We start from the raw sequence: 144,179 nt of genomic DNA on the forward strand, positions 1-144,179 counted from the left end.
ACTCTGATACAAGCTTTATCAGGTAGCTAAGAATTTTGTATTTTCAGTTAACAATTTGCATAGAGAAAGCAGCTTCTCAATGCTGTCATCTGGTGATGGTGGTGGTCTGGGATTTGAATAAATACATTTGTGCAAGTTTATTTTTAGTGACTTTGCTATCATTACTTCTTTTGAAATAACTTGCTTACAGAAGATGTAAAAGAAAGTTATTAAATTCTAAAGCACACCCACAACTTTTCTCGTCACTTAAAAAATATGGGAATAATATTGCTTTCCGACGTTAAGTGAAAAAAAGAGAGGAAGACTGAGAATAGAGAAGGTGGCTCAGACCTTTAATCCCAGGCTCTGAGTGAGGCAGACGCAGATTCAGAGGTAACAGGAAGGTTGGCAGAGTAAGCCTGAGCTACACCAAACAAAACAGGACAAAGCCAAAGCAAAGCAAAGCAAATATAGAAAATGATTAGGCTTAGTCTTCCCCAAAAGCTAAGTTTGGGAGGAAAAAAAAAAGGCCACAATTTAATTGTTTGTCTTCCTTTTCGGAAATCAAATTTCTTTAATTAGAAAATGTTTATTATACAACCATAGCTATTAAAATCATAAAGCATAGTTACAGGTTCTCTATGGTTTCTTAGTATTCAAGAGGCAACTTTTCAAAAACTTTATAAAATCCTCTCAGATACTAGGTAACTGGTGAAGCTGGCTCAGTGGGTTAGGTGCCCTCCACACAAGCGTGGGAACCTGAGTTCGAGTTTAAAATAAAATCAACATAAAATTTAGGTGTGGTGGTATGCATCTGTGACCCCAGTGCTATGGGGGGGTTGATGAAAAGTAGGGGGACAGGCAGAGACAGACAGATCTCATAGCTCTTTAGTCAGCTAGTAGAGCTGAAACAGAGGACTCTAGGTGTTGAAAGAATTTTTCACAAAATAAGGTGGAGGGCCAGGAAGATGGCTCAGCAAGATGGCCACCAAGCCTGACAACTCAAGTTCAGTCCCAAGAAGCTCTAAGGTTGATGGAGAGAACTGACCTCCACATCTGACCTCTGACCCCCACATCTGACCTCTGACCCCCACATACGTACTGTGACACATAGGCAGAACCTCTGCCCCTAATAAATAAATAAATATAAAAGAAAAAAAAAGCTAGGGAGTAGTAAAGGAACGTGACCCAAAGCTGACCTTTGGCCACCACACCTACAGAAGTAAAAATACACACACACATCTTTAAAATTTTTTAATTAAGAATTTTTCTGACAAGTCTCACCACTGCTTACCCTGGGAATTAGTTTATCTTCCACTGATTCCTGAAGATGTCTTTCTGTATAAGTCCCTGGGTCCATTTCCCTTAAGGGTATGATCTTATTTTTCTGAGAAACAAAACTGATGCTGCGGAAACAAGACTTTTGGATTGACATTTTTAACCTCTCTGAGGTTGGCAAATATATTATGGGCGGAAGACAAGGCCTATGCTTCACAAATTATCCTCGTCTCCCTTCATTGATTTTAGGATACTGTAGAAGCTAAAAGTATCTTGGGGATGAGGCACATATAGTTGACCCAAGATAACTTTTCATAAAACAAAATATGTATTAACACATCAATCTGGATGTGTTCTCCGATACATGATGCGAACCCTTCAGTTGGCTGCTATCAATGGGAACCTCATCTAGGTGCCTGTTGAGAGATAGATACCCAACTATTTGACAAGATCTTGATACTAGTTTGTTTTCTTATTAGATCTTCACTACACTGAGGAGGCACTGTTCATTTTTTACTTTTAATGAGAAAATTAAGATGTAAGGAAAATAGTCAACTTAGCTAAGGTCAGCTGATAGCTAGTGACCGAGGTCAGCTTTTAAACTTCAGTTTGCTTTGGACTGTAGTAACAGAGTAAATTAAAATAGCTCAAGTGCAAACAGTCCAATGCCCATGAAACATGATTATAGGAATAAATCATAGTTTATTATACAATAGAATATTATTTAGCCAAATAAACAGCCCTGACACATGCTGTTAATATGAATGAAATTGTGATATTAATCGAATATGGTTTGAGACAGTTTTGGCATTAATGTGTGCGCCTGTCTGTGTGTGTTCCCCCCGTCCTGTGTGTGTGTGTGTGTGTATATGTGTGTGTGTGTGTGTATGTTTGTATGTGTGAGAAAAACACACAGTCAGTTCTTCCATCATGTTGATTCTGGCAATGGAACTCAGGTCACTGGGCTTGATAGCAGAGTCCACTCTCCAATAAGTCATCCCGGCATCCAAAAATGGGTGAATTTTGAAGACTTCATCCAAGGGGAAAAAGCAAATATTATGTAATTTTACAAAGATAAAATACTTTCATCAGACAGAATGGCAGAGGCAGGAAGCAGGCAGGTGACCAAGTCCCAGAGACAAGAAAGAGAAAGAATAGTTAGTATTCAATAGGCACAGTTACAGGATGCAATGGTGAAAAATTCTGGATGTGGATGATGGAGAGAAAATAAAATGATCATTTTGGTAAACAATTTTGCAGCATCAGCAAAAGCTGAAATGCACACATAAACATAGAAACTTCAAATTATTTATACAAACACTTATTATACACATACTTACAATCCAGCATATGTACTTTCAGGGACATACATTTAAAAACAGGAATATGGTTGGAGAGATGGCTCAGTGGTTAAGAGCACTGACTGCTTTTCCAGAGGTCCTGAGTTTACCTCCCAGCAACCACATGGTGGCTCACAACCATCTGTAATGGGATCTGATTCCCTCTTCTGGTGTGTGTGAGGATAGCTACAGGACAGCTGGGATGCTTATGGGTTCTAGACTAGCACCTCCACTTTAAACGAGATAGACACATAAGTGTATCTTGTTTGGGTCTCAATACCTTTGGGTTCCTAAGGGACACACTCCCTGCTGACTCACAAGCTGCTGGCATACTGAGTGCCTGTGTCAGCATCATTTCTTTCCCCACAGCCTAATATTGTCACCAGCTCTTTGGAACCAGGCAAAACCTGAACTCTCCAGACAGAGCTCAATTATAGCACGCCTTCCCAAGTCCTTTCCTCCCAAGTTGACAGTGGTGGCTCTGAAGTGAGCTTGCTACTCAGGTCTTTTTGTTTAACCTTCTATTGTTAATTTTTATTCATATTTTTAAGTGTGCCCATCTATCTGTTTTGTCACCGTAAATCTAGGTAAGTGTAGAGTTCATTTTTTACTTATGTGATTTGCTGAGTAAGCATGGTTCATACTCCTTTCCTGGGACTGCCACTGGAAAGTGCCATAAACTGTTTGGCTTAAGAAACAGAAATGGTGCTCAGTGGTTAAGAGCACTGACTGCTCTTCCAGAGGTCCTGAGTTCAAACCCCAGCAGCCACATGGTGGCTCACAACCATCTGTAATGGGATCAGATGTCCTCTTCTGGTGTGTCTGAAGAAAGCTACAGTGTACTCATATATAATAAATAAATAAATCTTTAAAAAAAGAAAAAATAATAAGATTAATCAAAGGAAACAGTACATTTAATGTAAACAAAAAGTTAAAACCAATGTGTAGTGCTGCAAGTAAAAATAATTCCTTGCATAAGGAAAACAAGTCTCTGTGGTATTTTTGGGTGTTCTAGAAATAATTTTAAAGATATAGAATTATTAATTGAGATTCTGACCACACAGTATTATGCAGTTTACAAAAGTCACCAAGATACAGACTTAGGAGTTGTATACTTTCTTCCATGTGATCATATGGAAATAAAATATAGTCAAAGTGAAACTATAATATATTACATCTATCTTCCCAGGTTTGCTTGTGTCTTTTGGTAAATTCCTTCAAGCTGTAAGTTTTCTTTTCTGTGAAAATCTAGCAGCCACAGTGCTTACTCCATGTGTTTTCTTTGAGACCCTAGTGAGACGGATGCAGGAAATAGTTGCCAAACTGCCAGCAGCGTTCGGGAGCCATTCCACATCATTACCACAAGTATGATGACTAATGTGCCACGTCATAATTTTACTACTGAATAAACCACTTGAGACATGTTTTCTATGGTTACGTACAGTGAAGTCTATTATCCTATGATGGTATGGCATGTGCAGTGTAAACTCGGTCACACTAGCAAAACATGTGACGTGGTGAAGCTGGAAGACCTCACTCACTTCAGTATTACACAGAGGTAATACTTATTGCAAGATTTAAGTGCAGATATTTTACAGCTTTTAAAAAGAATCCTGACAACTACTGGAGCATTAGTGATAGAAACAGGGTTTCCTTTGTATTTGTAGGTTACATTTTTACCCTGGGCTTCGCAATAATCTAAGAGGCCGATAGAGAAGGAATTATTATGATTTAATGATGTGCAAACCAGCTCAGCAGGTTGACTTACCCAGGGACTACATTGCTAAGACATGGCAAAGCTGAGAACAGGGTCAGTACAAACTTGGTTGGCTCATTCAGGAAGTGAAGGGAGCTGGGGATAGTTTAAGGTGCACATGAGGATGTTTATTGAGCAATAATGCACAGTGGACTCTTCTGTGATGTAAGTGTTCTTTATCTACGGTGATCAGTGTCATAGCCACTAGTCCTACCTGTGGCCACTGAATATTTGAAATGTGCCTTGGGTGAGCAAAAAAAAAAAAAAACCATTGTAGTATTATTGAGTTTGTATGTAAATGACTATATGTGACAAGGGCCGATCACATTGAACAGTATAGTCATATTGGCTTAGGAAACGTCAAAATAGCCATGGCCATAGAGCGGAGACTTGGTCAAGAGAGAGAATTTATTTACTGTATCTCCGCATTTAGGTTTTCTTACATCCTCAGCTCTATGTAAATGAAAAGGATTGTTTGCTTTTAAGCTTGAGTACGTGCAACTGATGATATGTACTGTATTTGCAGAGACATGATTTGTGGGAGAAAATATTTTATTGCATTTGTCTTATATTTCCCAAAACACAAACCTCAGGGGAATCCATGGCAACTTAGACTTTCTTGTTTTATTTATTTATTTATTGGCAATGGGCTTAGCTGCCTTATCTCTTTTAAAAGAATTTGACACAATGAGTTCATGACTGTCAGGGTTCTATTTTGTTGATTCACAGAGGTAGCTGTGTTTTACAGGACGATTTCTAGTTGGGTGAGGTGGATAAAGTCAAAAGTATTTTGGAGTTTTTTTAAAAAAATTCAGCAGTTAAGCAAAGTTGGAAGGGAAGTGGTAGTTGACTTCAGGTATAACCTAAATGTTTGAACTTTCCGATCTCAGCTTCAGTTCATGTGTGCGTTCGTGTGCAAGTGTGTATATCTGTCTCTCTGTGTGTATGAGTGCATGATAGAGAGTATTTATGTGAGTGTGTGTGCGCACATGCATGTTTGACATGTGATTATGTGGCATGAGGCAGAGAACTTGGGTGTTATTCCTCAGACACCGTCTACTTTGCAGTTTGCTTTAGGCAGGGTCCCTTTCTGACCTGGAGCCTCTCAAACAGACACTGAGCACCAAGAATCCACTTGTGTCTGTCACAGCACTGCTACAATTACAAGCATCTACCACTACACCTGGTTTTAAGCTTGGACCCTGGGGAATCAAACTTTACAGACTCAACTATCTCCTGGTACCTAGAACCTCAGATTGTTTTTTTAATGAAGGAGTTGGCTTGGGTGCTCTTGTAGTTTTGGGTGGTAAGTACGTAACTGCTAGAGTTTTATGACTCTGTCTTCTAGGCAGTTGGTTCTAGTCAAGTGTCATTGTTATTCTTACCATCTGCCCCATTCAAACTAACAGAACCTTGGGTTTTCAACTATCTATGCTGAATATGTATGTGCACACATGTCTGGATCATTCGTGTTTGTTTTTAAGAGTACCTGGAGAAAGACAAGTAAACTTGATGTCTTCGAGGAACTCATGGCCAAACTTCACTTGTGTGATTGTTTGTTTACTTATTTTGAGAAAAGGGTCTTATTATCTAGTTCTGGCTAGCCTGGAATTTGCTAGTGGACCAGGCAGGCATTGAAGTCACAGATAACTGCCTCTTTCCATGAGCTGGGATTACAGGTGTGTGCCACCATGCCTGGCTTGGCAGGTCTTGGCTACTGAAGTTTATATGTAAGGAAACGTTACCTACATATTAGTGATAGTGAAGTGTGATGTCAAAGAAACTTCTTTTTGTTCCCTAGGTTTCTTTGGCTCTGTGAGTCCATCAGCCTTTTTCCTACTTGAAAGTAAAGGACAGGAAACAGGTCTGAGTTACTTCTTGCTTTGGCCAAAGCAGCACCTGGGAAGACATTGGCCTGATTATTATCTGAATATGATATATTTATCCTTTTCGATGTTAGATGTCCTTTATTCTCGGGACTGAAAATAAGGCAGCTTCCTCTGGTGACACTGTTGTTGGTGAGACAGTGACTTGTCATCAGACCATGCTTCATAAGGAGACACAGATTCACTGGGGAGGACAGAGAGCTGGTGCTCACTAACATGTTAGTAAGGATGCTCACTGAGGGCTGCTACCCAGTAGACGGCCCTCCTCTTAATATTTTCTACCACCACATTCCTTTTTCTTACACAGAGATGACATATTAATCAGATAAAGGAAATCTGTCACAACAGGTAATGAAGCCCAGGGCCACCCCTGCTTTCTTACAAGAGAGATTGCCTAGCAGAGGAGGGGGGAAAGACAAAATCACATAAATCTCTGCTTTAGTGTGTCCAAAAAACTGAAAGTGTTCAGGGCACAGCAGAGATTATTTTAATAACTTACGTACTGCTCAAATTCAAGTTTGAACTCCCTGTGTTAACTCCCTGCGTTTATTGACTTGTCCACATTTGCTGTCCACGACCAAACAACAGTGGGGAATGAAAATGTAATGACGTTGTTAGACTGAAAGACAGCCAACCCTACTGCCCATCTTCTGAACTGTTGCCCAGTAAGGCATCCACACTTACCTACACCTAAGTACTTTACATGAGATTAACCAGACAGGACACGAATATAAAATCGTTTTAATCTATAAGCTACCTCTTTCGTAGCTTTTATCTTATTTCTCTTCCTCTTCCTATTCATGCTTATCTTGATTCTAAAGAAACCATTTTAGCTTATGTTTAACCAGTCCAGCACATCGATAGGCTATTAATCATTCAAAATAGCGTTGCTGGGGTGGCCTTTTAAAGCAGGACTGAAGTTCACAGTCAGTTGACTTTTCGAGAAGGTTATCATGTAGACTCTGAATGGGCCTGATCTGATCACTCAAGTGTATTGGAAACAGAACTTGGTTTTCCTAAGATTTTTCTGCCTAAGACAGAATCTTTAGCTCCTGCCAAAGTGGGTCTTCAGTTGGCTAACCAGCACTTACAGCTACATGCACTAATTTATATAAAAAAAAAACCCAAACATACACACACACACACACACATACACACACACACACACACACACACACACACACACACACACACACATGTATGATACCCTCAAAGCAAATAAAGGAAAAAACAACAAACCTAAAGCCATAAATACATTCTTTTGGGTTGTAAGCCTAACCTTTAAAGGTGAACCACCTCTCTATCCCTCCCCAATACAGCCTTAATATATATCTCCCTCTAGGTCTGTTTCTGTAGTTGAATTCTGATACATAGAAGACTAGCTTCACTTTAGATTTTTCCTTTCTCCTGGAAGAGAATAAGGAGAGAGCAAAAATCATGTGCCTCGTTGTCAAATCACTCGCTTTCCATTTCCTCTCTAAAATTGTAGAGCTGAACAGATGACAGAAATTCCATAACCAGCTAAATATGGAACATGGTATGATACTAAATCGAGGTTCAAGTCTATAACCGCTTTAAGCACAAACAAACACAGCAATACTGAAAATTTTTGGATTGATTAATTGTTTATTTTCATTTACTAAAGTGAAAAGCAGACTTTTTTGGTGTGTGCTTGGAAGTACATTTTAAAATGTTTAAGTTCAGAAAGTGACAATGGGGTCTAGTTAGCTCTTGGGGAGATGGTAGTTTACTTCTTTCCAGTCACTCAGTAGACAAATGTACAGAGCCGCATATAATCTGTCCGTTAATTGTCAGGATTCCAGTCCTACTACCCACCCAAAACTAGAATCTACTCTGAGGATAACATATATTTACATGTGATACAGTGTGAAGAGAGCAACACAAAATGACTTTGGATCCCTTGCCAACTTGTGAGTTAAACCTGTGGCTCTCTGCGAACAACAGCATCTAACTCTACCGCTCTTAAACTTTGGAGACTCTCAGTGAAGTATTTGCTATCTGTATGTGCGGCTCAACAGACCTGGTTAGGAGAGATGATGGTGAATGAATTGAGTTTGCTCCCAGAGGGAATGAATGGCTCTGCCTCTGGGAACCTGGGAAAAGTAAGTGCTGATACAAAGAGTTAGCTGCGATCTCATGTTCTTTTGTTCTATAGAGCAACATCAAAGTTATTCTTAATGTGAAGGTTGAAGACACATTGTGTCTATAGGAGACAATGCTAGTGTAAAGTACTGAAAGTTACCTTGGGCATGAAAACCTTACAACACAAAGTGATAGCTGTGGCCATTTGAACACAATTTGTACAGTATCAATAATATCCTATCATTTCGAATCAGCAGGGTTTTCCAGAAAGCAGATGCTGACATAAAATGAAATGTGTGTGAGATTCACTGAGAAGTAACAATGTCTGACAGGAAAAGGGTTTGGGCAGGGAGAGCAGCTTTGACACAAAGCAGATGTTACAAACCACCTACTCAATGGTTTGGCAAGTTTAGTTTAAAGAGGTCTGGTGTTACAAAAGAATAGATTAAGGATTGTCCAGCTGTCTCTTTCAGCTAATGGCTGGCTGCTGTTCAGAAGAGCATCACCAAAGGCCCAATGCTTTAAAGCCTCTACAGCTGGGAGGTGCTAGCCGCCCACATTCCTTACAGATGAGCAACTGAACATACCTGAAAAAGAATCTGGGGCAGATGTTCTACCCAGTACAGCAGTGTGGCACTTGTAAACATTTGGGTGGCTGAATTTGGAGATGAGATTTGATTGGGTAAGCAAGAAGTGTTAGTCAACTACAGTGAAATTCTACAGTTCTACGTGAAGTGGCTTAGGACAGTATATTACCATCAGGGTTTTTTTTAAAGGTAAGTAGAGTTGTCACTAAAAGCTCAAGTGTTGAAAATATTACCATATACTGTTTAAGATCTCTGAAGAATATCACTTCTTGATTCAGTTCTCATAAGAGGATTCCTCCCAGGAGTCATGTGAGCATCTTGCTTTGTGGAGGTCATAGGTTAGTGAACAGGATGCCTCTTCTGCAATGGTGAGAGAGCATCACGGTTTCCTATGGGTGAAAAGGGTGGGACTGAAGAGAGTCGGACTGGCTACTTATGATAAATCTTTCCTTTACCTCTTCTTCACAGTGCCACAAATGAGTTTACAGGAAGGGGAAAGGAGACGGGGACTTGTCCTTCTTTTAGACTGCAGTATTTAGCACGGTGCCTAACATTGAAGGCCCAAGTATCTATTAGCACTGACTGGTGACTTTAGCATTGGTAAAGTTGCTGCTCACTCTGTCCCTTGGTTTCTCTCTCTGTTAAGCATTGACTACAGTCATGCCTACCTACATCACAGCGTTGTGTGGAGGCTAAAACAGGACACTCACAGTGACTAGATTCAGATCTCACTGTTCTTTCAAACTTCCTCACTGAAAATATATTGTGTCATCAAACTGTGCCATCTGCTCTGTGAAAATCAAAACATTCAGAGAACCTGGGTGTGGGTAACATAAGTTGATTTATCAACAGGATTCAGGGTGTCTACCTTGAGTCAGGTCTCTGATTTTCAATGGCCTCCTTTTCTTAGAAGTAATAAAATTTAGAGACAAGTGAACCTAAGGAGCTAATGAAAATAAAAGGATGCCAGGAATTCAATTCTAAATTTCCTTTATAGATAACAAGTTATATAGGAAGTTAATTTTTCTTTGCTAACACTGGGTGTTGTTTAGCTCATGACTTCTATTTAGAACAATACTGTAAGGAGTTAGTACTTATGCAAATAATATCAATTAAATGGGAGAGTTACTATCTTAGGATCTAACATGCATTACATTGGAGCATATGAAGAAAATTAGGTATGCCAATACCAACTTTTTTTTTTATTATTGCTGGACTGGCAATGCTAATATTAGATATTTTAAGATGATCTTAATAGAACTGATAAATCATTTGAAAAATAAAAATATCAGACTTAACTTTTCTAGCTAATAATTATCCAAAGTTATTGAAATTTGTTGTATCTGGCTAGTTGAACTAGTTTCATCTGGCTTCCTTTCTTTCTGAAATCTTCTCTGTACATATATGAAGCAAAGAGAGATGTTCTCCAAGTCTCCCTCCCCCAACCCCTAGGGGATCTCCACAGTAAGAAAATTTATGGAGAAAGGGTTTGAATTTTAAAAAGGATAGTTGGGCCAGATTTGCTGGTCCACCATAGTCTTCTGCTTGTTAGAAAAACATGAGAGAGAGAGAGAGAGAGAGAGAGAGAGAGAGAGAGAGGTGCGTCAGTCATGTGGCCAGTCACAGGGTATATGATGATGATGAGCCACAAAGTGATTCTTTACCATTATCAAATCTTAGGAGTATTTGAGTATTAGCACAAGAAATCTCACCTTTTTATTTTCTTCTGTCCTTCCCATTTCCTATTTCTAAAGGCCTCTTTCTCTGTAAGGCATTGGAATATGTCTGAAGAGTCATTTGTAAATCTCTTAGAAAAAGGTGGGCAAACAGAAGAGGAGGGTAAAGCCTTATACAGGATTTTCAGAATAATGAAACTGTTCGATATGTTTTATAACAATGCATAGCTAGGGCCTATTTTTCAGGACTGCAACGTATAATGTTCGAAATGAATTCCAATGCACAATGCAAAATCCAATCTATGGATTCTAGGTGATAATGATATGCTGTCATGGGTTTAACGTTTGAAACCAATGTGCTCTTCCACTGAGGACGGCTATGCGTGTTCAGAAAGCAAGACTGTTTTTTTCCTTCCTCGACATTTTCCTGTGACTTTAAAGCTGATTTTTATGTATGTACATATGATTTTACATATGCATATCTCTCTGATATTTGATAATTCATTACGTCATTAATGATTTCGAATGAGCGTTTTAGGGCTGCTCTGAGATGGATCTCTTTGAGATGCTCTATTCTGGGGACTAGTAAAAGGGCGACCTGTCCTCAGGTGCACTAGGGACGCGGCGCCTCCACTCTCCTAAGCGTAGGTCTCCGCAGTGACGATGCATTCACTGGCTCCAGAGTGAAACCTGCCCTCACGGGAAAATCCAATCAAGTGGGGCGATTTTTTTTCTTTTCCGCTTCGGTTGCCACCGCCCACTCCCGACGGGCTTGACAACCTCGAAGGCTCCCCCGGACTTGCCTGACTTTTCCATCTCCTCCCACCTAGGGACACCTTCGGAGCGGGGCTGCGGATGGGACGCCGGCGGAGCCAGAGAGCATGCGCGTCCGCCCCGAGCATGCTCAGTAACGCGCGCGGCTCCCCGGAGCTCCGGCGCCGATCGGCGAGCGACGCGGAGGTCTCTGCCGGAGCCGAGCGAGCGACAGGAAGTGAAGCGGCCCCGCCGGGCGAGCGCGGCGGCAGAACCCGAGGCGGCAGAAGGGGCTCTGCGGCGGCTACGTCGTCGACCGGGGAGGCCGAGGGAGCTGAGCGGCGAGGGGACACGCCCGCTCGGAAGCCCGACCCCGAGGCGGGCAGGATGGATCACCACCAGCTGGGGACTGGCCGCTACCAGGTGGTGAGTGCGCGGGCCCCGGGGAGGATGGTCACCGCGCGGCGTCCCCGGCGGACCCCTTTCTGCCCAGCCCACCTTTCCTCCAAGCCCACCCCTAACCCCGGCCGCAGCCTACGGCCTGCGCCCCGCCAAGCCCCCACCCCGGCGCTCCCCAACTTGCCCCGGCTTCATTTTTTCCCCCTCCCGCCGTTTCCTTCTTCCCTGACTCAGACACCCGTGAGCCGTGAGTGGTGTCCCCCGGCGGCGGGGCTGGGTGCACGTACCTGTCGGGGAGGCGACCGGCGTTCTGAATTGTGGGAGGTTATAGAGTTGGGTGCAGTGAGGGGCTGTGGACCAGGAGAAAAGAGCCCCGATGGGGAAGGTGCCTCTGTTCTAGTTAACCTTGTTATTTTTTGCCCTTTTCCACCGTGTTAGTATTACAGTGATCGATCGTTTATTTAAAAAAAAAAAAAAAACCTGTCTCTGCTTTGCGTGTGTGCCTGGGTGGGTTTCGGTGGGAGGTGCAGCGCTTTCTTAGGGAAAAAAATAGTTTCCATTTAATACACAGTTTCACCTCTCAAGTGTCTACACCACCAGCTGTGTTTGGAGGAGTAAAATGCACCTTGTATTTTCTTTGTCAGAATGTCTGTATTTTTTGCCCTCATTGGAGATGACTATTGTAAATATCATTGTCGGCAATATTTACTTTGTTGCATTTTCACTTATAAACTTTTAGGTAATTTAGTGGAACAGATTTAGTGGAACAGTGGGGGAGAGAAGAAAAGCGTTTGAGTATATTGTTGCTATTTGCATGTTGAGTTTATAAAATTGTACATTAGTCCCATATGTCACCTTTTCAGTCTATCTGCATGTGTGTTGTGCCTTTTGATAAATCTGAAGGACTGTTGAAGAGACTTAATTTTTCATTTTTCTTTGGTAAGAGTTCTGTATCATTTGTGTTCATTTGCTATAACATGGCCAGGTGATTCAGATTATGAATTTTCTGAAAACTATCAACATTTTCAGAATGGTTTAGGAAACAAAAATCTTGCCAATTTATTGAAGGTGACTTTCAAGTTGTCGGTTTTGGGTGACTTTATGTTTTTAAAGACATTTCCCCCTTTCTAAGTGTTTGCAAAAATAAAATGCCACACATATATCCTGGATAATTTTATCATTAATACTTGCTTTGCTTCTCAAATCTTTCCCATTTCTACTTGTGTCTCTAAGTGATATAATTTGATTTGAACCCTTTCTTTGGGTTGTTTTTCTTTATTGGGTTCAACCATGGCAAATACTTAAACAGTTTTAATAGTAAATAATTTATTTTTTGTCTCTTTTTGCTTTTGATAGAGGTAACTAGTTGAGCTACTTTTTTTTTTTCTTTCAAAATCTCTTCAGATAATGTTGGAGTTTACTTTTGTCTAAACTTTCAAAGTAGGTATAAAACACTACATGTTTTCTGCCTTCAAAACTGAAGCTTGTCCTGTAGAGACTTTGAGTGGGTGGAGCCACTCTGTAAAGGCTGTGGGCAAAACCAGTCATTCTAAATAAATTCTTTCTTTTAGATAGAATATTATTCTTTATAGGGAGAAGCATTGGAGAGTTTTATTATAGTCTAAACTTGTGTTTTCATTCCTTTACTTTGGTGGTTGCATGGTAAGTGTGTCTAGGATGATACATCTTGGTTTGTTGAGAGTGGCTTTGTCTGGTAACATGGCAGAGATGCAACTGGATTTCAGTTCTGAGTAGACTCTAGCCAGTGTCCAGTCTGGAAGCCTACCGTCTGTAATGAGCATGCCTATTTTATGGCTGCCTTTAGCGCAGGCCTTATTTTGAAACTCTAGAATGATTAATAAGCTGGAGCAGTAAACGTCTTTTACGATGAAGGATGATGAGGTTAGGGGATAGGGAACTGTGGAATGCTGGGCGAATGTCCTCTTCTTTAAAGAGCTAAAACTCAGCTCTGCACACTGGTGATGCCTGGTGATCAGAATGGCATACTGTCTTTAACCCATGTATACGACTTATTCAGGCCATTTTTTTTTTCTTTAGGCCATCCAAAGGATTTTTTTTAAATTGCTTTAGCTAGCATGTGAAGTTTTGAAATTTATTGTTGCAGTAATTATTAAAAATGAATGGCTTATCTTTTTATCAGCTCTTGCTGCTCTAGTGTGAAGCTGTGCGCACAGATTCTGTCACTTGGTCCATGAGCTATACGAGATTCCCTTCCCAGGCGGTTTACTCCACCTGCCCTGGTGCTTCTGCTCCTGAGTGTTTCTTTACCCACCCGCCTGGTGTAAATATGACCCTTAAGACCCAATAGCTTTTCATGTAGGTTTATATATCACATTCTCAATTCACAAACCCTCTATGCAATCCAATAGACAAAGATACAGACTGCCCTTCTATAAGAGATGAAAGACCTATAGAATCCCTTAAAAAATATTCAATTCTACCTAAAGCCAGTTATGGCCACCAGGATCCAGGTCTCCTTTCTCCGGCTCCATCTTGATGTCCTCCCTGCAATCTCTGTTCCTCTTCTGTTTTCCTACCTTTTCTCCGCCTACCTCTCCACTGTCCAGTCATGTATCGACTTAGCATAAATCTACATTTTGTAGGTCCTATTTGTACTTTTGTGTCCTACATACACATATGTATGCATGTATAAATTTAATACATGTCTTTTTCTCTCTGAATCTGGCTTATTTCACTTAACATATTGCATCCCTCCAGTTCCATCTGTTTTCCTGTTTCCTGAGATTGTTGTACTTTCATTCTTGTCAGCTGAATAAAAGTCCTCATGTATATAAACATTTTCTTTGTCCATTTATCTGTTGATGGACCTCCAGGCTGGTTCCACATCTTGATTACTATTATTTTTGCCAGACTGGCCCTTGTACATTCTGGACAAGCATTCAACCACTGAGTAGCCAAGGAACCCAATGATCCTCCTGCCTCAGCTTCCTACTAGGATAACAGTCTCACATCACCATTCCTGGCTATAATAACTGTTCCCCTCCCCATTTCCTGTCCATTATTAAAGAGACCCATAACAGTAGATAAAATGTACAGGTACAATGTTTTGGTAATTTTGTAATTTCAGAAAAAAAAAGATCTGGCATAATGTTTATTTTCACTGTGTTTTGGGAATCTAGTTGTGCTTGATAGGAAAAGAGTAATGTGCCAAACTGTTAAGTAATTAACTCATTTGCACCTGCCATCCCAACTTACATTCTGGCTTTGATGTTCTCTATTTTGAATGCTCATGTCCTGCAATAAGGTGACTACTAAGATTTAAAAGGTACTCTGAACAATTAAATTGGCAGTGTTAATTTAGCAGCACTTTGATGAACTGTATACTAAAATGCCAACAGTAGGAATCCTTGGATTGCATTTTAACATACTAGCATAGCGAGATGTTCTTTAGAAAAGAGAGTAGCTTAGATTAGTTTACCGTAGTTATTTCTCATATTTGACTGCAAAGTGTTTTTGCTTCTTTTACATTTTAAGATAATATTAACAATTCTACAATGTAAATTTTCTATGAAACAAAATTTGAAGTACTTGTGCTATAGAGTTCTGAGTACTTTATTTCTATATCTGGAGAATTAAAGTTGCAGCTGATAAATCAGCAAAGGAAGAAGGTTTGAACTGCTAAAGTCAAGTTAGGGAGCTGGGATGTAGCCAGGTGCTTGGCCTAGCGTGTTTACACTCCAGGCTCTGGTTCCATCTCCAGTACTACAAAACAAAACCAAACAGTCATTAGCGTCATCTTGACTTTTAGTTAGGTTCTGTTTGCAATGAAAAAGAAAACCTTATTTTTTTTCTTTTCTTTCTTTTTTTTCTATGTGTATGTCATGCATGTGCTGCTGCCCAGGGAAGCCAGAAAGTCTCCTGAGCCATCCTATTTGCCTTTGGTTTTCAAACATTTCAAATATTAGTACAGCCTCATAGTTATTATTTATTATGAGAATTAAAATACCATAATACAGGTAAAACATAGAGTAGTGTTCTCAACCTGTGGGTACAACCCCTCTGGGGTCAAATGACCATTTCACTGAGGGTCACATGATCAGATATCTTTCCTATATACATTATGATTGACATCACTAGCAAAATTGCAGTTTTGAAGTAGCCACTTCCTGAGTTTGCAGCTTTAGGAAGGTTGAGAAGCAGTGATGTAGAGTCTGTCACATGGAAGTAACTACTGTTTTCATAAGCTAATGAATTAGTCTGTTAATGTTTCATGGTTGTTGGCAGAAAACAGAGGACTCCTAAGTCAGAACAAATGCATTACTCACAGTACTCCAAGCAACAGGAACACAACGTATTTGAGTTTTCCTTGTTCCAAAGTCCTGTGAGGTTAATGAGTGGAGAGACACAGCAGAGAGCTTGCCACACCTCTGAGGCAACCAGAGTCTAGGACCCAGCTCTTTCTGTTTATCTGTCTGCTTTGTTGGAAGAGCTAACATTATAGCAAACAATGGCTCATTTGCCTTTGAAGACAGCTTCTGTGTTTGCCTTAGTCCTCTCTGTTGTCTGAGTAACTTATTACAAGGAAGGTTCAGTCAGCAGGAAACTGACAGCTAAGGTATTTTCAGAGCCAGGACTAGTGCCTCCTCAGCAGACCATTCTAGGTGTCTAGTAGAAGGCGAATTTTAGGTGTAATTGTTGGCTTTCGTTTTCCCTTTTAAAGAAACGCTAGTCTTTTTGTGTTGTTTCTAGTTATCTTTGTTTTCTTTTTTTTTTTTTTTTTTTTGGTCTCTCCTGATTTCCATGACCTTCATTTCTTTCTTTTGAATTTACCAATATACATTGTATTACTTGTATTACTGGTACTTCTGGGCTCTTGTCTACCTTAGGTCTCTATCATATTGAAATTGAATTTTGTCCTCAAACTCCTGTTTTTAATTTCTGATATTTAGAAGCCTTTTATTTGACATCTTTGTCTTTTATTCTCGCTGTGCACTCCTCCCAGTTCCTTGAATTCCTGTGCATTCCATGCTATGAAATCATTACTTCTGTTGCTTGGCTGTCCTTTAGTTTATTGTTTGCATGGCATGAATCACACTCTTCTTCAATGTAAATTAGATTCTCTCTCTCTTTTTCCTTCCCCCCCCCCCCCTCTCTCTCTGTTTCTTCTTTTCCCTCAAAGACCTTCACTAGTTTCCTCTTAAAGGCGTATTTCATCATTCAGTGGCGTTCACTATTAAACTCTCAAATATATAGAAATACACAGAGAACTGGAAGAATAGTTTAACAGTTTTTACATTTATGCTCTGTATGTCTTCAGCATCATCTTGCAATTGGAATCTTTATTCTGTGAGCATTTCATCCGTGCATACAGTGGATTTTGATCATCTTCTTCCCTGTTCCCCTCTTAACCCTGTCCTGATCTACTCTCACCACATTTCCTCCTAACTTACTGTCCTCTTTTTAATTTATCTTCTTTTCATTCTTTTTGTTTTTCAAGACAGGGACTCACTGTGTAGACCAGGCTGGCCTGGAACTTGGAAATCCACCTGCCTCTGCCTCCTGAGTGTTCAGATGAAAGGTGTGGGTCACCATGCCTAGCCCCTCTTTTTTTTTTAATTCTTAAAATTTGAGACAAAGTCTCACTCTGCAGCACTGAGAAAAACAAATGCCCAGTCTGTACCATTGTCATTTACAAATAAAACTAAGTGTCATCATATAGAGTATTCCTCAACTCCATCAGGGTTTTCTATAACCGTCACCAGTCAGTCCCTGTCCCACAGATGATTTTTTTCACTTTAAATAGTGTAGTGCGTGTAGAATATACAGCTTCTTTCATGCAGCGAGAGGGTTTGAGATGGACCCAGGTTGTTATAAATGTCAGTAGATCACCTCTTTGCAATTGAATAATTGTACCTGGTACAAATTGTGTGACTATGCTTTTCTTATCTATTGCTTTGTTGGTGGACAATTGGTATGTTTTAGCTTTTAGGTATTACAAGTGAAACTTACGAACATTCTGGTATCAATCTTCTTGTGGGCATGCACTTGTTTTGGTAAGAATTACTGGGATGTTTAGTTACATAAGAAACTACCAAACCTGGGCTTTTCTTTCCCTGAAATAGTTGTCTAGTTGGTTTTGTTTGTTTGTTTGCTATATTTCCCTCGTCAATAAATTTTTGATCTTTAAAGTTTGGGCCATTTTGGTCTTTATGTTTTTTTCTACTCTGATGAATTCTTTTAATGTTTGAAGTGTAAATCTATCATACAAATTTCTAGCGTGGCCTTGCACACCTGTATAGACTCCTATCTCAGCAGCCTTCCCTCTTTCATTTTATGTACTGATTGCTGATGTCTATCTAGCTGGACATATTTCTTGTTAATTCTTCAACCTTCACTTACTTTATATGGAGTCATAATTTGGTTTATTTATTTTTGTTTTATGCGCATTTGTGTTTTGCCTGTATGTATGTCTGGTGAGGGTATTGGATCCTGGAGGTACAGACAGTTGTAGGCTGCCATGTTGTTACTGGGAATTGATTGTGGGTCCTTTGGAAGAATAGTCAGTGCTCTTAACACTGAGCCATCCATCTCTCCAGCTTTTTGGAGCGACCAATTTATTCCAAGGAAAAGTTGAGAATCTCAATATTAGAAAAATTGTTGACTTGTATTACTTCATTGGTAACTCTAGTTTCAAACTTTTATTTCATGAAAGCATCCAGGTTTGGGTAAGAAAGACACTGAGTCAAATAAAAAAATGAGACTGGCCTGAAGTGAAAACAAATCAGCTCACCCTTCAGTAGTCTGTTGCTTCAGTTCACAGCAGACAGAGGTCAGGTCCAAAGGTTGGCCATCCCATGCTAGGACAGGCCATTATCTGAGTCAGTTTTAGTGGAGAGGCTCTGCTCATTCGCTGACTGCTTAAAGTTGTAGGCAATGCTAGCCTACAGTATATGTCTACTACCTGTGGATCTGTATGGAGCTAGGAGACCACGGAGTGAGAAGGAAAGATAAAAACTGTGAGCTGAGACTGCAAGTCCCCCGCAGAGCTGCGTGGCAGTCTCCTGGACAACAAATACACAATTTAGATTTCGAGATAAGATGGTTAAGAATTTCAGGACAGTGACCACAAATTATATTAAACACTTAAAATTATGTGTATATGTGTGTGCCTGTGTGTGGATTGATATACAGAAGTGCAGTGCTACTGGAAGCAAGAGTCAAAGAGGGTTGTGAGCTACAGGATATGTGTGTTGATAGGTGAGTTTACATCTGCAAGAGAATTAAATGCTCTTAAACCTGGAGCCATCTCTCCAGCTGTCCGTCTCCAGCTGTCCATCTCTCTAGCTGTCCATCTCTCTAGCTGTCCATCTCTCTAGCTGTCCGTCTCCAGCTGTCCATCTCTCTAGCTGTCCATCTCTCTAGCTGTCCGTCTCCAGCTGTCCATCTCTCCAGCTGTCCATCTCTCCAGCTGTCCGTCTCTCCAGCTTGTTATGTATGTATGTATGTATGTATGTATGTATGTATGTATGTATGTATGTATGTATGTATCCATTTCACATTCTAAAATATTGCCTAGCTGTATATGTTTTGGTAACATATTCTCTTGAAATTTTATATGGATTCTATATAAGTAGTATTGACATGCATTTAGATAACTAAGGAATATAGTCTGCTGACATTTATTAATGTGAGTTTACTGATGTGATCATTATGATTAAGGCTAGCCCTATCTACCATGTGATTTTAAGTCATCATTATTGTCTGTTTTCTGGCCATGCTGTTATAGTTCCATTTAGAAATTTGATTACTTAGCTGGAAGTAAGGTGTGGGTAAAAGACATGCCAAGTGCAAGTTGGGAAATGTTGCAGTAGTTTAAGATTTACTATCAGATTATTTCACTGTTTTGACTTGCTTACTTTTAAGATGTGTTTGAACATGAAGAACTTAATTTTAAGTTCAGGAATGTGCCGTGTTTCATCCATCTGTGATGTCTCTCCAGAATAATGCAAAAATTATGTAGAGAAATCTGCCACTTGGACAGCAGATTTGAGAACAAGAAAAATAAACTGGAATTTATTTTATAAAGGTGTCTTTTACTGACTGTTAACCTCTTCACTAATAGACATGTTGAATGTTTATTGGAATGATGTTTTAGAGGCAGCTTTTGAGGGTCATTTGTTTTTACCTCAGGAGAGCTTTGATTGAATTCAGATGACACTTTGTGTAATTTCCTCCAAGAGACAAGGGTATTGAGATAGAACTTGAGACCTTAGTGGACTTGCTTGTAACCTTAGACAAGCTTAGCTCATCTCTGTGAGGTCGCTGCATTAGTATGCCCTCAGCCATATGTGACATTCTTAATTCTCTTGTTCTCACCTTTGTAATCACCTAGCTGGTCTTGGACTTCTGATGTTAAAATATACTTTTTCCCTTTTCTGTCTTCCTTCTTTCTCAGAAGTAGTTTCTGATTTGATTTGTGTGTGCATTCTGATGTTCTTTTCTCTGGAGAGTGCGCTCTCATTTCTGCCTCTCTGTGGCCCTTCCCACGGTTTACTTCCAAGTTACGCATGGCTTTTTGATGCCATGCACGCGAGTTTGCTTCACTCGTATTCTGTTTGTATTGCTTACTGGACTAAGTCTATAGCAAGGAAGAGCTAACTTTGTCTTGATTATAATAGTATATCCCAGGCTCTTACATGTTGTTGTGGACCTTTCTATCCATAGATAAAATCAATAACTCTGGAAGGAATGCAGGCTAGATGTGGTGATACACACTGCAGGCGCAGTACTTAGGAAGCCAAGGCAGGGAGACTGTGTGTTGAGGCTTGTCTGGGCTACATATCATGATATATCTCTGAAACCAGCGTAGACAGACACTGGAGAAAATGAAAATAAATAGCTGAATATTTTTTCTGAGTAGTTGGGAGTGTAAATAAGATATATGAATGTATTACAGAGTTCTGTCCTAGAAAAGTAAAGTATATGCTGTACAGCCTATATAATATTAACATGAATGTTCATTCAACATTATCTATTGACATCATTAATGTTCAACATTAGGATAGAAGCTGTATTTGTAAGAGAGTGACCATGGGTAGATTGTTCTTCCATGAGAGGATAGGTTTTCCTAGGTATTTTGTAAGTAGGGAGTACTTACTCATTTCTTCAACTACCCCACTGGAAGCCCATCTACAGGAGCTTCTGTATGAGGCTATACAGTACAACTTGAGGGACACATTTCATTACTTTTTATGAACTGTATGAGAATTATACTAAAGCAGTACAGAAGGGCAGGGTGGAAGGATGGATAAATAATTCTAAGGATATTTGAAAACAGCATAGGAAATCATTTTACATTTGCCTAACATTGCATATAATACATATTTGAATTATATGTGTATGTGTGATTCATACCTTAAATGAAGTTATTCCACTTGGCGTAATAATACTCTGCCCAAGAGTCATACGCCATCTTTTCCAGCTCTGTGCATGAAAAAAATTCCTTTTAGGTTTTTGGTCTGGCGTGTCTGAGAAAGTCCCTAAACAATATCAGCTATTGCTGGTGCTGAAGACTCCACTCACTTCTGACACAGGATTAGGAGTGTTTGAGCTAGAACTCCCCTGATAGCCTCCACTAAGCAGTGCCTTTCTCCATGCTGAAGGTGTTAGGTGGGCCGCCAAAAGGCAGCTGTGATATCACTGAGCAACAGTGACCAGCATGGGAAAATAATGATAGCCATTTCTTGGTAGGAACTAGCAGTTGTCTAGTTGGACTTAAAGTCTACTTTAACAGGAGAGAAGTCATGTCTGAAACCATCAACCTAATTAGTTTGCTATGGTGAGTTAGGTCATGGATCTTAGAGGAGAATCTCCACATGCCTAACTGCATTCAAAATACATACCTCATCCAAAAAGCTTCCTGCTGTAGCAGATGGAACTGCGTTACTGAGAGCCATGGCCAGCCAAGATGCAGAGAACATCTGACCTTGGAGTACCGGTTGGTACATCTCAGTCCACCATCTACACCTAAGCCTCAGGGAACGTCAAGAAAGACGGGCAGAAAGATTGTAGGAAGTCAGCAGCAAGGTTGTGTCTTCTAGAGAGGACAAGGAAGCCATACCCTGGAATCTCAGCAATATGGCTGCCCGAACACGACTGAGCAGTGACAACACAAATTGACATTCCGAGGTGGTTAGGGAAATCTCAACAGGCCTCCAACATAGGTGAGCACCACAGGCAGTGTGACTGCTGCAAGTGGGAAAATCCTTTCTCTCAGCAACGACTCTCTCAGCTGCTTATCAGTGCCAAATACTCACTCCTACTGCATACAAACCACACTAAACAGACTGTGCAGGATGTACCCCAAACCCCGCACGCTCGCAAGTGTGTGTGTGTGTGTGTGTGTGTGTGCATTATATTCCAGAACATTTTTTTTAGTATTGAGAATTGTCTAGAGGTTTGTTGTTACTAATAGTTTTCCCTGAGTTTATAGTTACAGAAAGCAACAGTATATCTTGCAGTGGGAAGATTGGCCTGTATGTGGCCACTACCATGTTGAAAGAAGCCAACAACAGGTTTTTGAGATTTTTTTTCATTCCCTCTGTTAAACATCTTTGTTTTGTGTTTCTTTAATGTTGGAGGTGTTAGACTTCTTTATTTGCTTTTTTGCTCCTTTGTGCCTATTCATACTTCTGTAAGCTGAGTTCATGTTCTTTGCTTGTAGTCTGTGGTTTCAGAATTGTGTCATTTCTTGGTGAGCCAGCCTTTTAACAGGGGGCCTCCAAAGCCAGTGTCTGCCATCTAGAAACTATGGCTGTAGCTTAGTGAACTTTAAAGCAGTGTAGATAGTGAGTTGCAAAGTTGGTCAGTTGATACACACCTACAGTTAGCTAAGAATAACTTTTGGTGTTTTGTTGCTTAGTTACATAACTATTCTTAATAATTCAAAATATATTTCAAAACAACAAAAATAATTTTGCATATTTCATTACAAAAAGGAAATAAAAGATATAGACTAGGAAATAAATAATTATTGTTGTCAGAGTCTGTAAAATATGGAAGAACCAACAAAACTCTTGGTGCCTATAAGAATTGCACTAAAAATATGACATAAATACGGAAAAGTCAGTTTCTATGTAACCAGTGAGGAAATAAAGCCAGAAGTTGTAAAACTTTTGGGTTACATGCCATATTCACATGTATGTTTAGAGTGGCTTTGATTATAATTTCCCAAATGGAAACAACTAATACATCTTTCAGTAAGTGAGTAAACTGTAGCATTTTGACAGTGACATTTACTTAGACCTAAAATGAGTGACTTTGAGATCAAACAACATGGAGTAAATGCCTGTGCATATTACCAACCGAAGAAGCCAGCTTGACAAATCTAGGTACTGTATGATTTCAACTGTGTGACATTCTGAAGACATTATTTTTGGAGACAGTTTAAAAAACACTATCAATGATTGCTATGTCCTGGTGAGGAAACAGTTTAGGTTGAGTGTATAAGAGGAGCTTTAGTGCAGTGACGCTACTGTTTGATACTGTGAGGAAGGATAGGAGTTCTTAGACATTTGTCATCAGCCACAAAATAACAGCAAGACTGCACTTTGAATGATAATGGCGTGGATCATGGTGGGTTCATCACTTGTAACAAGTGTACCAGTTTGCTGGAGATAAAGATAATGGGAGGGTGGTGCATCTCTGGGACAGGGTTATATGGGAAGTTGCTACACTTGAGACTGACATTTGCTGTGACTTTAAATCTAAAAACTTACTAAGTCTTATTATATGGTAAATAAATTTAGGGATATATTATTGCTAACTTGGATAGAGAGAAGGGAGAGGTGATTGAAATTCAATGTATATGTTTATATGGGTGTTTCAGTTTATGTGTCTATACCTTGAGAACTTTTAAGAGTTTTTGGTTTTGAATGTAACACTTTGATGGATCAGCCTTTTAATAGTGTCTCTAGTGATATCTTGGCACTTGCTACTTCCCGAATACATCATCAGCACGCCTTAGTAACTTATGTCACTGTATTTAGTTTTGCTTGAGGATTCTATTCTTAGCCTCTTTCCATTTGTAAAGGGGAGAATAAAGCTTTCTATGAAGAAAGTTGCGTTCTGGCCTGGTCCTTGGTCGTCTCAGTTCACTGTGTACCTCTGACTATAGACAGTCATGCTCCATTAGTCTCCTTGCTGCTGTTCCAAGTGTACTCTGCACTGTTCCCTAGAGCTCCTTAGTCATTAGAACCTACGGGTTCTGAGTCAATGGGACTGAGTTTATTTACTGTGCCCAGTATTATACTAGGAGCATATAAGATTTAGTAAGTGTTGATTGTAAAACTAATTAATGCCTGGTTGGCGGAATAAATAAAACTACATAAACCACAGAAATGAAGTGAAGCTAAAGAGATTAATAACACAGTCAAGCTTATTTTGCTAGTAGGATATTTGTATCCCAAATTTAGGTCTATGATACCAGATGACACTCTTTTTTAGTTTAATTAGCAACTACCCTGTCTTCTAGAACAGTGCTTCCTTCTTAACCTTTTGGTCTCTATCCCTTTGAGGTCAAATGACCTTTTCACAGGGGCCACCTAAGCATAGGAAAACATAGATATTTACATTATGGTTCATAATAGCAAAATTACAGTTCTGAAGTAGCAGTGAAAATAATTTTATGGTTGGGTCATCATAGCATGAGGAGCTGTATTAAATGGTGTGAGCATTAGGAAGGCTGAGTGCCGCTTATCATATGAGAGAGAGAGTGCATTGTGCTGACTTCCAAAATGTCAGATGAATGCTTGTGACAGAACGTTGACAGTAACAACACACTAGCTTAGGGGCTTTGATACCTTTAAAAGTAAACTTAGCCCAGCCCATTATGTATTGCCTAGCTTCTACCCAACTCTTAGGTAGGAGACATTATCTATTGCTCAGAATCCAGTTTTAGCTAAGAGTCTTTGTTTCAGCCACTTTTCCATTGCTGTGATGAAACACCATGGTGAAGGCAACCTGTAGAAGGAGGGTCTATGTGGGTTTATGGATGCAGAGGGTTAGGACTATATCACCAGCATGGCGTCTACTGAAGCAACAGCTGAGACCTGCCATTGACATCCACAGACAGGAAGTGGAAAGCACACTGAGAATGGTAGGCCATCAGTCTGCCCTCAGGGACACACCTCCACCTGCATGCTTCCTAAGCCTTTCCAAACAATGTTTCCATCTGTGGACAAGGTTTCCAAATATATGAGCTTGGGGGGCCATTCTCATCCAGACCACCACGGGGTGTAAAGGGAAGTCTGGAGCCCTCAGAAGACAGAGCTGATGTGGTCGAGAAAGAGAAGGGAATGACTGAAGTCAGCGCCATTCAGTGTGTTGAAAAATGTTGACCTCTGCGAGGCTGTCGGCTGGAAATTATCTTCACATTTAACAATTAGGAGTCATCATTCTTAGCAAGAGACAGTTGAGTAGAAGCTACATGGTAATGGTCTGGGGAAGAAACTGAAAGTGGACATCTGTTAGTCTATTTTTTTCTTTTTCAGGATGTTTGTGTATGATGGACGAGACAGTTGAGAAAGCAGGAAAAGAGTAATTTTAAGCAGAGCAGGTTTCTGTGTGCTGTTGTTTATTAGTATGATATAAATAAAATACATGTGGGTGATGTAGGTAGACAGCAGTAAGTCAGGAATAATGTAAATGAAGAGACTACTGGGAGACAGGATCTGCTCGGTGTATTTGTCTTTTGGGAGTGAAGACTGTGCTAGGACAGGTGCATAAGACGAAGTTTAGAGATGCAGGGATGCAGGGGAGAGAAGGTGAAGGACTTTAAAAATTTGTTTAAGAGCCTCTTAATTCCCTGTGTGAAGTAGGAGGCAAAGGTTTGACCATAAGTTTTCTGGTTGGGAGTGGGGAAAGGAGAAGGAAGGCGCTGACCCCTGCCCCGTCTGGAAATGAGATGACAAAAGCTGGGATCAGGGACTAATCATGGTGCCAGTGCATGTGGTTTCCTCATTTGTTTCCCTTCCTCTGTCAGAAGGCAACAGCCTCATCCTGATGCGTCTGTGCAGAGGAGCTCTGGCCTGAGCACTAGGGAATGGGTGGAACCTTTACATACATGCTTCGTATTGTTTTCCAGAGGATACAGGATAGAAGGTAGTGAACGGACTGTCAGGGATGGAGGGAGCTGGTTTAAGTTCAGTGCCCCTTTTCAGACTGGGCCTCTCTCTGCCTTGGGAGCAGAGACTGTAGTCACTGTGTGCTACTCTCTACATGCCGTTCCTTCATATTTTATGACAAAGGGCTTAAAGATGATTTGGCTGTTTTGGCCAAAGTAGGACTTAAAGTCAGGGCGATGATAGTGGGGAAGGGGGTTGACAGTTGTAATTTGGACTCACGTGAATACTATCAAGAAGACCATGAGAAGATGTTTCCAACAGTGGGAAATAAAACTTGATCCTAGTATCCAGATAGACCTCTCTACTCAACTGCCATAAAGAAATTCAGAGCAAGTCATTGTGAAAGAAAATGAAGTTTATCAATCGGGAGACTGCATACAGGGGAGGACAAGAAGGGAGGGCACTGGGCTGCAGAGACGCTCAGTGGCTGGGAGCACTAGTCTCTCTTTCTAGCAGACGACCTGGGTTTGCTTCCCAGTGTCTGTGGCTCCAGTTCCAGGGGATCGAACACCCTCACAAAACACCAGTGCACATGGAAAAAAGACAGCACTCAAATGCCCTAACAGTATGTGTCATTTTTGTGCCTTTTAAAATTACTTTGTTATAGAGAGATAATCTATAACTAAGTTTAAAGAGTAAAGTTTAAACAAAATTTAAAAATAAGGTACACAGGTTTATTTTTTTCTAAAGCCGTTCTTAATGAGATTGAGGCATGGTTTATACAGGGTATTTATAGATTATAAAGGATTAAGATAAGATGAAAAAATCAAAAGTCACACGGGTTTACAACTGTTTTAACCTTAGCATTGTTCATTAGCTGTTTTAATGTTTTTGTTTAAAATATTTCTTAACACCCCCATTCCACCAAAAAAAAAAAAAAAAAAAAAAAAAAAAACAAAACCAAGAGTGTAGTTACTTTGTCTTAAAATTTTTTTTTTTTTTTTTTTTTTTTTTTTTTTTGTGTGTGTGGGTGTGTTGAAATTCTTGACTCAGTGAGACTTAAACCAAAACCAAAAGCAGGAAAGTGAGGGGCTTTATTTCTCACGTTCCCTTCATGCTCTCTACCTTGCCTCAAATGGGTGTGGTAGGCTGTGTGGACTGTAGGACCTAGTGAGAGGCTTATGATCTGCAGTATCCCAGATGGTCTTGTTCTTGTACTTAGCGAGTGGGGAAGGAGCTGGCCTTGCTGTTTGAGAGGGTATGAAGAGAACAGCCCCGTGTGAGGGCTGCGCAGTGCTGAGTGTAGTGTGTGTGTGTGTGGGGGGGGGGGTCAGTCCCCACATAGGGCTTCTAGGGGCAGAGTGGGACGTAGATCAGTACGCTGACCTTGTAGTCTCTCCTGACAGTTTTTGGAGAAAGTCAGGTCAGTTCTTTACAGCACAAGCCTACAAATGCCTGGTTAAAAAGGTGACCCTTTACCTACTGCCTTCAGGGTTCCTTGCTGTTGTTGACAGGAATGGTAACTATGGCGCTCAGATGGTGCTTTCCCAGCTCATTATTTCTTTAAGAACTTACTAATTTCCATTCTACAGTGAGAACTTTTCCCTCCAGTCCAGTTTGTTTATTCACTTACATCATATTGAATTTACAGATTCATATTTTATTCTATGAGTTATAATTGCATATGTTCTACTTTTACTTCATAAAATACTCAGATCATTCTAACTTATTCTGTGGGAGCCTCTTTAATCTTTTCCTGTGTCTTTGTGACATGTTGATGATTCTGGTCCTTTCTTAGCATACGACATGTAATAGGGCAGTGGTTTGAGTTCTTGACGGTGGTATGATTGAAAGGCAGTGTGCACCTGCAGGGAGGACCCCGGAGAGACAGCCGCTTTCCTTCTCGCTGATGCTGCTTAATTATGACGTTTGTCACAGGGCCGTGTGCAGTGTGCACCGCTCTTCTGACGAGTAGCTAGTGTTAGTTTAAAACAGAACCCCCTTTATTTTTATTTTTATCTTCTTTGATTTTTGTTTTGAGGCAGGGTCTTTCTAAGTGAGGAGCCTGGCTTTAACACACCTTTTTGGATTGTATACGTGGTTGTTTTACTGTGTGGGAAGGACACCAAGAAGAGGTGCTATTACAGGTGACAGCAGCATGAAGCCCTTAAGAAATGCATCCTTTGACCTTAGGCTGAATTCATTAGCGAATCATCCCAGGGAAATAGAGGCACACTGATACGGCTGGCTTTAAGTGCTGTCCGACGGTTGACGGGGACAGCAGCATTTTACATGGATTTATGGACTTGACTTTTCTCCTGCTGACGGCTGCTAAAGGCTTTGAATAATATGTTGGAATCTGTGGTGATCTTGTTCAGTATCATGGACAGATTTTACAGATGTAGATTTATTTTTTTAATTAATCATTTTATTTGTTTACATTTCAAATGTTATCCCTCTTCCCCTTCTTTCCAACTTACAGAAATTATTACATAATTTTGTCCTACATTACAAAGAGTGGTTCCTACTTTTATCTTTCTTGTAGAAATTTTGGGAAAGTATAGCCCAGTTTTCTTAAAAAAAGAATTTACAATTTACAAGAATTTATTCTACCCATTTTGTTTATTAGCAGTTATTTTGAAACAACCCTTTATCTTATTTAAAATTGAAATAATGGAGATGGAATAGTCATTTAGAAATAACCCTTTATTTTATTTAAGACTGGACTAATGGGGCCTGGTGAGCCGGCTCAAGAGTAATGGTCGTTTACTGTAAAAGCCTGGAGACCTGCGCTCAGTCCCCAGCACCCACATTATAGGTAAAGTTATCCTCTGCCCTCTGTGTGTGCACCACTGTGGCATGTCCATACTTACTTACCACACACACACACACACACACACACACACACACACACACACACACACTGGCATGTCCATACTTACTTACCACACACACACACACACACACACACACACACACACACACACGCGCGCGCGCGCGCACGTGCGCGCACTTAAGAAATCAAATAAAATGAAATTGGTAACATGATTCACTTTTCAAGCCAATTTTAATTTCTGTAGGCTAAATATTCTTTCAGAAAACTTTACAGTGCTTATATTCTGTTATAATGATATACCATATTTATTCTATTTTAGATTGATAGGCTTTTTTTTCTTCTTTTAATAGGACATTGGGATGAATAGCTATCGACCCAAGAATTGCTTTAACTTCCTGTATAGTTTTATAGGGTGTAATATTAAAATGGGAAATATTTGGTTGACATGTGTGTTTTACTAAGCCTCTCTTTTATTTTTAAGTTTTAGTATTTTTGTTTTTCCTTTTGAGACAGGATTTTATAAAGTACATAGCCCAGTGTAACTGTGAAACTAGCCAGCCCATGCTGTCTGACAACTGCTGATTGTCCTGCCTTCGCTTTCTGGGAGTTTGTTTATTGTGCTCCTTCTGTCCTGATTCCTTTGTTCAAAACGTGATATGTGCTTACCTTAAAAGTATACACACTAGATGTACAAAGACACAAGCACCCAACTCTTAGCTGTCAGAGAAACCTATGCTAACACTGGGTGAACATTATCCCATTTGTGCTTATAGAGAGACAGACGGGAGTGATTCTTTGAGTGGGGTTAGGCTATTTTAAAAATAAAAACATAAAATATGATGCTTCAGTTTTCCAGTAAAGGGGAAAACATGAATAATTCAACTCTCAGCAGTGTTCCTTTACCATAGCACTAATTTTATTATTATTTGTTTTGTTTTGAGACTGGGTCTTAATGTGTGGGTCAGACTGGCCTTGAACTCATAGCTGCCGCTGCCTCTGCTTCCCAAGTTCTGGGATTGAAGGTGTGCTGCACCATGCCTGGTCACCACACAAGTCTCAAACTGTATCAGATTTCACTAAAATTAAGAAAACTGGTTATTCATAAGAAATCAGAATAAATTGTGAAAATTTATGCTGAAGATTAAACTATTAGATTTTTGTGTGTGTGGTGAACAGTAGAGATAGTTCATCTACATTTCCAGTTCTGGTACTTGTATTGTCTTTAGTTTTTTGGGGGCGGGCATATATAAAGTTTGCTTTTTGTTTCCTAGAAGTTATTTAGTCTTTATTCTGTACTTAGTCTTGGTTCTACATAAAAAATTTTGATGTAGCTCTTCTGTCAGTTGAGTTTTTACTTTGGTTTTTAGTTCCGTAGCCCAGTCTCACTGTGATGCTAGACAGCTCATGCTGTCCTTGATTGTTCCGCTCAGCTTCCCAAGAGGTTGGTCCCATGTTTGCCTTTGTTTTATTCTGAAGCAGCTCCACTGCAGGGCACAGGGATGCCACTATGTGCTTTTATGCTTGTGGATGTTCTTCTTGCCTTTGCTTTTGAAAGACAAGTTTGGCTGGCTCAGTTTATGAAACATTTTTATTATAAGAAAGTACAGAATACTAAAGACTCCCATATCACCATAGAAATAACTGATGTAAATGTTTGTTGTGTTATGTGTCAGACTTCTCTCCCCCACCTACCCATATCCAAGCCATACGTGCCCCTCCCCTTCCCTTTGTCAAATGATCCTAAAGTTCCACCAGTCTGTGTCTGCTTTCTTTACTTCTATTGATTACAGTGTTTCTTCTGTACAGTGTGTACTTTAGGATTAGATGATAGGAATTGCATTTGTTACATTATTTTGCTACTTTTCAATCTTAATTTTCATTTGTACGTGTGTTCTGCCTTCATGTATGTCTGTATACAGTGTGTGTATGGTACTTGTGGAGGCCAGAAGAAGGCATTGAATGCCCTGGAACTGGAGTTATTGGTAGCTGTGAGCTGTCTTGTGGGTATGGGGAATTGAACTTGGGTCTTATGGAAGAACAGAAGTGCCACTGAGCTGTCTCTTTAGCCACTGGCTATATATTTTTTTAAAGTTAAAGATATGTTATTATTATTTAAAATTATATGTATGTATGTATATCAGTGTGAGTATATGTACAAATAACCCTTTTTATAGGCTGATTTTACAGGGTAGTTTATCACCATAAAAAGAAATGAAATTATTATGCTTTTAAGATTTTAGTATTAAAATTAATACAGACTTAATTTCAAATTTAAATGGTGAATTCTGCTGTATAAATCATGGTATATTTATATAACAATTTACATTATATAATGTGTAACTCTATGTAAATATAATGTATAACAATGGTATGTCTATATACTAATTTACTCATGGCATAGTTGACTGCATAGTTTCTTGGTTTTTGAAAGCTACTACCTTAAGTATGCCTATATGCATCTTTGTTAAGTGTAAGAGTTGTTTGATATTGACATCTAGATAATAGAATTATGGGTTATGTACACATCTAGTCTTGATCAAAATTACCAAATTGCTCTTTAGCATGGTTAAGTTGATTTTACCCTTACTAGTGGAAGTTTAAGTCTATTTTTTCCATTGTGCTGTTTTGTTTTGTTTTATTTGAGATAGGGTCTTTCTATGTAGCCTGGCTTGGCTGGACCTCCTTATGTCAACCTTGAGCTCAAGAGATCATCCTGCTTATGTCTCCTGAGTATTGGAATTAAATGTGTGTACCATCATACCTACCCCAGTGTACCAAGTTTTCCCTAGGAACGTTTTCTTAGTTTTGCAATTAATACTACTGTGTTGCTTAGTCAATAAAATTTGTGTTTCCCTAGATATAATCTTGCTAATTAATTTGTACAAAAGCATTGCCTCTTTTATGACCAGCTTAGGTTCTTGTCTCTATATTCTTCAATAGAATACTTTTACTTAATAACTGAAAGTTATATCTATGGATGGATATTTGCTGCTGTTCAGTGCTGTGAGCCATTTGTGATGATTTCTTCCTCAGTGTCTGAAGAGTACTAGATAGTACTAAATATCCCTGCTGAGCCTCCATTTGCTTTGTTTTTTAAAATTCTCTTTCCCATTGATTTCTATCTAGTTGTGATAAAAATGTTATCTTTGGAGTTATTTTAAAGATGGGTGCTACAGATTTTTAGGGTTAAAACACGTTTTATGTGTTTACAAATTTGTCTGCATGCATGTGTGCCATATGCATGCCAAGTGCCCTTGGAGGCTAGAGCTTGCATCCCCTAGAACTAGAATCACACACTATTCTGAGCTGCCATGTGTCTGCTTAGTACTTTTAGAGGGCAGCCAGTGATTTTGACCACTGAGCGATCTTTCCATCTCCTGGAATTTTATTTTATGTTTCATAGTATGTAGTGATCTGTGTGGCTTTGGAAAACAGTATAATTTAGGAGACAGATTCTTGCTTATGAAGTTACTTTGACTGTCTCATGATAGTTGAATGATGACCTTTCCACATTTTATTCTGTATTTTGTTGTGAGAACCATAGCTATTCCTAAGAGGTGCATACTACTTGATCTTGAGTTGTGCAGCATACACACACACACACACACACACACACACACACACACACACACACACACGTATATATATCACTTCAGAGAAAACTGGAATCTTAGTGGATTGTACATATCTTAGACCCTGCTACTTGATTTAGGGACTACTAAAATGAACAAATTATACTTCCTAAACATCTAGGCTTATGATCTGATTAGGAAGACAAATGCTATCAAGCCAAAGTCTCTAAGCCCTTTAGAACATTGTTTTTCAGCCTGTGGATTATGACCCTTTTGGGGTCACATATCAGATATGCTCATATCAGAAATTTACATTACAACTTCATAACAGTAGCAAAGTTATAGTTATGAAGTAACAATTTTATAGTTGGGTGTCACCACAAAATGAGGAACTGTATTAAAGGGTCACAGCATTATGAAGGTTTAGAACCACTGCCCTAGAGCCTCATGAAGCAGCACCGACTTGGTGCTTCCTGGAAGAGAATGGTTGCCATTAAAGTTTCCTAGCTTTGGTTTTCTGTTGGTGCCTAGGTAGCCCCTACCCCAACAGCTTTGTTTTAAACTCTTCTAGACTGTTTAGATTCTGATGGCTAAAAGGGACATATTCTACCTGCAGTGATATCTGTTTTGATATTTGTCTGTCTGTCTGTCTATCTATCTACCCACCTATCTATTTATCTATACTTGAAGGTTTGATTATCTCAGCCCTTCATTAGGAAATGTACTATTATACAATTTTAGTCTTTAAACTTTACCAACTACCAGGTTTCTGACTTAGTTTTAGTTCATGCAAATTAGAAAATTTCTGGAGGTTATGTCAAAATGTTCTTGTTTAATTTGATTACAGGAACAGGAAAGGAGTAAAAAGGCTTTATTACAAATTGCTATTACTGTTATATGGTGAGCTCATATATGGAATAGAATGTACAGTGACTATAAAATCAGCATTAGAATCTTTAAAGTTCAATGTTTAAATGGCTTTATGAAGCCAAACAATTAGCTTTTAAACTATTTTTTTTCTGCTTAAGAAAATGTTTCATAGAATTTTTCCCGTCTGTGTGTCAGATTTTGGTTCTCAAGCCATTTAAGGAATGGCTACAATTTTGCTGCATTGTGATTTCTAATAATATGTGATTTTTATGGGAAGCATGTTTGTCTTGAAAATGAGTGAGCTGTGATAATTGTGTAGATACATACCTTGATGTTTCCTTAGTTGTGTAGGAATTTTTCTTTTTTCCTGTCCTCAGTTGTATACTTTTGAGTGTTCTTTAATTAGGTGATGTTATTTTTGCTTTTGTCTTTGTCCCAGGTACCCTTCCTAGAAGGAGGGCCTTGCTGAGTGTTGAGTCATTTGCTTTGCCAAAGGAATATGGTAATGTAATTAGTCACTAGGTTTGGAGTAGGGAGGGCTAATGCCCACCCAAAGTGCTGTGGATCTGTAATGGAGAAGGAAAGCCTTTGAGAGAAACAGCCATATACTCGAGTGCCTTAGTTCCTTAAAGCTATAGTGTACCCATGAAGAAATACATCTGAAAAGCCCAATGTGATGAGATAGAACAGTGTGCATGGACAGGCACTACACCAAACCTAGAGACTAGATTTCACAAACCTCCATCTTTTAAAAGCACACCCAAGCCTGACATGGTGGACCAGGCCTGGACCCCAGACCTCAAGAGCTGGAAGCAGTGTACCTGGAATAATTAGATCAGAGTGTGGGCCTCGGTGGCCCTAGCAAGCTGGGTTCAGTCACCTATCCTCAAGAAATAAATGGAAGAGACAAGTAATGAAAAGCAGACAAAGAAGATTTATTCAATTTGGTCATATTGCTAAGAGGAAACATTAAAATATCCAGTTACCCCAAGTTCTTCCTTTTCTTCCTTAAGGACTAGACTAGGTAAGCAATCTGCTACTCATTTCTTAAGATTATAGTGCCCAGTTGATAAGGAGGACGTTTTATAAGGCGGGTTTATAAATGTTTTCATAGCTGGGGTCTAAGTGAGCTACTATTAAATTATTACTAGTATACATGCATGTCACTGTACACACAGGCATGTGTCCCTCCTTGATCCCATCTACCTTTCCACTGCTAACTTTAACCCTTCCCTCCTAAATGGCTTACGGAGTTTTGGTTGATACAACATCCTAAGTAGCATGCGTTATTCAACTGACGGACTAGACATAATGACTATTCCATATAGAGGAAGGGAATCCTAGGTGTCCCAGACATTTATGCTGCAACTTTAGGACATGAAAAGGAGTTCAAACAGAGGTGTAATTTTTTTTGAAAGTGAAGTTTATATAAGATTTTTTTACCCCACCTACATGATTTTTTGTTCTTTGGAAGTCTTTGAGATGAAGAAAACTTTGATGCCTACCCTTTAACTTGAGGAAGTCAGTGACGCTGTGAGGGACTTCATAGTACAAGGGGCAGTAGCAAGACTCCTCTGTCATTTCACTCCTTCATGTTCTTTGTGAACAGTAACCTGTAATGCATGTTCTTTTCCTTTTAAGCAGGGTTGAATAAGTGCTTTTACTTTAACAGCAGTTAAGACAGACATAACTTTCACTTTTATAGATATCTTTGGTCAGTAAAACACATTGTGAATTATAGCTTCGTAAATTGTGGGGGTCCTGTAACTGAATGGTGGTGGGGCACAAAAGTTTGGCAACAGTATTGGTTTCTGGTTATTGTCTTAGGTAGGGTTTCTGTTGCTGAGATATTTGGTCATAGCACTATGTCCAAAAGCAAGGTAGGGAGGAAAGGGTTTATTTGGTTTACACTTCCACTTCTTACTCCATCTTGGGAGGAAATCAGGACAGAAACTCAAACAGGGCAGGAACCTGGAGGCACAAAGCTGACACGAAGCCATTGGAGGCTTCTTACTGCTTACTGGCTTGCTCCCTAATGGCTTGCTCAACCTGCTTTCTTACAGAACCTTCCATACCATCCCTCCCTCCTCCCCACAGCTTTTACATTTCATATGCTTCTTCTGATATTCCTGAATGTTGGCAGGGTGATATAATTGTGCCGTTTATGGCTGACAACAATCACTACTCATTTTGACACGTAATGGATCTTTGCAGTTCCCACTGACCACTGCATAAAGAAGTACCTCTGATTAGGGTGCACAACAGCTCTAATCTATTGCACATAAGCAATAGTTATTTAGAAAGCAATTTGATGAGTACATTGGTCTATATAATAAATTTCCTTTGATTTCTTGTCACTAAGTGTTTGATTTGTATACTTGTTTTATAGCCTCTTATATCCATGGTTACCTAAAAAGTTCTCCTGTGAAAAGGAGTTGTGAGCCCTGTTAGAAGTTATTGATTACATAAAGTGCTCTAAGCCCTTTGGAGAACACTTATGTTAGGAATGTTAAAAATGCTGTTAATAGAGATGAGTTTGTAGCAGGCTCTTGGTTTGGTTTCTTGTCTGTATAGAAAAACAGAGACTTGTAACCTGACACCTGAAGGAGGTGAGGCAGGTAGAACTGGATGCTAGGACAATGTGGGCTGCACAGACTGTCACCAGGTAAGGAAAGGCATGTCAGATAAGCTTGCTGTTGGGCAGCTACAGTGAGTTCCTGAGGTTTAGGTTTTAAGCTGGGATTTCAGTACCGTATAGATTAGCTGGGCACTGAGAGAGATGATAAAAAGAGTAGAATATAAATCAAGAGTCCTCTTTTTGGTCATTATTTGTTGGTTTTTTTTTGTTTGTTTGTTTGTTTGTTTTTTAAGTGGCTTACTAAAGGGATACACAGGCCTGAAGTTTAGAAAAGTCTAGTTTGGTAATATAAATTTGATGATCTATTCTATAGTTATTTAATACTGTATTTATATAGATATGTCATCTTTTCTTGAAAAGTCAGGGGCTTTTTTCTGACTTGCGTTATTTAGGCACATTTTTGCCCAGTTAAGAGTTCTGTGCTGAACCATCTTCAACAAAAAATAATGGAGCTGCTGTAACAATCTCTGCTGTATTTTATGTTGGAGAAAACCTTTTTAAAAATTATTTTATTGGGATATTCTCTGTATTTACATTTTAAATATTATCCCCTCTCCCCCCTCCTTGCTTACATGAAGGTGCTTCCTCTCCCAAACACCCTCTCCCACCTCAGCACCTTGTCATTCCCCTACACCGGGAAAATGCACCTTCACTGGACCAAAGGCCTCTCCTCCCATTGATGCCAAACAATGCCATCCTCTGCTACATATGCAACTGGAGCCATGGGTCTCTCCATATGTGCTTGATGGTTGGTGTTTTAGTCCATGGGAGTTCTGGTGGATTTGGTTTCTTGATAATGTTGTTCTTCCCATGGCGTTGCAAACCCTGTCAGCTCCTTCAGTCCTTTATCTCTTTCATTGGGGTCCTCATGTTCAGTCCGATGGTTAATTGCAAGCATCCTCATCTGTATCTGTATGACGCTGGCAGAGCCTGTCAGGGGGCATCCGTGTCTGGTTCCTACCAGTAAGTACTTCTTGGGTTTGGTGGCTGCATATGGGGTGTATCCCAAGGTGGGACAGTCTCTGAATGATCTTTTCTTCAATCTCTGCTCTGCTATTTCCTCCTATGAGTGTTTTGTTCTTCCTTCTAAGAAGGACTGAGGCATCCACATTCTGGCCTTTCTTTTCTTATGGGAAATAGTGTTTCTGAGACATGAAAAACTAAAAGTTCTAGGTTTCATTTTACCTAATTAAAAATACTAAAGTGCCCAGGTGTAGTGGTTCATGCCTTTAATCCCAGTACTCCAGAGGTGATCTCTTTGAGTTCCGGGCCAGCCAAGGCTACATAGGGAGACCCTGTCTCAAAAAGCAAACATAATGTTGAAGCTGATTAATTTATATATGAAGTAAATATTTCAAATAACAAAAATGAAATTCCTTCTCCCAACTTAAACACCTGTTCTTTGTGTACCTTGTTAGAAATTTGGAATTGTTCTTTTGTGTTTGTCTTACACAATGGTATTATGTCCTCATTATCTTAAAATCCTGTTATAACCTATACTATTCTGAATCTTTTCGTAAGAGTAGACAGCAGTAATGTGCTGGTTAGGGGTGTTTGTGCATGCATATGTGTGTGTGTGTGTGTGTGTGCTCGCGTGCACACGTGTGTGTTTTCAACGGACACAAACAAGTATATCTGAGAAGAGGGAACTTAAGTAGAGAAAATAGTGCCATCACACTGGATGTAAGCAAGTCTCTAGGGCATTTTCTTGATTAAGTGATGTGGGAGAGCCCACTGTGGGAGGAGCCACTTCTGGGAAGGTGATCTTGGGTGCTCTGAGAAAACCCTGGAGAGCATGCCAGCACAGCATCCTCCATGGTCTCTGCCTCTAGGTTCTTGCTTGAGTTCCTGCACCGACTTCCTTAATGGCAGGCTGTAGCCTGTGAGATGAAATCCACTGGGGGTCCCCACGGCTCTTGTGGTCATGGTGTGCTTTACAGTGGTAGAATGCAAACTGAGGCAGGCAGTTTTAGATGAAACATCTATTTTTGCCAACAGTCAACTCAGTTGTGTGTGATAAAAGTACCTTCTGACCTTTGATTTTAAGCAGGCATGCAGATTTGCTGGGATGTTGAAACAGTTAGACTCCATGTGTGTAGAATATTCCTGTCTTCTGCTTATCAACAAGAAATAATTTTACTTGCAGAAATTATGTATTAACATTATAAATGTGAAACCAAATTTCAGTGTACACTCAATGCCAGATGCTGAGAACTAGGTACATTTGCTTAAAGAGTGATAGTAATAGATTTATTCATTTGCTTTGCCCCATACTGATTAAATCTTTTGTTCATACTTTAAAATGTTAAATCTTCTTCCTTTTCCTGAATACCTTTAAAATTTAAATGCTTTAAAAATTCGCTGAAGTAAAAGAGAATAACAAATTGATTGCATCGATTTTTGTCTTTGTTCCTTAGCTTCACAATGAAGAAGATAATTCAGAATCATCTGCTGTAGAGCAGCCATCACCTTCCAACTCAGCAGCACAGACAGCAGGAGCCGCTGCAGCACCAGCACTGGACACTGACTCCTCTCCTCCACCTTACAGCAGCATCACTGTGGAAGTCCCGACCACTTCAGGTGAGACGACTGAACACTAGGGACTCACTTCTTCCTTTTCCTTCTCACAGTACGATTGTGTGTAATTATCGAGCCTTTCAGTGGGCTGATGGCTTGTTTCGTTTTGCTCTATAACCTAGGCTGGTCTGGAACTTACCGTGTAGCCCAGGATGGCCTAGAATTCATAATCTTTCTGTCAGCTTTCCAACTGCTATGTGCTCAGAGTGCAGGCATGTTAACTGCACATATTAAATGAGACACACGTGTATGCACATGTTTTGTATATGCATACATACAAATTTATGCTTATATATTCATAAGGTTTAGTAGAAAGCTTCTAGTGATAGGCGTGAGGATGTGGTGGGATGTGTGAGCAGACATGGACAGTGTATAGTGTTCTGTCATACATGGAGTAGGAATGCTTGTGTTACAAGTCAGTGATTGCTCTGTTTGTCCGCTCTGTCAGGTTTTCTTAGTTATTTCTTTAGCCACAGTGTAGAATCTCTCAGCAGTGTCCAGTGGTCATGTGATAATTTGTATACTAACATGTTTTATATACTCTTGTTTATATAATTGTATGATTTTGTTTTCTACTATCATGAGTAGTTTAATAATTTCCAAAAGTATAAGTTTTCTATTTCACATGCATTATTAAGTATTCTCAGAAAGAAGTTACTTACTCTTAGAATTCATTCTTAGAAATAAGTTACAGAAAAACATCTTAACAGAACAAAGCAGCCCTTTTATAAGCTGGAACTTCAGCTCACTGGTAGAGTGCTTTTATGGTAGTCTGCATGAGGATCTTGGATTAATCACCAATACCACAAAAACAGACAAACACTGTTTCATTAAATTACTTTCCTTGTTTCTTTGTATAATGACTTCATCTGACAGGCTCCTGCTAAGTTGTCTAGTTCCCACCTTTGCATTTGTAATCTATAAAAAAACAAAAAACAAACAAACAAAACCCATCAAACCCCTGCTGTTCACTTCCTTTCGAGGCAGCTTCTGAAAGCAGGTCCTTAGGCTGATCTTCAGTGTGCCTGGGTTCCTGCTTCTTGAGAGGAACCTTTGGAGAATCCCGGCTTCTGCAGTCTGTGCTGTGTTAGGAAAAGCTCTCACTGGCCAGAAAACACTCTAAAGCATTAGTTCTCAACCTCGGCACCCAGACCTGTGAGTTGAATGACCCTTTTACAGGGGTCGCGTAAAACCACCAGAAAACAGAAATATTTTTGTTACAATAACAGTAGCAAACTGTACTTATGAAGTAGAAATAAAAGTAACTTCATGGTTGTGGTCACCACAGCTTGAAGAACTGTCTTAAACGGTCACAGCATCAGGAAGGTTGAGACCCACTGCACTCATGTTGTTCTGGACATAATCATAAAATTACATAGTTTTTTATATAATTTTTATTGAAATAAAATTATTAGATTTCCAAAAATACATCCATCTTTACTTTTTTTTAATTGAACTTTATTTTAAAAAACAAAGATAAATGTACACATGTTAAGCATTTTTGCATAAAAGTTTACAAATACATTTTTGTCATTGCTTGGCTTTTTTTTTTTTTAAGGTTTGATAGTGTGCATTAAGATCTTGCTAGTTACAATGAGCATAAAGTACATGTAAGACAGGATGTAACCTGGAATTAGTCAACGTTTTCTTGGTGTGTAAGGAGTAAACATAATGTTTTTTTTCTTTTCTTTTCTTGAACTTCTCACAGTCTGTGAGTTGTTTCTGGGGTGTTCAGAGCTTTCTGGGGTTAGTATCCCACTATCAGTGACTGCATATTATGTCTGTTCTTTTGTGACTGGGTTATCTCAGGATGATATTCTCTAGATGCATCCATTTTCTTAAGAATTTCATAAAGTCATTGTTTCTGATAGCTGAGTAGTACTTTTTGGAATGAATTATGCCCCATGGCTTAATCTTTGCCTAGATTTGCAGATACGTTAGTAGAGCTCATACAGCTTAATGGGATCTGAGGCTTTCTATGTGGTCTTTGCAGGATAAAGTACACTGAGGGGCTTCTGTTGTTTTGTGCTGCAGAGATCACAGAAATAATGTAGCAAATATATAATGTAGCGTGTAATTTTTAAGATTGGATACATTTCAACCATCAAACAAGTAGGATCTGGCACTTGGGTATTCATTTATTGTTACAGTATCCTGTGTAGACATGAGTCTCCATTCTTTTACTGACAGGATACTAACAGGATACTCTTATCTTTAACCCCAGGAATGGAGCGATTCTAGATTTGGAGTCTCTTTAGTGAAAAATTATTGATAACTGTTTTGCTTCTTAGCTATGTGTTAAACATGATCTTTCCTAGTTTTCCATGGGATTGTATTCTCCATTAGCTTCTTGTATGATTTTATTTTCTGGATCTGAGTAGTACGTGTGACATTTGTATGTTTCATAGCACACTGTGGTTAGATGCTACTTCCCTATGAAACCTCATTGTGTGTGTGGGAAGTTGAGCTCCATAGTGTGGCAGGGACTTGCTGAGGCCGCAGTCCTCAGACGTTAATGCTGGGAGAGGCCTCATGTACAGAGCCAGGATTAAGTCATGAACTTAATTTTTGTAAGTGCCTTGATTCTTTTCTAGGTTGAAGACTTTCAAGGTGCTGCACGCTGTTGATACAGTAGATTATATTTCCTTAGATGATGTTTGCTATTTAGTTGTATAGGATAAATGTATAAAATTATACATTTATAATTTAGTACTATTGCCTCAGAATTAACAATCCTGTTTTCACTTAGGGTTTGCTTCTCAGTAGCATTGCTATTACCACTTTCTATCGTTAGATTACAGACAACCTAACTTCACATTCTTAGCCCATATTAATAACTTTTTTTCTTAGAGCCTCTGTAGCTGAAAATTTAATACTAAAATAAAACTTCATATTGGCGAAGCAGCAAGTTCTCATATAGAGAAAAGTATAAGTTAGTGTAGAAAATATCAAAGTACTGTAGCTATAGGTAGAGGAATTTCTCCACTTCACAGTGTTTGGCGTGGCTTTTAGAGTCTCCATTTTCCATGGCCACCATTCTACTGTAAGTGTCATCAGTTTATGCTGAACTTGACTCGCACTGATTATATTGAAAATACAGTCTGTACTTTTATTTTTAAAATGAGCAGTTTAAACATACTATTTTACTATTATTTTGGAGGCCATTTCTCACAAATGCTTTAAAAATCAGACATAGAAAAGTTTAATTAAAAAGAAACTCTAAAGAACTGTGTGGATATTGTGAAAAGTGGGTGAAAGTGAAAATCGATGAGAGTCCATCAGTCTAAGCAAAGAAAACAGAGGGTTTGTAAAAGATTAGGGGCCCTGGGACTGCCCCTTACTGTGGGACTGGGACTTGTAAGTCACTTCATTCCCCAGGTCTCACAGTTGCCAACCCTGATGTGAGAGAAGACAGCGTACATGGTCAGCACTGTGCAGCTGCAGTCACCACTGAGTTTTCCCACCTTGGCTCACCAGCTTGGCTGTGAGGCTGTGGGTGAAGAGGTGAGCGTGATGCGGACTAGTGAGCACACAGAAGTCGTTCCATACTGTGCTATTCTCACCGCCTGTCCAAAATCCCTTTCCAGTCCTCAGGTTTGGGTCAGAAAGATGACTTAGGTCATTCATTACCAAGTCTGGGATTTGATACCAAGAGAAGACACAGCTGAAGGAGAGAATGTACTCCTGAGTTATCCTCATGTGCAGACATGATATCTATCATCCCATCCTTTTCATAATCAATATGGGACAAATAAAAGATTATACAAGTGTTTGTTAACAGTGGTTTGTGTTATATCGTTGATACTGTAGACCTACAGGAACAATAGTAATCTTTAGTGTCTTATTATGAGTTATTAAAGTATGATCATGACTATAAAATCACATTACATTATTTTAATGGTTGTTCTTTAATCTTTCTCTTCAGATACTGACGTGTACAGTGAGTTTTACCCTGTGCCCCCTCCGTACAGTGTTGCTACCTCTCTTCCCACATACGACGAGGCTGAGAAGGCTAAAGCTGCTTCCCTGGCAGCTGCAGCAGCGGACGCCCCTCAGAGAGTAAGTGCACACCGCCTCAGCACGGCATCCAGCAGCTTACCTTTTCCGTCTGCGTATCACCTCCCGATCTGACGCTTTCATCCGAGTCAGCTCATTCTGAGCAGCGCCACCCGGACAGCTCTTTTCTTTCCTGCGGACCCTATGTGCACCGCTCCCTTTACTGTCCGTGGCCCTTTTCTTGAACATTTCAATGTTGAATAGGATATATATATCCTAGAAATTATCAGCCTATCAAGAACTGACTTGGATTTTAATGCACGCAGCTTGCAGACAGATCACTAGTTTGTCCGTTTGCAGTATTTTGGAGAGGAGGAAGTTACTTGGGTCAGAAGGAAAGGCCTCACCGTTCACAGCAGTGGCAGAGCTTTGCTCTTGCTGTTTATTTAGCGCCAGGCTCCACAGGGCAGCAGCAGGGACCAAGTGAAAATCCCACATGCTGTGGGCTATGTTACTAGGGATCCCAGCTTCCAATAGTTGTTCAGAATGCCCACTGCACGTCAGAGCTTTCCACTGCGCAGGGATCCAGAAAAAGGCAGTCACTAGTTCTCTATGGACGACATGCAGAAACGCAAACATGCATGTGGAGTTCTCTCAGCACTGCTCATGATTAAGGGGCATTTAAATTGTGTCCAGTCTGCTCTTTCCGACACCATCGCTACTAGAAATTTTTAATGCTTTATTTCTCCTAAGTGGTAATATATACATGTATACAGCTTATTTCAGGAATCAAAATTGATGGATCAGAGGGCACATACATCTTTATTTTTAATAAGAGTTGTCTATTTGATAACTGGAGGCTGTACAGATTTTCATTCCCATCACTGATTATGAGTGTTCCTGTTTCCTACTTGGCTTTTAGGCAGTAGTTCACATGTACCATCAGTTCCTGAAGTTGATGTTTTCCTCCCTCCTTTCCTCTTCCCTCCCTTCCTCTCCCTCTGTCTAGCTCTCTCCAACTTTTTTTTTTTTTTTTGAGACAGGTTCTCACTGAACTGAAACCTGATCAGTTTAACTAGATTGGCTGGTCCGTGAGCTTCAGGAAGCTGCCAGTCTGTGTCCCACCAGTGCTGGTGGCTATGTCACCACACATAGTACAATGCCATGCTCTTTAATGTGGGTTTGCACTTGTACTGGGTGAGCCGTCTCCAGTCTGCTTGCCTTTAAAGACATTCTCAGCAGCACCTACAATGAAGTAATGCTTGCTAATGTCCTACCTGTAGGACCACTTGAAAGCATCAGTCGTTACTGATGTTCTAACTCTAACTCGAAGGTGAGGAAGTGTTCTGGCATTTTTCAGAACCCAGAGGAAGAGTGCACAGCACGGGATGACTTCAGTGACGTGGACCAGCTCAGAGTGGGCAACGACGGCATCTTCATGCTGGCGTTTTTCAGTAAGTGACCTTGTCCCATCACTTTTAAGAAACGTTGGTGTATAAATATTTAAAATAACAGAAGGAAAACATGCTGCTAGCAGGAGTCTACCACATTTAAAGTGTAAATTGCTTAAGCATTTTGTTAGGTCATTTTGTTGTAGCCATTACGGTTGATTACAGGGGAAAAGGCAGAAGGAGAATTGAAAAGAACTGTGGTTGGAGAGGTGTGCGCACAGAGCTCTGCATTTCTGCTGTGCACTCAGAAGACTTTTTCAGTGGCCTCAAGCCAGAAGAGTAGAAGGGAAAGTTCTGTAAGCCCGAAGCAGTGTCCCAGAGGCAGGGGACAGTTAGAAGACTAACATCCTGAATATTTTTAACATCATACAACACTGTAATTATTTGGCTTACATAGCAGATTAAAACTGTGAGGGAAGACTGTGCCCTAGCATTTATTTCCTAACACAGGACCAGTACGAATCAAATTCCTTCATAAATATGAAGGCATGCAGCAAATTGTTTAAGTGGCTAAAATCAATGTCACACCTAATGTTCGGTAAAAACTTATTAGGCTTTGTATGGTTTATTTTAGAGATAAAATGAAAAATAGTTGACATATAAAATGATACACCCAACTTGAGAAATAGAGAATCACTCTTAGTGTGACGAACTGCTTTTTAGTCCGGAGGTTGGCTTTACCCTTTTCCCGGTTGGAAGGATTCTTGCTTCTCTTTTTTCATCTACACGACCAAGGAACTGAGTGGGGAGGAAGGGCAGGCGGTTTGCCTTTCTCTTCAGACTCTTAGTCATGCTGCCATCCAGTACTGCAGTATTTACATTTCAAGTTGGTTTTGTTGTAATTTTAATTGGATAAGGTAGATCCAGTGAAAAGCCAATGAATCCTTGGTCACAGATAGATAACTGCTTATCGCTTGTTTTATACTATTAGTCTAGTGAACCTTAGTTTTTAATCTTTGATTTTTACTCAACTAGTACATTTTTATATTAATATCAAGTTCCTCACATGTTTGGTCTACATAAAGAATACCTTAAACATTAGTTCCTTTCTTTGTTAACATCTTTCAAGAAGTCTTGGGGCCTTGCAGATGGCTCAGTGGTAAGGGACCCTTGGAGCAAGCTGCACGCTAGACCAGCTGACTGAGGAGCTTTGGGTTCTGTGAGAGACCCCACCTCAACAGACAGAGCGGAGAGCAACACTCACCCTACACTCAAGTTCACACATTCGTGTGTACATCCCCCATGTGTGCGCTCATAATCATGCAAATGTATGTATGCGCGGATGTATATCACACACATGCCCAAATGGAAAGCTATCCATGGGGAAGGTTGTGAATGAACCATTGGTAGTATAAGTGGTGAGTCAGCGTCAATGATACGCTCTCGTGTCTAAGTATTTGATTCTGAACTTACAGACCATTTCCTTTACCCGTAGTTTTTATTTAATATGTATCTTTCCGATTTAAAAATACTTCACTTATAAAGGTTGTAAATGTTTGGTAACTTAGATATACTAGGTCATTTTGAGTCAGTGACAATATATTGATTTATATAAATATATATTCATTTAATACAAAATTTTTAGATTTTAATAAAATTCTGTGAAATTATGTTTCTACAAGTTATTTCTGTTTTATAAATACTTCATATAATAGTGTAAAAAACAACAACAACAACAACAACAAAAAACCCCCAAAAAACAAAACATTTTTTGGTAAACCAAGAGCTTGGTCTGATAAACATAGATTTGTTTGTAATTACTACCATCTAGTGGTTATTCTTCAGATTGCAACTGGGATTATATTTCATCTTTAAACTGGCTTTAATAGAGCTTATAATTTAAGTATTTCAGGTTATATTTGTGCAAACAAAAATAACAAAATATATAACTTTTAATAAGAATCTTTAATAGGCTCAATTATTGACTTCTCTACTTACAGCATTTATCATTTTGCTTCCTAGTTCATGTAATGTTTGAAAAAGATTGACAGTTAAATTTAGTGATATATTTCACATACAGAAAATAAAAGAGAAAAAATGTGTGTGTGTCTGAATGTTTAGTAAAAATATTAGAAGTAATCTCATTCAAGTAGTATCATAAAGTACTTCTTAAAAACAAAAACAAAAGTAGGAGAATAGAACAGGAGTTGCTTGTCAGTTAATTCAGCTCTAGATTTGATCTAGTAGATAACTGACCCACTTAAAAATGACTTTGAATGTTAGTGCTTCAAAACCTGTGTTTTTGAGAAAACTTTTTCCTTCAAGATTTAGCCATTTGTATAAAGAGTGTCAGAATCTTTGTATCAGAATGAAGATTACAGTTTATTACCCAGATCATTTTTATTTTAGACTGCAGGAAAACTGAAAGGAAACTCAGTGTTCTTGTAACTTAAACAACAGTAACAAAGAAAACCCAAAGACTGTTTTGAAATGAAAATTGTAACTGTAAGGTATGCTGGATTTATGGCTACTTGACACAAGCTAAAGTTATTTGAGAGGAAGGAACCTCAGTTAAGAAAATCCCTGCATGAGACCAGCCTATAGGCCATTTTCTCAATTAGTGATAAGTAGGGGAGGGCCCAGCCCTCTTGGCCCTGGGTTCTGTAAGGAAGCAGGACGAGAGCCACGTGGAAGCAAGCCAGTGTGCAGTACCCCTCCACGGCCTCTGCATCAGTTTCTGCACTGTTTGAATTCCTGTCCTGACGTCCTTCTGTGATGACCATGGTGTGGAAGTTTATTTGCTTGTTATCGTGACTGACAGATCTGTAAATAGCAAGCTGTGGTGGTCTCTAAGGGCAGCCATGTGTAGAGTTAAAATAAACCGCTCTTTCATTCTAGCCATGATGTGTTGCCGCTACCATGCTTCTGTTTATGTGTATAGAGATTATGACCTTGAAAACATATTTCTGTTACTTGTAGTGGCGTTCATATTCAACTGGCTTGGATTCTGCTTATCCTTCTGTATCACCAATACCATAGCTGGAAGGTACGGTGCTATCTGTGGATTTGGCCTTTCACTGATCAAATGGATCCTTATTGTCAGGGTAAGCATCTCGATAATTTCTCTGTAATATGTCTGTCCATAACTTTGTTGCTTTAAGCACACACTTTCCATTGAGTAAAGATCACACTTCTGATTCTGTGACTGACACTTTAGAGAACCGTGTTTGCCATCACTGTGTGAAAAGGTTAGGGAGAAACTTGGAAATAGGAAGATGCTTCTAGATTTTGGTGTCTGTGTCCTCGTTTTAAGATATTTAAATGTTCTCAACATTTTCTTCGTTTCTTCTTAAGTTGATTAAAAACTGCTTAAGGGGACTATTTCTGAGGATGAAAAGGATAGTACCTTGTTCGGTTACCTATAGTATTTAGAAATAATAAACAACATTTATGTTTCTCGATGGAATTTTTTACTAAAATCATAGAACATGGCAGACAGTTAAAAAAATAATATTTAAATTTTCCTAAGTTGATACTTCACTAGAGTCATTCCTGATACACAAGAAGGAAGTCAGTTCATTCTGTGTAGCCTGTACCCTGAGGGTGTTAGAACCTCATTTTCTCATTGGAGTTTCTGCTTGCTGTTTATTGAGTAACACAGAGTGTTGAAAAAATATTGTTTTGGGTCTTTCCTTTTTTCCTACAACTTCTAAGACACTAAGACACTTAAGAAACTTGTCCTGAATAAAAAGTAAATTTTCAGTTATTTTTTCCTCATTGTATGTCTTTTATGTGTGGGAGTCTGTAACAGCGGCCTTTCCAGTACATTGCAAAGGACTGGGGCATTCAAAACCTTGTGCATTTCTAAAACTCTGAGCTTAGACTGTAGATAATAGCTCTTTGTTAATTACAAATTATTCCAAAGGAAGTACTTCAGAGGTTTTATTGATAATCTTCATTTATATACTCCCAAGTTGCAACACCATGTATAATTAGTACTTTTACTATTACCAAAGCTGCAAATTCTTAAGCTCTTATGGAAATTACCAACAAATAGTTGGAAATACTTTTAACTAATTTCAGATTTAAGCATCATTCTACATTTTTCACAATTTTTTGGTAAATTAGTTTCAATTTGGAAATGAGTAGAAAGAAAAATAAATAAAAACAAATTTTGTTTTTAACTTTTAGAATATGTTATCTGAAACACTTAAAAATAATTATATTGAGGCAGTTTAAGATGCTGTGTAAATTGGGAAGAATTATCCATAATGTGTTAAGGACACTGGATTGATTATCCCTTAAGTTCCATGAGTGCAGTGTCTGTTCTAGAAAGGTGCCCATGTTCTCTGCTGGGAGGCCCTGCCTCCAGCTGCCTGCTGAATTCCCACCTCACACAGAAGAGCAATGAACAGGGCCAGCAGTAACAGCTGTGGAAATGCTACTTCAAGGTTCATGTAGCTATTCTCAGCTCACTGTTGGGAGCTGAGTGCCAGACATCTAGTTTGAAAATGAAAGTTTATTGAGTTGGGGGTGGGTCTTCGTGTGCCTAGTATTTTTGGCAGTGATTAACAGGGGGTGTAACAGAAGGTCAAAAACTCTTCATTTTAAAGGTCACCAGAACATCCCCATCTGATAGGATTAAACTAATATGGCTTTTGTGTTAATATCCAAAGCAGCAGGTTGCTCTAGCTTATTTGGGATTGTAGTTGTGGCTTTGGGGGTGTATAAGAAACTGGCTTTTCAATGAAAAAAAAGTTTGATTCCTATATAACATTTAGGCATTTACGTTTTTGCAAGCAATTTGAAAGTTTTTTTATTAAGTATTTTACAGAAGTTTGTAATCACATGAGATTTTTTAACCATATATGTTTACCGTTAAGTATTATTCCTGTGCTTTCCTTTTGTGCTGTTTTATATTTTTTAAGCATTAAAGATTATTTAAAGAAATAATTTATTTTGAAACCTAGGATAATCTGAGTGTTCAAATTTAATTACACAAAGGTGATTAATATATTTATGTTTACCTCATAGTTTTCTGACTATTTTACTGGCTATTTCAATGGACAATATTGGCTTTGGTGGATATTTCTTGTACTTGGTAAGTTTACTTTTTTACTCCTTCATTTTAATCTCTTTTTTTAAAAAATACTCCAGATTTTATTCCCCTTTGGTCTACACTCCGACTCCTTCCACATCTCATACCTTCTCCCCATCCCCTGTCTCCATGAGGATGTCCACCACCCCTCCTCAGACCTCTAAACTTTTTTGAGGCTTAGTTGCATCTTCTCTGACTGAACCCAGACCAGGCAGTCCTCCTTAATGCAGTTCAGTTTAGATAATTATAGTTTATTGCTCAGTTTAACTGGTACTTCTAAAATCATAAAGTGCAAGTAAGTTGTGTGACTAGTGCTACAGAAATAAGTTCCCTAGTGTAAAGCTTTGTACCTACTTAGCTCCTTGTCAACATAGGGGCAGAAGTGGTGAGATGAGAGAATTTGAAGTTTCTACCTAATTAGAATAGTTATCTTTATTAATTATCGTGGGAAACACACGTGCATAATTTTAATGGTAATGTAGCACATAGGAGGGTTTCAGCATGCAGTGCTGTTTCTTGTTTTCGGATCACAGAAGCCTTGTTTGTGCTTTTGAACTGTGCCTTCTATTAGTCATTAGCCCGCCTGTGCAGGGAAGGCATTATGCCCAATGTCTAGTTCCTCTGTGCAGCTGCCTCTTTCGTAAGGCATGCTTTTATTATGTTGGCGGAACGTATGAGTTTTCTGTAGTATGTGGTAATGAGTTATTTCAGCAGCATATTATACTCTTGACTGTCGACTGATTGTAATCCTTTGAGATTTCAGTAGGTGGCAGTCTTCTCTGTAGTTTTTAGTCATGCTGTTGGTCTTTGAGAATTCTTTGGAAAATATATTATTGGTGTCCAGTTAAGGTCACCAAATTTTTAGTGTAATATTATAGTAAAGTTATCTTAGTGTTCTAACTAGGTTGGGGAGTCATAATTATGTAAGGATTAAGATGGGTTTATATGACGTTAATTATATCCTAGCTTCTTGAATTCCTTGCTTTTTATGGACTCTCTTACCTAAAAGTTGAAGGGAAAAAAACCCTGTGATATTCTATGAAGCCTTCAAACACACTTGTGTGTGTGTGTGTGTGTGTGTGTGTGTGCTTTTATGCCCATTTATAAGGGTGAGTGTGGTTGGAGGAAGGTAACTGGGGCCGAGTACCAACCATGATTCTGGTTCCACAACAGAGCCACGCCCTAGCATTTACTGACAGGAATATGTAGACTTGACCTTAAAGCAATGCTGAAGAGCAGTAGGCTACTAGCCCAGGGCCACTGAGTGGGCTTTAGAGATGAATTGTCTAAGAACCAGCCACCACAGACAAAAGAGGCCTCACACGAAGTCTGTGACTTTTCAATAGTGCTTTTGTATTTGAAAAACAAATGGTGAGAATGGGGGTGGACTTCGGAGAGACAGGATCACAGATGGAGAGACTTGGGTTTGATAGCAAGTGGGACTAGACTTAGCTGACATCTGATCCTTCTCTTAGTCACCGAGTGTGTGTTCATCTTCCCTAGACTGTTAGAAGCAGTGTGTGTTCATCTCTCTAGACTGTTACAAGCTCTTCTGGATGCTAGGATTACTTTCTGATAGCGGGTTAAGATTAGTTCATATTCACAAGCCCTTCATTTATAGTGAAAGAGTCACACACATAAATGTGCATCTGCTTTTGTTTTCTCCCTACTATTTCTGGTTATGAATTTACTGGAGTTAATATGTGCTTCCCAGAAAACGTACACTTAAATATTCCAAAGGTTTGCACTACTAATGTTAATGTTTCTGAACTTACCTGGAAATTTTCATCTGAAACTCTAAAGTATTTCATAGGCTCTGCTTTTAAAATTATTAAAGATGTATGTGATGTAAATGGGTATTATTTAAAAATAGTGTTTTGCTTCGAGAGCTCCATCAGCCATCTAGTTACCAAGAGATCACTAGAGTGATTGCTTCCCAAAGACCATCCTGCCTTGTCTTAGTTTTTGACACAAGTCTTTTATTAAAAAATAAAAACTTAAAAATGTGTCCATCTTTGAATATAGCTTTCACAAATGGCAGGCACTATATTGCCAGACAGTCTTGCTTTGTATGTGCACCGTTAACATCTGTGTGCACTCATTCTGTCTGATTACTTTAAAAACAAAACCTTCGTGTCACAGTCATAGGCAAATGTGATAGAGGGGGTGGGCGTTGTAATTTTGTTACAGTTAGCATTAAGAAATTGAAAGAATGTCAACAAAGTCACATTGTAGTTTATCATGATGGGGTTATCATTATAGTTTAAGATGTACTGTAGGATAAATCGGATCTGCAGCCTTACCTCCTTGAGCAGAAGGGACCGTTTTTGTACTTGCCTTTCTATCATGCTCCCTTACAGTAAGAATGCTTCATCATTTCTCTCTTCTCAGGCCTGCTCCTTTTCTTCAGAGGATTTGTTAATTACCTAAAAGTCAGAAACATGTCTGAAAGTATGGCGGCCGCTCATAGAACAAGATACTTCTTCCTACTCTAGAGGTAAGAAAAGTTAATATGACGTTCGTTTATTCATATTCTAGTCATATCTTCTAGATACATATGAAATATTTAATGTGTACTCATTAGTTTTACTGAGTATATTTATTATGGCTGTACTGTTAATAGCTTATTGAAATTCAATAATTTGTGGTTCTTTTTAGAAGATTTAGATAAAACATTTTAAGTGGAATTTCATGAACTTAAATTTTAAAATACAAAGTTATGAACAAAAGCTATACTTGTTTATGTGTGGTGTTGGGATTGAGCCCAGAACTTTGCATGTGGAACAAGCAAGCACTTTAGCCTTACCCTTGGTCTTTTGACCCAGGCCAGTGCTGTGTAGCCCTGGCTTGCTTTAACCTGGGGCCCTCCTAAGTGCTGGGATTGCAGGTGTTCACTGCTGTCCTCAGAGAAACTTAAACCGTAGGTTTCAACTTCTTGTTAATGATTTGCCACAGGCACATTTGAGGTAACGGGTACACAAAATTTGAAGACTTTAAAAGGCATATTGTTCTAAGAAAATACTTATATATAGGAAGGATGGATATTCTGATGAATAATGCAGAGTGGATGCACACAACTGTATTTATGGGTTCTGTGTTACACTGGCTTTTCAAATATTTGACAAAGAATTATGTCCATACTGATTATGTACGTTTTTCTCTTCCACTATTCAAAAACAGCTCCGTGCAACAATCATTTGTGTAGCTTTTAAGTTAGAGGTGATGCACTCTAGCAGGAGATGTATGCCTGTCATGTGTACACACACCCCACACCATGTTATCTGCTGTGCATCCGAGGCATTTGATATTAGAGGTCCTGAAACCAATCTACTGTAGCTCTTGAGAAATTTCTCTCCTTCCTGTAAGTAACCTGTGTGCTTTATGATTTGACAGCTTACACTTATAGCGTATGTGACTTAAGAGTCTCACCCATAGACAAAGATCTATAGGCAACCAGGGAATGCTGAGATTGGAAGAAATAGTTTTTCCAGGGATGAGCCACCTAACTGGTTATTCAGTACCAGGTGGTCAGCCTTGAAACTGTATACGTGTAAGTAACACTAAACGGATTGTACAGGCTGTATTTATATATTTAGACACATGCACACACAAAGGTAACATCTAAAGAAAATGAGGCCTTGATTCCAAGAGGGACTTAGGTGAGAGCGGGAAAAAGAAGGGGAAAATGATGTAATTATATTTTAATTAAAAATTTAAAAGTAAAAAGAATACCATATTTCTGCTAAAGAACACACATGTAAATAACAATGTCTAATAAAAATATTTCTGGATTATATGAAAGTATTCATTTTAAGTGTTCCTTAATATTCCCTACTCCCAAAAGATAATGAAATTTATTTTTAATTGTTAGAATGTTTTTGTGAACAGTGGCACCAAGGATTTGGTAGTATTAACAATAAAATAAAAGGCAAAAAAAATTGGTAAGTGAACACTATTTCCTGAGAAGTGTGATTATGAGTCATATATACTGTAAATATAGACTACATGAAGGTCTTTTATAGAGGTCTTTGTCCTTTAGAAAAATGTAAAAAGCACATTACTATCTTCATCCAAAGACTTTTATATAGTTAGCGAAATGGAGTTGTGAAATGTGTTTTTCTTGTATTGCAAGTATAACTTGGTACTTTAAAGAGGACTTCCTTTTGTTGTCTCTAGGTGGCGTCAACCCAACATTCCTCTTATACCAATGTGAAGTGTCCACGTCATCTGTAAACCCACAACTTTGCTAAGATAGAAAGAAGACTGAGAGCACAGAAGCCAGTGTCCTGAAGGGTGAAGCTTCGGGATTCAATGACAGGGTGGTTGATGCTACAGCCATGTCTGTTCATTCCTTAATTCTCTGTATTTCATTTAATTTGCACATTTGCATATGTGCCTGTTTAAAGGATATGCATATACTTGAAAGAATCTGTAAAGTTGTAACAGCAAAGTGCAGCCATCCTCGGTTAATCAGTGTTGGATACAATTGGAAGAACTGAGTAATTAACAGTCTTCCAGCATGTAAATGCTTCTGACTTGACCATTAGCATAATAAAAATTACAATATTAATCTTGTCAAATGCTTGAGTTTCTGGCTTTTAGAGTCATCTAGTAATTCCACACATGAAATATTCTTTGTTATATATGATGTTTATTAAAACTTGCAGTGTGATTATTAGAAAGAATTTGTCAGATTTTTGAATATGATATTATTTAGGAAATCTGTAAATAACCATGCATAAGTTGCTTTTTACATTGTTTTCTTAAATTGTATCTAGATATCTTCTCATTAATTTTAAATTAAGTAAACTAAATACATAGAAATAATCTTTGTTAAAGATGGAGTGGTTTAGGATGAACTTTAAGAAAATGTGAGTATACTAAGGCCATTTAAAGACGAACAAGTTAGGGCCACACCGGTTTTAGGGGTTTTCAAATGAGAACCTTAGATTTTAAGATTACTCACTTTACAGTCCTTACAAGAAAAGATTGCTTTAGATCTTCTATTTATTTACATCTAAGACACTTTAAAAATTAATTTACCAAATATATTCTCATTTGCATTTGTCTTTTAAAAAGCCAATAAAAGTATCTTTCAGTATTACTGTAATCATTTTCCTTTAAATGTTTAATTTGTTAAGCTCAGCAAATAAAATCTTGTTCTGTTAATAGCGCCTCATTTAGTGATTGCAAGATTAATTTGTAAGAACATCCGGCCTGAATTGAGATACTTGGAATCCCTAGTTCCGTGCTGTTAGAATGTCTCTATGGAATGAGTGTCAGGTGTGGTGTGTCTGTGCTGAGTGTGTGCTCCTGCTGATCCACAGGTGGCTGTCGGGTGTGTGTGCTGTGTCTGTGTTGAGTGTGTGCTCCCGCTGATCCACAGGTGGCTGTCGGGTGTGTGTGCTGTGTCTGTGTTGAGTGTGTGCTCCCGCTGATCCACAGGTGGCTGTCGGGTGTGTGTGCTGTGTCTGTGCTGAGTGTGTGCTCCCGCTGATCCACAGGTGGCTGTCGGGTGTGTGTGCTGTGTCTGTGCTGAGTGTGTGCTCCCGCTGATCCACAGGTGGCTGTCGGGTGTGTGTGCTGTGTCTGTGCTGAGTGTGTGCTCCCGCTGATCCACAGGTGGCTGTCGGGTGTGTGTGCTGTGTCTGTGTTGAGTGTGTGCTCCCGCTGATCCACAGGTGGCTGTCGGGTGTGTGTGGTGTGTGTGTGCTGAGTGTGTGCTCCTGCTGCTCCCCTGGAACCAGCTTCCCTCAGGAGTCACAATGCTAGCTGTCTCCAAATCATTTTCTGACTTTTGTGGTTCTTACCTTCGTCTTAGCTTATGAACGCCAATAGTAAAATGATGGAAATTACATTACTGCTTACATATAAAAACCATTTGACACAGCCATAAAGAACATATAAAATCGATTGCGACACCATGACTGAAAAGGATATCCATCTAACTCTTCAGGACCATTTTTCCCATATGAAGGAAAAATAATACTTATTATTTTATTACCTCTTGTGTTTCTTGTATTTTATGCTTTTCTAGTTGTTTTGATAAACAAAACACATAGATTTGCTTGGTAATTGAGCCTCCTGAGTTGCTTTTCCTAGTTCACGTTCCTCCTCTTCTTCCTAGAGTCTGTCCTGTTGATTGGAGTACTCCGAGCCGCACCCCTTAAGTAAATCACCTACCTGTGGTAGACACCTGTGCTGATGGGGAGACAGCTTTAACAGAACTCCTGCTGGGTCCAGTGCTCTCTTCATTTCCTATGGGAGATCTTTTTATAAACTGCTCCTTGAGGTTGAGGAGTGAGTGAAATAACTTAAAATAGGAGGAAGCTTAGCTACCAAACACCAGCCTGTTAAAATTTCATCTTTGTTTTTTAAAAATTCCTATTTTATTTTTCCTCTTAAATCTGTAAAGTGCAAATGTACATTATGTAATCCTCTATAATTGTAAGAGTTTAATGGTAGCCATAAATCCCATTCAAGCGGGATCAATAGAAGTGTCATTTAAAGAACTTAGCCTGCCTTTTCAGGTATGTGGAACCCCACATGTGTCCTGTCATTTCCTGTGAAATGTTGTGTTTTGGGGACCCACCTTTACATGATGCCTTAAAGGCAGTCAGAATTCAGGGTCTAAGCCATTCGAATGAATGTAAACAAGAGCTTAGACGTATATATAAAGTACCTTCAGGGATTTTTATGTTTGAATAAGCTTGTTATGGGCTGATAATCCATTTTGATGTAGTTATGCAATGGACTATTTTATAGCAAAATGTGCATTTTTATATAGTGCATTAGGATGGAGTCTAAAAATTGAAACTTAAAATATGAGTGCTGTTACACTAAGTTTTAAACTGAAAGTCTACTTCATAAAAAATAAAATCACTAATCTTTAACCAATTTCTTTAAGCCTGTCAGATAAATCTAAATTATGATATGTCTTTGAAGTAGTTCATAAATTTTAGTTGTTAAAGTGATGATCACAAGTATTTTTTTCTGCTTTGTCCCCCCTCCCTGTCATTTCTTTTTTTATCTGGGGCCTTGTGAAAGTGAGGCAAACATTAAGCATTCTACCACTAGGTTACACCGCCAGCCCTTTTTTTATTCTGAGACAGAGTATCCCAGGCTTGTCCTAAAATTCACCCTGCAGCTCTGAGCAGCCCTTGAATGGCCAACCTCCTAGGCTGCCCACACAGCTGAAATCACACAGCTATACCACATTTTTCAGTTAAATTTTTCATAATTGGAAAGTAGTGTTCAAGATGTCTGGAGAAAGGGTCAGACTTTCTTAATACTTTTCCTCAATATGGTATTTGCTGTTTAAAAAGAACCAAGCATGGTGTCAGGGACTGATAGATGCTCTCCTGACCTATGTCTGGAATCTCCTTAGAACAGCTGTTCTACAGTTGTTCAGTCTTAATAGGGCTTCCTCTTACTCTCCAAAGTCCCGGATACTGTAACTTGATACCTGAGAACTGGGGGAAGGGCAGGAACCAAAAGAGGAGGTTAAGTTCTTTTTTTTCCACACACACACCATAAAACAAAGTCCAAAACCATATTATATAAGCAAAAGACCTTTAAAATGAAAAATAAATGCTCAGTCAAAGCAATCTAAGATAAAAAGTCTACAAAAATACCCGCTGAGTTAATTTTGTGATGGCCGTCACATGCTGGGCATGGGGCTGTCCTGAAGTGCAGTTTGTATACCCTTGACTCACTGGATTTCTGAGGTATGGGTGAGGGCTGTGTTCACTTCCCGTCTCAGCACCGGGACCCCATGTGGCTTGGCTCTGTACAGACCCTGAGCTTGCTGTCATGGTCTCTCTTGAGTTTGCATATGTGTCAGTCCTGCTGTCTCTAGAAGGCCTTGTTTCCTTGGTGTCGTCCATCAGTACTGGCCCTTAACATTCTTTTTGTCTCCTGAGACCTGAATGGAGGGGTTTGATGAAGACTTTGAAAAAATATATATATCAGTTCACTGAAAGCTATGAACATTAAAAAAAATAATTTTTTTTTTATCTTGAGTCCTGTGTAGTCTGCATAAACACAGATGCCTACAGAGGCCAGAGGTGCTGGATCCTCAGGCCCTGTGGTTGATGGGTGGTTGTGAGCTGTCTTTTGAACACTTGTTCTCTGGAAGAGCAGCAATGGCTGAGCTATCTCTCCATCACCACAAACTATAAATTGAAAAAAAAAAAAAAAAAAAACTATGAAAGTTAGGGTCTTAGAAAAGACATTTCCCTATTCTTTACAAACTTCAGGGATGAAATCTTTTTTGAATGATTTTTACAGGACCTGTTTCCAGGGCAGAGGTTACTATCAATGCGATGTGTCATACATAATCAATTGGAGGTTTGTGCAAATTTAACATCCAGTATCTAGAAGCTTCAGCACAGTAAGTCTGCCCCACTGACAGCGAATTTCCTCAGTTGAAGTTGTGGACATATGTGTTGTTTCCAGTCTTCAATCTTTGCACACATAAGATGGAAAATTGAAAGCATTAACGTGTGTAAAATTTCAAGGCATATAAAATAGGGTTATAGAAATTAGGCATTTTTTAAGGCCTTGCTTTATGACTTACGTGTTGAGCACTTTTCTGGTTTTGATACCTTAACATGACTGCAAGGCCAGATGACCAGAGTGTGGCAGTATTGGGACAGAATGTCATTTTCTTTCTCCATCGTGATAAAGAAGACCGTGAGTGTTTATTTCCCTCACACCAATGATTTCTCTGAACAAATAGGACTTCTTTCAACTGGCAACTTCCTTTTTCCATCCTTGTAGATTAAAGGAAGGATTTGGTACTTCCAAACAAGTTCAGACACATTGCTTAACCAAAGCCTCTGTTTTCTTGCCTGTTAATTGGGAAGCACAGTCAGGTAGGTACCTGAGGATTTCATGAGACCCAAGATAAGCATCAGTTCATCTAATGTCCATCCTTCCTGAGCTGTCTGTTAGCTTAACAGATGGCTTCAGCAGTTGAAATAAGCTACAGTGTGACACCATCATATCTTTATGTCCCTTTGAAAATCAAGGTGCCTGAAGTCATATTAAACCAGTGTTTATTCTTCTTTGTTATATGCTTATGCAACGTTTTGTTTTGTTTTGTTTTGCTACAGTTGCACGTGGAGGCAACAAAGCATTCCAGCTTCAGCTGTTAGGAAGCTTACAGATCCTTCTTAAAAGAGGGCTCTCTGGCCACCCAGTGGATTTCCTGTGGATTCGAATGTAACTCTTTTATGTACAAATGAGACAGTGCCCTGAGGACCTTCCTAGTTATGGGAGTGAATAGGGCATCAACAGGTTGTTTGTGATTCCAAGCTAAATTTCCTTGCAGCTTTTATAACTGAAGGTTAACTTTGGATTTATTCTCAAGAATGTCTTTACTTCAAAAAGGAAACATTGAAATGAGAGGGTAAGTCCTTTAGTCTCCACCAGGATGGCAATTCAGGTCCTGTAAATTATCAGGTCCTGTGCCTGCTTATGGTATAAGAATGAATAATGTTTTTACTTGTGTATAAATCTATCTTATACTGTATCATTGTTTTACCTTTAAAAATCATGCAATGTGTTTATACACATCTACACACACACACACACACACACACACACACTTATACATACACCCACACATTAAAAAACGTTTCCATACCTTGTCTTTGGGGGAAGTCCTTCTCTTTCATCCTATTTTGATACTTTCAGTCCAAATACCATTTCTGTCCAGATCAATTAAGATAGTGTTTTGATTATCAACTTTCATATTATTAATTTAGCATTTTTCTCAATGCTCAGAAAACTCAACAAATACATGGGTAGAATCAAATCTAAAACCCGGGCCTGTGGATATAAAGATATTTCCTGACCTTTAGCTACTGTGTTTAAAAGAGGAAGATTTATAAACAGGAAAATGTGTTTATATTAAGATAGAAGTAACATTTATATATTACATATATGTATTATATATATGGGTTAGAGCAATTGAATTCAAAGTTTGCAGATACCTTTTGCTTGAGACAGGACTAAAAGTAGGCCTTAAAGGGCAAATAGAAATTTATTTATAATTATAACTTTTAAGAGGAGGCTTATTAGTCATTAAATATTTTTCCTATTTTTTATTTTTGAAAGGTATCATTTTTAGATTTTACATTTACTTACATGTGGGAGGGTGTATGGACATGTATGTGAAGGTGCCTACAGAGTACAGAAGAGGGAGCTGGATTCCATGGAGCTGGAGTTACAGAGTTTGTGAGCCACTGCCCACTGAGGGTGCTGGAGTCTGAACGCCAGTCCTCTGCCAGAGCAGCAGGCCCTCTTAACAGCTGAGCTATTTCTCCAGCCCCTGTGTATTTCTTAAATTTGCTTACAGAGTAATAGGCTTCATGCTGGCATGCTCATGCATAGCTTGTTTTTGTTGCTCCTCCCCCTTCTCCCCACCCAGCACCCCTCTCACCCTCAGAAGTTTTCTGTCTTGCCTTGTGTTTGCTTCTGTTGATCTTCTTTGGAAGAAAGTAGTCACTTTTCCGATTCTCATCACACTTGATGTGAGCCTCACCGTGTGTCCTATTCCTTAGATCCGTGCCTCAGCTTGCTGCTTGGGGTCAGATCTCTGGAATAACCATGGCTTCTATGTGTCTTGAACATAGTCAGTGTCTTCTCTTTTAAAACATGCTAATAATTTATCTTTGAACTTATATAATTATATCATACCCCTCTTTTTTCCTCACTTCAGTGTCCCCATGCACCCCTCTTGATCTCTCAAATCCATAACCTTTTTCTTTAGTTGTTATACAAGTATATATATGTGTGTGTGTGTGTAGATATAGTTATATATATATAACTTATTATTATATGTAATACATAATATATATACACATAAAGACATAAATATGTCTAAATACATAAAGACAACCTGCTGAATGTGTATGTTACCTGCATGTATGTGATCTCAGTGCTGACCATTTGGTATTGGCAAACCAGTTGTAGGGTTCTTCCCTGGGGAGACCATGTCCCCACTTTCAGCATTGCCCAGTTGCCCACATTTCTTGTCTAGATTCCGTGTCAGCATGTCCGTTAGCGTTGTTATCCTTCAGGTCTTACTTGGGCAACCATGCTGATTGGGTTCTATGGCTGTAGCCTGTCTGACATTTCTGGTAGACAGTGTCTTTAAAGATCAAATTAAGAGGCCACAGACTTGGCCCAGTAGTTTAGAGCACTCACTGCTCTTGCAGAGGATGGAATTTCAATTATCAGGGCCTACACAATGTCTCTCAACCATCTGTAACTCCATCCAGGGGTTCAAATGGCTTCTGAAAAGACCTGCACAGGGTGCATATCCATATATGCAGGCAAAACATCATGCATATAGGTAAATGCCGATTAAAGTAAATCAAGATGGTCCTTGTATTCTTGGAGGTGACTTCTTCACTGACTTCAGATGTCATCACCAAGGCAGGCATCCCTCTATCCCAAACACACTAATGCAAGAAAGAGTAATTGCAAGCAACTCAATCATTCATCCCCGAATGACACCTCTTCACCCAGAATTTACACTGGGAACAATTACAGACTTTTACAGACTTTTTCTCCATTAACGTCTTATTAGGAGGATCAGATCTGTGATCCGTGCTGTCTGGCATAACTTCCGGTTTCAGAGCCACGTCAGAGGACCGCGATTACAATGTCTTCCTTTTCCTTTGCATTCCAAAAGTTCTCAAGCAGTTCTCACTGCTTCTTTCTGCATCATTTATTTCTGCAGGAAACGCAGGGCGTCCTTTTCATCTATTGTCTCTAGAAAGAGGCAGACATGTAGTTTTGAAGTCTTTGAGCTCAGCACTGTTCCCAGACCTTGTGTTTGCAGCATTTGAGTATTCTACTTTCTGATGTTAAAATTCTATGCGGTAAGAAGTTTTCTGGGACCAGCTTGATAGAAAGAAGGGGCTCACGACAGACGAACAAAGACCAAGTGACTCTAGGTTCAAATGAGTTAATTTTGCTTTAAGATCAAAAATTGGTTCCAAGCTATATCACTCATTCTTTGTCTACATTTTAAAATGTTTAGATCCATTCTGTAATAAATTTCTTAGGAGAAGCAGAATCAGGACATCTATGTATGTATGCACACCCTTGCTTACCTAGAGATTTGCTATGGGAGTTGGCTCATGTGAGTACAGAGGTTCAGATGTGCATGTTTTCTGGGTGCATTCAGTTATCTGGGCATCTGCAGTACTCAGATTTAACTGTCAGATTGACACAGCCTAGAGGCATCCTAGAGGAAAGGAAACCTCAATTGAGGACGTGCCTAGGTCAGATGGGCCTCTGGGCTTGTCTGCGGGGAAACTCTCTTGATTATTAATTGTCTAGCCCATTGGGTGGCACCATCCCTCAACACATGGTCCTTCTGGCCTGAATAGGAAAGCTATCTAAACCAAAGCCAGAAAATGAGGCTGCAAATAATCTTCCTCCCTCCTTTCTACTTCGAGTTCCTGCTCAGGTTCTTTCCCTGATTTCCCTCAGTGATGAACTATGGCTTAGAAATAAGAGCTGCATTGGTTAGTTTTCTGTTTGTGTGGTAAAATACCATGACCAAGGCACTGCACAGAAGAGAGAGTCCATTTGGGATAAATGTTAAATAACATGATGGTGAAGCAGGGGCATCTGGAAGCAGGCACAGTGGCTGGAGCATCACCTGGGACCCTGCATTTTGTGCTTCAGGTAGGAAGCACAAAGACCAAACTGCAGATGACATGAGTTTTGAGACCTCTAATCCCACCCTAAGTGACACTTTCTCCAGCAAGGATAGAGATGATAATTCTCCCCAAACAGTACCATTAACTGTGGGCCAGGTATTCAAATATCAGCCTGCCAGGACATTCTTGTGAATCTACCACGTAAGATGAATCCCTTTTTCTTCTAGCCTGCAACAGAGAGGAAACCAGGACAACAAGCCTTAGCTCAAGCATTCTGCCCTGCTTCCTTCTCCCTAAGTCCTTCCATCCTGAACTCAAGTTTAGTGACATCTGTCGTCCAAGTTTGGGTGCTGTGGACTATGTACTAACGCTTAGGATTCTGCCAATATGCTTGAAGATAAAATCCCCACAGCCAAGGAAATGACAAACAGTGACATGGGAACTCTTGGTAAGGATGTTAAAGATGCTACTACAATGGTGCTCTTTCCTGAGCCATCACCGGAGAGTTGCTCAGACTCCCTGACCATTCATATTCCTGCTACCAGGTTTGTGTCAGCTGGTTTATTACATTAGCAGTGTGTAAACTGTGGCTTTGCCTGCTTGGCTCTCCTTCATCTCAAACTGTAAGTCTACAGATGACTAAGTGCCTAACTGCTTCTGAAAGGGACGACCGACCCCGACTACCAGTAAAACACTCCCGAATAAATAGGTGGCATTTTCAGACTCCTGTTGGGTGGAACGGACACTTGTTTTCATAGTACTCCAGCTCTCAAATACAAGATTTGGTTTTTATTTTCAGAAGTAAAACCAAGTTTGGTTACTTTACACCAAGGACTGGTCAGAGTAAAGGCCCTGCGATTGGTACGGAGGATTTTCCCTTCCATTACTCTCAGTCCACGTCCAGCCTCCACTTAAATGTGCCCCCAAACCCTTGTCCTCATGCTTCATGGCAGGACTGATGACCCAGAGACTCACCAGATGTCTTACCACAGAGGTCTGACATCGATGCTTCTCTGAAGTGTAGCCATGGTGACCACCACAGCGTCTGCTGCTCTGCTCTTCTTAATATGAGTTTGACAGAATGTGTGTCCCCACTGAAAAGTCCCATCTCACAAGGGGGATTTATGTTCAGAGAGGTGTGAAGGTAGAACTTAGGCACCTTTCTTTCCCACCTGAGATAGCCATTAATAAGTAAATTCAAAGCAGTGCCATGTGGAAATCAAAATAGTAACTCTATTACTCGTCAGACAAGACCAGAGGAAATGACCAGAGAAATAAACCCTAGAATGGTGCACCCTGGTCCCTGACCCAAGCAATCCTAGCATGTAACCAACTTCCAGAGACAGAACATGCTCTGGAGAACAAGGAACTCCTGAGGGTTTAGCTGCTTGAGAAAAGAAGAACAGACGAGACAGCAGTTTCACGTCTACATTTCATATTCACCATCAAATAAATGACTCCCCTGGGAAGGAACTAACCAAAGGTGGAGGAAGATTAGAAATCCCACCAATTACAACCACCCCTGCCCAAAGGAAAATGGGGGAGGTGTTCCTCATGCTCTTCCGGCAGCAAGCAGAACCATTAAAAACAAATCAAAAATGAGTTCCTAGACACAAAAGTATATGTGAACCCAAGGACTTAAAATATCCATGATGGGGCTAAGTTATTTCACTTGCAACTTTCTTCCATATTTTTTAAACATAGGCTGTAACTATGTTTTCAGTTAAATTGGATACATCTTAGCAAAGAGGTGTTGGAAACAGCCAAGAATAGGAAGAAAGGGCAGTGAGAGAGATGGAAGCAACCATCTGATGTTAGCAGAGTTCAGAGACTCAATGACCCCTCACAAGAGCTGCTGTTCACCATCTGTCTTATGTCCCACCTTCCACATAGGTGGCACAAACGGAGGATCGGTATGCGACGTCTCTTTTATGAGGATCTTGTTTTGTTTGCTTGTTTGGGTTTTTTTTTTTTTGTTTGTTTTGTTTTGTTTTGTTTTGTTTTTTGTTTTTTGTTTTTTGTTTTTTGAACACTTAGAAGAGTTTGTTATGCTCCCAAGATTACCAGGGTCTCCTCCGGGTCTTTAGCCAGGTGAACCAGTACAATCAACATGTTGGTTGTGTAATTTCCAGTCACTTGAACTTAGGTTTCACAGTATTGTTTACAATCTGTGGCTGTTTGTGACTGTACTATGTTGCTGGTGGTGGTTGACTTCCAGACTCATGAGTAAGGAGGCAGTTTGCATCTGTCTCTTTTCCTGTTCTTCTATCCCTGACCAGTGGACAGCTTTGCACCGGTGGTCTTGCTTCCTAAGGTGTGATGATAGTTTTCATCTGTGGCTTCTCTTTAGGGGCTCACAAGCAACTCTGGTCTAGTTATGTTTCCTCTTGGTCTTTGAATTCCCCACAAACTATATAATCTTTCTAAAAAAATCAGCCATATTGTTGAAGATGAAGAGAAATCCGAGGCAGTCATAAACTACATTGCCTGGAGCACAATGCTAAAGAGATTTATAGAAAGCCCTGAGAGGGTTTGTGCCCCAGACTTGGTGTTGTGCTAATCATAAAGGATAAGGGTTTACAAGGAGGGAATTGAGACCCTCAGAGCATCAAGTAACCCTGACTCATGAGCTTAAAGCAGCCAGATAAAAACAGGACTTGTGTATTTGGATTTCTTTTCTGGAAATACTAGAAAGAACTAGTTAGTAAGATTCCAATAGTGAAGGAGCCCACTGTAACAAAAGCTAAAGCAAATTTTTCTTGTCAGTAATTGGATGTCTACATTCACAGAAACTGAAAAGTCTTCACAAGAACCTTCACCATCTTCATCCCGAGTGCATAGGGCCACTGATGGTCTACACGTGTTTTAGTTGATTTTGAAAATTAAAAACTAAAAGATAATATCATTACATAAAGGAAGGTTGACCTGATGACTGTATACTATATTTTATATCTCTCTTTACCTAGGCCTGGCAGTCTTTAACATGTACATATTCACAAACCCGAGTGAAGAAGGGATTTCTTTGTTTGATTACGTAACCAAGTTTTCTTCTCTTCTTCATAATAAGAAGGAGGTAAAAATAACAACCACAAGATTTGCTTTATTTATTTAAGGGTGATGACCCAATACCCATTGTGTAGTTGGATGGGGAGTTGTTAGATGGGTCTATGGAAGAGGTCTTGGTTCTGCCCCTTGCTTATACCCACTCAGGACAGCCTGGAAACCCCTCATTGCTATTCTCAGGCTCAGCCTTTCTCAGCTCAGCACATAAACTTTTAATGAGTGACCTATTTGCAGGACTCCCGTCCAGATTAGCAAACACAGGTCAATAGGACCTCAAACGCCATTTCCCTTGTAACTTCTCTTCCCTCGTGTGTTTGAGCCAAGGCTGCAGCGAAGTCCTACGACACCAGCACAGGCTGAAAGACATGCTCTTGACATTACATGTTTGCTTTTGGATTGGTTTGGGGGCATTGTATGTTCAAAAATATTTTACCAGTGTGTGTCTGTGTGTGTCCTTTATGTTCAGTTACTGAACCTCATACAGGATTGTGATCATGGCTTAAGAAAATATGCTGCAGCCTATGTAGGGGTTTTAAAAATGTAAACCAGAGACTTCTTACTGACTTGTTGAGGCTTTGTAATCATTGAAGTGAGTAGATGGTCCTACCCTCATGCACACACAGGCATCACTAGGTAGACTCAGTGGGTGTTTAAAGAGCACATCAAAGTAGGAAAAAGATGAAGGAACTGGGAAGGGATTGGAAGGAAGGCAGTGGGCCATGGTCTGATCAAAACACACATGTATGTATAAAATTTTCAAAGAAAAAAGATTATTAAACGAGAAAGAGTAGCAAGACCCTTGGAAACAAGAAGAAAGAATTGTGGCCTATTATGCTTAATTTAAATTAATAACGCAACCAGAATACACTAATGGCTCTGAGACTTTTTTTTGTTTTAAATAATTTTACAAATAAAGGCAAACCCACTTAAACCTCCATGGTATTTCCTTTTCACTGTTTGCTGTTCCTCTGGAATTTGCATATAAGACATAAATTAGATTAGACCCTGAATGAGGACTGGAAATATGAGATCACTGTTGGTGGACTTAGTGACTAGCCAGCCATGACTACAGTCCCCAAGTGTGCGCATGTGGGGGGGAGGACAGTGCAGTAGGGATTCTTCTTTCTCTCATTGTCCTGTGAATACTTCTCAATTACCGAAGCCTCCGTCGCACAATGGAAGTCTAGTCTAGGTAATTAAAGCTGCAAGGCTCTGAAGGAGAGACATTCTTTCTAATAGGTTTTTTAAAGAATATGAATAATAATCTTCAATGAGAAACTGACATACGCCTAAGCTTAGAGAATGTCAGCGGTCTTCTTTAAAATTTCATCAAGATTTAACAGTATTTTATGAACATGAAAAGAGAAAAGAAACCAGCCATAACCCCATTATGTTGGTACAATTTTCATTCTGGGGTGTTTCTCCACTTCTTGACCACATGCACAGTTATTGTTAGTTTTCAGGCAAACTTGCATCTTTTTTAACAGTGTTTTATCCTAAATCTTATTTTTTTTAATACAATTGTCATAATCATCATTTGGAAGAGTTTTTATAATTAATTTATGGGAATTTATCACATGGAAAAAATTCAAAAGAAGGGGAAAAAGTACTCTATAAAGATGTTCATGGCAGCATTACGCGTGGAAATAAAGTAGTGAATGCAGTCATTGTCCAGCAGTGGTAAATCAGGGCCTATAAACAGGACGGAACATGACATCGGTGCTTTCAGCAGTAGCCAAAAGAGTGGAGATTTTAATCGTGGCTCTTGGTCTGCTCAAGGGGTTCTAATGGTCCAGCTGAGGTTCACAGGAGGGTGATTCATGGTCCAGCTCTGCCTCTTTTGTTCTTATGCTTCTTATAAAATCCTCACTTGGCAGAGGGAGGAGAGTAGTGAGCGCAGGATCCAGAGCACAAAATGAATGGGAACCCCCACCCCCCATGGCTCCCACCCCTCCCACGGCTCCCCCACCCCCCCACGGCTTCCCCAGAGACCTGGCTCAAAGGGCACGGGTGGCATTCTTTCCACTCTCTGCTTTGCTTTGCTTTGCTTTAGGACAGGTCTGTTGTTCTGTCTTGGGTCACCTGGTTCTGGAAAACCACACTAGGAAGAAGTAATTTGATCAGTAAAGAAGCGATTGCTGGTCTGGCAGGACTGGAATAACCCAGTAATTTGGATCAGAAGGTTCAGCTGCCCGTGTCATGGCTGTGACAGGTGTGTGTGCTGCTTTGTGCGCTCTGACGTGTTGTCCACACACACAGGAGGGTGAGGTGGCCAGGGAAAACTGCTCCTTTGACTTGCTCCTGGGCTACAGTTATTTCACCAGGAATATGTTTAGAAGCTGTTCCTTTTCTAATATTTTTGGCAGTCAAAGGAAGATGCTTCTGTTTTTACGGCCATACTTGTTTTGAAATAAAGTACCAAAATAATTCCAGATTTTTTAGTGCAGTGAGAGAACAGCCTGAAATTGTAATGTGTGTCCTTTCTTGGTCTTTCCTGTGACTTCAGACTACCTACTCTTCACTGAGGAACAGGAGGCTCCAGCAGTTCTTAGTATTTAGCCATTTAATCACAATCCAAAGCCTAGCATTACAGGATTTAACTCAACAAAAAGTGAATGTTTCCTTTCATATTCTTGAACCATAAACCATTCATATATGAAAACTTAACTATCAGCCTTTGGTGAGGAAAGTCTCCAATGTATAGCTTAATTTTATTATGATTTACTACATTAAGGAAGTACCTTAATTATTTTTCTATTCTGTGGTGATATACTATACCAATGTAATTTATAAAAGGAAGCATTTAATTTCAGGCTTATAGTTGCAGAGTCTGTGACCATCCTGATGGAAAGCACAGCAGGCAAGCAGGAGGCAGGCAGGCAGGCAACAGGCAGAAAGGCAGCAGACAGGCAGCAGACAGGCAGCAGACAGGCAGGCAACAGGCAGGCAGACATGGCAATGAAACAGTAGATGAGATCTTACATCTTGATCCACAAGCAGGAAGTAGAAAGAGACACTGGGTACTAGGATAGATATTTTAAACCTCAACACCCATCCCCAGTAACACACCTCTTCTAACAGTTCCACCAACTGTAGGCCAAGCACAAAATATATGAACCTATTTTTTATTGAAGCCATCACAGGATGAATCCCCATTCGTATAACAAAAATATTCTTATAAAGTAAATGTCAACAGTGTTGTTATAATTTTGTCATAAAAAATATTGAAACAAGAAACCAAATTATGAATTAACTGATTAACTAATTAGTCAGTTTTTAAACATTAAGACTAGTTAGTTAATTATTATTATTATTTTTAAAAAACACAGGACCTTTGCTATATAGTCCAGTATGGCTGTGAGCTCCTGGTGATTCTGTTTTAGTTTTCCAAGGGTAATTACAGACTTAAATAAGAATATTGACTCGGAAAAACTATTAGAACTGTTTTTTCCCCTCCTGTTTGCAATAAAGTATATATCTTACACTTTGGGAACCAGTTTGGTTGTTGCTTTGACCTTATTTAAGAAGTCACCAGGGAAGCCCAAGACAAACAGAAAAACAAAAAACAAAACAAAACAAAAAAAAAAAAAAAAAAAAAAAAAACCAAAAAACAAAACCAAAAACAGACACTAAAGGAAGTCTCCATATGCTACTGAAGATGGTGAAGTACAGCCTAACTGTTAGGTAAACAGACATAAAGCCTCACAGTAGGCCTGCTCGCCCAGTCAGACCCTGGCCATAAACAAAATGGTGGCGACTTCCCTTGCTCCTGGACCTGCTCACACAACCTGTCGTTGAAATGGAGGGCCTTATTTTCAGCCAGAGCAGCTTCTTGCTCTGAAAGCATCCCAGCATCCCAGCATCTCAAAGTAACCAATTGACCTCAATAATTACCTCAGACTGTTTTCTTTGTCATCTTTTTTTTTTAATCAAGTACCAAACACCTGGTTTAAATGTTATAACTTCAGTACGGGAAAGGGGCCCCACCCTAGACAAATGTGTGGCTGTATCTGTCATTCAGCACAAGAACAGCTGAAGGTCCAGTGGGTTCTACCTTGGTCCGGTTCTTGGTTTCAGTGTAAACAAGATGTTAGCGTGTGTTTCCATTGGTGCTGCTATGACAGCCAACCACTGATGAGGGAGTTCAAGGTCAGGGTATTAACATTTGATCTACTTGGTGCCTTCCTTTCCCTCAGTGCCCTCATGTGGAAAAAGGCAGAGGACAAAGAACAACCAACTTTTTTTTTTTTTTTTTTTTTTTTTTTGGCCACACTCTTTGTGATCACATTCTCCAGGAAGGGACCTTCATGGCCGAATCGCCTTCTCGAGGTCCCACCTTTTACTATTGTCACATGGACAGCATTAGAGGCTGGCATGACACATACAAACCTTAGTATTCTGTCCACGCTTCCCCAAATGAATGTCTCACACACAAAATGCATTTATTCCATCCGAATAGCCCCCAAGGTCTTAACCCAACTCATTGTAGCAGCTACTTCAAAGCTTCCACCATCTGCCCTGCGGATATCCCCTCCAGCAGTGATCCAGGATATCAGACAAGTTGCGGTTTTGAGATACAAGAACGGGACAGGTATGGGAAAGACAGGCTTCCAAGCTTGGACTTGCTAGACAGACAGTCCAGCCAATGGGTAGATTTCAGGTCCACTGAAAGATTCCATCTTTAAAGGAAGGTAGAGAGCCATTTAGGAGATGCCTATTAACCTCTGGCTTCCACACACTTGTTCACATGCATCACATGGGTTCACAAAAGCACATACATCTACACACAAAGACAGAAGGAAGATGCATAGCCACCATTAGGAAGCTCCACACAACCTTCTGAAGGCACAGGAGCCTTTTGCTACAAGGAAGACTTGTCTTTCCTACAGTGGAAAATGGGTTTTAATAACCAGCTTTATCATTTCCCTAGTACATGACCACTAATAAACCCTTAACATTGGTTTGTTTCCTTACCTTTAAATTTTGTCTCCATATAATTTTTTTTTTTCTTCTCAAATAAGGTCTCGTTTTGTAGCCCAACATGGTTTGGAATTTGCAGACTCCCTGCCTCTGTCTCTGCCTCCCTTGTTGCTATGACTGCACGTCCTGCTCAGGTTAGAAAAAAAAAAAAAGATCTAGTAAACTCAAATAATTTGTGCTTTCTGAGCGATAGCTGAATGGAAGTCTTGGTCATTAGCTCGTCTTAGTTCTAATTTCTTACATGCTAAAGAGCAACTCCGAGGCGACCTTGGGTGACTCTTTTCTTCCTAGGCATGGTGCAGCTGAGGCTCAGGAGGAAATAAAGGTCTGGGTGGGTGAGTGAAAGGGTTGGGTGCTTTTGGCTGTGGGGATGGACTTTCCAAGTAAAGTAGGGTGTTCTGTAGTTCTGTATTGTTTTAAATCTCTTCCTTACTTGCTGGCAGTGCAGCAGCTCAAGACGGAGTGCTGCAGTTAGGATTACCCAATACACGATGTTTGAAGGCTGCTAAGCAGGGTAAAGGTCTGAGGAAAAGAGGCCGTTTTCTAATCAGGTAACGTGAACAGAGCACACACTGTCAAGAGCATCTCAGCCAAAGGACCTCAGTAACCACCTTCTTCCCTGACTGGTCTTGGGGTTTGCCTCTGTGGCAAACCCAGTTGAGTGTTCTTTGGTTTCAGTTTTGTTCAAGCGCTTGCTCGCTGACATAGCAGGCTGGGCTGAGAGTCTGACTGTGAAAGGTACTTGAAAGTCAGGTTGGAACAAAGCACATGCATGCTTCTTGCAGAGGATGTGGGGCTTGTTGACTGGAAGCCTGCCTGCCAGAACAGATCCTTCTGCGCACACCAGAAACAATCTGCCATTGTCTCTGGGGATAAAACAGTGCCAATAAAACATGAACACTCCAGCCAAGAGGAGGAGTGCTGCATTAACTACTTCATCGCTGAAAGGAATTATGGGAAAGGAGAGGCCAAACAAAATTTGGTTCCTTGTTTTTCATCTTCACTTCTGACATCATACAGATGTGGTACCCAAAGCCCACCACAGGCCTACTTAACAGAGCATGAACGGACATTCCCCCCCCCCCTTGCCATTCTGGGGTGTGGCTGCTGGGGAATGACCTCTGTGACCTCTCTTATGTTGCCCTTGGCTCCAGATGCTATTACCTCAGAGAAAGCGCCAGGCCAGGACTAGGGGTAAGGCAGCAGAGCGTGCAGAGCTCTCCGGACAGCTTAAGGATAGGGAATGAAAGGCAATGCCCAGAGGAAATGGAGAAAAATCCTAAGAGAGTGGACTGACTTAGGTTATGGAAGGTTTGTCTTACTCTTACCTGGTTCTCCCTTAGTCTCTGATGAGAACCAGGAAAGGAGTATCGGTGGAATTGATGTGCTGACTAAAATTTTTCAGTTTGGTTGCATTATGACTTTCAGACTGTACTCTGACTCTCTTACCTTCACCTTCATTACTGAGTCCTTCTCGAAACTTCTTGCTTGTATCCACAACCCAGTGTTACCTAAAACTTCAAGCACTGTGCAATAGTTCAAGACTTCACAAGTGTGAGGAAAGCCTAGCTTTGTGGAAATAGTTATTAAGGTCTAAGGAAATGCACCTCTGGGCTGGGCGTGGTGCTGTGTGCCTGTAATCTCAGCAGCCTCAAAGAAAGGCCTGGAGGATGAGGGGTTCGAGTTTATCCTTGAACTTATCCAGCCTGGGCTACACAGACCCTGTTTCAATCAAACTAAACCAAAACAATAAAAAGAAGTACAGTTGTGGCCAGTTCCATAGAAAGGCCTTGGTTCCCTAGTTCCCACTTAGAATGCCAAGATGGTGGTGGTTTGGTCAGTGCATAAATGCTTTGCTTGGCTTCTCCACCTCGTTTTCTGCCCACCTTCTCAACCTCTGCACCTCGGCTTGGTTAACTTTTCTCTCTCATATCTTGACTCTCTTAAGTTTGCGATTACTTTTATGGTTCTTTTGGGCCATTGGTAGTTCCTGTGTGCTGTTGACTCTGCTTCCCGACAACTAGAAGTTTTTAAAACAGTGGTGGGATTGGCGTGTTGTAAGCACAAAATAGTGAAATCCTGCTCTTTCTTAGTACCACAGATGGAAATGTTCCACCGTCTTGCAGCGGACTGACCACACTGAATTCACGTGATGAATTTTAACCTGCAACCTGATAGCATTCAGAGGTGAGGCCTCTGGAAGGCAATTTGGTCAGGAAAGCAGAGTGCTCATAATTAATGTGATATCGTAACTAATCTGCTAATGGGATTAGCAACCATGTAAGAGAGACCCATGGGGATTCTTTGCCCTTCTCATCTGAGGGCAGAGAGAGAAGATGGGTCTCTGCACACCAGGAAACCCTCACTGTGCCAACCTGACAGTGCCTGTAAAGCTATGAGAGAAAACGTCTTTTACGTCCTCTGGTCTTAGGTATTCTGTTACCAGAGCTAGAAAAGACTGTCTCGTCTGCCTCCTTTAGAACTTTTAGTCTTAACCTTAAAGACTTTGCCTACAGTTAATGAAATAGGACTCTTCTCGGATCGGGCATTTGACTCTAACAGACAGCTCACTTTGCTTGCTTCTTTGTTGATGTTCAACATCAGGGCTTTAGAATAACGGTGGAATTAATGAACCTTTTTCCCGTACCACTGGTAAGATATTCCTCTCACTGGGACTCCAGCTGCATTATTCAGGGTGTCGGCCAGATGGAGATGTCCTGCCTGAGACAGGACAGACCATTTGCACTTCTCTTGAGGCAAGTGGGAAAGAAAGCCAAAAGCCAGATCACTTCCATTTCTTCAGCTGGAAAACGAGCCAGACAACTCTAGATGCTGTCAAAGTCCTTTCCAGACCCGACTGGCTGAGCATTTGCTGAGCAACCCATCCTTGCTTTTCAGGCCCTTCATTAGGGACTTTTCAAAGACAGTGCCACAGCTACATTGCTGTGTCCCCAACCTCCTCAAGGCCCTCTGTGATAGGGACTCTTTAGTTTGCATGCTCATTTTGGAACCTATTTGTTAATTCCCACCAAAGTAAAAACCATCACTTAAATTCTTTTAGTTGAATTAAGCAAGCTTTACTTTCTCTCAGTCAGGCCTACCTTCCTAAAGCAGGGTATGAGAAAATAGCATCAAACAAAGAAGATGAGGCTTATCTGAGCCCTCAACTTGCAAGGCTAGGAGGTTTCAAGGGTTTTGGGTTATGTAGGAACTTGGCAGAACATTTCAGAATTGTTTGGCAGAACGTCTTATCTGGGTGGAGGTTAGAGTGTATAGGGTTTGGAATGTGTCATATTGTAGAAAAATGGGTCAAGACCTGGATAAATCCACATTTTACAGAAAACAGGAATGAACATAGTTTTGATCTTGTAACAAGGTGGCTTTTAATCATAAAATGGAGTCAGGTTGGTCCATCAATTTTCCTTAGCAACATATTAGTATCTCTTAAGGCAGATATAACAAATTACCACAGACTTAGTGGGTTAAGAAGACAAGGAGAATCAGACTGGAGAGGCAAACCAGTGGTTAAGAGTACATGCTGTTCTTGCAGAGGACCTGAGTTATGGGTTCAATCCTCAGCACTCTCATGGTGGCTCACAAACATCTGTACTTTCAGTTTCAGGAGATCTGATACCTTAGTCTGACCTCCAAAAGCACCAAGCACTCAAGTGGTATATATGCAGAACACCCATACATAAAATAAATAAACCTAAAAAAAAAAAAAAAAAGAAATTCATTATCGACTAGTTCTCAAGGATAGAAAGTCTGAAATGAAAGTTGGCAAATTGGGTTTTGGCTCTGAGAAAATTGACCCTTTCTCTCTTCCATTGCTCCCCATCCTGGCCACATACCATTCCACGATCCAGCTCTGTCTTCCCCGTCATTGCTTTCCTCTGCATCTGCCCATAAGGACAGAACTCATTGAGTTAGGGCTCAATCTAAATGACTTAATCTGAAGATCTTCGCATAGTTACATCTACAAAAATTGTTATTCTCAATTAATATATTATTCTCGGGTTCTTCATGGGAGTAAGGTTTTGAAGAACTCTAATTTTTAAATAATTCTTTATTTGATATTCTATGTATTCACATTTCAAATGTTATCTTCTTCCCCCTCTCCTATTCCCCCTCCTCTTGCCTTCATGAAGGTGCTCCCTTTCCCAACCACCCTCTCCCACCTCAGCTCCTTGGTGTTCCCCTACACTGGGAAAACAAGCCTTCACTGGATCAAAGGCCTTTCCTCTCATTAATGCCAGACAATGCTATCCTTTGCTACACATGAAACTGGAGCCATGGGTCTCTCCATGTGTGCTCAATGGTTGGTGTTTTAGTCCCTGGGAGCTCTGGATGGGAGGGTGCGTGGTGTTGGTTGGTTGATAATTTTGTTCTTCCCATGGGGTTGCAGGTCCTTTCAGCTCCTTCAGTCCTTTCTCTAGCCACTCCATTGGGGTCCCTGTGCTCAGTCCGATGGTTAACTGCAAGCATCCTCATCTGTACCAGTAAAGCTCTGGAAGAGCCTCTGAGAAGTCATCCATATTAGGCTCCTGCCAGTAAACACTTCTTGGCATCAGCAATGGTGATTGGTTTGGTGGCTGCATATGGGATGGATCCCTAGGTGGGGCAGTCTCTGGATGATCTTTTCTTCAGTCTCTGCTCCACTATTTGTCCCTGACTTTCCTCTGGTGAGTATTTTGTTCTCCCTTCTAAGAAGGACTGAAGGATCCACATTTTGTTCTTCCTTCTTTTTAATCTTCATAAAGTCTGTGAATTGTGTCTTGGGTATTCTGAGCTTTGGGCTAGTATCCACTTATCAGTGAGCGCATACCATGTGTGTGAAGAACTCTATTTAATAGCCATCTACAATATCACCATCTCTTCTTCCTTTCTCCTTCTCCTCTTTTCCCCACCCCCCCAGTACTGAGTGAATCTAGAGCCTTTTACATGGTAGGCAAGCATTCCAACATTGAACTATATACCCCCAGCACTCAGTCTTAAAATTGTATGTAGGCAGGAGTTTTGTCCATTAGACTCTTCAGTGCTTCAAGTGCTACAAAGGCACTGGGTATTTATCGAATGAATGAGTGAATGAGGTTGAAACGGGGCCCAAGCAATTCAGAAAATGATGTAGCCGCTACTCACATGCCAGTCTTTGTAACTACTTTTTATGATTCTCAGTGTATTTATATAAAGTTCTATACCTTAGTAGACCGACAGAAACGTAACCCATTACCGTGCTGACACCGACACTACTAAAATACTAATCTTTGTATTATTTTCCTACTTTGATTTTTCTCTGCTCTTGGGTCTCTTCCTTTTTGGTCACTATCACTAGTCCATTTTTTTTCTTTCTTTCAATTTCCATTTCTCTTTTCCCCCCTTTTTTTGTCCTATGCCTTTTCAGTTCTTCACCACAGTCCTGTTTTAAAATAAGAGTCTAGAATGTTTTATAGACACACATGTATATCTGAATAATTAGTAGCCTGCATTTTTTTTATACCAGCTTGTAGACCCAAAGGATTGCACACATTCAAGCAGATTTGAATCTGAGAACTGTGAACCATCCTTGTCTAGTGATCTTAGAGCTTCCCCGAGAAAGGAGAGCGGTTCGTTTTTGTATTTTGAATGAATCACAGAAGAAAAGAACTCTGCATTTCCAGGATCTTTTAAGGTAGTCGTGCCTGCATCTTTTCTGACTATCACACAAGGTTGTAATGAGCGAGGCGACGTTAGCCACAACAAGCTGCTCCCAATCCAACCCGGAAAGCTTTTCTCACGCCGCGTCCTGCGGAGTGGGATTGTATGGATGCCTGCGAGGACCAAACTCACTGTGCTGTCGGAAAATCCCTAGTACCTTTCTCAGCCTCAGATCTAGGCTTTGATTTGTTTTCTCGAGCTCCTTAAAGCGTCTTCTATGCCGGTTTGGATGGTATTTAGGAATCTTGATGAATATGCTCATTATCTAATACAAAGTGACAAAAACCACTCCTGCCTCAAACTCTGCCACAAACTGTACCCCGCTGAACTCCCGTGATTCATTCAATGCTAGATTAATAGCATTTGTGTTATTCATATATCTCAGTTGACCTTGATCTGCTAGCAACTCCCTCCTTTTTAATCTCTGTCCCACACTGGGGAGGTTTTGTTCTACAACAACAATGGTTCTTTCATACATCAAAGCATAGCGCCCCCCCAACATCCCAAGTTTTAATTTTCCTTGCATGCATAATATGTTTCTCTCTTCTGATCACTGTCTGTTCTTTGTACCTAGGTCCAATTGATAGGTAATGGAATTTTCTACTTATTCAGCAAAAGCCACACATTTAAAATTTAACTTTTTAGCACCTGAATGAAATATGTTTATAAATAAAATTTATTTGCACAGCCTTTTCCATGCCTTTCAAATTTAAGAAATATAGAACTTATGCTTCAACAAGATCTAGGCTTATATAGTACTATTTGTTCAGTCTTTCAAGCACAGTGTCTGTCTTGAAGGACACAATAGTTTTAGCCATTTTGTATCTGTGTTTATATTAGGAATCATCGGCTATGGTAGAAACAATGACTTTGCATGTTTCGTGTGTAATTTCATGTGTATCATGTGTAATTCTGCATTACATAATTTATTCTGTACTCCAGAATTGGAGTATGGAGTAAATGCTTGCGGACAACGGAGAGTTTGATTCAGCCAATCAGTCCTGTTATTCCTCTTAAAGAAACACTATTCAAAAACTCTTCCACACAGAAAAGCAATGAAGCAAACTCAGCAGCAAATCCTAAAGCAAGAGCCGTGGAAATGAGGAATGATTTTCCTCATTCTTAGAAATGGCAAATCACTTCCTTTGAACGTTCTATTTACCTTCAATTACTTTTTGTAATGAGTAGATAACATCGGATGGCTATGTGTAAGGCAATGGTAACTCGGTTCTTTGGCAATTCCTCTAGAGGTGGGCAGGTAAAATCTGATTCTAATATTTTCTCATGGGCTGCTTGTTTGGGCTTATTACTTCTCTGTAAGAAGGCACTGCATACTCTTTCCACTGGCAGGTGATATGATATGAATTTCCTACCTTATAAAAATGATCCAGGGTATGAAACATTAGTGTTCATAAATACCGCAGACAGCTGCTCAAAGTGTGCATTTGTTTGCCCCGTCCTGAGAAACGTAGATGGACCCAAGAGTGCATTCTAAGAAGTGGGTCTCTTGGACCTTATGTGCCTGGCCACTATTGTTATGTTAACTTCTTAGCCAAAAGCCACATCTATGTTGAAGACCCTACAAGGCTTATTAATTAGTTTGAACTTAGTGATGTGGACAGTGGAATGTTGCAGGGCCACAGTCTATTCTTTAATTCCTATTTGGTGGCCACCTTTTGTGTGTAACCTAATATGTTTTTTTCTACTATCAGATAAATCATTCATAATGTACAAACTCAGAAAACTACCAGATTGGTGATATTCTTCCCCGAAGCTGAGACTATCAATGGACCTGCCTCTGAAACCTTTAGTAGAGTTTCCCTCTTTAGCTATAACCCACCTACCTGTGGTCCCCAACAATGTATATGGTAAATGTACAAAGAAAGCAAACGTATAACTGTGTGTTTTTTGTTTTTTTTTTTTTTTTTTTGTTCTGTGACTATAAAAGTTTATGTAACTGTTTTCATGGTGGAACATGTCACTTGGGGCAGTCAGAATCCATGTTCCTGGGCCAACCATGATTACTCATATTTGGCTTCCAGCAAACCATCACTTATTCCCTTGGAGGGAGGAGCTGTGTTTTGCATCGACAGGGCCATCTATGAATAATAAACTCTGCTCTAAACTATCATAGAGCAAAGCGCCTCTTCCTGTTGCTCAGCAGCTTGTAGTCTGAAGGCTTGGAAGACAGAGTAGAAATGTGTTTTGAATGCAGAATGTTGCTCCTGGGCATGTAGCAAAAAAAAAAAAAAGGACAGAATATATTGCTGTGAAGAATAAATATTTAACAGATTTGACTTTTCAAATCTTCTTGCCCAGAGCAGGGAAGGGAGAGATCCTTATCAAAAGAGATTTAGAACAGGAGAGGGGGTACAACTGCTGCTGGGGGTGGCAGGGGAGGCTGTTTCCCTCTTTGGCCTGTTGGGATTTGGACCCCACAATTACTCATGGGAAAATTAAAATGACCTAAGGGAATAAAGACATTCACCGATTCATTAAAATGTGCTTTGCTTTGTGCTGTAGAGGGAAACTCAGGAAGTAAAATGATTCTAGTCATCTTTCTGACTCCTCCAGGATAAATTGCTCATTTGCCCAGATGATCGAACTGGTCTGCATTATCACAAGTTATGTAGGTTATAGCTAATTATTCATAGCTATAGTGGGCTTTAGTTATGGAGACAGTGTACACGAGCCTGCAGTGTAAATGATGTGAAAGTGTGACGTCCACGCCTCCTACCGGCTGTGTATCACCTCTGCCTCATTTGCAGCCACCCCAGGGTACGTATGGGTCACACCGGCCCACTTCTCTGTTTCTTCTCCAAACTGTTTTCCAAACTGACCCTGTTACTCTGACCATAAACCTTTGCTTCATCCTTGATGTCCCCTTGTCCTTTCTCCCTCCAGGTCCCATTGATCTGGCTCTCTAAATATCTCTTAAGTTGCCCACTTCTGTGGGGCGTGGGTGAAATTCTTAGTGGACATGCACATAACCACATTCATAACAAGAACCCCAATGCCCCAGAGCCACGGGAGTGTCAAAGCCTTCCCCTGATCCCAGTAAATATTGACAGATGGTCGGCCTTTCCCTGAAACCATATACAGAAACCTTCAACTCCAGTTTCCTCCTCTGAGATGACCACGGTCTGAGGCTGCCTCTCCACGGAGACCTCCTACCAATGTTAGCTGACCTACCTTCTTGTCGTTAGCATTGTGTGTAGTACCTGTGCTGAGTTTCCGGGTCGCTGTTGGCATGTCTCCATTAGAATGCACAGCCAACCTGATCCCAGCTTTTCTATGTGTCTGTTACTTCTTCATCTCTCCATCACCCTCCTCCTGTCAGTCCCAGCGCTGTGCAGGTCTTGAACCAACATTACTCATTGCTCTGGGAGGATAGCTGTGAACCAAGCATAGACAAAGGTTTTGCTTTTTAGACAAACTACATCTGGTCATCCCCTGGTCCAATGATATCGGTTCACATAAGCAGCACAGAGGGGAAGATGTAGGGGAGGGGATGTGGAGGGTACTTTACACCATGTCGAGAATTCTGAAACTTTTGCCAAGTCAAGGAAGACTTTGAAGAGTTTTCATCAAGATTGATGCTATCAGATTTGTTTCTTTTTACTTTTTAAAGATTTATTTATTTTATGTATGTGAGTGCACTGTAGCTGTGTTCAGACACACCAGAAGAAGGCGTCAGATGTCATTACAAGTGGTTGTGAGCCACCATGTGGTTGCTGGGATTTGAACTCAGGACCTTTGGAAGAGCAGTCAGTGCTCTTAACCGCCGTGCTATCTTTCCAGCCCTGATTGTTCCTATGTCTCTCCAAACCTCATTTGCCACACCATTTGACCACACCGCCTTTCCTCATAAGTAAAACATTGGGGTCCTTACCTCTGCAGTACTTCCCTCCAACGTTTGTTCCAAAACTGCAATCTAGCATGCAGGACTAGGACAAATGCACGGGAATAGAGAACTGTGGCTGTCTATTCATTATCCAGTTCTTCCAACAGGAGAATGACCTTCCGAATCCCAAGCACCGACATTGTGCAGCTCAGTTGGGGCTGGAGAGTTGTGTGAGCTTCCCTGTGTTCATGGTGGCTTTCTAATGCTGGACTCTGAGAGGTTCCTGCTAATCCCATCATCCCTCAGGGAGTCTTGGGTCAGTTTCCCAGCAATTGTGTAAGGTTTTCCGTCTGGCAGATTCTTAACTTACACCTGCAGGGAGAATGAAGAAGTCCCTAATAGGTTCTTCTTTTGAGTCTACTAGACTAAAGGAAGCTGTCCTTTATGATACACTTGTTTCTAGAGAACTAATTTCCTATCAATAATGGTGAGAGTAAAGGCAACTGAATAGAGTTTTACATAGACATGCAGGATCTGACAGGTTGGATAACTAAGCAAAGGCACACTCAGGAAATGATGCTATTCTAGACGATGGTCAAGAACTGTTACATAGGGTCAATTTAGTATTGATCAATTTAGTATTGATTAGTTTAGTAGGTTGCGTGCTTTCCCTTATTTCCTTTGTGAACTTAATGATTAATATTTGAAACCTTTTTATATTTTAGAAAGTGACGTTCACACATGCACACATCTAATTATCTCAACACCTGTATTGTTATTTACCTGCTAATTAGAAGACTGAGTTCTAGTAGTGACGCCACCTGGTCAAGTGGCAGACTGGCATTTGAACCCATGCTCTGACCTCAAATCTCCCCTCTTCTGCTGCAGCCAATGTTTGTCCTAGGTATCCGAAAACAAATAAATAAGCAATCAGTAGTTGTTTGCTTCTAGATACAATTTTGTGCATGTTCAATCTGTTCAAAATTGAAAACAAACAGGAGAAAAACAAGGGGAAAGGGACTACTGTGCCCAGCATCAAATCAGGATGATTACTTGCCACACAATGAAGCGTGTGAGTAGGCCCAGCATGGCTGGGATGTTCAGGCAGTAGGTTGATGATCTTATGAAGAGGACTCTGATCCAGCTGCTGTCAGGGTTTGTAAAGTAATAAGCAGTCAATCGACTGTGGTGATGAGATTCTACAAGGCACTCGGGAAAACTACAAGGAAGACAATTTTTTCCCCAAATATACAGAATAAAACTCAAGAGAACCTTCTAATCTATTGGTGAAATGGACAATCAGGACCTCAAAACTTCTATCAATAATAACCCAGATGATCTGATGAGTTGATGCTGGTGGAGCTTCACCTTAGCTTCACAAAGATCTTAACACATTTAGATGCCTAAATGTTCGACCAAACTACCACAACAGAGTCCCAAGCACAGTTGTAAATTTCTCCAGGTGATTTCAATGTTCAGGCAAAATTACTCTAGTACCCTTGACAAAACTAGGACTTATCCCAAACTTAGTCTGACAGCTCCCTGTACTGCGTTTCTGGTTATTTTTTTTAAGTGCTGACCAGTTCCCCAAACATTGACTCCCAAATTTATTTAAAACCATTTTAACTAAACAAGCACAGCAGAAATAACGGTGTCCAATGAAGTGTCCATTAAAGTCTGGCATGAATCCTGGTCTAAATTGTTCTTTAAACCATCAGAAATGCTGGAACCTTGCAGGCTCGTGATTCTTCTGTTAGAGGCTATGAATAGGCTGAGTTCAGATACTTAGAATACCTGCCAACACACAGTCACAGACACCATTGTGGTAAAATGGTGTCCCCTCCCACATTCATGTTGAAATATCCTCATTAAAGGAGGCTCTGGCAGGGGACGGATGATGGGTCAAGAGGCATCCTGCTCTGTGACCAGATTACTGCTTGTAGAAAGGGCTTAGAGAAGGGCTCATTTTCTTTGTCCTCTTCTGCTTTTCGAGGACACTGTTTTTCTGTGGAGGGCACAGCAGCAAGCACCATCTTGGAAGCAGAGAGTACCAACTCAGACGCCCGAACCTGCTCTACCTGGATTCCTGACTTCCAGACTCTAGAAAAATGAGAAATAAATTTTCCTTATAAATTATTCAGTCTGTGATAGTTTTCTGTATCCACATGAACAGACAGAATGGGACCTTATCCCTATCAGTCACTGGGCAAAAGAAACACACACACACACACACACACACACACACACACATGTAACAGCAAACTGTGTATCCTGAAAGGTTGGGACTCAAGGAGACTCACAAAGAATTTAAAATATTGTCATCTACCACTAAATGACATCCAAAGAACTAAACCTGGGTTCAAAAGGGTTTCTTTTCAGTGTAAGATCAATTTCCTTTCTGTTCCTATTTTCCAGACATTCAGTCCCCTCTTGGACAGTGACCAGATGCTTCTGGAATTGAGAAAGGAAAACGGAATGACCATCATCGACACAGACCCTTCATGGTCATCTCCAAGGCTGGGGAGAACGGTTATCAACACAGAAGAAATCAAGAGTGCCTTCCCCGGGTTTACATGTCCCGTGACTTACTTAGCAAAATGCATGATTCCTAGAACTTCTCTAACCCCTGCTAAAACAAACAGAGCTGCAGGAAGGATCGTCACCTCCGTACTGTTTTGTACATTCATAAATATCTCCAGAGGCTTAATTCCTAGAGGCAGAAGATAAGGGGTCAAAAGTACACACATGTAAGTTTTGGCAAAAGTTTCCCATTGTTTTCTATAGCGGTGAGTCCCTTCACAGTCCCATCATCCCAACACGTGCCTGTGTGTCTGTTACACTTCACGTTGCTGTCTGTTATTATCACACTCTCTGGGGTTTGCTGGTCACAGGAGAGGGAGAGAGGCTCAGCTTTATCTGAGATTTTAAATTATTCTTTGATTGAGGATCTTCGAGTGTGTATACACACATTCGTGTGCACGCAGATGTGCTGGCTAGTGTCAAGTCAACTTGATACAAGCTAATAATAGCTTAGGGGAGGGAACCTTAATTAAGAAAATGCCTTCATTCGATCAGGCTTCAGGAAAGCCTGTAGAGCAGTTTCTTAATTACTGATTAATCAGGAATTACTTAATTACCCATTATGAGTGGTGCCGGCCTGGACTGGTGGTCCTGGGTTCTGTGAGAAAACAGGCTGAGCAACGTGGTAAGCAGCACCCACCTCATTCCTTTACCTTTCTCCTCTTCCCTACCATTTTTTTTTCTCCTCTAGGTTTTGTCAAGATATTCCCCTGAGCACGCCATTTTTTTTATGTTTTGCCTTTATTTTTTAAAAATTTTTGATTGGATATTCTCTGTATTTACACTTCGAACGTTAGCTCCTCCTCCCCCATTTCCCTCCCCCTTACCCCTCCACTTGTTTTCATAAAGATCCTCTCTCTCCCAACCACCCTCTCCACCTCAGCGCCTTGGCATTCCCCTACACTGGAAAAACGCACCTTCTCTGGACCAAAGGCCTCTCCTCCCATTGATGCCAGACAATGCCATCCTCCGCTGCATATGCAGTGGGAGCCATGGGTCTCTCCATGTGGAGCACGCCAGTTTTATGGGTGAAAATATAATTGGGAAAAGGTGTCTTGTCGCTTTAGAGTCCCATGGGTAGGTCCTGAAGGCTTGAGTGTGTAGAGGCAACAGCAATACCAAGTCAGCTTTTCATCCTGATGCCAACAGAGGCCGGCTTTCCTATTTATTCCACAGCCTTGTGAGGGTTGGCTAGTGTTCCGTGGCTGCTTTGTCCGGACTAATACATGCTGTGGTGGCCTCAGTTCTCAGACAGCAGTGGTGAGATCCCCTTGTTCCGCTTTCAACCAAAGCCGACTTCCCCACGCTCTGGGCAGCAGCACGCCGGGTGGGTGGGGGCAACCGAAACGCATGCTTTTTTGCCTAATTGAAACCGGGACCTTTTTAGAGACCAACAACTTGGGTGGAAAAAAAAAGTCTTTATCAGTGTTGGGCTGTAATCACAGTGTCTTTGAGAAGTGCCTAGATTATGGCCAAATATCCTTTGAGTTTGGAAGAAGCCACCACGCAGGTTTGAGAAACCAGTTCTGAGCACCCCACAAGCTCAGGCTTGCCAAAAGTGAAGAACTTCCTCTCGCAGCCGTCCAGACTGCTTGAGCCCTCACAGCTTTACGTTTTAGGAATGTCTGTTTCTCAGAGGTGTAATTTGAAATTATTATACACCATACACCTGAGATTTAATTGCAACTACTCCTGCCTGAAGCACACAGGCTAACAGCTCTGGTCTAGGGATGAGCATTTCTCTGCTAATGGCTTTCTATTATCTGTTTTTGTTTTAAATGATTTTAGTAGAAATAACCTTAACTACCCAAACTATAAGCAAAACAAAAGATATTTGCATCTATTATCTTAAAATACCAATATTAGTAACATCGTAGGGCTTGTTTACTTCCTTGAGGTAACTACTAATTTCTAGTAGCATTATAATGTGGCATTGTATTATGTTATAAAAAAAAGAGTAAGGTATTTACATGTCAATCTAGCCTCTGAAGGCATATCCAGCTTATAGTAGAGTCTCAGTAAACATTTATAGAATTTAATGTTAATTAACTGAATTAAGATTTGAAAATAAGTATTGTTTTGAAAATTTTTATTTGTGTTCATTCAGGAAGTGAGATTCTCAATAAATTGCTCTCTTAATTCCCTAGGGACACATGTGACCTCAGAGAGCTCAGAAGCAAACAGTTGCCACAACCTTCCCTTTAATTAATGACAGCAGGAGTCCATGGCTTTAGCTACCTTAAGTTAGAGACCCACAGAAGAAAGGGAAACTGAGTCCTAAGGACCTTGCTGGGTCCATCTGTTCATTCATCAACTACTTACTAAATACCAGTACATGAGAGGCACGTGTAACAAAACTGACAATAGAAATCTAAAACAGTAGAATGAATTTGGGATGTGAGTGGCAGAAAGTTGTAATTGTAGCAGCTATGTGTGAATGTACTGTACCCAGAAACATAGAAGACATCCATTTGCCCATTATTACGATTTGCTGATTCCTCTATAGTCCCATGAGTAGATTCCCCTCCCCCAGCCTTGTGACGATTTTCTTGCTATCTACCATAGCAGGTCTGGTATTTCTATTCCATTTAGTGAGGAATATTACTTTTTCCCAGCATCCTAGAACCACCATAGCTACACATTAGGTTATGTTCTGGGTGCTCACTGGCATGCTAAGTTCTGTCTCATAGGATGGCATCACATTGTAGAAACATTTTCTTACTTACTTGTATGCTGTGCTCTCATCAACCTACAATTGCTGGGACACAGCACCCCTCCAGTTTTCTTGGCACTTCGGGGTCTTGCTGTTATATAAAACATAATCCCTTTGCTTTCTTAGCAGCATTTCTTCAATTGGACAATATTTTTGGCCTAACATTAGTTATTGGTCTGGTAGCCAAACAAGGGAATATGTGAGTTTCAGCATCACTAAAACTTAGTTGGGAGGGAGGGGCTACTTCTGCAGGTCTGGGAGGCTTAAAAAAAATAAGGGTATGTTTGAGTTTTGCATGCACTGATCTTAGTGTGTTCCCACTCTACATTTCCTTTTTCTCTACTGTCCAAATGGGGCTCTGACCTTTGAAAAGCAAATGAGTCTGGGTTTAAAATGCTCTCCAGTGCTCTGCTACTCTGATGTGAAGATTTCCATCTAATCCATCTGAAATTTTTCTTAGCCTCTGGTTTTAAAGATAAGAATCTTTTTATATGCTCTCTAAAGGGGCCTTTGGCTTTAAACATTTATATCTTCTTTTAACTTTATTTTAAAAAACAGAGATAAATGTACAAATTTTCAGCATTTTTTGCATAAAAGTATAAGAATACATTTTTTAAAGTTGTAATTAAGTATTTGTGGGTACATATACATACACATATGTATATGTGTAACAATAATATAGGAAAAGAGGCTATTAATTTGAGGGGATAAGAGAGAAACTGGGAGGGGCTGTAGGGAGGAAAGGGGGATGTGATACAGTTCTATTTTATTTTATATATATATATATATATATATATATATATATATATATATATATATTTTTTGTTGTTGTTGTTTAACTTCACACAGTCTGTGAGTTGTTTCTGGGGGAGTGCAAGCCTCTGGGGTTGGCATCCCACTATCAGTGACTGCATATTATGTCTGTTCTTTTGTGACTGGGTTATCTCACTCAGGATGATATTCTCTAGATGCATCCATTTTCTTAAGAATTTCATTGAGTCATTGTTTCTGATAGCTGAGTAGTACTCCATTGTGTAAATGTACCACAATTTTTGTATCCATTCATCTACTGAAGGACTAAACATTTATATCTTAATTGATGATCAATCACTCTCATTTTTGTGTTACCTTTCTCCAGAGCATTGATTGGTCCCAGACACATACATCCAAATGTGAAGCATTGCATCAGCCCATGCCTTCATGTAACAGGCACACAGGCCCAGATTTCCACAAGTACAAGTTTCAACAACCTGCTAGGGGCTGTCTGTACTCTCTTTAAAGCCAGAGAGAGAGAGAGAGAGAGAGAGAGAGAGAGAGAGAGAGAGAGAGAGAGGAGAGGGAGAGGGAGACTTTACTGCCAGCCGGTTCGTTATTTATATGGCTGATTCAACCTCTCCCTTCGATCTGTGCTTCTGCAGCATGTGGGAGGCAGAATCTGGATTAGGTGCGTGTTCGACATGATAGGGGATGGAGGGCAACACGATCGATGGAAAAGCTGAACCACAGAGCACTTGTAAAAAAATCTATATTTAATCCTAAGAGCTTTGATCAAATAGTCAACTGAGCTTAGGTCTTACCGTGCTGCCCAGACTGATCTTGAACCTGTGGCTTCAGTGATTTTCCTGCCACAGCCTTTCAATTACATAGGCGTACAGTACACCAGAGTGCATGGTACCTGTCTTAGTCAGGGTTTCTATTCCTACACAAAACATCATGACCAAGAAGCAAGTTGGGGAGGAAGAGGTTTATTCAGCTTACACTTTCACATTGCTGCTCATCACTAAAGGAAGTCAGGACTGGAACTCAAGCAGGTCAGAAAGCAGAAGCTGATGCAGAGGCCATGGAGGGATGGTACTTACTGGCTTGCTTCCCCTGGCTTGCTCAGCCTGCTTTCTTATAGAACCCAGGTCTACCAGCCCAGGGATGGCACCACACACAGTGGGCTGGGCCCTCCCCCTTGATCACTAGTTGAGAAAATGCCTTACAGCTGGATCTCATGGAGGCATTTCCTCAACTGAGGCTTCTTTTTCTGTGATAACTCCAGCTTGTTGACATAAAATCAGCCAGTACAGTACCTAAGTGCCATCCTGTGTCCCCTTCCCCCTTAGGGTAGCCAGGACTGTTGCACACCGAGCTGGACTGGTCGGAGGGAAGCTTAACTGGGTGTGGTGAGTACAGCGTGGGCTCCCAGTCAGTGATGAGTGGATAGGTTTTGGGGAACTAGTTTGATATGGAGAGGGGGTGGTATTTATGCCCCTGTGTAGGTGGCTAGGGTCTCTGGGGCAAGGTTTATGTGGCCATGTATCACTGCCCAAGGCTTGGTGGAAGATGCTTTGTCTGCGTATTTAGGGACTATAGGGTTGAGGGGTGGGGTTTATAAAGTCAAACTAGGAGTAAAGCCTGATACTGTCAGGGTAATAATTTTTATTAGGGTTCATGGTAGGGGAGCTGGCTTTGTGGCACCGGGTCGGGAGTGGGGAGAGAGCCAATACCTGGCATCCTCATGTTTGAGGTACATCTGGGGTTGAGGCTCCTGCTACCCTTTCTCTAAAACCCTGGGCCTTTACAGGTTCACACCTAAAGCCTTAAACTAGCCAGTCACCGGATGCAAGGAGCAGGACTCTGAGCCTTGCTTGGGGTTGGACTGTATTGGACACAGGTCAATTTGCAAAAGTAGGTTTAGGCAAAAACTATTAGTCACCTAATGGGAACCATCAGGAAACAGGCATTGAATGAATCCGGCACTTTAAGGTGTTCAGTGGAAGAAGGGAGCTGGGTCACTTTCCTCTTCATCCTATGAAAGGCTGTTCAGAAATTACAAGGAGGTGGATCATCCTAACAATAAAAGTATTAAAGAACAGTAGGAACGATGTGCGAACAAATTGTTTTTGCTTCTGAACAAGACTGGGAGTGTCCAGCGCTGCGCTCAGGAAACTGGCCTGGAGACTTGTTAGGTTAGCTATGCAGGAAAACACCGTTGTTTAAAAGTGTCTCGTAAGGGGTGAAAAATGACCTTAGCAGTATGAGTTTGATGATCTGTCTCTGTCACGGCGCTCTGATAGGATGGTACTGGCAGACACTACGCACAGGCTCGTCTCAGATAGCGTTAGGCTTGGAATTGACCTGGCTCTTGTTTAAACGGGCCACTCATGAAAGCGTCTGAAGGCTAGAGGCAGAAGTCTCATCGATGGCTAGCATTTATTCTCAATGGAGTGTTAACCCTTGCTGGGCTCTCTTCCGGCTTTGCCCTTTTGTTTTCCTGGCAACCTGCATCATGATAACTGAACAGTTCTCTCTCTATTATTTTAAGGATCATGCATAGTTTTGTGTATTTTTTCTCTTTTTGTTTTTTAATGTCTGCATGGTGTGGATGTGTCTAGGCAGACATTTACATGTATGTGGCCATGTGTAGGTTCACTTGAGGCTGATGTCAGAAAACATTCTCTACCTTAACCTGCAAGGCACAGCATCCCTCAGCCACGCCCCCCACCCCAGCTCACCAACACAGCTAGTCCTGGTAGCCATCTTCTCTGCTGATACCCTGTCTGCACTGAAGCTAGAATTACAGGCATCCCTCCATGTCAGCTAGAGGGTTTCTGGGGAGCATAGTTTCAGCATTTGTGGTTGGGTCGCAAACTTGGAGCCACCTCCAAACCCCAGTTTTTGTATTTTTCTTACTTTTGTGCACTTCCTTTTTAGCTATAAGAGATAAATTAAGGTGCTCAGGGAATTTGAAGAGCTTTATTTGAGCAGACATTGATTCCTGAATGGGGCAGCTCCAGGAGAGGCCTTCAGAGGGGCCAGGCTGAGAAGGGCTTCCAAAGGGCAGCTTGAATGAAAGCCGAGCAAATATTTGATTAGCTGGAGAGAGCAAGATCTGCTTTTGGATTGTTGCAACGAAAATTCTCTAGATCAAGGCTCATGGAGGTTCGAATCAGATGAACTTAAATTTCACTTCATTGTTTACAATGAGTTGGGTTTCCATTTGCTTACGTAGAAACTCCGGTGCTGGAGCCCCCTCTGTCTGATGGTCTCCTAATTAGCTGAGGACACAGAGACTCTCAGGACTTAAATGAGTTACCAGCCTCTGCTATGCTGCCTCTCACAATGCATGCCATTTTCAAACACTGCAAGACCTAGTATTTATTTATGATCTCTTGCAGCCAGAGAAGTTAGCAATTCATCTATAATTCAGAAATCGAGGTGGGGCGGGAAAGCATGGGCCCTTCTGAAACGAGTCCAATTACAAGCACAAAAGAAAAAGAAGTTTCACTTTGCCCTGGGCTGTGAAATACCTTGGACCCACCCTGAATATAGGAAAAGAGAAAAAGACCAAAGAGAGGAGAAGAATTCCAGAACTTAACCTCAGGGTAGGGAAATGACTTTGCTAAAGTGACACCTGAAAACCACATTTGTTCTGGGAGCCTGAGTCCAGGCAGGCTGAAGACGTTTTCTTGGAAAAGGTTCAGACAAGGAGTCAGTGAGATGATTGAAGGCTTGGAGGAACTGAGTTAGGGGGACAGGCTGAAGGAATTAAGAAGGTTGGCCTTGGCTTAGAGACAGCAAAGATAGGGCCTTGATAACCATCTGCAATTACTTCGTTGTCTAAATAGCAAGGAAGGTAAAGTGCTACTCAGAGTGGAACAAAGGATTATAATTACATGAAAATCGAGGCAAGGAAAAGGAGCCAGGATACACAACAATTCGCCTTTACAAGACTGGTCAAGGCAATTTCGTGACAAACACCTCGGCTTTGGAAGATCATGGAACAATAGACAAAAGCGATAGAACAACACGTATCACCCCTCCGAACAATCTTGTCTTACTGTTGTAGATTTTGCCACACTGGAATCCAGACACGAAGCATAAAGTGCTTCAAAGTTATGCCATGTTGTTTCAACCAGGTCGTTCTTTGGGGAATCTACTCCTGACCGGAGAGTGACCCAGGGAGGTAGAAGCCACACGGGTTTCCCGTTCAGCACAGAAGATCAGTGACCCAAGGGCTGCCTGAGAGGGTTCGTGCTGAGAAGGTGCGCATCCTTGGTTTGATTAACCGAGGCTTTTGAACAGTCACTGGTTCAGCAGCTCTAAAGCGGAGCTGGAACTTCTCCGAGCATCCCACTCTGCTGTCTGTAAGCTTCTCAGAAAGGTCTTGTGATCTGTCAATGCTTCTTTCCTCATGTGTCAAATTCCTAATGTACACTTCACTTATTTTAAACCAGTGCCCGTAGCCTGGATGTTCCTTTATTTTAAAGAGGGATCTTGGAGTTTAAAAGTGCCATTCAAACTTCCTGTGTGATTTATTTACTCTCTCTCTCTCTCTCTCTCTCTCCCTCCCTACCTCCCCCCTTTTCTCTCCCTCTCTGTATGTGTGTGTGAATGTGTGTATTATACATGTGTATTATATGTGTGTATGTATATGTATGGGTGCAAATACACCTAAGGAGACCCTATGTTCCTCACCTTACTTTTTTGAGATAGGGTCTTTTGCTGACCTTTGAGTTTGAGCATTTAGTATGGCTGGCCAGCCCTAGGGATCCTCTGCCTTTCAGCACTGGAAAATAGGCGTGCACCACCACTGCGGACCACCTGCATGAGCACAGGGGACCCAGACTTAGGACTTCATACTTGCCTAACAAGAACTTTACCCACTGTACCATCTCCCCAGCTCCAATGGTTTCTTTAAAAAAGAAAATGAAATTCTATGCATGGATGTTTTTTAGACTATAATAAAGTTTATTATAAGAACAAAGAAGAAACGAAGCCCCCCACAGGTGCACAGTACCTTTAGGTTTGACAGGAAACGTTTATACTATACAGTATTAAAATTATCCTAAAAACTTGTAGTAAAGGATTTTACTTTTGATTTTGCTATTTCCTAATCGTCCCGTCTTGAGACACCTACAAATGAATTTGCTTATTCGTGTCCTTTTTATTCAGTGCCTGTCCTTTTTATCTGATACTTAGTGAAAACCATGGATAACGTTTGAAGTCCTTCCGAAGTGCACATCCATCTATTCCTGTCAAGAAAACGACTCTTCCTTCCTTTCTCCTTCCCTCCCTTCCAACCTCCCTTTCTTTCTCTCTCTTTTTTGTTTTTGTTTTTTTATTTTTATCCACTTGTATCTCTTAAAAGTAAGTCTCTAAAATTTACAACTCTTTTCTTTTTCTTTCTTTCATTTTTTCTGGGCTAGTCTGGAACTCACCATGTAGCCAAGGCTGACCTTAAACTTGGAATTCTCCTACCTCAGCCTCCCAATTGCTGGTGTTACAAGAAGCGTGCCCCACCATTCCTAGTTTGAATGTTTAAAATTTTCAATCTTAAAAACATAATCTGGTCAGGGAAAAGCTTAAATCCTGGAAGTCACTGACACAAACCACTATGTGAAAACTTGGAGTTTGCCAAGCCATCCGGATTTCCCTCTCCTGCTCCGGGTTCTAAAACTTTTTTTTCCTCTAGGCTGGGCCATGATTTTTTTTCTTGTTCATGTATGACACCCTCCTCCCTAGATTTTAGCAGCTCTCTTACTGGTACAAAGATAGGAGCTTTGTGAAGTTGTACAGCTTGAAAGAAAGAAACTCTCATCCAGCCTTCTGATATCCAGGCTCTCTACATGGTTTAATTAGTAGGGGTTGAGAAGACTCTGAGTCAACATCACAGAGACTCAGATGCTAAGAGCACATGAAGTTGTACCCGCATAGTAGTTGGGGAAATAATTCGCTGGGGGAGACGCAAACAGCGTGGCAATCATCTCTTCAGCTTGGAATATGTGTACATACCAGAGATTCATGATTTCCACTGAGGCAGGAGTAAGCTGGGCTTGCCTAACTGTCAAAGAAAAAGAACCTGACAAACTACTGAACCTTCAAGCGAAGATATCTTAACTTGAGTCTTGCTCAGTTATTTCTCAGATTTTCTGTGTGTCAAAGATGCAGTGAATGAGTGGATAGCAATGGCTCCTGGATCCTGGACATGAGCCCTGTGCCCCACTGGGGATGAGGTGACATTCTGCTTTTTCTATTCATTCACACTTGTTCATTCATCTAACCACTCATTCATCCCACCAGGTCATTAGTCATTTGTTTATTTTTATTCTTTTATGTACAAGCGTGAGGTGAGTTCCTGCTCACATTTATGAGCACCACATGAATGCCTCATATCCCCACAGGTAAGAAGCCAGCACCAGATGTGCGGGGACTGGGACTACAAACATTTGTGAACTTCCATGTGGGCAACCTCTGCATCTCATTATTAGTCATTTAATGTGGAAAATGATTTTCATAAAGAGAGATAGCTGACAGATTTCTTTATGCACCATTTTGAGAATCTGTCATATAACATAATATTTATGACCCTGAACATATGTGCAAAAGCCTCACACAACACTCTGAAACAACTAATAATTTGGAACCATAAAGATGTCCAGAAAATAGTGCACATAAAGTTTAATTTCATACTCCTTCTTTAGCACGGTTATTTGGCATTATTATTTATTATTAATAGTGTATAATATAATTATATTATTATTATGGCATTATCGTGATATTTTGGGGTTCAAAATGTAATGAGGTGTTTTCAAAACACAGCAGGACTAAAAATGACACATATATTTTGTGGAATGGAAGTGTGTAGGAAAGTGACCCTGGAGGAGGGGTTTTCAAAGTGCAAATCCATGTTGACGCAGGGACGTGGAGGGGACTAGTGCTTTGTCAGTTACTAACTTGGTGGAGAGTTACATACTTACTCTGAGGCCTAGCTTCTTTATCTGTGAAGGAAATCTTTTGTTCCTTGCTGACTCCTTACTAGAGTTGAATAAGAAGGAATTTTGGGCAAAAATGGGGTAGGGAAGACAGAGAAGGCATTATATGCTGTATTTCCCCTTCAGCAGGCCCGTGAGACTCTGGTTTGGATGCTCCATGTTTGTCAGGGCTGTTGAGCCATTTAAGCCAAAATGAACATCCTGAAGTCCTCCTTCCGTCACACAAACTAAGATAACAGAGTCAGATTTCTGCTTTGGAATGTAACCACAAAGTCGCTTCTTGACTGCAAATGTAACCATTCGATTTCTATCTTAATAGAAGTTATTGTTAACTATCATTTAACTTGTCTCATTGTTAACCTTAGGCTCCATAGAGAGGCAGTGAGATCTATTAACATGAATGCGGAAGCCCGTTGGAAGACTGGAGTCAGGTATTGGTACTCCGAGTAATTATACGCATTTTCTTTTCTCATTGACCATGTGTTTATGATTCTCATACAGCAAACAGTAACAGTACCCTTTCCCACTGTGGTCTTTGGGATTTACTGTAATCCAAGTACTTGTTTTCATAATTTGTCATTTTAATATGTTTTTCTGTTTAGTTATTTTATATCTAAAAATTTCAGTCATATTTTCCCCTCTCTGCTTTGTTTATTTGGTCTCACTGAGCCTCCTGGTGCACCGGCAGGTATGATGGTGTGCTGTTCTTCTTTCTGAGGATGGGTCTCTTTGCTTCTTGGTCTCACAGGCTTATCTACTGACAAGACCAACTGAGAGGCACTGGATGCATCCTTGTGACCTTAACGAAATGCTTTTGAATGGATTTTCGCTAAAGTTAATAATATCAGCAATTAATAGTATGGAATAAGAAAGGTTCGGAGCATGGGACAGTTTTTGGGTGCTCTTTCCTTAGTACAGTTTTCAGAAAGACATATTACCCTTTGTATTCGGTCTCTTCCTGCTATTCCCTGTCATTTCAATTAGTGGAAATGTGAGCAACTTGATGAGTTTGTTGTTTTGTTTCAGTTTGTTTTTGTGCTTCATGAACGTGGGTCTAAGACTTACACAAACATAGGCTTGAACTGGAAAGAGTAATCCATTATGTTTTATGTTTGACAGTCCAAAGATAGATGAATGAAAAACAGGTTTATGTATCAGTGGGAGAAGGGTGAAGGGAGATAATATGATATATGCATATAACATAATATTACTTCTCATTGGGTGGACAGGTCAGGATAAAGTAAATACACATACAATAGAATAGAATGTCGGTCAGCCTTAGAGGAAAGCAATTTAGACTTACCCTGCACGAAGCACAAACTTTCAGAACAGTGTGCTGAGTGGAAATTTCCAGTCATAAACTCAAAGATTCTATGCTATGGAGAAGCCACCATGGGTAAGGGTGCTGGCTCTGTAAGCATCAGGGACTGAGTTTAATAAACCTAGCATTTATGTAAAAAGCCAACATGGCTATACATGCCAGTAATCCCAGCATTGAGGGTTCGGAGGAAGGAAGACAGGTAGATCCCAGGAGCTTGTTGTCTAGTTAGCAAGCCTGAGCCTCAGGTTCAGTGAGAGGACCAGTTTCAACAAAATGAGGTGGAGAGTAACTTTCACATGCAGGTTGATGGATGTTTGTCCATTCACATGCATATGCCATACATACATACATACATACATATACCATACATATATGTATATACCACACACATACACACATACACACACACACACACACACACACACACACACACACACACAAACACACACACAGACACATATACACCTCCAATTTCATATGTGAGGTACCTGGAGTGGTCACCTCTGTAGAGAAAGCAAAATGTTGGTTGACAGAAATTGTGAGGAAGAGAGAGTTTCATTTCACAAGGCAAAAGAATTCTGCAGCTCATCTGCACAAAAATGAATGTACATTCCGCTCCCGAATCCTGTATTTAGAAATGGTTAAGATGGTGACTTCCATGTTGTATATATTTTGCCACAATTTAGAAATTGACACTAGTAATTTTTAAAAAGAAAAAAAAAAAATCCCCAGAAATACCAAATAAAAGAATGTTGCTAGTCTATGGATTTTTTTTCTCCCTTTATGACCTGCCGTAATACAGTGTGCAACTTTTAAACCACAATAACTTCAGCGTTAGGACATTAGGAATGTAATTTGTACCATTAGAAATGTTGTCTTTCCACATGAGACTCTTTGCCCTCCATCGGGATTGTATAAACAGCTCGATAGAAAGGTTAAAAAGGCTGAAGAGCTTACCGGTTTGTTGAAACATATAATGTGCATATCAGTTTTCTCTGATCTTGGCCATGGCCGACTACAGAACTCATTAAGTTTACCATTTTTTGCACGTGTGTTTCCTCCGCGGGTTTCCGTTCCTGTCAGTCAGACTCACACAGCACTTCCGGCTTCCTCCCCGCTTGACAGGGTTAAGCCTGTTGATGATCTGCAGTCCTGTTCGGCTTTATTTTCCATAGATTTCTCCTGATAACCGTGGCATGAACTCTACACTATGTGTTAGGGACTGAGAAGAAGCCAGAAGGTTTTTATTAGGGCTCGTATTCCCATCGCACTAATTTCTCAGTGGCAACAATGGATCTGTGTCCTCTGTGTGTGTGGGGGGGGAGTATAATTAGGAGAAAGTAGGTTTTTTCTATATTGAGTTCAAAGATAATCTCTACTGATGGCCTTTACCTCTCTCTTCCAAGTCAATTTAGCAGTTTTCTTTATTTGCTTTATAGAATCTAATTAAGTAACTCATTCTGTTGCCTTGTGCCTTGCAATACTTTGAATTTTTATGAAAGTTGATAGGATTGACCTATTCTTTAAACATCAGTAAATATTTTAGGGGTTGTCACACTCTATAGTGGGTATTAAAGTAAGGCTATGTAATGCTCTCTTTTCTTCTAACTACTAAGTGATAAATACCCTAACATGGAGGGTTTCCACTGGGCTCAGATCATAGCACAAGTGTGAACATTGTAACACAGTTTAATGAATTACAATTCATTATAACAGTCACAGTTTCTGTGCCCCTGCTGCTCAGATGATGAGTGTGAGCAACCGCTGGGCCATTTCAGGACACTTTCAAGTGTTTCCTTTGTCTATCTAAGGAGAAACATTAATTTTTAGTACTTGGGGATAGACTTTCAGCTAAAAGATCATAATGACCTTTCTTTTGTTTACTTTGACAACTACATCAGATTAAGAATAATTTCCATAAACTATAGCCTAAAGTGGTTTTGTAGATTACAGAATCAAACCTTATCAGGAGCTGAGAGATTGTAAATATTTAGGTGTCTCCGGTCAGGATATACCCTGTGTTCTTGATGATGGATAATGACATTTGATGTCAAGTCTAATAACCTAAATTAATTCCCAGGACTCACATGGTAGAAGGAGAAGCTGACTTTAACTAGTTGTCCTCTAACTTCTACATGCATGCTGTGGCATGTCCACATGCATTTGTGCATATGGACACACGAGAGAGACATCTCAATTTTTTTTTATCATGGTTCTGGCTATGAAACAGGATGGTAGATAATTCTTACCAAATTAGAGGTAACGCAAGAAGATGTGTTAATAACAAAGACGAGGTAGAAAAAAGGAAAACCAAGGGATCCTCTGTTGCAGACAGAAACAAACCCAGCCTTGGGTACATGCAAATGACATCAACTGGTGCTCTGCCATTGAATTGGGTAGGAAAACCCGAGCCTTCTGATTTCTATTCTGCACTTTTTTTCCCCTAAAAAGTAAAACAAAAGGAGAAAAATTTGCAATAAAGCGTTTTCTACTCCTTTTAATTTTCAAAATTATGGTCAACATGGCCGAACAGCTTGTAGGTCTTCGTTCAGTTCTTGCTGGCGCCTCTGCTTTTGTTCATTTGCCTCTGCCAAACATGGATGCAACCCAGAAAGCAATCACTGCAAATGCAATAGAAACGTTTCTTAAAAGAAATATACTGACTTTTAAGTGATGCACACTTAGCCTCCTCTGTGTATCAGGCCTTAAGGGCATTTAAAATGTTAAGGTATTTATGACCCTTGTCGGTATTTAGGGAGACGAAGCTGAAGTGAAGGGCACATACATGGCCCCATATTGTGGAGAGAGAAGTGGCAGACTGTGGCTTTGAGTCAATGTGTCTGGCATTGGATCCTAAAACCACTTACTTTCTTAATTACTTCTTTATGTGAGTGTTCAGTGTACTTCTAATTTATTGTCATCTGTCCTAGTATTTTATATTGGTAAACTAAAGATGGGCTTAAAGTAGTGTGAACGACAGTGGGAGAGTTAGCTTACACTGGAAAGAGAACTGTAGGTTTCCAACTTTGTACCCGGAGGGCCAATCTTGGAAACCTACTGAGTGGCAATATAAGGCTTTTGCTTACAGAGGATAAGGCAGACAGAAGACCCAAGTGCAAGGAGGCCAAGCATATTGTCCAGAGAAGACTGGACCCGGCTGTAAGCAAAACTGGTCTTGACTTGTATAATGGTTGGTGAGGAAGAAGAGAGAAGGGGGGAGAGGCTGACATGCAAACCTGAATGTATTTGAGATGATATGATTATTCATGTGTATGACACAAAATAGTTTATCAATAAATCACCAAATTTCAAAGATGAAGCTTAATTTTTTTTAAGGTCTTAAGGGAGATATTCAAATAGCTTTCAAGATTAAGGTCATTAGACCTGGACATCCAGAAAGATATACATAAGCAGAAAGCACATTAATGACATTCAAAAGCTAAGTCGTGGATTTATCATGAAACCAAGCTGTCTGTCAAACATTTTTTTAGGTTCCAAAATGTACAAGAACATGCAACGGATTCAGTGCTTAAAGAGTCCACTAGCACACGTTAGTGGAGAAATGCCAGAGAGGACCAGTGCAAGTAGGCGCGTCGGAGAGCAGTAAGGTGGTTCGTGAACTTCCAGCTGCTGTGCAGTATGACTAAACACAAGCAATACAGTAGAAATGAGTTCATCATTACAGAAGCGACATCTAGATATCAAAGGACATTAGATGACAGATGGTAAAATTCAAACAGTCAAAGGTCAAGGATGCTGAGAAATGCATAAAGGTGACCATGACAGACCCAACAGCACTGTTCCTAAATAGTTAAAAACAAAACAAAAGCAAGAGTAAAGGCCATATAATCCCACATAAAAGCACAAGAAAGAGAATATTCAACAAAATCCATAGAAATTAAAAACATTACGATAATTTAGACAAGGCAGATCATTTATACCTGGGGTCTGATATATGGGTTGGCTTAGTTCACCTTATTGGAAAAGAAGATTGACTTTTGGGGCACAAAATGTCAGACATGAGTCGTACACTCAGAGGTTACCCATTAGTGCCCTTGTTGAAGAGACTCATAGAAAACTTGCTGCACAGGATCATTGTAAGATGTGTAAGAGTTGATACCAGGCTTTTTCTCTGTGTAGTTGAGAGGCTGAAGAATCAGTCCTGTGCTCATGAACTTTAGAATCTAGAAACAGGTTGACACAGATGGTGTAGTGTCTAGAGCATGTATGTATACACCAAGCAAAACTATGAAGAGAAGGAAAGAGGAATAAATGTGTGCCCTAGGAGAAAAGGAAGGGGAAATTCATGAGTTCTCAAATTCACTAAATAATAAAAAGATGTATGTTTTGTATATTTGGTATAAATAATATATAAAAGTAAGAAGAGCACTGCCTAGAAACTCTCGTAGTTTATTAAGTGACTCTACTATACAGATTATTTTTTATAGCTTAGAGGTAAATACATAGACTATCAAGTCTCTTTCTGTCTTGTTTGTTAGCTAAAATGAACCAGAACTTTTTCAAAGAGACATTTCACGTTTTAAAAATGGGGTCATGAGTTTCAAGACTGCCTCACTGATCAAGGAAAAAGCAGTGAAGATAATCACTTGGCTTTGGTTCCAACCCACACTTAAGTTACTCAAGAACATCAGTCTCCAACTCGGCCATCTGCCATGCAGTGTGCAGCCAGGCCAGGGACAGCAACTCATGTGAACTCAGCATCTTATCTCTCTGACATTCTGGACATAGCACTATCCATTGAGCCTGCATTTTCCCACAGTCTGTCTCAAATTTCATAGCCCTTGTTAAGTAGTTGATAATATCAGTCCTATTCCCAGTGAGCAAATGTTACTGTCATTTAAATAGAATCTGAGGAGGGCATTCAATGACCCAAACAAGTCTCTGAAGGTACTGTGAGCTCAAGAGAAATTAGAACAAAAGAAAGAGGAGCCCTTGCCTCACCATTTTTGCAAACCATTTAAACTTGTGCTTGATGGAGGAGGAGGACAGCATTGAGAGGGAAGAGGAAAGATAGGAAAGGGAGAGGGAGGGAAGGCAAAATAAAAGTCTGAGTTTAATTCTTCAATTTTATTGTGAGCAGATGAGATCACCTCTATAGCTCTACCTTAAAAAAATTTATTATCTCTAATTGTCAATCCATTGTATGGGAACAATGATTAGAGTTAAGTATTAAGAAAACTTACCCCCACTCCTGCCTCATTTTGCTTCAAAAAAGTTGAATATGAGAACAGATGACTTCAGTTTGCACAAACTTGTATCAGTACTCAATGCCAACTATCAGGGGGCAAAGGCAGAAAAATCAGGAGTTCGGGTCACTCTTGGTACACAGTGAATTTGACGCCTGTATTACATGAGAGCCTATCTCAATAAACAGACCAATATAGACTTAAAGGAATAAACAAATGAATGGATGGAAACCCTTCCTATCAAACAGGTTCTGTGAGCACCAAATCAAAGCCATGAGGGTGTAATTTGGTCAATTTTGAGGTATGAAATCTTCAGCTCACAAAAGAGCTCTCACTGTATTTCTCTACCTGAATTCACATTTATGTGCACTTATGTGTGTGGAACACAAGTGAAGGGTGTATTCAACAAGTATTTCAGAGTGTTTAGACACAAATAAGTAATTAGGCTGACAACTCTGATTGTATTAACAATCCACATTCTAAACTGGAGTTTTCTATCACTTTTTCAACAAAAAGTTAACAGTGATCTCATGGTTTTCTTTCTGTGGGAAAGAATTGGCATGGATGAAGTTTTCAATGATCAGAATATTTGACCAACTTTTCATGGAGAACTTGAAGTTTTCTCCAAAATTGTCATGGTCATGTTGTGTGATGAAACTTTTCCTGAAGGAGGGGGTGCAACACACACATTTATTCTGGAATCCCAGATAGGAGCCAAGACAGTTCAATGTGGTGAAGCATGAGTTATATGGGGTTACTTTCAGAAAGATGGGTGAGGGCTTGTTACATACAGGAACAGGAATGACTCCAGGACAGCTGCATCATAAAAGCCCACCCCAGCCTGGGTGACAGCTCCCAAAGCTGGAACCTGGAGAACACAGCATAGCCTGAAGGCAGCTCAACATGTTGGACAGTGTCCTTCCAAAGTGCCTCCGCTGATTTAAATCTCTTCCAGGCAGCTCTGCAGGTTTCTCCTTCTTCCAGGCAGATGGTTTGCTCTGCGTCTTTTTTGTGACTTTTATTGCTGACTCTAGCAGAGTAGCCTAGTGAAGCTGGTCAGTTTCAGGGACTTCCTGAAGCTCTTTTTAATTGTTTATATCTCTCCTGAAAGAACATCCATGTACGTTGGAATGTTTCAATCTCTTAGGAAACTGTTTTACAAACGATTTGAATATCATTTCAACCTTCCCCAAATTGTGGGTGGGGAACTTGCTCTCTAGAATGGTTGCAGCAGTAGGAAGTATGGAAGTGCTACAGGAGGCTGTGCTCCAGGGTTTTAAAGGGAGGGGCTACAGGACAGAAACTGTGGACATGACTCCTCCAAGGTATAGTTAAGGGGAAGGATTTGGCTGTAGACATCAGAGAGACAGAGAGAGACGAGAGAGACAGACAGACAGGCAGACACAGAGACAGAGATAAAACAGAGAGAGGAAAAAAGAGACAAGAGAGACAGACAGTCATACACAGAGACAGAGAGTAAGAGAGAAATAAGACAGAGAGGAGAGAGAGAGGGAGAAACAGAGAGAGACACAGAGAGAGAGACAGAATAAGAGAGACAAGAGAGACACACAGACAGAAACAGCACACACAGAGAGAGAGAGAGAGAGAGAGAGAGAGAGAGAGAGAGAGAGAGAGAGAGCGAAAGAGAGAGAGAGAGAGAGAGAGAGAGAGAGAGAGAGAGAGGGAGGGAGGGAGGGAGGGAGAGAGAGGGGGGGGGGGAGAGAGAGAGAGAGAGAGAGAGAGAGAGAGAGAGAGAGAGAGAGAGAGAGAGAGAGAGAAAACAGCCAGAGGCTATTGGAAGAGCTCATCATCACCATGACCAGAACTATCTGCCAGAGAAGAGCAGAGAACACAGTGAGAACAGGGGGAACCCAAAAAGAGAGAGTGGCTGGGTCATAAGAAGAATGAATAGCTCCCCCAAACTGGAGGAAGGGCCAGGAGACCAGTATGGCGATTTGGATTTGCATAACACCCGCTTGTGAGGAGAGACTGAGGGATCCTGGAGGGTAGCATGCACTTTGCTAAAATGCTAGGCACCACGGGTATATGTGGAGGGGTCTAAGTCTCCTCTGCCAGAGGTAAGGCAAATAAAGGAGTCCTTTTGGATTTGGCAGGGTCCTGGAGCATGCTGGCTTTCATCTAACCACGAAAAATCTTCCTATAGTACAGCTTAAACTCATTTCTAGATATTTGGGCCGCCTTTTGGAGTGTGAGGAATTGGGAGTTTCCTTTGGACGTGAGAAGTGGGGACCAGTCTTTACGTCACTGATGAAGAGAATAGCTCAGTCACTCTCAGGAGTCCTTTGAGTTTTCAAGAAAGTGTTGGTTAAGAGCATGAAGGCAGAGCCCTCCTGTCTGCTCTCCTGTGCTGGCCTCTGAAACACAGTCCCACCTTGCTGCCTGAGGTCAGAACTGGGTCCAGCTGGGTGTGTCATGCCTTTTGACTTCCAAAGCTGTCTTTAACACACCACTTCTTTCTAAAAGTAGCTTGTCCTTCATTAGTTTGTGATGGCGATGCAAAACTGAATAGCAGAAAACCAAAACAAAACAAAACAAAACAACAACCAAAAATACCAAAAACCAAAACAAAACAAAACAAAACACAAGCTCATCTGAAAAGATGAAGAGATAATAACCAGGCTATGAAGGTACGTCTCTGGGGGAAAACTGTTTTCTACTGTTGGCTTGAGCATTTTGCAAATAAAAACAAAAGGTAAAATTTACTTGGGCACATATGATATCAAGTGCCAATGTCTATACCATCCCTGCAGCATGGATTTGTTTTTCAAGGGTAAGAAGCCAAAATCAGGAAAAAAAAATGTGAATAAGAGCATTTGACAAATAGGATAAGAGAGAATTAGTCTAAATTGCAGTGATGGTGCTGGGCCGCTCTCAGATCTTTGGGTACGCTTCCTGCAGGGTTTTTCATTTTAACAGAGGATCCAAACTTTAAATTAAAGGGATTAGGCTTTTACTGAGGGGATTTCAGGTTTCACCCAGCATGTGAGGGTGTTAGCTAGGGGGACAGTGAGACTTTTTTAGTGTCCGGGAGGGGAAGAGGGGGGAGGGGGGAGGGGAAAATCCAGCTGTTTACTTTGATGGGTGGTTAGCCTTTGTGAGAGAGGGTCTTTACGTTGGTGTTTCAAAATAAAAGAAAGGAGGAGAGAAAGAAAGGAAGGAAGGAAAGAAGGAAGGAAGGAAGGAAGGAAGGAAGGAAGGAAGGAAGGAAGGAAGGAAGGAAGAAAAAAGTTGAAATGTGTGGTTGCTCCCTGGAATACTTTGAAGTACACCACCTATTTTTGTACATCCTCTGGTATACATGATAAAAGGGTTTCATTTAAATGTTTTTCTGCCTTTAAGAAGCTTGCCACAAGGAAGGAGTAATTAGGGAGAACTCAGCTTTGAAGGGAAGGGAGCGCTGTTTGAGTCTGGCCTCTCCACTAACAAGCTAGGGGAGTTGATTTAGCCAAAGAACCCACCCTAGAAAGCCTGCTTCCACCAGAGAAAGCGTGGCTGTTGTGTGAGGCTGTCCTAAAATTGATTTCCAGTGCCTTCCTGAAATGCCTTAGGATTTAACAGATGGATCTCTATTGGCTAAGGACTAGTGATAGAGGGAGTACCTGCTTCAAGTACCAAGTAATGAGTGCAGTTTGGACACACGTGATCAACCTGGACCACGCATGGATCGGATCATCACCTCCCAGGAAGCAATGAGAGGGAAACTGCCTTTCCTTGAGGCTGCTCCTCACTTTAAACAAGCAATAAAGAGGAATACAGTTGTCTTTTAGACAGAACTTGATCCTGTTGACTTTATCCAGATCTCTGACTGTCCTTGATATTTTTCATTAATACTGTTGTCACTGTGATGGGCACTATTAGAAGGTGTGGCCCTGTTAGAGTAGGTGTGTCACTGTGGGCTTTAAGACCCTCATCCTAGCTGCCTGGAAACTAGTCTTCTAGCAGCCTTCAGATGAAAGTGTAGAATTCTTAGCTTCTCCTGCACCATGTCTGCCTGGACACTGCCGTGTTCCCACCTTGATGATTCTGTAAGCCAGCCCCAATTAAATGTTGTTCTTTTTTTTGTTTTGTTTTGTTTTTGGAGGCAATGCTGCATTTTTATTTGACATTCAGCAGGTTAGTTCTCACCCATATCGACTGTCTGTAGAGTTTTGAATGTGGTAACAGGCACAAAAGTTATCAATGTGTAGAGCTTGTTTGGTGAATCCTCATCCTCATTACATTTTCTAGACAAACATACTTGGATGTGATATGGAACATTCGTTATTCCCTTGGCCCAGATGGCTTTATTGAGCCTGGTGTCAATGCACACATCTGGAGTCCCCATTTCCTTCATGGCAAATTTCCGAATTTCTTTGAGTGCCCAAGAAGTATGCTTCTTGAAGCCACTCCATGGATGCGCTTGTGAATGCTGATGGTGGATTCTCTGGTCACCACCTCGTTGATGGAAGAACGGCCCTTCTTCTTGCCACCGTTCTTTGTGGAAGCCATTCCACCGGGTCCACACAAGAAAAGAAAGCAAATGTCATTCTTATACGAGTTGCCTTGGTCATGGTGTCTGTTCACAGCAGTAAAACCCTAAGACAGTTACTGAGGAAATTTTTATTTTTCAAAGTTTGGGAATTTCTGTGGAAAGAGGCTGGAGAAGTAGAAAGGCAAGATGGCAGAGGTGAAAAGAAAGAAGACAGGCATGGAGGGAGAGGAGCACTAACCTCTGGAGCACCAGGAAGTATCTGAATGGCCGATTTTGGAATTAGGTTACTCAAACTGAGCCACTTAGATAATCATCCCACATTGCTTTCATTGTGAGCTACGTGGCAGGACTTACAATACAGAAGAGTTGGCTATCTTTGACATTCTCTCTCTAGACTTTGTCATATTAGCTGCTTTTGATGACAAAAGGCATTTGCTTCAAGACCCTAGCAGGTATAGTGGTACATGGTTGTGAAATATCGCCTATAAACTCACGTGAACACTTTGTATTCAGGGGCCATGTTTTCTTGGGAGGCTGTGGAGCCCAAGACATGGAACCCAGCAGCTGAACCCACTGCCTTTGCAGGTTATACCTGCCTGCTCTTCAATCCACCACCAGCCCATGAGAAAACCTACATCACACTCTCTCTGCCATGTTGGCTGGAAACCATGGTACAAAAAGAGTTTCTCCCTCTCTGAATTTGCTTCCGTCAGTATTTGGCCACAGCATTGGCACAAGGAACTCTTGTGAAATATTGTCTTGGAGGCCAAGAAGCCACTGCCACCTTAGTCAGAGAAGCCCCCAAGAAAGGGAGCTCTGCCGTTTTCCTCCCTGAAAGAGACATTTGACCAGTACATCCTCGCCTGAGGCAGTAGCCTCTTCCTCCTGCACCTCCTTCCATGAAGAATGACAATCTGCCCCCTACCCATAGTCTCAGAGTACTTGTGTTTATAGAAGGTGCAAAGCAAATTAAAGAGCTGAAGAGGTGACACTACCCCACACCTATGGAGAAATTGTCCACGCTGGGGTAACTGTTTTAGTGTTACCCATACTCAGTAAATAACCCCTCCCCAGTGTGTGTAGGAGTAAGCTCAGTAAAATTGTTGACTCACTAACTTAGATTTGAGTGCCATGGTCACTTTGGTCTGTTGTTGTTACCCTGTGTGGAGTGAATAGGCATTTGTTCATGTCTCCCCAGGAAGAATTCATTCAGCATTAACCACTACATACACCACAGGCGATACGTTGAAAAGACGGCTTATTCATAAGCCGCTCTGGTGATGTATTTTGAGGAATGATTCATTATGGGGTCTTACTGCTCCATGATCACCACAGCACATGTCCAGATACCCCCGGAGTTCACCCTGCCATACGCTTAAACTCTATGCTGTGTGCTTCCACATATGCATCCATCATGGATTAGGGCATCAATACATGGCACACGACTATATTTCATACGCCCATTCTCTTAAAATTTTTGGTTGCTTTGCTGACCTACATATATCTCTCTGTTTGCTCCTAATCCAGGCCAGACCCATGATGAACTGAATTCCTTTCTTAGGTTGCCTCAGTCATCTTGAACACATATCAAGGGAGGTTCTATAGCAAGTATCTTCAGCTAGGGTGACAACTGTACGGTATATTGTCTGCCCTGGGTTGCTAAAACCCATTTCATGTCAGGTGAGTCTACTGCACTGGTCCAGCACCTTCCTCTGGCTGCCCATATTGACAAAGATCTCTAAAAGCTACTGATGGACTGAAATATACAAGCAGAGAGGAACCAAGCCACATATAAAGTAGATCTCTGACCTGTTTCAGTATGAAGCACCTAGAAATCAGCCGGTTATTTAAGTAACCTGTCTGGGGGAGGCAGTCTACTCTCTGCAAGCGACACCTATGAAAGACTACTATGTCTAAAAATAGGCCAGAAACCCAAATAGATACCACTGTAGCAAGCAGGTTCCCCATGTCTAACTCACTTCAATCAGCTCTCACCCTAAGGCCATCCTCTCCCGATTTTCTGGTGCTTTTGAGTCTGTGTAAATGTAGGCAAAGGCATCTATTTATTGAGATTATATTGATTTCTGAAACATTAAATTAAGGGATAAAAGGCAACTTAGAGTTGAGAAATCCACTAGGTGGTGGCTTGCTACAGCAAGCTCGAAATATGTAGCCCTCATTTTGTTTTCTTCTGGTTAGCCTTCATGAGTTTCTGTGCCAGGTCCCGGTAAGCGTTAACATGACTTGTCAGATGGGGTTTTATACCAGTTCTGTGCCTGACACAACATGCCATATCTCAGTTCTGTCTGCTGTCCCTTTACCCAGCATGGCTACTTCTTAACCACTCTAGTCACTAAGCTCAGGATGAGGCTGCTCACAAGTCTCTGGCACACAGGGAATTGGTTCTCACTGTCTTTCTGGCTGAATTGCTTATTTCCTTTCTCAGAGCTAGAAATGCACACCAGTTTCTTCTTACAAGGGAGTCACTGTTCTTTTCTCTTCCTTGGTAAGTCAGAAAATATGTATAAGTGAAGTGTTTGACCCAATTAATCAAATATTGTCTCATTAGAACCCAGATATTTATTTGAAAGTTACCTGAATGCTAGAAGGCAGGTAGGTCTCAGTACTTCTTAGAAGGGAGAACAAACCTATCATGGGAGGAAATAATGGGACAAATAGAGGAGCAGGGATTGGAGAAAAGATCATCCAGAGACTGCCTCACCTGGGGATCCATCACATATGCAGCTACTAAACCTATGCACTATTGCTGATGCCAAGTAGTGCTTACTGGCAGGAATCTTATATGGATGCCTCCTCAGAGGTTCTGCCAGAGTCATACTGATACAGAGGAGGATGCTTGCAGCTAACCATTGGACTGAACATGGGACCGGGATGAAGGAGCTAATGAAAGGACTGAAGGAGCTGAAAGGGTCTGCAACACCATGAGAAGAACAGAATTATCAACTAACCAAACCCACCACAGCTCCCAGGGACTGAAACACCAACCAATGAGTTCACATGGGGAGACCCATGGCCCCAGGTGCATATGCAGCAGAGGATGGCATTGTCTGGCATCAATGAGAGGAGAGGACTTTGATCCTGTGAAGGCTCATTTTCCCAGTGTAAGGGAATGACAAGGTGCTGAGGTGGGAGAGGGAGGCTGGGAGAGGGAGCACCTTCATGGAGGCAATGGGGGGGGATGGGATTGGCAGAAAGGGGATAATGCCTGAAATGTAAATACAGAGAATATCCAATTTTTAAAAAGGCAGGTGGGTGTTTAGCAAAGGAAATAATCAAGCTAAGGTTTTCTATGATGGATTCTGTGGTAAGCCCTTCAGTGGTGATAGTCATGTTCTGCCAGTAACAAGTGATCATTTATTTACCCGTCAATTAAGGCTCTTCTGCCACACTATGTTCTGTGACTCCAGCCCTAGTTTATTTTGTAACCTTTATTTTCAGAATAAAAAAAAAAAAAAACGCAAAAATAAAACACTAGTTCTTTATTAGTTTAAAAAATAAAAACCAGTTTTCCCAAATCAATTGTGTGTTTTATTTATGGTAAATTTGTATCTGCTAACTTTCCCTATGTATTTCTTTATGGTACTTCCGCATACACAATAGCTTAATGTTTCACTACATCCTTGCGATACAATCTTTCTATAAACCAGTTAACTAGGACGTGGTACATTTCTTGCATTGTGCAATCTATGCAAATAAGCTAGGTGACTTCAACTTGATGAACCTTCAGAGTTCTTGTCCTGATGCATGACAAATGTCAGCACAGCTCACTTCAGAGGTTTTTGGTTCCGTGTATAAGACAAACCTGGCTTCAGAGATGTTAAAGTATATATATATATTAAAAGGCTTCTTAGAGTTGGGAATACAGTCCTAATAAATCTTATCCCTTCCTAATTGGTATGTTTAGCCAGGTTTACAATGAAGGTGCTCAGGCATTCAAAAGAGATGCCATTTTGTTGGTCTGCTACAAAAACTGATGCTTCAAAGGACACAGCTTACTGCACCTCCTGTCATCTTCTAAAGCTTATCTGCATTCTGTCCTTGACAATGTCCATTGTGGATTCCTGGCATTTCTACAGTGCCTCTCTGCCATGACCCATCCATGACCCACCCACCACCGACTCTTCTTCTCTCTTCTCCATAGCACTAAAAAAAAAAAAAAAGAAAAGAAAGAAAGAAAAGAAAAACCCGTAATTTTTCACTAAGGTGTTTTCACTGAGTCACAGCTATAAATCAGATAAAGACCAAACTTATCTGCCCACCGCTGCCTCCTCCACCAGGATACACTCACAGTAGCCTTGCCTCTCTTTGCACCATTCCGATTCCTTGCCCCGGGGACTCATGCCTTGGGAAGACCAACCCAGTCTTTTGGAATTACACTCATTATGTCTTGGCTGAAATGCTGACATGAAAGAGGGACTTTACTGAATGCTTTATATGAGTAAGATTCCTCTGCCTGCTTCTCACCTCTGTCAGCAGCAGTCCTCAGATTTCCCACTTGGTTTTGTGACAGTTATGTTTGTTTGTCAGTAAGTAGACTAACCCCGGGAAAGGAAAATGCCTACATTTTTGTGAATCAAGGACTTGGGAATAGTTTTCCGTAATCATCTGTGGGAAATGGCACTAAGGGAAATGAGTCTCTAGACACAAGAGTAGAGGTCTGTGTCAATAATCAGGGTCTCAATTGAGGTCTTGGAAGAAGAAGAAGAAGAAGAAGAAGAAGAAGAAGAAGAAGAAGAAGAAGAAGAAGAAGAAGAAGAAGAAGAAGAAGAAGAAGAAGAAGAGGGAGAAGAGGAAAAAGAGGAGGAGGAGGAAGAGAAGGAGGAGAAGAAGTAGAAGAAGAGGAAGAAGAAAAAGTGGAAGAAGAAGAAGAGGAAGAAGAAGAGGAAAAGGAAGAAGAGGAAAAAGAAGGAGGAGGAGGAGGAGAAGGAGGAGAAGGAGGAGGAGGAGAAGAAGAAGCACTTCTAGTAAGCCTGTGGAATAAACTGTTCCTTTCTTTCTACTGGGAAAGAATATTAGCTAGAGACAAGCAGTTGGACTTCAGGTCTTGGATGATACCAGCACTAACTTAAGTGTGTTCATAACTTTCATAGGAGTCTATGGCTTTATTTTTGTAAAGGAATGATAATCCCTTCATATTCATTACTTAACACAAAGATGATATGAGGCAGTTGTAGATAAAGTTTGCCTATAAAGTAGATCAAGTCACTATGTGGATGTGGAAGGAAAGAACTTATTATAGGAGGTATTCAAGCCAGCTACTTGGTCACAGCTGGTGAGAACAGACCAAACACAAGTTGCAGGTACAAGACCTGGGATGGAGTAGTAAGGCTGTGTAACTGGCCATAACTTTCTAGGACTGCTGGGTTTGGGGTCTTCTGTTTTCTACTGCCGTGATTAAAATATATTCTGTGGGGACATAGACAGAGCATCTGTAGGGTCCAGGGTCAGTTTGTAGGTTTAGCCACAGAGGAAAGAGTTCTATAGCATCCTTCTTTATCTCTGTATTTTTCAAGACCTCTTTCTGGTATCCTCTTCACCCTGCATATTTATTCTTAGAGGAGAGAGAAAAACATGAATTCACGAGGTAAATAATTAAGAGACCATTTGCCTGACAACAGACAGTCCCAATCTTAAATTACTAAAGCTTTGCAAAATTCCAAGCATTATCCAACAAACTGGGAAGCGTGTGAGAATAGTTTCTTTGTGTGCCTCATCATTATAGGCAAGTCTCGGAGCAGAGGTGACTAGCTGCCTCCCAGAGTTCATAATCTCTTTTTAAGGTGTAGTGTATTCAATCATGACTCTGTGTGTGCCTTATTACCTTATTGCCATATGTGACATACACATATGTGTGTGATGTGCATCACAGCAGGCTCAATGTATGTAGTTAGTGCTGTGTTTCTCTGTGGTTTTATCTCCTGTCACTGGTGACTATAGAACAGGACTCAGTGTCTAGTCCATGGCCACTCAGGGGACAGGGAGCTCTCCTGTTCTGAACGCCCAGCCTGGCTTCCAGTAGAATAGGAAATAAAGCTCTATTGTGTTGGATTGCAGAATTTTAAGATTTTTTTGTTTCTTATTACAACCACTAAGGTTATAATTGATAACTTATTAGGATTAAAAAAATGAATAAGAGATGCAATTTTATCTGTTTATAATTAGACATATGTAATATGTAAATTACTTTCCAAACTTACATACAACTGTATAATAGTGAAAGTGACAATTATGAGGATTAATATGGAACAAAGAAAATAATTTGCTGAACAAAAATGTTGGACTATGCAAATACATTTAGAAACAGTTTCTCTCCATCCTCTAAGACATCCAAACTGCCAAAGCTGAATTATGAAAACCTGTAAAACAAGTTAAAGGGTGTTATCTTTGTATCTATCAGACAATGATGATTTATTTTTATTTTTGACATTGTATCTTCCTGCCCTTTTTATCTTTGTCTGCCTCATTGTTTCTTATGTTACTTTGAGAGTAAGCCAGGAGGTGGTAAAAGCCCTTGTTTTTCCAAGTCACGGAAACAGCTGACATCCTGTCTCTCTCTATTAATGAGTAATAGACAGGTGGATATTTACCAGTGGCTCCAGTTGAATTATGACAAGACCCATCATGAGCCAGGCAGGGAGGCTGTCTACTGTGTGGCATGAGTAAGGATAGCTCAGAGCACAGCTCCTGCTTCTTTCGGCAAGTAAGGACAAGTTTGCACATTGCTGGCTCTCTCTAAATAGTCCTAACAGTTGTTTTTGTAAAGGGCATTACAATTATTCTCTTGGCTGATGTTTACTCTGTAGGAAATCCCTCTCAGGTCTTTTGTTGGAGAAGCTAAAGAGCACAGAATTTCAAACAAGCACTGAGGATTAGTAACAACACAACAATTCTGTGTTTCTGAGAACTTGACATGTTCCTGGGACCTGTGGCAAGATGTTGGCCCTTGCACACTGAAGCTGTACTAATGACTTCAGGGTAAAGTCATCAGGCCACTTGGTGGCCATTGAAGTTGTGTAATGTGTTAAAGTGTTACCTGGGGAAAAAAGCCTGTGTAGGGTAATGTTGGTTCAGAACGCTTCCAGGATTTACAGCCATTACCTCATCCTCTCTTTCATCATGGGTCTCCACGGAGCAGGTGTGAAGTATTACTGTCCTTTCAGAAGGAGGTGGGGGCAAAGCTATTTGCAGGAGATATTCAAAGTAAATGTTTTCTTTAACTCTTCCGGGGCTGTGTCTAACCGATCTGACTGAATGTGGCATCCAGGAAAGAGCTTTGGAATGACTGAGACCACTTTGGGAGCATGATGTTCTATGAGCAAGAGTCTTCCTAGGATCAAGAAAGAACAGCTTGGTGCTGCCATTATAGAATTCTTATCTCAGGATATTTCTTAAATGGGTTCAACCTTGCTCTCAAATGCTTATTCGTCTAGCACAACTCATAAAAATTACAGAAGTTTCTTGTCCCTAAAAAGGAGCCTGGAAACCAGGTTTGGTGGCACATCTCTGCAATCTCAGCACCCAAGAAGTTGAGACAGGAAGGATTGGCAAATTAGAGGCTACCCCAGGCTATGAAGCAAGCATCTGCCAGTTTGGGCCGTGTGCTAATGAGACCCTGTCACAAACAAACAGCAAAACAAAGCCTAGAAACACACAAAGCCTCTACTTCCCCCAATTACTGTGCTTATGGTAATAGCTGAAGAGAAGAGTAGATAAACGCCGTTGTTTGGGAATTAAATAATAGAGAAATAATGCTAATTGTCATGTCTTTACAAATATAGAGAAAATTGAGTTGTGTGGAGAAGCTGGGGAGAAGTGATCAGTGTGGGAGAGGGAGCAGAAAGAGTATGAGTCGGGGCAGTAGGTGACTATGGGGAGACGGTGTCTTCTGGACATAGTTGAGCAGCCAAGCATAGGGATGTGGGGTAGTGGGAGAGCAGTCACGAGACCTGGGGATGCCCAAGCCAGATAAGTGGGACCAAAATAGGTATAAAACTCCCAAATAACTAATAAAATAATTTTTTTACGGTAGTTAGCTGCATGGCTTCTTCCAGCCCATACATCCGAAAAACAATCCAGGCTAAAGGTCAGGGTCAAAACTGAGGTTGTTAGGTCAATGGAAAGCTGGAATCTTCAGCTGCCCACAGGACTTCCTCTCACTTGATCGGCATAACTCACAGAGGTTAGTTAGCCTCACCTTGATTACTCTGCAGGTAAGGAAACAGTTTTTAAGAGCAGCTGACACACAGTGGGACTGACACATGTCAGGTATGTAAGTGTAGACACTTGGGCAGGTGATTTTCTTTTTAAGTTCCTACTAGCTGAGAATAGAGTCTTATCAAATGCCTTCTAAGTATCCAGCATAGTGCTACATACCGGGAATGTCATGAAGAACAAAATTCTGACCCTTAAGGAGGGATACATTCTCTTTCAACCATCACAGTCCTCACCTCGCCGCTTTCCATGTATCTTTCCTCCTGCTCAATCACCTTCCTTGCTCTAACACTGATTACATGGAATCCACATGTCTGCATGTATGCAGATACCTGCTGCCTTTTTATGCATTGTCAATCAAGAGGAGAGAGAAAACCGTAGGGAGTCAGCCTGCACTAAGCATAAATATCATAACACATGCACCCAGTACCTGAAAAAGCTGAACCCCACTGGCCGATCGGAGCGTCAGCTTGTCTAACTGCAGAGAAGGACACTTATATTAGAAAGATACCCTGCTGGACAAGAAAGTCACAAAATCCACAGGGATAAATATTTATAATTTTTTTGTAGATAGACTCACGGGGCTGCAGCTTCTTTTCATTCCTTAACACCCAGTTCCTTTCTCTATTCTTGTCTCTAGACACTAACACACATATTTAGAGAGTATGGAGCCATGTCTGTGATCACAGCAGCGCAGAATTAAAGGTGTGTGACAATTTTTCTATTATTAAATAAAATGGAACAGTTTTTTCCCCTGCATATCATTTTTGTTGACTCACTGGGAGTTTCACACCATGCACCCTGATCGCAATCCCTCCACAATCCTTCCATGTTGGCCCCCCTTGGGACCCACTCAAAGAAGTCAAGGAGAAAGATTTTTTTAAAAATGGAGATGACAGAGGAGAGGAAGGGAAAGAAGGGGAGAGAGAGGAAGAAGAAGAGGAAGAAGAAAGGAAGAGAAAGAGAGAAAGAGAAGGAAAGAAGGAAAGAAAAGGAAAGTCAGCCCGTTTTGGAGCATGGACACTGAGTGACCTTAGTGATCTGCCCCTTGCTATAGAACTGAGTCCTTCTGCTCCCACATCTCAGTCAGAAGTCAGTGTTCCGTGACCCTATCACCTTTATAAAGTGTTCTCCTCAGTGGCTTCCTGCCTTGGCTGTTACTGTTTTGGGGGTGGGGTGTGGATGGGGTGGATGTCCATGAGCCTTGTTGCTACCTAGATGGGGGGGGGCATACTGATACTGAGAGACTTGAGCTGTCACCTGAGTCCTTGGTGATGTCCAGCTTGTGCCTTGTTTGGATCCCGGCTCTGTGGTCCCGGGTCCTACTATGGCAGTGGCCAAATTCATGCTTATGTCGAAAATGAGTTGAAGCCCATGATCCACGTTCCCACTAACTGTGAAGAGCAAGGAGGCTACTTTTACCTTGATACCAGTGACTTCATAAACACAGTTGAGGAGGAACTTGGAAGACTTTGGCAACAATTCTTGAAAAATACAAGCCACTCAGTTATTGACTTTGGTCATAATCTGTTACTTGATCCATTGGCCAGGCTCCTGGTCTTAGTATAAAGTCCTAGAATCGTTAGGAACCCAGGAGTCAGAAGCTCTCACTAGTGAGGGTAGCCAAAATGTGTAATTTTTGTAATCAGCCTGTGAGTTACAGCTCTACCACTTGCAAATTGTTGAACTGGACAATTTCAGAACTCCAACCTCTATTTCCACATCTGTGGGATAAATGCATCATGCTGTGGAGGGCTCAAAAGATGATAATAAACATCCTCATTGGTATTTGTCCTAAATAAGTGATGATTACCAATTATTATGATTATTTAAAATAATATAATTATTAAAATATCAAATTTATATTTTTACATATCCAAACTATGTTTTTCATTATATAACTTTGCTTCTCTTGCTCTAATTTTCTTCCTTGTATAGCTGTCTATTCTTTTTAAGAATAATTTTATTCATGTTTCTATTAACCTCATAATATTTTGCCTACTGTGCATGGGATGCTGAGAAAGAGAGGAAGGGAGTGAGAAAGAAACAGAAAGACAGCATGCTGAGTTTTTCTAGATGTTACATGTCTGCAGGGATCACAGTGGGATGTAGTTGAAATGCTGTTTCCAGTACAGCATGTCTGCTATGTGGCCCGATAACCTGAAACTCTAGTGAGCCCTTCGTGTTGTTAATGCTGCTGGCCTACGGAACTCAGTTGATATAGAGCAACTCCTGCAATAGAATTTCATTTCAAGGGGAGCAGAGACCAGTTTTGACCTTAACCTGCCCATAATAAAAACTTTGCTTTTTCTACATCTTTACATGGGTAGTAGTTTAATATTTTTCATAATAGTATCAATTTTAATCTACCAAGAGGAGTCTGGGTAACCCTTGTAATTTACCCATAGCAATTTTGAAAACAGTGAGGCAGAGCATGGTAATTTTTGTCCTGAGGTCTATTGTTTCTTTAAATTTCTACTCTATTAATTTTATTATGTACACTTCCTGCTGCAAATCACTCAACAATTGTTCTTACTTGAAAAAAATTAGACTATAAAGCAATACATTTTAATTCCATAGTTTTATTCATCTACCACTGGTTTAAAAAAAAATAAAAAATTCTAAGTCTAAAGTTAAAGCTGCATGAAAAGGAGAATATTTGGGGATAATCTTAACCATGGACCCTTTAAAAATCATGAACCAGAAACTCTCTTGTGCAGAAACAACAGAGGTTTTGTGTTAGAAACATATTGAAAACACCGTTGCCATTTCTTTTCACTAAATTATCATGAAAATCAACTAACAGGTTACTAATGCCCTTTTGGAGTTAATGCGATAGTAAGGACTAGTTCCTAGATGCAAGGCTGTGCTAAGTTATGTGGACTCAAGGGCTGGAATGTCAGCGAGGGTTGTCAAGACATGGCGGGGTTCAAAGGCGAGTAGCTGGTGGACCTCTCCCATTTACTTCACAGATATCTCTGCCCTATTCACTTTTCTCTGCTATTATTTCTGCCTTTGTCTCGCTCTACTTTCATCTTGCATATCAGGAGTCGAAACCCTCATTCTTCTAATTGTGTCTGACACGAAACTGTCAATCTTATCTCTAAGGCCTTTATTGAAATGTTCCAGATGTGTGGGCAGAGTCTAGGCTTGTGGGCGAGACTGGCCCCCAATGCTTAAATGTCACTGGGTCCTCTCTTCACCCAGCCTCCAGGGCTGTCCACCAAAGCCATGCATGTAATGGTACTTCAAAGCACCTTTTTGATCTAGCCCTTTATTTTCCTTCTTCAGAAGATGACCAGTATAGTGTGTCATTTTCTCTTAGTGCCAGTCAACAAGTCTCCTGTTCCCTCAGGAGCACTCAGACAACGCTTCAAGAAGCTGTGTACCTTCAACATACCCAGCTAAGATTTTTCCAGGAAGTACACTTAGAAGAACATATCTGATGTCATTTTCATCTTCATATATGCGAAATGTCAAATACAAACATTTTTAAAGGGAGTATCCTGAAGCATTGGCCACGTGACTATCATTTGGTTATTTGTGAATGACCTTTAAGATCTTAGGTCCCTAGGGAGATTCCTGAGGACTGATGATGCTTCTTTCATCCCTTATGAATGTTATTCCCTTTCTTTTCATTTCCAATCTCCATTCTGAGCAAATGAACAGCCCCAATGATACTCTACTTCAATATAGACTCTTAGGTCAGTGGGACTGTGCACACACACTCTGACCACTGTCTACACTCTGACTGTGCCCTTGGTTCCTTGTGGTTGCTTTAGGTTCCACACTCTGATGATGGCATGCCTCCTTTCTCACCTCTAGTTCTTCTTCTTCTTCTTCTTCTTCTTCTTCTTCTTCTTCTTCTTCTTCTTCTTCTTCTTCTTCTTCTTTTGCTGTAATATCACCAACTTGTTCATATTTAGTGAATACACTTAACTGTCAAGTTTGTTGTTTCAACATCTTTCCCCTCCCTTTGACTGACAGTAAGTCAGTCAGGTGAGCACTAGATCCAACTGGATATTTATGTGGACAAGCTGAACAACACAAAGTTTTGATGACTTGTGGATTCTGGTTCCTTTAAAACTTCTATTTGTGTAAGTTTTATGTCCATGCCCATTTTATTGCTTATTTATCTCTCTACCTGTCCATATGAGTAGCTGAGGCACGAGCTCCAGTTTGATTATCTAACTCCTGGAAACACAGCAACATCTGCATTCACAGGAAGCATGCATCATTGCCATCCAACAGGCGAAAATCTGTCATTATGAAAGCCTGCTTGTTCAAAAGTCTTTTGTTCAAGTTAGGAAATGAAATGAATATACATTAATCTATTTTGAACAATAATGTTCATTATCATGAAAATGAATTACATGTCCCTGGGGAGGGAGGAAGTACTGAACATGGGTGGTCATTGCTCTCTCTCTCTCTCTTTCTCTCTCTCTTTAATGGAATATTAATATAGACACAGGTTGGAGTCAAAGAGGCACGTGGGCAAAGCTGTTGCTGCTAGTCAGAAACCTTATTTTAAATAAAGAGACCCTTCAGGTCTTAGGCTTTCTTTCTCCTCAGCTCATAGCTAATGACTGGATTTGCTTGAAAAATTACATGAAATTTTGATTAGGATGTGTTCGTTGGACTTATCAATGAGCTTGAGTGTGGTATTTCCACACACGCATGGAATTCGCTCTGATAAAATCCAGTCCTACCTCCTCGTCCCACTTCCCCTTTTTAATCTCTGGTCTTTACTCTTATACATTCATACTGAGTTGTTGATGTTGTTGTTGTTGTTTCCATATATGTGTGTGTGAGTGTGTGTATGTGTGTATGTGTGTGTGTGAGTGAGTGTGTGAGTGTGTGTGTATGTATGTGTGTGTTATGTATAAGGGGATATGAGATGTCAGATGATAACTTTGTGGAAATCATTTCCCACCTTTACATAGTTCAGGGGATCTACTGTAGGTCACCAAGCTTGCTTAACAAGTGTCTTTACCCCCTGAGATTGCTCCTTGATCTTTAAAAAAAAAAAAAAAAAAAAAAAAAAAAAAAAAAAAAAAAACTCTTAAATGTAAAAACAACGGCATAACTTTAGAGCCAATGTTACATATGAAAATGGTTTTAAAATAGAATAAGCAAATGTCTCCAGATCCTATAGTAAAGACACTTCCTAAGAAATAAACAAGAAAGGAGTTGAATGGCACTAGCTAAAAAGGCAAAGAGTCAGTTCCTTGGGTGAGATGACAGGCTCAGAGGGATTCCCTGGGGGCCTAGGTCTGGACTTTAAAGATAGAGGCTGGCTAAGGATGCTACAGGTCACACTCCCTGGGGATCTGCAGGTGACAAGGCCATCACCACTCACCCAGATACTAGGGCTGGGGTCACCAGAACCTTTCACCTTGGGCATGTGGAGGTGAGCTATACCACACAGCTGCATGTCAGATGTGTGTCTGCGCTGGGGCAGCGGCTGGTGTGGAGAAGCCTAACCAGCCCAGCAGAGAGGCCCATGTTTCCCAAGTGTGGAGCTGATGGCGTATGTCCCAGGGGCCCACAGAACCCCTGACAGCAACCGGAATCCTCCACCCACGCATGGGCGGGTGTTTTATACAAACAGACAGAGTAGATTTAAAGTTGCTCTTCAGTGGCTCTTTAGGCTGCAAGGACACCTGTGTTGGCTTGAGCTTGGAGTCTTTGATTCTACCCCCAGAGATTCATAAAAGCAAATACCTGTGTCTTTTTCTCTGTTCCTCACTTAAAAATAAGGATTTCTGGCTAGAGGAGTCCCTAAATTTTTAGCAATGACTTTGACTGAGAACCTTTCTGCAATAAAAAGACACTCTTACCTCCCGCCTAATCAGGCTGGAAATATGATAGATTCAGTTAATCTTCACCAGGCGATTTCAGACATTTTAGATCCACTTCTACTGTGTGATTAATTGCTTCAGCATTTGGCAAGTCTGGAACGGGAGAGCCGAGGAAGACGTGCAGGCTGCAGCTGGCCCGATGCTAGTTACTGCTCAGGCCCGGCCTCTGTTCTTCCTCTACAAAGCGCAGCTGCTTTTTGTCTGTCACAATCAATGGGATGACATTTCCGAACTGGTAATTACTAAAAGGATTCCTGTTGATGCCTTTTGGAGCTGCCAATCTTTGGGGTAGCTCTTGGCTCCTTCTGAGGACAGTGTGTCTGCAGTTGGCTTTTTATCTCCCTCTTCAGACTTGAACTGAAAGATAGGTCTGTGTGGAGACTTGCAGCTCACTCCCTGGTGCTCTTTTCCTTCCCTTCATCCCCAGAGGGAATATTTAAGAATATCACAGAGACCTTAAAGCCCTCTGCACGTGGTACTGGTTGAGGAGGGAACTTGGGGGGAAGGTACCTCAGAAACATCCAGGAAAACTGAAGTGAGTTATAAATGTTTTTATGTTCTGTGGTGCAAAGACCTTAATTTTTCCCCTAAAGCTTAAATGAGACTCTTCCTCAGAATTTGGTGCACATCAAAAAGAAGAATTTAGACAATTCACTGGCTTCAGAAATTCAGGAGAAGTTCTCCAGAGTGGCCTCTATCTCTTTGTGCTATTATAGTCTTACAAATATCCAGATGCCACTTAATAGGCATTCTGGAGGGAAAACAAATAATGCTTTAGCTTAAGGGCTCATTGGGAGGGAAAAACCCATAGGCTGCACACAGGAATATGTCTGTTCCCCTTTCCCTCGACAATGATTTCTTGCAGGTGTGATGTGCCAAGCGTTGTTCAAAAGCCGAGCATTGGAACCGTACCAAGTGAAGGCTGGAGTTTGAGTAGGAAAAACGTTATTTAGATAGCTTCCAAAATTGCACTTTGAGACACTTTCTCCTTCTGTCTTTCCCTTCCCAATTTCAGATTTTAAAATCCTAATAACTTACATGTGTCCTAATCATCCACACTGTCAAAGTTTGATGATAAAATACCTATTGCCTCCCAGCCTCAGAGTCACAAAATTAATACTCATTGATGAGGTTGAAAAAATGTCATACACAACTATCGAAAGAAAGTTGGGACAAAGCACACATTTAGAATGATAAAGGAAATTCAAAAGCTGTGAAAAATAAGGGAAAGGAAGAAGAACAATTATGGATGCCTTGACACACAGTCAGTTTGCACCTATCAAAACGAAAGTAAACAAAAGATGTTTTTAATACACACAATAAAACAGCAGGTTGTGTGCTCACTGTACAACACAGATTATGGGTGGCTTCCCCTTGAAATGACTTGCCAGCATGGGTGCTAGGTTCATGGCCACAGCATGTTGCAGGCACAGATCATCCCACATATCCCTGACCTAGGAAATAAAGTTCCAGGATTGATGTATATATACATAGTAAAGAAACACACACACACACACACACACACACACACACACACACACACACAAGTCTGATCATGAGCTGGGGACCTTCTGTATTTCACATGGATTGTTTCAGAGGTGAAAACAGGATGGAAAAAGACCAAAGTCCATTGGTAGGTTCTAGGGTCAGGGTAGAAGATGAAAAAAGACCAAAGTCCATTGGTGGGTTCAGGGTCAGGGGTAGAGGAGAATGAAGACGTGGCTGGCTTGTTATTTGTCTAGTTTTTGTGATGAAAATGTAGCTGCACAGTCCAATATATTAAATACACCAAACAACAAGTTGACAAGAGTTGTATAAAACAGTATTCTTCAAGCCCCTGAATCACACAGAGTTCATGGTATGCAAGCAGTGTCTTAAAATAGTTTTTAAAGGTGGGATACAGTATGAGCTGGTGAGATGGCTCAGTGTGACAAGCACTTGCCAAACAAGCCCAGTGACTAAAGTTTGATCCTCATAACCGAAAAAGGTAGAAAGAAAGAACTGGCTCCTGAACATGGTTCTCTGACTACCACATGTGGTGCCCCCTAAATAAATGAATTTAGAGAGAGAGAGAAGAGAGAGAGAGAGAGAGAGAGAGAGAGAGAGAGAGAGAGAGAGAGAGAGAGAGAGAGAGAGACTGGCTCAAGCTTAATTAGCTAACACACCATTTTCCTGTGATGTAAGAACTCATGCCAGTGTTTCTTCAGCAGCTAAAATTCCATCTGGATTACTGCAGGATTCAGTTTCTGCATGGGACAATTTTGAAGAATCCTACCAAAGAATGTACTGTGTGGGTTACAGTTGTTTGGCTGAGGAAAGAGGAGACAGTATCATGAGAACCCACTGCTATGGTCCAAGTAGTATTATACTTAAGAAAGTAATATTGTGCTTAAAAAACACAGGAGAAACAGGCTCCAAGCAGGCAACGTGAGTTAGCTTGCCTCCTGACTCCATGCTGATAGGATACTGACAGCAAGTGACACACGTGTCTAAATTTTACAAATGAGCAAATCTAAGAAGTTTGCTTTGTCCTTCATCCTGGCTGTAAGTTACGTGCTCAGCGTCACCTGTCTTTGGGGTCCCCGGGTTGAATAAATATATAATGCTTGATTGCTCACCTCTGTTCTGGGTGCTGAGTGATGTGGTTAGACAACTTACAGCACTTAGCAGTTTGTCTCTGCGTGGGATTCTAGAACGGAGTCCCCTTTTAAGAATCTCTGTGTGAAGTTCTCTGGTGTTCAGGGGATTATCCTGTGAAGGAGAAAATTGCGCATCATTTTACCCATATTGGAGCAACTTGGGATTTCCCCCAAGTCTTTGCACTCAGGAAATCTTGATATCATTTTGATGACTGTATCTGATAAACACCAGTGGCCCTATGCCAAATACTTACTCACCAGAACCTTTGTTGGCAATTGGGGCAAGCTTGTCTTTAACTTCTTTTTCCCTTTTCTGATATTGACAGTGTTGGTTGGAATTTGTACTTTCCTTCGAAGTGTCAAACTAAAATTGGTGGATTACCATGGGGTGCCACAAATAAAGCAAATGCAATTCTTAGGTGTTCTAATGTCAATCACTCTTATCTTAAGAACATTGGATAATGCACAGTAATATTTATATAAAAAGTTTAAGGTCACATGTAAGACATTTCTCAGAGAAAAGTATTGTAAGCATTTAATTTTGTTCTTTTTCCTTTGTTTTATATACTAAATATGTAATTTCTAAAGATTGAAATTATATTGCATACTACTTAACCTTTTACTTCTAAGCTTTATTGACTTCTCTAGGTCAAGAAGCTAAGAGATGTGAGCAGTTACTAGCTGCCTACAAGGGTTGCCTAGGAAATATGCTAGCTCTAAGACATGTAAGCAAAGATACATGTCTCAAACACATCAGTTGTTAACTCTATTTCAAAAATGATCTACTTATTCTTTCCTAATGGTAGCCCTTCCTGAAAGATTTGCTCCCATTTTAGTATTTATGAGACTTCTAAGAGGATATACTATACTATACTAATATAATTATATTGTATATCATATATTATATCATACATGATGTATTATATATGTCATATTATTATATTATATAGCATATAGTATATATGACCAAAATGCTATATTTCTCTTTGCTCTCTCTCTTCCTCCCTCTCTCTTACTTCTCCACCTTCCTTCAAAAAAGATGCCAGACACTGGTTTCTGTGTAGAAGCAGAAGACCCCTTCTACCGCAGCATGTAAAAAACCCAAACTAAATTCCTCGTGATAGAGCAGATGATTCAAAGGTTTATCTTTCTTGCTTTTAATCAGATGGGCTGGAACAAAGTGGGGGATGAGAAAAGAATCCTGCATTCCTTACCTCAAGTAACTTCATCTACACAGACATATAGACTCCTGGAAGCTTCTCTTTATCTTCTGTCTTTGCCAACAGACTTAAGATCCTGGGCCAAAAAAAATTCATTAGATATATTAGAATATATCCCTTGTTGTAAGAAACAAGCAGAACTACTATCTATTAAGGGTCTAAATAGTACATCGTAGATACTACATGTTATCTACACCCCTTTGATCTTAAACAATCCTTTGAAATTACACTTAGTGAAAAGAATGTTAGGTATACCTTGAAATATGCATCTAAAAATAAATCATTGTATTACATTTCAGATTATATTGAACCTACACTCATTACTTATGTTGAGAGAGTTTAAAGAGATTCCCAAATATATGTTGATTCATTTCTGTCCTACTTAGATACATAAACAACAGACAGAGCTGATTGTTCACTTTAGCAAAGCTGGTTGAAGCTGTTAATTTGTAAAAGATGTTATTTTCTCTCCCACTGCCTTGGTGGGTCACTTGTGAGAAGCTTGTTTGCTGAAGGAGCCCTGTTATCTTCTGAACTAAGCATTTGAATTCCACTATGGCTTAAGGACCAATCATCTCTTTCTAGGCTTCAGTCTTCATGAAAAAAACCCTTATATCCAGAGATAAATCATAAGAAGGCCTGTTTACTTTAGGTCAAATATTGAGAGACTTCTGATATGCAGTTGTTAAGGTGAGTGGAGTCAACATCCTCCTCACTAGCCAGGGCAAAGAAAGCTCACAGTAATTCCTCTTGTTTCTTATCTCTGCTTCCGATGAGGTGTCACCTCGTAGACACTGGAATGCCCCATTTCCTCTGCTGTGATTCCAAGGCAGATCTGACAGTTATTTGAAGCCCAGCTTTCCTATTGTTTGCTGGTGATGGACTTATAAGTACTAACTTATTTAACCAATATATCGTCTTTCCTTAATGCATTTTAGATGCAATTGAAATGAACTTCATAAAAGTATCAGGAGATTATCTGGAAGTCTGCTGGATACCTTGACTTTTCTTTGTTACTTGTGACCCTTGGGTCATCGGAGCTCAGATTTCTCATGAAAACTATGATGCTGAGGTAAAAAGAGTTGTGCGGAATGAGAGATGTTTTCACGGGCTTGCTCTGCCTGATTGTTTATCAAATACGTTTGATTAGACTTTTTTCGAAACCATATTCGCTCTTATAAAGAGTTTTGTCAAGATCTTTTTATAATATTGAAATCTATTTTTATAATAACTTTGAAATATCATTTTATAATATAGAAATTATTTTTATTTTTTCAAAAAAACAAAACAAAACAAAACCCTAACCTGTGATAGTGGGCTGTTGCAGTGCTGGTATATTTCAGTGTCCAGAGGAATGAATCGGGTTAAGGGTGGACGAGACTCAGGGTTGGCTTACTGGAGCTTGCTGGCCACGTGCTAGCTGAGTTGGTAAGCCCCAGCTTCAGTTAGAGACTGCGTCTCAATGTATGAAGTAGAGATGACTGAGGAAAACACATGGTGCCCACCTCTGGCCTCCACCTCATGCACACATCTGCACTACCCTCATGCACGCATAAGTATGACACTCACAGAAGAGGAAACCTATTATGTGACTCCAAATGTTTACACCAGGGTTCAGTCAGCTTATTAATGAGTCAAGGACAACTGGATTAAAAGTGTCTCATTTAGGATTATTTAGTCCTCAAGAAATGCCCAGGAGGAAGTTTTGGATAAACAATGTGTTTTGGTGTTTGTTTGTTTGAGAGAGAATCTTCTTGGTAAGCATTGTTAAGTTATGCTTGGAAGTTTCTCTGACATGACATTAATTAAGAGTTCCCAGCATCAAAACGATTGGTTTTGATATAGTAAGACATATATGAACATAACTATTTCACCTAAAAATAGATACATGGATATTGCATATAAAACATGAATTAAAAAAATCTTAAAATGACAGCATTTCCCCCAGAGGTAAAATATCTTATTAACTAATTAGTTATGATATATAAGTTTGTTTTCCTATATAGTTACGATTTAAAAAAAAAAAACTTATGTCTTGACTGTGATAAAATTTATTACTCTACACGGTAACCTAAAATATAATTTAAAACCCTTTTTGTAAGAGAGAAGGACAATACTTCATGATAAACACAAAATCTAGCCTTCTTCAGAATACATTGGGAGTACTGAAGCTGGCATCTGACTCCCGGAGGCACGCTCACCAGGGTATACCTTGCAAAGGGCCGGTACTCCCCTCATTCTGACCCTTAATTCTCACCTATGCCACCTGTCACATGAAGGTCATGCTAAACTCTTTTTGCACTGCCTAGTGCCAACATAGCTTAGATTTCCACATTTTGCTCTTCAGAACCTTGTAGACTAGCCTCCTGTGACCCAGATTTAACAGACTCTTCACATCATAGCTCTTCGCAGACAACAGAGTTCAATCTTGTTTTTCTCCTAAAGGAGAATACCACCTTGATAATTTGCATACATGCATAATCCACACATTGTGGCATGGAAGAGAGGATATGAAAGGAGGAAGAGGAAGAGGAAGAGTAGGGGGGAACTCAAGAATTCTTATGGCAACAATGCTGAATAGTTTTTCTTTTTAATGAGTTTTGGTGGAGATATTTGCCAAGGTCATTACGGGAATAGAGAACAACGACAAAAAGATCTTAGAGGTTTCCTTCAGGTTTTCTATGCAGCTCTCTATGCCTAGGTAATATTTTCACTAATGGTCTGTGGTTAGTTCCAAGGAAAGCCAGACATACAACAAAGACAGAAAAAGTAGTTCTAAGTCCCACAATCCATGATGGCATAATGGCGTTGCTCCTATTTTAGCAAATAATAATCATATAAAACAGGTATGTGGAGCCAAACCATCCTTACTATCCAAGGGACAGCTGCACAGTGAGGGACCCTGAGGTCTGCTGAGGGCATCAAGTTTGAGTAAGACATTACCTTGGCCCCACTAAACTACTGCTGCACAATGATTTCCAGAGGACAGCTGCTTGGGGGCTGGAGAGACAGCTCAGTGGGTGAGCATGTTTGCTCTGCAAGTGTGAGACCTGAGTTTGGAGCCCAGTGCCAACATCAAATGATGGGCTTGGCCAAACACATCTGTGGTACCAGTGGGGAGATGGGACAGGAGGTTTGCTGGCTCTGGTTTCCGAACTCCAGCTTCAGTGAAAGGCCCCATTTCAAAGGAATAAGAGAGACAGACAATAAAAAAACAGGTCACATGAAATCCTCTTCTGACCTGCTCAAGAGCATTCACGGGTACATGCTGTACATCTGTTCTCATATGTGTTTATAATACACATACTTTTAAAAAACATATCAGATACTCTCTAATATATATATATATATATATATATATACACACACACACACACAGTAGGTCCAAATTCATTGTCTATAGCTTGATACTTGATGATTTTTCCCCCTGAAATATTACCTTCAAAACTTAGCTCTCTATCTTTAAATCTGCAGGCTTGCTAAAGGAAACAATAGTTTTAAAGCAATTTTGCCAACATATAATTTATATAAAAAGTTTTTTTTTCTTATAAATGTGGCATTTAGTGACATTCTGGAAGTTTGTACAGTTGTGACAACCATCACCAATATTCAGTGTTGGAATATATCTAGCACTTTAGGAAGTTCTCTGGCGTCTATTCAAAGAACTTGATGCTCATTCCTGATCCTGGAAAATCAATGATTGAGTCTCGTCTCTATAAATTTGTATTTTCTAGAAATTTAATTTAAATGGAATGATGAACGTGTGGCTCTAACTCTTTTGATACCGTGTATTTTTAAAGTTTTTCCTATTTACTTACTGATTGGTTGATGAATGATGCTCTCTGTCATGGGTATTTGTGTTTTTTCTAGTATCTACACACTTGCTACTGTACATGCTTGGAGATCTGAGAACAATTGGTTCTCATCTTCCACCATGTGGGTCTGGAGGATTGAACTCAGGTTTTTATGGCCAGCAGAATATGCCTTTGCCCACTGAGCCTTTGCGCTGACCCCTGTGTATTGGCTATATCTAGTTGTCAACTTGACTATATCTGGAATGAACCACAATCCTAAATTGGGAGGTTCACCTTTGATTTTGATCTTGAGGCTTAGAGGCTATGGATCTTAGGACATTAAGGCAAGGAGATCTCTGAGTTTAAGGTCATGTGGGACAGAGCAAGTCCAAGATCCAGGTGTGGTGGGACACACCTTTAATCTGGGACACACCTTCCATTGGAGACCTACATAAGGACATTGGAAGAAGGAAGGTTCACTCCCATTGCCTGCCTGCCTTCTGGGACTGAGCATCTGGTAGATCCTTGGACTTCACAGCTGCTGTCAACCATTGTTAGAAAGTTAAACTACAGACTACAAATCACCAACAAATTCCTTGCCATATAGAGACTACCCATAAGTTCTGTGACTCTAGAGAACCCTGACTAATACATCCTGGTATATTGATTTTTATAGTATTATTTTATTGATAATAGTAACCCATAACTTGTATCTCAATACATGTAGACTATCACATATGAAATATCTGAAAAATTTACTTTGTGTACTTTCAAATTCTGAATCCACAGAATTTTTATGTTCATCGACCCTGGCACTCCTAGAAAATTCTTGTCATAGATGATCTTTTTTTTTTTTTTTTTCAATTTTAAAGCACATTTATTTTTAAAGTGTTTATGCCAGGAAATTTGCTATAACTTTAATTTTCTTTTTTTTTAAACTTTATTTTAAAAAACAAAGATAAAAGAAAAGAATTCTAAACATTTTTGCATAAATGTATACAAATACAATTGTGTCAGTGCTTGGCTTTTTTTTTCTTTTTTTATGGTTTGATACTCTGCATTAAGATCTTACTAGTTACAATGAGCAAAAAATTACATGTAAAACAGGATGTAACTCAGAATTAGTCAACGTTTTCTTGGTGTGGAAGGATTGAGCATGTCATAGATGATCTTAAAGGCAGAATTATATCATGTTCTGTCCAACACAAATCTTATCTTCAGATGCTGTAACTGAGTTTCAAAAGGACTCACAATTGCCTCCAGAAGTAACAATCTTTTCATTAATACACTGACCATTTATTTAACCAAGGCCATATTTTTTTGTACCCAAGACACATATATCTAGTCAGCCATTAATATCTGGATTACAATTTTCAAGAATAAATGTTAAGCAGATGGCTTTTAGGAATGGGCTGAAGATGTTGTGGCCTCACTGGTGTCTGGGAACCAGGCAATGAGCATTTCCTGAAGACACTGCTGATGGATGTGGGGCATGCATAGGACTGCAAAATCCAGCATCGTTTTTATCACAATGTTTCACTTGATAGTGTGGGACAAAGCTTGGGCCAATAAGGCCTGGGAAAACCCACTTTCATGTGTATTGTTAAGCAAAGAGAATAAAAATGCAATTTATGTTTGCACCGAAGGAGAATGTGGTAACACTAAAAAGGTGAGAGGTACAATATTTTTCCTGCTTATTTTTATATTACTTCATTAATGTCAGGGTCCAGGTTAGTTGACTTTATTGGTTTCCTGTGGAGTTCCTGTGCCCTTCAGGACCTGCAATCCTTCCTCTTATTCTTTCATAATAGTAAACTGTTTGGAAGTGGGTGTCTGTATCTGTCCGATTCAGGTGCTGAGTGGGGCCTCTCAGAGGACAATGTGCTGCTATCTGCAAGCATAACAGAGTGTCATTGATAGTGTTAGGGATTGGTGCTTGCCTATGGAATTGGTCCCAAGTTGGGCCTGTTATTGGGTGGCCATTCCCCCAGTCTCTGCTCCATCTTCCATGCCTACATGTCTTGTAGACAAGATAAATTTGAGGTTAAAATTTTGTGGGTGGGTTGTTGTCTCTATTGTTTCACTGGGGTTCCTGTCTGACACTCCTGGGCATAGACCCAAAGGACGCTCCAACATCCCATAATGACACTTGCTCAACTATGTTCATAGCAGCTTAATTCATAATGGCTAGAAACTGGAAACAACCTATATGTCCCTCACTTTAAGAATGAATAAAGAAAATGCGGTACATCTACACAATGGAATATTGTCCAGGTATTAAAAACAAAGACCCCATAAATTTTGCAGGCAAATGGTTGGGACTTGAGAATATCACTCCTTGAGAATATCATCCTGAGCGAGGTAACCCAGCCCTAAAAGGACATGCATGGTATACACTCACTTATAAGTGGATATTAGCCAAAAAGTACAGGTACCATGTTACACTCCTCAGACTCAGAGAAGCTAAACAAGCAAGAAGGCCCACACTAGGAAGCTTGAATCTCACTTAGAAGGTGGAATAGCGTAGTCTTAAGAGGCAGATGAAGGGAAGGAATTGGGAGGTAAGGGGGATGGGAAGGGAATGGGGGGCATTGAAGATCAGGTGTGGAGAGATGGCCAGATGGCCATGAAAATGAATGGAAATGTCCATCTGATGGGGGTGAGGAGGTGGGGAGCATCTCAAGTGAGGTACCCAAGAAACAGTGGGGGCGACTTCAGCTGTGACTCACTACATTGGGCATATAGAACCTGAAGACAGTGCTACTTTTCACACAATTTATGAGACAAAGGGATGTCTTCTCTTGCAATCTGCCATGTCTCAGGATTGGGAGCCAGGCATATTCAGGAGAGAGTGTACTGTGAGTGTGTGGTCTGAAAATGGGATCTGCCGTCTACTCCAACACTAAACTGCACTTAAAACTGTGCCACTTACTAATGACTGCAGGGAGATGGACAATTAGCTTCTCCTGTGGATGAGCACTTCTATTGGTTGTCTAGTGCCAAGTGCTCACCTCTGGAACCACACAGACAGACAGACAGACTGACAGACACACACACACACACACACACACACACACACGCACACACACAAGAGAGAGAGAGACATACACACACACACACACACACACACACACACACGAGAGAGAGAGAGAGAGACATACACATGCACACACAAACATACACACACAGGCACACACACAGAGAGACACACAGACATACATGCACACATACACCACACAGAGTTACAAACATAGAATTCAGCATGTTGTGATTATATATGTTTGTGTATATACATAATATACACACATGTATGTATCCATGATAAAGAAAAAGAGGCTGTTAACTTCAGTGGGGCATGGGGGGGTTAGGCAAGGGTAGCTGGAAGGTGCTATGGGGGGGTGGGAAGAGAGGGAAAGTGATATAATTCTAAAATTTAGTAAAAACTGTTTTAAAAACAAAGGTAATAACATAGGTGGCCTTACTTTTTGGGTTTGGGCAAGTGTTAAGGAGGGTGTAGGGATATTCCGTTCCATAAGCCACACGTGAATAATACGCCAGAAGGAGAGCAAGAATCCAAAGCACAGTTCCGGTCTGTCTGTCCCGCCAGGTGGAAGAGCATAGGCCTAAGGTAGGTGGTGAATTGGGTGGTTATTGGGAATGTCCACGTCACCGTGCATGCTTCAAGAGGGATGGCTTGTAACTCAAAGGTCATTTATAACTTTCAGAGTGTTAGTAATTTAGATAAGAAAAAAATCAATTTCTGTCTGGGCTCTTCCCGGTAGTCTGCGTCTGGGTCCGGCTGGAGGCAGCGTTACTATTGCTTCCTGTGCAACAGCCGCTCTTCAGAGGAGTCTGGACTTGGTGACCCCCACGCAGGATGATGGATGGGGAAAGTAAGGAAACGCTGCAGCCCACACGCAGGGAGGGGTATGTGTGCCAGATGCCTCTCATGGACCAAGAGTCACAGTCCAGTCATGAAAGGGAAGAGGCCCGAGCAGAAAGGGAAGTGAGTTAGGAGAAAAATACACGGAAGGTCAGGCTTTGACAGATGGGTGTGGCTGAGGCCTTGGGTCCCAGATGGAGTAGACAGCCTCCAAGGGGTAAAGTCCATTTCCCCACCCCCTCGTCTTAATATCGTAAGAAATAGGTGCCTGTGCCTTTGATAGACTTGTCCATGTAGAGAAAAACTGATCGGCTCCTTCATGGTAGGAAAAGCAAACAAAAACCCAACCCATTCTTAGGGCCGAATTTTGTGTTAGTAATCATGGGAAGATGACGGTTTGCAATAGAAGAATGGACACATAAAAATATATTGTACTGTCTTTCCTTGTCTTCTGCTCTCCTGGAACCATGGAGACAGGGAATTCCTTAAACTCCATGTTACCTACAGAAGCACTTGTAAGAGTAAGGTAGGTACATGGGTCAAACCCATTAGCAGCTTTTCAAATGGTCTGTTCCCTAACCAAGTTAAGATCTAATCGTTGGGTTTTCCTTGGTTCCATTCTTTGCCTACATCTGTTCTCACTTGCTACGTTTGCTCTGGAAAACATCTGCTTTTGTAGCTTCTTGACATCCTCTACAGACTTTGCCTAATGTTTCTATTGACTTCCAAGATTTGACACACTTAGCAAACTCCAGACTTGTTTGTTCAACTAACTACCTAGCCCTGGGCGTTCTTCTCACTTGCATAATATAGGGACACATAACAGTGCAAGTGCCCATGGGGACATTTTATCTTGCCTCTCATAACCACTCCTCTGACCACCTGTGTTATCAGAGTAATCAGGACCATCCTCCACAGGGTCTCCCGGCTTGTCCTTGTGCTGGCTTGGTTTTTATGAACTTGTCGTAAACCTAGACATACTTAGAAAGAGGTCATTGATTGAGGAAATACCTCCATAGGTTTAGCCTGCAGGTTAGTCTGTGGGGGTATTGTCTTGATGAGTGGTTGATATGGGAGGGCCCAGACCAGTGTGGTCAGTGCCACTTCTGGGCAAGTGATGCTGAACATCATAAGAAAGCAGGCTGAGCAAGCCAGTAAGAAGGATTCTTTTGTGTCTCCAGTTTCTGCCTCTAGGGTCCTGCCTGTGCTTCCCTCAGTGACGGTGACCCAGGACTTTTCAGTGGAAATAAACCCTTTTCTCTTTAGGTTGCTTTTGGCCGTGGGGTTTTATCATAGCAATCAAAACCTAAGTGAGACAGTGTCCTTAGTCCCCTCCTGCGTTCAGTCTTCAGGTGGAGCCCAGAAGCGTCACTGGACCCTCCTTTATACCCCTCTCCCACTCCATCATTTTGGGGCTTCCTTCTCCCTTGCTTAGATCCTTGCCGGAACGTTCTAAAGGATTTTGCCAAGGTCAGACTTGTTCCCACTAGTACAGCCGCCCCGATGCCTGAGCTATTCCAGTCAGTCCTTTGTTGTTTTTTTGTTTGTAGTTTGAGATGAAGCCCAGTTTCAGATACACATATGTGTACCCTACATGTCTCTCTGGCTCCTCTGGAGGTATGTATTACCATGTTCTGAGTTCTAGCTGATGCTAGATCTTCATGAATGCTACTGTAGCTCCTGCTCTCCTGCTCCTGTTCCCTCTCCCTCATGTGCCCATGGCCGGCCTCTCCTCTATTCTTCTACTTTCTCTCTCTCTGCCTTTCTCTCAATTCCCCTCCCTGTGTCCCGGATAAACTCTATTCTATACGAAAGTGCTACTCTGTTTTATATGCCTGCTCTTGCAAAGTTGGAAAGAGAAATAACTGGATATTATCTTATTATGCATTCTTTTATCTGTGTTGATAATGTCATATTTTCTGTCCATATTTTCTTATACTCCTCAAATACCCCTTCACAGAAAATAGTGTGTGGTGTGGTGTGTGTGTGTGTGTGTGTGTGTGTGTGTGTGTGTGTGTGTGCATTATTATTGCAGACACTGTTTCTCTGTCAGTTTTGGGCACTGTGTGCAATCCTGGCAATTCAATATTTCTATGCCCTGTGCCTAGCATTACAGCAGATTCTCATTATGTGCTGAATATATGATCATAGAAACCCACAAAGAATTTAGCAACCGTACATCTTGTTTTACTGATGTCGCTAATTATAACACTATTCTCTGGTGGCCTTGAAAGAACTTCGTAGAGACCGAGTCTGTCCTAGGGAGAGGGGTTTTTCACTCAGTTGAAGGTGTCTTTCAGTACATAGCATGTAGGACTCAAGAAATGATTTTCTATGGAAGAAATCCTCAAGGGAATCTAATAAAGACAATGGAATTTATTGATTAAGAAGAAAGACAAACAATGAACAGTCCCTAAGAGTTACACTAATAATTTCTGTATACGAGGCAAAATACCTGCAAGGGCTAAGGGGAGAGACAAGTACAGTCACAGAGGACTCTCGGTGGCAGCACCGAAACAGAGTTTTCAGTTAACATTGGATAATTCTTCTCCTGGGCTTGAGAGGAATAGTGAAGAGGAAATGTCACCAGGGATCCATGTTCTCCTTGAGGGATCAGCAATGAAGGGAATGGAGAAGCAACATTTCTTTTGAAGGAAGCCAAGAACATGTGTCATTATTCTGGGCTCCCTATGTAAAGTGAGTAACTTGATGGAAAATATCCATGTCTAGAGAAAGTTGCCATAAAAAAAATAGTTGCATAAAATTAATGAGGTCTGGAGAGAAAAAAATAAGATTAATGTTTTATTCTTGAGTGAAGGTGCTAAGAGGGCACATATTTGTGATAGAGAAGACACATTTGGGATGTTTCCTTTATGCAGTGCAAATACCGTTACACACTTGGTAGAGAAATAATGAATCAAATCTTTAGTATGCGTGCCCACCTCACCTGGCTCAACTGGGAGAGATGTAGGCTCCAGGAGAGAAAGGTATTTCCTTTTAAGAGAGAGATGTTAGGAGTGAAAAACATAATTTAAGTCTGAGTGTCAGACCCGTCGGCTCAGTGGTTGAGGACAGGACTTGGTGAGCTTACAATGGGGAACCAGGTGCCACTCTTGGGGAAGGCAAGACTAGGAGGTAGATCTGGAGTTGTCAGTGGGACTACGCTGAAGAGAGGAAACCTGAGCCTTTGAACACAGAACAGGCCAGCTGTCTCTTACTGAGATGGGGTGGAAAAAGCAGTGCAGCTGCAGAGAGATAGAGATGGTCTTAAGAACTTCCATCAGGAGGGCCTGGGGGTGTGATGTAAGACACTCAGGCAGACCCCTGTGAAGAGCGAGGATGTGATAGAGAGGTAGGAAGCTGGAAGAGAGGAGCGGCGCAGGCACTGTGCAGAGACGCAAAACTGCAGACCTGAAGGCAGAGTTAGGTGCGAGAGAGTGCTGAGGTTGATGGTGGAACATGGCCTTGCCCAATGGGGTCTGTCTGTCTGTCTGTCTGTCCTCCTTCTTTCCTTTCTTTCTTTGGCTGTGGGGGTTCAAAAGGGTTGGGCGCATATGTGGAAGGACTTGGAAATGAATGTGAGTGTTTGATTTAAAATTCCCAATCAATAAAATATTATGTTGGAAAAAAAAGAGGATCTCCATAGGAAAAGATTAGAATATTTTTTTTACATACTCTTTGTTGTGTGAATGCAGAACTTTGTAAGATGATAGAAAAATTGTAGCTAGCTTTTATGTCATCCTGCTTCATAACAAAACTTCACTTTTATTTTCTAAAATCCTCACTGACAACGGTGAGATCTGAGGTAACTCTATTTCATTCTTTTAACAGCTTGAGTAAGCAGATTGCCACCTTCTCCCTGACTTCATATAGTGTCTATGAATGTCCCCAACAGACTCATCATGTCTCATGGCCTAGAACTCCACCCCCACCCTGTCTTTACCACCTGCATTCTAAATATATGTTTTTTTCATTTCTTTAGTTTTTTTTTTTTTTTTTTTCTGTCTCCTTTAAGGGATTTGACAAGATACCTTGTCAGTGTATGATTGTGAAATAGAAGGTCATTGTATGATTTATTCCAGGAAATACACTGGTCTCCTGATTGGCTGAAAATAGATCATCTCACTGGATCTATGCATAATGATCTCTAGAATCTTTAAGACACCAAAATCTAGTAATGCTTAAATATATTATATAAAATGTCCAAGTATTTACATGTAATCTACACATGCATCTTTTTGTATGCTCTAAGTCACTTCTGGAGCTGTATAACACTTAACACAGCGCAAATACTTGTTTTGTCCAATAATAGTGATTAGAAAATAATAATAATGTTCATGTGTGTTTAGTATAGGAATCATTTTTTTTTAATCTGTGGATTTAGTTGGATCTGAAGATATGGTCTCACAGACAACGGAGAGTCAGCAGTGCATTATTTTAACACAGAATGACTCTAATTGTCCCAATCCTATGCCGTCACAGTGCTAGACACTTTGTGAGTAGAACCTGGTGATATTTTAGGACAGGGGGGCTTTCTAAAACATTTTGAAAATGCTGAACTCCAGTGTCTGACAACGAGATAAAGCATCGATTATTTGGGAATGGTTTACATGGAAAATCCAAGTCAAAAGGAAAATATTAGTATTCCCGCCATTGTAAAGTCCCAGAGCAGGGATAGTGGAGGAGTTTGCAACTGAATCTCCTTCTCCAGGCCCATTAGCACCTTCTAACGATTTCAAAAATCAGGGACTAGGCCACAGTTTGCTGAAGGGATAAGTGTTTGAGAGGCGGTGAAGTTTACTTGAAGAATTTAGAGTCCAGTTTTATTTGAAGTACAGTGTGAATAGCGCCACAGTGCTGGGGGCCCTTCTGGGCCTGTTTAAATAGTGGCTCCGGTTTCCTCTTTGAACAGTTCTGCGCGTTAGCCAGTGAGGGGTACAAACACCGATCTGGGCTCTGTGAAGCCCTCTTCTGGGACAGGGCATGGTGTAAACTCCTTGCAACCTAATTCTTTAAGCACCGGCCCAACACACACACCTGCGATGAAGTTTTTCCTGACAAGCCCGGTCTCCAGTCCTTCCACCAAACTCTTGCACACGGCTCACAGTTGCATTATTGATCTGGCCTCTCACGTGTGTATAGCAAGCTGGGGAGTTTCGTCCACAGATATTCTGGGGACGACTGCTGCTTAAGAGAAGGTACCACATATTTATTAACTTCCTGTTACGAGCCAGGCACTATTCAATGTCTGGACCCTTAGCAGTAAATGAGGCAGACAGACGTTCTGGTCGGGGAGACAGAGGGTGAAGCCCAGACAAGTAAAGTGGAAGCAGATGAGATAATGGCAAACGTCCTTAGAGTTTGGAAGACAGCAGATCAGGAGCGTGCGCCACATGGTGACTCTGTCCAGGCTTTGGGAGGGTCACACGATGTGGCTTTGTAGTCCACAGTTATGTGCACCATTGAAGACTGTCCTGTAGGAGTGTGAATTTCCCAAGGGATGGGTGACGTGGTTGGGACAGCAAAACTCAGCATCATTTTTCCTCGCCATGTTGCTTTCCTTGGGAATGTAGGAGAAAGTGTGGGTCATAAACTCCCCGATACAGCCTAGTCATTCAGCATCGACAGCACACTAGTGAATCCAGGAAGAGGGTTCTGCATTGCAACAACTGGTTTTGTGGTGTTTCCTAACTTGTTTTGTGCCATGGTGCTTCTGACAGTTTGTTGGCACCTGTTGAACTCTTTTCTAAGTAACCATGTATAAACACAGTACATGAGCTTACCATAGAAACCAACAATAACAAATACAGTATACAGTTCTCTGAGCTCAAGGCTGATAACCACTCAAAAGACTATACAGGAAGTCTTTGTTTGATTGTTTTTGTTTATGCTTATTTTTTTTCTCATCTGAAATATTACAAAGTAGAAACTGAGTGTCTGGAACCAGACGTCTTCTTCTATAGATAGAACGGAATGAGCATTAGGAACTCAAACAAAAGCACATCTAACACTGGAGAAAGAGCACAGTAAGTCTTTACTCACCTATAGATGAAGTTGGACACACATTTAATGTAGTTTGTCAAATGGAGCCCCAGAGAGTAATGTATGACTCAACAGTCTGGTATGGCTTTGGTGAGTTCTGGGATGCTAGGTCACAACTACTTGGGTGCAGGACAAGCAATTTAAATGACCATGAGCTAGATATTTAATAAAGTGGGCTTAGAGTCTCAGGGAGGATCTTCCTAAAGCCAATGAACCTGAAACCTGGCCAGTTGCGCTGAAGATGCCTATAGGAAAAGGGGAGGCAGAGATGAAGGTCACAGTAGAGGAGCCATGGTCCACGGTCAGTGTTACAGCCTGTGGGAAAGCACGCAAGGAAGAAGTCGCTACGCTACCCATGTTGTTAAAAAACAAACAACAAATGAACAAAGAACATCGGAGTGTTTATGAACTTCTTTTTTTCTGTTGCTTACCACAGGTCTTCTTTTTCCATGAAAATTCTCAGTGCTCATCCCCGTTCATACACTCCTTCCAGAAACACAAAGCATCTCCACTAATGTTTGGGACTTTTTATGTTAATAAATCCACTTTTTATATTAATTAATCTACTTATGTTAATTGGTCTACCTTTTGTGTTCATTAATCCACTTTTCCCTGGATACAGGTTATGTATTGCTAGCTTCTTTGCCTACCTGCTTGCTTTTATTTGTTGTTGTTGTTGTTGTTAGAGACCAAATTGTCAATTTTATAATGTTAGGTGCTCGCTCAATGATGTTTTTCTTGTTATTTAAATCTTCGGGTGATCTGTTCTGTGGCGTAATTAGGCTAATATCAGCCAGACTCTCTCTCGAGGCATGCTTTGAAACACCCTTTGGCAGGTCTGGTGCAGCCTCTAGTCTGTCTGATGTAGTGCTATTGCTAAGGGGTATGACACTGTCTCTGTGTTTGTGAGGAAGTCTCCTCACTCTGGCTTCTGAGAAATCAACATGTTCTTAGCTCTGGCACACACGCCTTCTTTCGTGTAGTAGTACGTGCTCAAAGAAGCCAGGCAGCCCTCTAGGTGTCTGGGCTCTTCCTGTCTCTCCCATCTATAGGATCAAGTGCCGGGACCTCTAGCAGCCTTGTGATGTTCAAGTTCACCTTATTCAGACACACTACAGACCTTTCCAGGTTCCTTCTCACTGGGCCTCACTAGAAAATGAGATTTGAGATGGAGGTCTTGATTTTCAGAGCTTTCCGTGCTGTATTTGTTTTGTTTCCTCCATCTTTTGTTCCAGACCTCCTGTCCAGAGTCTGAACATTAAGTTTTATTTTTAACACATACTAATAAGTTACACACACACACAAAAAAGGTTCCTGCTGCTGTGTCAGAATTACATGACCAGAAACAGAAGACCTTACTGGCTCTGTGGCATTTTTTTCTCTCTGTTTTTTATCTCCCGATTTTCTGGTTTGAACTGTACTTTATTAGGTTGTTTATTCCTTCCTTTGCCAGAGCCTAAGGCCGTCAACAGTTGGTTCCCATGTGCTTGGATGGTTAAGAAGAGTCCACTTCTCTTGTACAGCTTCTGGCTTAGTGAACAAATCCTACAGAATCTCAGATCAAGCAGGATTGATGTTTGACACATATTTATCTTCAAGATGCTCATAGAATAAAACTAATTTTATGTTTCATGGGTAAGTGGGACGGCAGATCCCAACCGAAAACCTAAAAGGCTATGCACCGCTATCTTTAAGGCTCATCCTCCCTTCTTATGTGTTCCTTAATTTATTTCCTCATTCATTCATTCATTCATTCATTCATTCATTCATTCATTCATTCATTCCTTCATTCATTCATTCATGCTAACTAGTATGGTTCAGTCAGAGCAAAGGACATGCTGACAGACTCTCTTGTAGATGTCACAGCACAAGTCCCTTACAGGCATGTTGTCACTGAGGTTTCCTACAGCTGAGCTACAAAGGTTTATACTGCCATATCTCACATTAAAGTTTACTAAAAGGCTACTAAGGGCTGGAACAGGGGCTCAGTGGCTAAGATCACTCACTGGCTGCTCTTCCAGAGAACCAGAGTTCAGCTCAGTCCCTAGAACCTACATTGGCCAGCTCACAACACCTGTACCTCCAGCTCCAGGAGCTCCAACATCCTCTTCTGACCTCCAAGGGGAGCTGCACACATATGTCACACATGCACACACATGCTCTCTCTCATAAATAAATACATACATACATATGTTAAAGGATATGAAGACAAAACCCATTTTATTTTTAGACCGAGGTTTAAAACACCAATGATCCAATCTCCAAGGTTTATATTTCTAGACTAAAGGAGAACTTTAAGATATAGAATAATCTACCAAATTTTTTTCTTGCATGTTCAGACATATGAGTGAAAAGCTCTACTATTCAAAACAGTGGAAAAATGATTTCATAAGCTTCTGGATTTTGAAGCCATAACCTGAAACTTTCATACTTGTGATATACAAAGTTTTATTTTTTTAATTGATTAGCATGTTTTGTTTCTTAAACTTGTGGCACATAAATGGTATATTATAAGAAACTTAATTATGACCTCATGAGCAATTGTACATTTTTATTCTTAAAATATAGAGATCTTACTCAAGTGGAAGAGGATAGATTTGAAAATGTATTTTCCTAATCACATACTATGTGAGTCTTAGTACTAGCATTTATTACTCATGAATGTTGACCGGAAAGATAAGACAACTGTTTTTAACGTCTAATGCAATTGGAATAATATTTATTTTTTCTTGATTTAAAATAAAATGTAGACTCTTGATTTTAAAAAAGAAACTCGACTCTTGTTAGTTGGCATCCGTGACTAACTATCTGATTTTAGGAACATGTCTAGTTAAGTCCTGGAATGAAAGGGGATGTCATTGTCTCTAGACACCTCACCTGCTGGAGCTCTCCTCTGACCAGTGAAGCCAGGGAAGAGAGTAAGAAGGGAAACGTCATTCTGGGACGTCTCTGACCTGAAAGAAATTTACTTGGTATAGCAGCATCTCAACAGTTTCTGAGTCCTTTGAAAACATCTCTGTCTCCTGCTCTTGTCTTGGATCTTAGACCTTTGGCTTCCTTGGGAGTGAGGATGTCCTCTTCCATGACCTCCTAGATAGAACACTGCCAACATTTTGAAAACTCCCATGGCTCCTGCTGCATCTTTTTGTGGGCATTTCTTTTTCCCTAGCCCACACACAATGCATGGTGGCCTGTCTTCGATTGCTTGTCCATACCTTGGGCTGAATGTGTAAGAAGGACACACGTGCCGTGTTCTCTCTGTAGGAATGATGTGGCCTCTCACATTAGTTGGTACTGGTGCTTCCCCGACCTGGGTGCTGTCTTTAAGTTACTCAGACCTGAACCAGGCACAGCCCACTTGGTTGCTTAGTTTTCAGAGGACACACAGAGTGGTCTCCTCAGTCTTCACAATGAGCCTCACAGCTGACAGAACTCTGCATTTCTGTCCTGCCTAAAAAGCAGGGTGGGGGGTAGGAGGTGGAGACACCACACACACAGCTGTTGTCCCTAGAGAAACTCTCCCTGCACATCCAACTCCTTTGTTTTGCTACTTTTAACTTTTTTTTTAAAGTAGCATTTAGTGGGCATTGAGCAGTGAGCGTCACAGCCTGTTCACCACTTCCTTTGCTGATTCTGATGTACACGGACAGGGATTATAGTTTTCACTAGAACAGTAATTGTCATTTCCTACCATTACAAGCTAAGACCGAAATAGTTCCATGTTTAAAAACCTTTCACACTTACATTTTAAAACATGTTAACTTGTCCAGACCACAAAAAGAAAAAATATTCCCCAAAGGATCCTTTGAGAATTGACATTAAATATTTGCTTTACATTCTCAGTGTTTGTAGGAAGCAAATTTTCTGTGCTTTTAAGTTTATTTTCTGATTGGTTTTGCTATTTTAATGTTACATTCCACTCCAAGAATGCAATCTTAATTGACAACATGTGCCTTTAGGAAGTCAGTTCAGGGGGCCAATTACATTGTAAATCATGGATTACACTGAGTCATGTTTCATCCACAAAATTCCAATTTGGCGCTCAATGGAGAAACAATAGAGATTATTGCTTAGCACACGAGAGAGTCCTCAGGGAGACTCATTATTTTTTGGAGGCACGAGGTGTTCCTGTCTGGTATTCTTCCCCGTAGCTGTGAAAGCAAACACTTCTCTGTACTTTCTTCCATTTTCCCACCCTTGGCTTCCCCCCTAGAAATAAGAAAAGGTCTTCCATGTTGAATGAAATCTTAATCCGGGTTCCAACGCTGTGAGTCAGTAGATGACCACCAGGGGGCAGTTAGGTAAAGCTTGTTGGTTTCCATCTGCAGGCACTGGGGAATTATGGAAGGTTTCAGAGCACGGATAGTGGCCTGCTCTGCAGATGAATTTGGCAGAAGAGGTGAAAGAGGAAGAACAGATGCAGAGCCAGATCCCGGGGCTGCAAGGCTCTGGGGAGGAGTGGCCTTGGGGAAGATAAGTCAGCGGAGAACAGCATTCCGAGATAACGTTGAGGGAGTTGCAGGCTGGGTGGCTATGGAGGGAGTTGAGACACAGAAAGCAAGTTTTCTGGGCCTGGGATGTTCCTTCTGAAGATGTTCAGTGCCGCTTAGGCATTTCTCTTTTATATGAAATCCATTTCACTGAAGTAAAATAATAAAAATGTAAAATGTAGTTTTAAATGACTTCATCAAAAATCCCCTAGAATACTTAAAGTATCAGTTTCTAACTTTTTTTTTCCTTTGGAGGATTGAAGATTAAAGTATTAGCTTTGTGTGGTGTCTGTGTGTGTGTGTTGAGAGAGAGAGGGAGGGAGGGAGAGGGAAAGCGAGAGGGAGAGGGAGAGGAAAAGGGAGAGGGAGAGAGGAGCAAATGTGGTGTGGTATCTGCCTTCGTTAGTTCTCATGTTTTTTTCTCCTTTACTAAGTCACAGATATTCAGGGAAAGAGGGCCCTCCCTGATTTATCTCTGGTCTGTTCTACCTTCACCAGCCAGTGGAGAATCACAGGTACATGTGACAGGAGACCTTTGTCTTAATGCATTAACCCACATTTAGTTACAGCACTTAGACCTGACCTTTATTTTATTTTATTTTTTTGGCAGAATGGAGATTAAATGCAATGTTTCCCCAAATATCAGTGAGTTCAGCCCACGATGGAGTTGCATCTTGGAAAGTTTTAGAGCAAGCCCCCAAAAGATGGAAGCTAGAAACCAGACCTTGTCAAACACCACTGCTAATGTGACTGGTGGACTCTGACGTTTTAAATTTCAGTTCTGCGGTTTCTCCCCCTCCGCCCTCCCCATCTTTTCACTGGCTTAGCTGTAGCAAAAGTAGATGATGTCAATTACAAAAATAAACACTAAAGTTTGAGGGGTTTGCTATTAGAGAACCTGAATTCTTGATGTAAGATTCAAGATAAAGAATATCACGCCAGACTTTCCAAGTTATGTAATAAGTTTTTAGCAAACAAGCACTTAGGAGAAAAACGTTTCAAAAGCCACATGTGTCTGGTTTCTCTATTACAGTCCCCTGGAGTTTTAAAGCCACCTTCCCCAGGTCCTCACCACACTGTTGTGTATTTTCCTGATGATTGTCCTTTTCCTAACGCTGAGACCACATGTAAAGTGGAAGTCATCCTCCATGGGCTTTCTGACTCACCTTTTCCCACCACCTTGAGAGGCTCCGCCGATCACAAGTTTAGATAATGCATTCTTTTAGATTCCCTAAAATATATGTAGGGCTGAGGTGGTGGCTCAGTAGTTGAGAAGCGTGTTGTGCAGCTGTCAACTGTGAGGACCAGAGGTCAGCTCTCTGGCACTTACATCAATGCTGGGTGGGTGTGGTGAGCTGCAAGTGATTCCCATGCCTTCAGAGCACAGCCATAGGTCGTGTGAGTGAACTGGACAGCTAGGCTATCTGTATGGGCAACTCTTGGTTTTGAGAGACCTGACCTCGGGGAATAAGATGGAGAATAGTCAAGAGAAATTCCTGATGATGACTTCAGGTTTCCACATGCATGTGCACACATAGATACATCCAAACATATGCAAACAATCACACATGCATATACATTACACACCACATAAGCCCTCCTCCATATAAGAAAATAAAGTATATTCAGAGAATAACCCTCGACAGTCCCCCATGATCTCTCCCCCCAATCGCTGTGGTTGCCTCTAGCCAGTCTTCCTGTATCCATTTCTTTACAGACTGCTTCTTCACCTTACAGGCTAGGATTCTGAATTCTATGTTGCTTCTTGGACAAAAATTCTGCCATAAATCCACTTAAAAAACAACTTTTTAAAAAATTTACTTTACATCCCGATCACAGCCTTCCACTAACCTCTCTTCCCAGTCCCACTTTGGGTACCACCCCACCCTGGGGCATCTAGTCCCAGCAGGTCTAGGCACATCCTCTCCCAGTGAGACCCAACCAGGCAGTCCAAGTAGGGGAAAGGGAATCCAATGGCAGGGAACAGAAACTTAGACAGCTCCCACTCCACTTGTTAGAGGATCCACATGAACACCAAGTTGCACATTTTCTGCAGATATGTAGAGGGTCTGGATCCAGCTCCTATATGGTGGTCCAGGCTTGGTGAGCCCCCATAATCCCAGGTTAGTTGACTCTGTGGGTCTTTTTGTGGTATCCTTGACCACTCTCACTTGCTTACTTCTATCTCTTCCACAAAACTCCCCGGGCTCTGCTTGATGCTTGGCTGCGGATTTCTGCATCTGCCTCCATCTGATGCTGGAGGAAGCCTCTCAGGAGACAGTTATGCTAGGTTCCTGTCTGAAAGCATAATAGGGGCCTTCAGAAGACCTAGGCCTTTTTGCTACTCTGACCTCATCTCCTATGTCTTACCCCTCCCTTAAGGTACTCTGCTTAAACCTGCCTAGAACATTCCAGGGAGAGTAAACACCTCATTTCCTTCAAGCCCTGCTACAATGCTCTCTTCTAGATGAGACCAACCCCAGTTACTTTCCTTTATGTTTTAACCTGTTCTCTACCTTATTGATTTACGTGTTGAATTCCTTTGTCCAGCCCATGGTATTTGTTTGTTTCAATATGTAATACAATTTATTTACTTACTTTGTTTTTAATTTAAAAGCAATAATCTATTATTTACCACCTATCCATTGGGACAAATTTTCATCTAGACAGGGATTTTTTGTCTTTTTTGTTCAATGAAATATCACGGCTGCCTAAAACGATGACCAAAACAATGCTTAAGAAAGCCCAAGAGCATTTGATAAATAGCAAGAAGTGCATGCTGTCCTGTCAACCACAAAGTGTCATTAATAAAGCTAACACAGTGTGAGAGTGATGTATAGCTATGTATCAATGTTACTTTAGTGATGAAGCTCACACAGTATGAAAGTGATGTGTAGATCTGTAGCAGTGTTACTATAGTAATATCCCTGGTGATGTGTAGATCTGTAGCAGTGTTACTATAGTAATGTCCCTGGTGATGTGTAGATCTGTAGCAGTGTTACTATAGTAATATCCCTGGTGATGTGTAGATCTGTAGCAGTGTTACTATAGTAATATCCCTGGTGATGTGTAGATCTGTAGCAGTGTTACTATAGTAATATCCCTGGTGATGTGTAGATCTGTAGCAGTGTTACTATAGTAATGTCCCTGGTGATGTGTAGATCTGTAGCAGTGTTACTATAGTAATGTCCCTGGTGATGTGTAGATCTGTAGCAGTGTTACTATAGTAATATCCCTGGTGATGTGTAGATCTGTAGCAGTGTTACTATAGTAATGTCCCTGGTGATGTGTAGATCTGTAGCAGTGTTACTATAGTAATGTCCCTGGTGATGTGTAGATCTGTAGCAGTGTTACTATAGTAATGTCTCTGGTGATGTGTAGATCTGTAGCAGTGTTAGTAGATCTGTAGCAGTGTTACTATAGTAATATCCCTGGTGATGTGTAGATCTGTAGCAGTGTTACTATAGTAATGTCCCTGGTGATGTGTAGATCTGTAGCAGTGTTACTATAGTAATGTCCCTGGTGATGTGTAGATCTGTAGCAGTGTTACTATAGTAATGTCCCTGGTGATGTGTAGATCTGTAGCAGTGTTACTATAGTAATATCTCTGGTGATGTGTAGATCTGTAGCAGTGTTACTATAGTAATGTCCCTGGTGATGTGTAGATCTGTAGCAGTGTTACTATAGTAATATCCCTGGTGATGTGTAGATCTGTAGCAGTGTTACTATAGTAATATCCCTGGTGATGTGTAGATCTGTAGCAGTGTTACTATAGTAATATCCCTGGTGATGTGTAGATCTGTAGCAGTGTTACTATAGTAATGTCCCTGGTGATGTGTAGATCTGTAGCAGTGTTACTATAGTAATGTCCCTGGTGATGTGTAGATCTGTAGCAGTGTTACTATAGTAATATCCCTGGTGATGTGTAGATCTGTAGCAGTGTTACTATAGTAATGTCCCTGGTGATGTGTAGATCTGTAGCAGTGTTACTATAGTAATGTCCCTGGTGATGTGTAGATCTGTAGCAGTGTTACTATAGTAATGTCTCTGGTGATGTGTAGATCTGTAGCAGTGTTAGTAGATCTGTAGCAGTGTTACTATAGTAATATCCCTGGTGATGTGTAGATCTGTAGCAGTGTTACTATAGTAATGTCTCTGGTGATGTGTAGATCTGTAGCAGTGTTACTATAGTAATGTCCCTGGTGATGTGTAGATCTGTAGCAGTGTTACTATAGTAATATCTCTGGTGATGTGTAGATCTGTAGCAGTGTTACTATAGTAATGTCCCTGGTGATGTGTAGATCTGTAGCAGTGTTACTATAGTAATGTCCCTGGTGATGACAAACCATGTAGAGAATGTTCTTGTTAGCAGGAAATTAACAAGGATACATCTTGGGGGTCATAGAGCATTAGCTAGTATTGGCCTTTGTGTGTGCATGTGTGCATTATATACATGTGTACAAGTATGTGGTCTATGCACGTATGTGCATGTATGTGGTAATGCATGTGGTATCTGCATTTTGAAAGTGTGTGGTATATGTGTGTATTTAAGTGTGTGGAATATGCATGTGTATGCATATGTGTAGTAAATGCATGTGTGCATGTGTGTAGTATATGCATGTGTGTGCATATATGTAATACATGCATGTGTACATGTGCAGTGTATGCAGCTGTGTGCATGTATGTGATATATGCATGTGGGGTCCAGACTTGGAATCTGGGTGTCATTTTCTCTCACAGTTCACAGTGTTTTTTAAGATTGGAACTTGAAGCTCATAGATCCAGCAAAACTGTCTGGCCGGCAAACCCCAGAATCTCCTCTCTCTACCTCTCCAGGACTG

General features: G+C 40.6%; 1 protein-coding gene and 1 pseudogene across 2 annotated transcripts; one reads left to right on the top strand and one right to left on the bottom strand.

Moving 5' to 3' along the window:
* Positions 1-11,460: 11,460 nt before the first annotated feature.
* NDFIP2 (Nedd4 family interacting protein 2) lies at positions 11,461-53,980 on the top strand (the record flags this gene model as incomplete). The annotated part of the gene is made up of 8 exons (XM_080917535.1): positions 11,461-11,784; positions 38,196-38,358; positions 42,281-42,414; positions 43,712-43,805; positions 46,722-46,846; positions 48,777-48,843; positions 51,232-51,337; positions 53,017-53,980. 7 exons carry the CDS (start codon positions 11,461-11,463, stop codon positions 51,333-51,335), a joined length of 1,011 nt encoding a protein of 336 aa, XP_080773661.1. The 3' UTR covers positions 51,336-51,337; positions 53,017-53,980.
* Positions 53,981-102,820: 48,840 nt separating this feature from the next.
* On the bottom strand, positions 102,821-103,200 carry LOC308420791 (large ribosomal subunit protein eL31-like; annotated as a pseudogene). Its single transcript has one exon. The product of its transcript is annotated as a large ribosomal subunit protein eL31-like (transcript).
* Between the last annotated feature and the right edge of the window lie 40,979 nt (positions 103,201-144,179).

This window comes from Micromys minutus (assembly GCF_963924665.1).
Source record: "Micromys minutus genome assembly, chromosome: 5".
Lineage (NCBI taxonomy): Eukaryota > Metazoa > Chordata > Mammalia > Rodentia > Muridae > Micromys > Micromys minutus.